The following is a 144,179-nucleotide window of genomic DNA, read 5'->3' as shown; positions in this document are numbered from 1 at the left end:
AGAAGCGATGCACAATTAAGGGGGAAAGCACTACTGTGCAGGTATCAGCTTCACTTTATTAAAAGATTGAAGGCAGCTCCTCTCCCCACTCGCCCAGCCCTGCTGCAGATGAGAAGCAAGCTTAGTTAGTGGCAGGGCAGAGATACTACTTCTGACCACCTGTTACAACTGCAGTCCTCTCCAGACAGTTCTCTATGGCAAAAACCACTGCCTGCAACTGCTCATGTCTCCCATCCTTGTGTGGGCTTGGGGTGCTTCAAAATTTTTTGACAGACTGATGGTCAACCAAAACTGTTTTGATCCATCAATTCCTGACCCTACCAGCTACCTTCTACTTTTCTTTTCTTTTTTCTTGATGAGCATGCATTGTTTAGCTTTTTTCTTTTCCGTAAGCTGACCTTTTAAAAATCAGTGCTGATTTGGACTGTTAGCTTGTGTACACAAGTGCAACGTATGTCCATTCTTTCACTATTGACATTTTTCCAGCTGTTTATATTTCTTACAAATCCACGTCACCACTCAGGTTTGTTGTGGCTATTTAGCATTTGGCAAAAACGTTCTAGTGTTTTCCCCCCAGCCTGTCTTAGAAACATTTTTTTGGCCTCAGCATTTGTATTTTTTGAACTTGGTCACCCTTTCTATTGTTTTTCTTCTGGTATCTTCATTAGAATAAATGTCTCCCTCCTATCTCCCCTATTACAGCCTGTATTATACAACACTCCACCCTGCTTCCATTTATTTGTCTGTTCAGACAATATACTTTCAAACAGGTATTTCAGAGCATTGCAGGTCACTCCTCGCTACTTCTTTTTGCACACCTTTGTGAGTCTTGGACTAACTGTGATTGGTAGCTGAACATAAATTGAATATCATTTCTATTTTCTTGTTATGTTGTTCCCTTTGGAGGTGTTTTGTAAACTCCTTCGTGCTCTTTTCTTTCAGTTTCCCCCATAAACCCAGTTTATGTTGCTGGTTCTTCCTTTCCCTTAGTGCAGACCCTGCTGTCAAGTTCTAATTTTTCCTTTCCCTTTTCTCTTTCTGTTATTTGTTATGGACTATTGCCTATCTTTGATTCGTCATGCTTCCTTCTCAGTCTTGGAATTTCATTTTGGGTTCAGTTTGTAATGCTTCTTCTACTGTTGACTCTTTTTTTTAATATTTAGCTGTGGTGTCTCACTTCAACAATCTCTGGCATGCTGAGGTTTTGCTTTTTCCACCTTTATATTGTGTCTAGCAGCATCTGAGCCAGTAGTTTTATTTTCCTCCTTGCCATCTTACTACATACCACCCACATTGGCTTATGATGCTAAAGTGTGGTTTAGCACTACACAGGTGAGCTGCCTTCCCTCTTGTTGGGAGTAGAACTTCTGTGGAGATTTTTTTCACTTTATAAGAATTTTGTCATACGTCCTATAAAGAACCATTCCAGTGTAATAAGCCACCTTTATAACCCTTGTTTTGAAGCTGTCATGTTTCAAAACGTATTAGAGTTTGTTGTAAGCTGGAATTCCTTGTTTGTATGATCCAACAAGCCAACATTCTTCACAAAGTGAAACTAATCTCTGCAGAAGCCCTCCTTTAGGTGGTGTGGAAAGGGGGAGCCCACAAGACTCATGCTTTGTTCAGCCTTCCTGTAGATCAGGCATCCCCAAACTTCGGCCCTTCAGATGTTTTGGACTACAATTCCCATCATCCCTGACCACTGGTCCTCTTAGCTAGGGATCATGGGAGTTGTACGCCAAAACATCTAGAGGGCCGCAGTTTGGGGATTCCAGCTGTAGATCATTGACGTAGCACTAAATCATAGTTTAATGTTACATCTGAAGATAGCTATTCAGTGTAGAGTAGAATGCTTGCTTTTGTTCTTACTACTATGGTATGCCTGACTTTTATTGAGTTGGATATTTCTCCTTTCACTTCTCATTTGCTTATGAGCGCACTGCTTTTTTTCTGAGACAAAACAGACACCTCTCAATTTATGTTTTATTTACTGTTCTTCAGGTATACAACCTCACAAAGTAGTTGTACAAAATTTTGATATGCTGTAGTTAAAATAAAGATTAACACAACAGAATAGAGGTACAGTGGTACCTCTACTTACGAATGACTCGACTTACAAATGTTTCTACCTATGAATGGAGCTCCGTCCGCCATCTTGGATGCTGTTTAGATAGGATTTTTTCTACTTACGAATTTTTAGATAGGGTTGCTTCGACTTACAAATGTTTTCTCCCAATGCATTCCTATGGGATTCGACTTACAAATTTTTTCGACTTACGAATGTGCATTCGGAACGCATTAAATTCGTAAGTACCGTGTTTCTCATATTATAAGTCATGTCTTATATTCATTTTTACTCAAGAAAATAAGCCTTTGGCTTATTTTCGGGGGTGTCTTATTTTTTTAAATAAATTACGGTACCTCCTCTTCCTGCTGTGGCTCGGCGCCCGGAACTGGCTGCTGTGCACTTTGTTGGCACTTCAGCAGGGCACGCTGCTGGGTCCTGCCGGGTTGGGGCTCCAAGCTGTGCGCGCTGCAGCTCTTGCTGCGTCCCGACGCCGGCTTGGAGCTTGGCAAAGCGTGCGCTGCTGCCTTTGCCGGCTCCCGCTCCGTTGGGGCTTGGCAAAGTGCGCGCTTTGCCGAGCCCCGACTGAGCAGGAACCAGCAAAGGCAGCAGCCCGCCGCCGGCTTGGAGCTCGAGCCGGCAAAGGGTGGGCTCCCCGCCGTGTAGTGCTGCTCCCATCTGGAGGAGGCTGCCATGGGTGCCGAGGCCCCGCCTCCTCTTCCTCCTCCTTCCCCGTGTCCTTGTCTCGGCTCTGGCTGAGCCGGAAGAGACGGCGGGAGAGCAGCACAGCGCGAGCACAGCGCACGCCAGGGAAGGAGGAGCCAGGCCGGGCGGAGCTGCCGCGCTGCAGTACACGAGGAGCCAGAACACGCATCACTTCCTCCTCCTTCCCAGCTCCCACCGGCAGATCCTCTGCCCCGCCACAGCCGCCCGGCCTGCCTGCCTGCCCGCTCTCTGGCTTCCCCACGCCAGAGGCTCCTCCTCGCCCTCCAGCTCCGGCTGCGCTCCCTCTCGCGCTCCCGGCTGCCTCCTTGTCTGGGTCCCTGCTTGCAGCTGCTGCCGCCGCTGCCCTATTCCTCCTCCTGTCTCTCGCCTGGGCATGTCGTCCCGTTTTCCCTCGCGGAAGGTTCTTGCTGTCGGCCGCTGCCTGCTCCTTCCTCGCTTCCCGGAGCCGCCCTCTCAGACCTTTGCCGGGTCCCGCTGGGTTGGGACTTGGCATGGCGTGCCCTGCCATACCAGCATGTCTTATTTTCGGGGTACGCCTTATATTTTGTTAGGTCTTGAAAATCCTGCCATGCCTTATTTTGTAGGGATGCCTTAAAATATGAGAAACACGGTAGAGGTACCAGGCGATGGTCAGAAGAGCATTTAAAAAGCCAGATAAAACCCTTCAGTTGTAAATGATAATCTTCACCTGGTGCTGAAAGATATCAGAACTAGCTGAGCTACCTGGCAAGGGTGGGTGAGGGTCAGATTTGCAGACATCTCTATCCCTTACCATCCAGCCTGTCTACACATGGGGTGCTTGCTTTCCTAAGAGGGAGTGACGGAGCAACCATTTTCTTCATGTTCTTAGTTGAGCACAGCTATGTCCTTAAAGCCACAGTCTCAGCAAGTCTTGCCTCATGGCTTTGCAAGCATACCTGGTTCCTATACTATTAACTCATGTGAGCAAAGAGTGCTTTCAAATAAGGAATCCTTGTACTGTATGTGAAAATTGATCTGTAGTGGTGTGTGCTACCTCTCATCTTTCAATCCTTGCACAATCCTCACACAAACTGTTTAGCAGTAGTTTAGGAATTGAACTGTCAAGCAAATACCATACAGGCTACATACCTGCCTAGTGGGCACTTCCCAGACCCTAAATAATCTGGATCAATTGAGCTGCACAGCCCTGGAAGTCACAGATCTCTCTTTAAATATACCTGACCTTTGTGCCAAAGAAAGTATACTCTTTCAACGGAAGGCCTATCTTGGAGAACTGCCTCCATGTGCCCTGACTTCTTATACCTCTTTAAACAAGTGGCATCTCTGATAGCTTACTGTTTCTTGGTCTGTGCCATCCCCCCTCCACCCCCCACTTTTCTTTTCTCTCTTCTTTCCCTTGGGAGCCTCCCAGGATAATGATAATTTGGAAAGTTGTTACCTGTGCTTATCAGATTCATCAGAATTTTAAATAAAAATCATGGTTTAACTGGAACACCTCTTGAAAACTGTTTCCGCAGGTGAAATTACTGAAGAAGAGTTGTTGAGAAGGCTGCAGCAAATTAAGGAAGGCCCACCCCAGCAGAACATGGAAGACAATAGAGGTATGTAATATTCATTCAGAGCAGCAAAAAGAAACCTCTAGCCCTGGGTTGCCTTGAATGATGGTCAGGGCTGCTGCAAGCAGCACTGGCATCTGCCCCTATTTTCTTCCCTCCCTTCCTCTAATGCCCTATCACATCTCTGCCTCCCAAAGGCTTGCACAGGTGTTTGCTGCAACAGCCCTGGCTACAAGCTCCTCGGGTAAATGGTGCCTCTGGTGCTGGCCAGGGGTTGCTTCCCAGGCCCCTGTGAAGCAATGTGAGGAGACACTTCTCTTTGGAGCAAGGGAGGCAGCTCAGAAATCAGGGACAGCAGGTGCAGCTGCCCAGAGGACTCCCAAGGAGAGGAGAGGAAGATGAGGGAACACTCCACAAAGGAGGAGTGAGGGGCTGCCGGCTCTGCAGGCAAGGGGTGACATAACTGAACTCCTGAGCCCCACAGGGGTTCTGCAGAAAGAATGTAGTTGGTCAAGGGAGCCATGGACCCAAAAAGGTTGAAAACCTCTGTGGGTGCTTTCTCATTTGGCCAGTAAGACAGTTCTGGCAAGGCCACGCCCACCTGACTGAATTTGGGATTTGCAAAAATCACCAATCAGCTGGTCATTGCTGCCTGCCAAACCCTGCAGTTTGCAAGTGGTGCAGTGATCATTTGCACTTGCAAAGCACTGTGCATTGGCCCATGTGGTTTGATTTCAAGAAAACAAGCCACCTGACAGCATCAGCTAAGGTAAAACCTCTTGCAGTAAGAATTGTGTTAGAAATTGGAGGAATAGAAATTCTGAAGCCAGTGATGTGCAACATGTCAAATAAAACAAATTCTATCATTGTACTCCTGGGATTACACTTAGTTCCACCATTGGCTGCTTTATTGTGGCATGGTGTTTTTTTTATAAAAAAATAGATCTGTTTGTTTGTTCACATCCCTGTAAACACCATTTTATTGGTCTTTACCTTCTGTCAGACTGAGGCTACTTGTTCTTTATCCTCTCATGCGACTTCATACCTGGGAAGTAGCCTGTAAGCCTCAATGTTTTATTGTTGATGACATTATTATTAAATCCCTGAAATGTTTTATAAGAAGCAATTAACCATAAATGGAATGAAAGAACAAAGCATGCTGACTAGGAGCTAAGTCTTGTTGAAAGAAGTAATGATTCAAACATGATTTTTCCAGGCAACAAACGTGTCTAATATATTTTCTGAGCTAGCTTCTGTACTGGGATGCTTAACATTGGACATACAGTGGCTGCAGGCCTGGTTTAAATAAGATTCTTAGCTCATGCATGGGTGATAACCTACCTGGTGGTGTGCTGAAACCAGGCCTTAGTGGGAAAGCCTTTAAGTAAGTGTGCATAGGACCAGGCTGCAGGTGTTTCATCTTAAGAGGTGGTGCCCAGATTGGATCTGCTGCCGCAGCCATAGTTAAAGTACAGGTGGTGACCGTTTTAGGTGCATCCAATTGATGTGTGATTGCCAATGCCCAGGTCCTTTTGGACCCAGAATGAGGGTGGGGAACTACTGTAATTGTCTTTTTTTTTAAAAAAAACACCCAATCACTCCTGCATATTCCCTCCTATGATTCTGTGCACTGAATGTCTTGTGACTTCCATAAGACTCCAAAATGGTGTCATTATTATTATTTTGTTAATGTTTACACTTTCTCCATGTCCATTTTGGCATGCAGCTCCTGAGAGTTGACTAATGGGCAGCGTGGCCCTCAGCCCAAAAGAAATTAACCACCACTGCTTTCAAGTACCACAATACCTTTTCATATTGCCTAGCCCTTACAAAACTGATACCTTAACAAGGTTTCTGCTGCTGAATAGACATTTGAATTGGATGCACCCTGGATTGAGTTAACCTGTCTTAATGATTTTTACTGCAGCTTTGCTGTTCTTATCAACTTAGTGAGACACAATGAGCTTACAGGGTCTCTTAGAGTGCATTTATAATTACCATTATGGTTCCTACAGTAAATGCATGCATGTGAAAGTATCGTGGCTCAGACTTGTTTTCAAAACCCTAACTCATAGCAATGTTGGGAAAGTGTTTTGTTTCTCCAGTTTCCTAACTCTGGCAGTTGCTCTTGTCTTGCAGGTGCAGAATCCGCAGAAGATGTATCTAATGGCGATTCCATAATAGATTGGCTTAACTCAGTTCGACAGACTGGGAATACAACACGAAGTGGGCAAAGAGGAAACCAGTCTTGGAGGGCAGTGAGCCGGACTAACCCAAACAGTGGGGATTTCAGATTCAGTTTAGAAATAAACGTCAATCGTAATAATGGTAACCCAAATCCCGAAACTGAGGGTGAGCCATCTGTGGAACCACCCAGCAGAGAAGAACTGGAAAATAACCAAAGTGATGCTGAGCCTCCAAGATTTGAGACTCCTCCTGTTGTAGGGCAGCCTGGACCAGAAATTAGCCCCCCTGAAGTGATAAATGAAGCAGTTGCTCCTCACAGAGGCCTGAGGAGATCAAGAAGCCGAAGTCCAGAACAGCGGAGAACACGAGCTAGGACTGATAGAAGTAGGTCACCCCTTAATCCAATGAATGAATCTGCACGTCGGGTGCATCATAATATATCTTCTCAGACACCTGACCTTCCCCCAGTAAGTGAAGCAGAAGGAAGCTCTAGAACAAGACAACATATGGTAATAAGGCAGCATACAACTACATCTGAGATGCCCAGTGAAAATGCAGTGCTATTTTCAACTCCTGAAGCAAGACCCTCTCCTCAGGCAACAGCTCCTCCAGAAACAAATGGCAGTGCAGAGTCTGCAGCCCCTGGACAGAGGCCTCCAACTATTGTCCTTGACTTACAAGTGAGACGAGTCCGTCCAGGAGAATACAGGCAGAGAGACAGTATAGCCAACCGAACTCGATCAAGATCCCAGACGCCAAACAATACTGTGACATACGAAAGTGAGCGTGGAGGTTTTAGGCGCACATTTTCACGCTCAGAAAGGGCAGGAGTGAGAACTTACGTCAGTACCATTAGGATTCCTATCCGTAGAATTTTGAATACAGGCCTGAGCGAGACGACGTCTGTTGCCATTCAAACCATGTTAAGGCAGATAATGACTGGCTTTGGTGAGCTCAGTTACTTCATGTACAGTGATAGCGATGCAGAGCCTGGTGGCCCAGCACCAACCCCAAATGTAGAAATGGCAGAACCGCAGGGTGGAGGTGTCAGCGGAAATAGTAGTGGTTCAAGTCATGAAGGTCCTGATCCTTCTGCACCAGGAGAGGCATATGAAGGCAGTAATGAAGGGGCTTCCACAGCTAGTGCTAGGCGAGAAGGACGGAATGCCAGGGGTTCTGTTACTTTTGAAGAAAGTGGCTCTCTTCCATTCCTGAGCCTGGCTCAGTTTTTTCTGCTTAATGAAGAGGACGATGACCAACCCAGAGGCCTCACCAAGGAGCAAATTGACAACCTAGCCATGAGAAATTTTGGTGAAAGTGATGCTCTGAAAACCTGTAGTGTCTGTATTACAGAATACACAGAGGGGAATAAACTGAGGAAGCTCCCATGCTCTCATGAGTACCATGTACACTGCATAGATCGCTGGCTGTCGGAAAACTCTACCTGCCCAATTTGCCGTCGAGCAGTCTTGGCTTCTGCTAACCGAGAGAGTGTTGTCTAAGCAAGGTGTGAACTTTGAGCTGAGTGCACAAGATGAGCTAGCAGTGGGCAAAGAAGCCACCTTTCTGTGGCCACTTTTTGTGTGGTAGGTATAAAAGTAAAACAATCCTCCCGAAATGATTTATTTTTTTTAAACAACCCTTACTAGTGGGAACCTTCTTGGTTAAGGTCCTGAAAATAATACTGGGTTTGTGTCATCAGTTAAAACAAGTGAGCAAAAAAACACCCCTACATTTGCCCAAAGACACTTACCTGCTGTGTTCTCAGTTTATTCCAGCACAAACAAGGTTCACATCTTTCCTCTTCCATCCAAGTGAGTGGTGAATGCTGAAGATCCTAACATTCTGCTCTTCCCCGTGAAGAATATGACTGGAATCATTCAGCTACATATACAAGCTCATGTTTCACTGTGGATTAAAACAAAAACTGAACAATAAATTTCCACCCCTAAATATGATTTAGTTCCTTCCTTGTATAGGGTATTGAACATGGCAATGTAAATAACACTAATATTAGCCCTCTCCCACTGTACAGCTGTTTTTAGCCCAACACTATGGTATGCCATAGAATGAGCTGGTAGTTTTAATGGGGATATTTATCTTGCTGTGGAAATATGTTAATTGCTTATGCCTGTTTTAAATGAACACACTTTTGTTTTTAAAAATGTAAAGCTTTTTGTATAGATCAATAAAGTTTTAATTGCACTGCTGTACTAATGCCTTTGGAATGAAAACCATTATGGTTAGAAATAATGCATTGGTGTGACTCTCCCCTGCAGAGTGAACAAGATAGCAAAGAGCTGCCCCATCAGTATTAAAGTCACAGCATGACACCCAAAACAGCCCAACAGATAGAAATGGGATGTTCATAGTTCAAGAAATGGAGTGTTCATAGTTCACTGCTTGGGTGTAGGGGTACCACTGAAAAGACACAAATTGAAGATCTGGTGCTACAGAGACCTCTTCCTAAAATACAGACCTCTTTTGATTCCCCAACCCTGCAAAGCAGTAATTGATTACACCAGGGGTGGCTAACCTTTAACCCTCCATAGGTTGTTGGATGCCCAGTTCTCATCATCCCCAATCTTCATGGCCCGTAGTTGGGGAGGATGGGAGTTGTGGTCTAAGCAACAACTGGAGAACCAAATGTTTTACATTACTGGCAGCTTTGAAACAAGTTTGCCTCCCCCCAGATCGTGTATTACAGGCATATGTATACAATGTGTTTTCTGCGGGGAAAGTACTTTTATTGCTCTGGCTGTGCTTTGGGAACCTACAGCTTTCAGCGTAAATCCCTCAAATAGTGGCTTGTGTATTTTTCTAAATGGAACTTAAACGAAATGGTACCACTTCTACTTTCTTCCTTTGAAGTGGAAGAGAAACTAACAGTGTATCTGTTCAATTTTTAAAATTACAGAGTGAGTGGTTTTATCAAGCTAAGAATCCTGTGAATTTATCCATACATAAAACTGTTTAGGCACTTTATTTAGAAATTCCCTTATAAATCAAACAATTCCCTGTCCCATACATACCAAGAGTCCAGTTTTACTGAGCAAAACAGCACTGTGTGTTGCTTTTGCTTACAGACTCTTGATATTTGCATTATCTTGGATATATAAAAGATAAGTTTTCAGTTGGCTTTATACAGGCAAACACTCTTTAATAAAAACCTTTTCAGCTAGAGAAGGATTTCATAGCACCTCTTCTCCCTCTCCTTTGCTGCCTAAGGTAGATTATAAATAAGTACAAAATTTTATGTGCAAGGTTGTTCCTCTACCACAGACTATTCATACCTTTCAACTTAGAGCAGCTTTCAAATAAAAAAATGCAGATAGAGGTACTCATCTAATCTTGTTGGGACATGCATTCATTTTTTCAAACATTAAAAATGATTAATGGAGGAAAACTTGTTTGTATTTTCATTCAGAAATGCAGTGAAGCCCACATTAAATGCTTTGTTGCAGGTGTGCTCTTGACCTTTGCTTTAACAGCACTTTAACCAGACAGAAGAAGGCAAGATGAGAGCTCATTCCTTGGCAGTGATTTCTTCCCAAGCAGTGAAGGTCATGGACTTTCAGGTGTTGCAGTTCTTGTGTTTTGCCCTTGCTTAGGATCAAATGGCAGTGGTAGCCTCAGGGTAGAGATGCTCTAAACAAATATTTATTTAGCTTAACCTTCCTCACCGCACCCCAAATTTGATAGGGCATGAAACATCTTGCTGAGACTTTGTGCTGAGGAAGGGCAGGAGAAAAAGGCTGTCTTGTACAGTGAAATCAGGTTTCTAAATAGCAAATTGCCAGGTTCCTTATGGAGAAAGGCAGGAAAGCTTTAAACAAGCTGATTTCCTTTCCTTTTAGGCCCCAAATGGTTAACACAAGTGTATGAGCAGCAAAGCCTAGTATTAAACAGCTTTTGCACAACATGTGGACTAACATGAGTGCTGAAGTTGCTTTTAGGAACTTGGCATGTTGTAAGACAGCTGTGGGTGGGGAGGGATGGAAGGATGGAACTACCTGTGCTGCTTCTTAGATTAATACTAAACACTTATATAGCTCCTGTTCCCTACAAACAAAACATGAATGGAACAACCTTCACTTGCTGTTGCTGCCCATCAGTATATTCAGTGGTAAACTGCCCTTGAAGGTGGAGGCTCTATGTAGCTATTTTCTCTGCTTGCTTGCTTGCTTGCTTGCTTGCTTGCTTATTATTTATTTATTTATTTATTTATTTATTTATTTATTTATTTATTTATTTATTATAGCATTTCTTGCCTGCCCTTCAGCCAAAAGGACTCCAGGAGCAGATAACATATAGTCAAAATGAGACCAACCCTACCTGCAGGCTTACAGTCAAGAGAAGAGTAAAATAAAAACAAAAACTCAGCTTAGCCAAAAACGTAGCCAATTGCTAAACAGTTCCTATAATGTCCAGCTGGCACAGCTGAGGGACAGGAGGTGCCTAATAGAGTTGAGCCCCCAGCAAAGATAATGTAAGGAGCCCAACTTCTTATTTTCCTTCCTGAGGCTGTCTGGTGGAGTGACTGCCCCCAGAGGGGAGGGCAGGGCTAGCATTTGTCCAGTTGCCTTTCACAGCTTTCTTATTTCACTGTTAAAATGGCCAGGGGTTGTCTGAGGTGTTTGTGTGTACTAATTTTAGATCCCTATATTTCTCCCACCCCTGCTTCAGAAACTGAAGGAACTTCTGCAATCTTTTGGTGGCATGGAGCTGTGTTGACTATGAACCCCCCAAATTTGTAATCCCCTCCAATCCTATGCCAAATTTTTGCAGCAGCACCAAAACTGCATGATACATAATGCAATTAAAGCAATTAATTCAATTTTGTCTGATTCATTCCAAACCTGTGCTGAATATTTCAATCATTTTGCAGTGCCCTCAAAATGAAGTAATTAATACTGTATATCAAATTGGAATTCCCAGTTTACACCACTTGAAATCCAACACTGTCTGATCTACTCTAAACCTGTGCCATAATTCTGCAGTTGTTTTTGCAGCAACCTCTACCAAACTTGTATGTTTCTATGCACTGTAAATCAGCAGGTGCCAAATTATTTGTATTTCCTGCATAATGACTTCTTGTTCCTTAGGTCATCATATTCCTCCCACATGTCATCATGTCTCTGACAATGTGCCACATAATGCTCCATGGTGTTCACACTGATCAGTTCCTCAAGAAGCCCACAGCACCTCTTCAGAACATATGTCACGTCACCTAGTTTTACCTGGATTGGTGTCTTTCCAATTTGCACAATACACTGAAGCAGATTCTTGTCATTTGGTTGGATAACCTCTACAGAGAGAAGGATTTCACAGTTCTTTTGGTTCTGTCACCTTTGCAATCTGCTTGCATTCTGCTTGTAGCCCTTTTCTTATGGTGGCAGCAACAGTATTCCTCCTGTGTGACCTCCACCAGTAACACCTCCAGTTCTGGTCCTGGTAAATGAGTGTGGCTTGGCTGTACTCTGCCCTTTATTGCTCTGGACATTTGCTATCTTCTTTCACACTTGTAAAATTTTGCAATAATACCGGTAACCAAACTGCATTCTGCAGTTTCACAGCTGATTTTAACAATACTACCTGGCAACGGTTCATGTTGGAATATATCTTCCAAAGAACTTGCCCTTATTTTATATGTATGAGCAGGCACACCCTACCTCACCATGCCCTGATGCTTTGTTGCCCAAAGTAAACCCATTCACACTGTCCACAAATTCCTACATTTGACTGGCACAGAATATTTGTAAGACTGAATCAAAGGCACATGTATTTATTACTATTGTTAATATATTGTTTACTAGAACTGATCTCAATTAGTCTTGTAAGGAGACGGTTGAACAGTACAGGTTTGGCCTGACAGGTCCATATGCCACCACTCTGATTATGTTTGTAGATAATAAAAATGTTTTCTTGTTTCCTTCAACCACCCACCACCCCAGTTCTCATTGTCATCTTACTCGACTATGAGTGATTGCCAGATAAGAAGAAACATCAGACTGGGGTGGTTCCATGCACTTCTTTGATTGTACACAAACTGTCAACTCCGGTACAATGATACTCTGCCATCTGTGAATCACCTCCTTGTCATCATTCCCAGAAATTGTACTTAGTACACTGTTTGCATTCCTGTCCTGGGTATTGCTACTAAATTTGTTTTTCTCTTGAGCACTGTCTTTAATTACAAGGGACTCTGGGAACCTGCAGAGATGAAGCACATCGAGCACTCACCTTTTTCCTGAACCATTTATTTCCTGTCATCCTCATTGATCACAGATATCATTTGCACTGCTGCAGCTAGCTTCATGGTACCCGCCAGTGATTGAATGTGCCTGAGAAAGAAGTCTCACTGGAAGCACTGCTGGCTGTGACACCACCATGCCCATAGAATAGAGCCATCACAGCTATCCACAATGGAATCCCATCAGAAACTTTAACCCTGCCATTTGCGAGGTCTGGAAGCATTTGCTGGTTACCCCAAGTTCCAGGAACAACTTTTGTGGTACCATCATGATTCATTTCCTCTACCATGAGCATGAAAGCATTACCATTGGACCTTTCCATGGACTCAAGGGGAAAGCATGCTTCATTGCAATATTCTTTCTTTGCACCTGCCTGAGGAGGAAGCCCTCCAATTCCTTGCAAAAGGATGCCTTCACTTAATTCACAATCTGTTGGCTGGCCTGTATTCTTGTCCCTTGGTTTCACTCAGCAAAAGTGATTGTGTGTCTCATCAGGGGCTTCACCACTTTTATACCTGTATCCTGCTTGCAAAACCTGAGCCATACTCTGTTGTAGAAGGGACACGTTAGGCAATGCTGTCCTTGCAGACTAGGCCATTTTGCCATAAGGTTCATCGTGTGCTATGTTATTCCTGATGTAGCAGTATGGCAAATTTGGCAATCCCTGATTTTCATTCAAAATATTAATTCATTTGGGTAGTCTGACGGGTGGAAACTGAATGCTGGAATGCATGCTGACTTGAAAACTGGGGACATGTCCTCAACAACCTCCTTAGGCATTGGTGCACCATTATGTAGCCCAGGGATGGCCTGCACAGGAGGTGGGTTGAGGCAGCTGCCTCAGGCAGAAGCTCATGAGGCAGTGTCTCTAGACGTATCTCACTGCATCTGCCATAGGCACAAAAGCAGCAGTGGCAGGATCTTGTGCCTTTGGGGTAATTTGCATTAGGGAGAGATTTCAGTTTGCACTGAAAAATTTCCTCATGCCCTACAACAACCCAATTTAACATGCTTATTTTGTTCAGTAAACAAACCATTGTCATTGGAGAATTTTAAAAGGGGATTAGACAAATTCATGGACAATATCAATGACTTCTAGCCATGACAACTATGCTCTGCCTCCACAATTGGAGACAGTATGCTTCTCGATACCAGTTGCTGGAAACTACAGGAGAAGGTAGTGCTCTTTGCACTTGGGTTTGCTTGTGAGCTTATCTTTGAAACATCCAGTTGGCCCACTGTGGGCACAAAGCTGGATGGACCACTGACTAGATCCAGCAGGCTTCTCATATGCTCTTATAAAAAACCAAAACACATTGAAGCTTGCCTAATACTTAATTTGCAATAGGTGCTAGAGAATTTATGAAATGGAAAAATATTCCATGGGGGGGGGGGGAAGTACCTGAAAAGTTTTCAGAAAGTTGGTTCGTTGCGCTAGGGTGCTAGCCTCTCAGGGGCAGCCCAGCAAGTGGGGAAGCTGTGCCTCCCCTTTCCCTGCACGCCCGCCAGCTGCGCCCCGCCAACCATAAGGCTGGCGGGTGTGCAGCTTCCCTCCCAAGCCTCTGCGGGGATCGCTCTCCTCCCGAGGAGGCTTGGGAGGGGCACAACTTCACTCCTAAGCCTCTGACGGCAGCATGGGGGGGTTGCCCCCCCCCATGGCTGGCAGTGCGATCCATGGTAATTTGGGGTGCTGGGTATTTGCACCCCAGCGCCGCATCTGCTAAAGATGGTCCTGCTATCCAATCATGTTGGTTCTGCCCCTTTAGCAAAAGTCCTGCCCCCCCAAAAAAGTCCTGCCCCCTCTAACAAAAATCCTGGCTACGCCCATGGTGAGCAGGGTGAGTTGGAGGTGTAAATGACTATCAGACTTTGAAAAGCTAGTATCACTGGATCAAGATCATCACATTTGTTGAATTAAACTGAATAGTTTTAATTGGATTTAATTGCAAAAGGTCTGTATAGTTAAAGCTATGGTTTTCCCAGTAGTGATGTATGGCAGTGTTTCTCAACCTTTTTTGGGCCAAGGCACACTGGTTCCATGAAAAAAATCATGAGGCACACCACCATTAAAAAAGTTTAAAAATTTAACCCTGTGCCGCCCTATATTGACTATATAATTATGACTGTAAGAAACACTTGCCAATTGCTGTGTTGGTTGCAATCTCCTGTAATAAGGCTTCACAAGCCGCTGATTTCTCTGCCAGCACAATCCTTTGCTCAGCAAGTTTCAGGCTGAGCTCATCCAGCCAGCTTCTTGTCTAAAACCACCCTCCCGTGGTGGTGGCTGTTGAGAGCTGCGCTCGCCCCGCATCGTGACCCGGCCGGCTTCCTTTCCGGCGGGTCAGTGTTGATTATTGGCGGCCGCCAGGCACATGACAATGCAAATCGCCCTTCTCGTCGCCGCATGTCGCGGCACACCAGCCAGCGTCTCGCGGCACACTAGTGTGCCGCGGAACAGCGGTTGAGAAACGCTGATGTATGGAAGTGAGAACTGGACCATAAAGAAGGCTGATCGCCGAAGAATTGATGCTTTTGAATTATGGTGCTGGAGGAGACTCTTGAGAGTCCCATGGACTGCAAGAAGATCAAACCTCTCCATTCTTAAGGAAATCAGCCCTGAGTGCTCCCTGGAAGGACAGATTGTGAAGCTGAGGCTCCAATACTTTGGCCACCTCATGAGAAGAGAAGAATCCTTGGAAAAGACCCTGATGTTGGGAAAGATTGAGGGCACTAGGAGAAGGGGACGACAGAGGACAAGATGGTTGGACAGTGTTCTCGAAGCTACGAACATGAGTTTGACCAAACTGCGGGAGGCAGTGCAAGACAGGAGTGCCTGGCGTGCTGTGGTCCATGGGGTCACGAAGAGTCGGACACGACTAAACGACTAAACAACAACAACAAATTGCAATTAATTGTTACCATTTGGGATTTAATTGTGCTATTATCTTCCTTAGTGGGTTGTGCAAACTACAATTCTGAATAATGCTTTTAAAAACAGTATGGTAGGGGACACTGGGGATGAGTTTATGGAACCAAGAGAGCAGTGATCTGAAAAAAAGCTTGGGAACCACTGATCAAATAAAACAATAACTCAACAAATTATTGGGCTCATACCTATTTAATTCTAAGTATATGTATTTTGCATCTCTCTTTGGATGGTGGTTCACAAGGTCCTACTTAAAAAAAAGGTAGATCCTACAATCTTGATTAGCTTATGCTAATCAAGTTGCACAAATGACTTAGATCAGCCTTGGATAGCATGGTCTGGTGGCTGCAGTTGATGGGAGTTGTAGTCCAACAGCATCTGCAGGGCATCAGGTTGGTCAAGACTGACTTAGATAATTCAATCATTCCTGTTGACATGCAGCAGAATTACCCTTAGCAGATGCTCATTGGTAGGAGGTAATAACAGACTTGTGCAGGGATGCAGCAGGCAGCTTCCAGTGTGGGTGGGTGTTTGGGGCTCTCAGGAGCCTGTCAACATTTAGTTTTCTTTCTTGCCGCCCGCCCAGAGAATGAGCATCAATGCAGTCTGAATGGCTGATGCTGTCACCGTTCTTCTTGTAGCACCGCAGTTGACCAGAAGAGGGGTATATTGTATAGCAAGAAAAAAATAGTGTATTACTTGAATCAGCGGGTTTTTTGGTGTGTGGGGGAGTATTTAACATGTGCTTTTTCGTTGTTGTGACAAGTTTGGGAAATGTATACAACTGGGCCTAAGATATAGAACTGCTAAATGCAGAGGGTTTATTGACAGTAGAGGTTTAGGCACTGCTAACTTGTTTTACTACTTGGTTAGAGGGGTTGGGCAGCTTTTTTCCCCTTTGGAAGAAAATGAACATTCTGACATTAAATGCTTCTGTTTTGAATTAATGCAAGATGTGAGTGCTTGGATCCTTATGCATGTGTTGTGTTTGGCAATTCGAACCCAAAGGCTTTGGCTGCTGTGAGGTCCTTGGTTAACAAAGCCTTTGCTTGATCTGTTCTCTGGCTCACTCTCCCTAATTGCTTATAAATCTGTCTGTCTCTCATCCCTTGGCCCTTGTAGTCAGGAATGGTGGACTGAAACCAGACTCCTTATGCAATCATCTGAAGAAACAAAGCATTCCTGCAAAGCAGCTATATGTGAAACAAACACCACAAAAACATTCCAACTCTCTTGACAATATTATTATTATTATTATTATTATTATTATTATTATTATTATTATTATTCACTTTACATCATAGAAAAGGTCTAAAGGTGAGTTGATAAAAATAAAAGCAATTTAAAAGAATGATCAACACAAAATACATAAAATGCACATCTAGAAACATGTTAATAAGGACAAAGTCTACTCATTCCACTACCCACATGGTGTTGGTGGCAAGGAAAAAAATGGGTATATAAAAGGAGAATTCCCTGAATGCCAAGATCCAGGTTTGAGAGAACTCCAAGAGAAATTTAAAATCACAAAATATGCAGCAAAGTAAAGCATAGAAATACAGGCTTAAACCTTTAAAATGTGCCTTTCTAAGTTCTTGCCAAAGTTCCCCTAAGCATAGAAAAAGACCACGTTTGGTAAGTTAACAATTGATTTACATACAAATTATTCATAGGTCAGGTTCATGTGCTTTTCATACAGCATTCAGAAAACACAGGCAGCAAAATTTGGCTTAGTTACAATGGTGAAAGTTCCAAAATTATTGGTATAGGAACACAAGAATGGCTTGTAAGAGCCATGTGATCTGAGCTGCAGCAACCAGCACAAAACTATTCACTTGTTGAGCTTCTCAGGTAGACTGAATAGGAACAAAGCTTGATTACCTAGTCCTTCCCAAGGTACGCTTACTCTGTGGTCTTAACCCTTTCGTGCATGTTGGTCATATGAGGCTGGTTATTCACCATATGGCACAAGGTTCTGAGCATCTGCTTGGTAACCCCTCTCCCAATTTAGGGAGGCTTACAAAGTTAAGTCACTGAATAGGCACTGAATAGGCAAATCGTATGTAACTGATAGTAGACTAGACGCCCAACCTGGTTATTACAGGATCCTTCCCCCTACCCCTGAGCTACCGGTACTTTTGCCTTCCATTTTCTATGGATTTTATTATGCTTGTTTTGCTCTTTTATCTAATGAATTTAGGGTAGCATTTACAATACAACACATGTCAGAAAGGGCATGGAGAGACTGCTGGGGTCCAGTTTCTGTTCATCTGTGTACACTGGGTGACCAGGAATGTGTTCTTCCCATTTGGCCTCCCTTCTTCATAGGGTTGTTGTGGAAGGAGATGGCTAAGGTCAGAGATGGGGAGACCTGATGTTTTTGGACTCTAACCCCCATAATCCATGACTCTTTGCTATGTAGGATGGAGGGGAGTCCAGCAACTGCTGGAGGGCCACTGGTTCCCCCACAAACACACCCCAGGCTTAGCCCCACCATGCTGGGCTCCTTTTAAGAACGTAAGAGCCTGCTGGATCAGGCCAGTGGCCCACCTAGCTTAGCATCCTGTTTTCTGGTGGCCAAGCAGGACCCAAGCACAAAAGCACACTCCCCTCTTTTGGTTTCCAGCACTGGTATTTAGCAGCGTTAGAATCACAATTGCAGAGGATAGTCATCGTGACTAGTAGCCATTGATAGATACCCTTGTTCTCCATGAAGTTGTTCAACCCTCTGCTTCAAACCATCTAGGTTGCTGGCCATTCAGTGGTGCCAGCATGAAGAAAACATTGAGGGGGGGGGTTGCCTTCCTGCCCACTCGCTGCACCATGCTCCCTCCAACCCAGGAGTCAGGTCAGAATGCGCCCAGGTAGGTGCAGCAAGTGCAGGCGGTTGGTGTGGTGGCGGGCAGTATGGCCGGGGAGCTCCCTATGCCTGCCTGCCTCCCTCTGTCAGCTGCTTCCCCCCAACCGGGCACCTGCCTCTCTGACACATGCCACCACCCACTGGCCAGGCGCGCTCGTCAGTGCTCAGGCCACCACCATAGTAGTTTGAGGTGGTCCCCAAGGGGGCCACTATGCCTGCTGCAGGAGGGTACCTCTTCTGCTGGCTCACCAGCCCATCTGCTCCTGCTGGGCTGCTCCATGCCAGGCTGCACAGAGGGAGCAAGTTGGCCATGGCCACTGCTTCACCCCTCCCCTTGCTCCTCCTGGAGGCAAGCCAGGGGTTCAATCTGGAGGGCCGAGAGCCCCTTTCAATATTCCATGGCTGGTGGCGGTGGGCCCCACCAGGCCTTCCCGCAGCCACAATGGGCCTCGCCAAGCTTGCCCACAGCTGCGATGGCTTCATGTGTTATTAGAGTTGGGCGCCTAGTTTAGTAAGAACAGGGTGCCTCCTTTTGCTAGCTCAAGACTGAGGTTTTTTTTCCCTACACACACATCCTTGACTCATTCTTAATACAGTCTGAGTAAGCAGATTCTCCTAACAATAATCTTTCAGGCACTCTTTCTTACCTCTTTTCACATGTAGGCTATCTATCAAAGCATATTGTATAATTCTCAGTTCACAAATGTCAGCTGATGTGTATTGGGACCAAAAAAAATATTAACCACATATATACTAGGGCTGCCATATGTCCTAATTTTCCAGGACATGTCCTGGAATTCACCTCTGAAAATGGCGTCCTGGATATTTTTTTTGTAAATCAGGCAAATGTCTGATTTCACCATGGGTTAAATTGTGCTGAAAATGCCAACTTTTGGGGCGTCCTGCTTTTTACTTATCGAAATATGTCATCCCTATATATGTGCAATATGCACTAATGGGATATGGGCTGGCGGTGACAGACCAGGAATGAGATTGTGGAGTCATCCTGAATAGCTCGATGTGAAAACATTGATCTGGGGAACATTATGAAAAGGTCTGAAAACAAAACTGGCAATATCATAATATTGTTATAAAAAAATCAATAGTGCAACCACACTTGTAATACTGTCTATAGTTCTGGATGAAAAATGGTAACCAAAATGTTCAAGGGGATGGAGAAACTGGAGGAAAATTAGAACTTTAGGGGCTTTTTAGAGAAAAGGCAAGTAAGAGGTGACAATTGTTGTTATTATTATTATTACATGATAAAGGTTTACAAATTTATGCATGGTGTGGAGAAAGTGGATAGAGAGAAGCTTTTCTCACTCATAATACTAGAAGTTGGGGGGTTGGGGGTCATCCATGTTGGGAATATCCAAGCAAGGCATAACTTGGAGCTATGGACTAGCCAGTAGGTTAACATGGTTCTCTTGAGATGTTAGAACTCCTGTCATCCTTAACCATTGTCCATGCTGCCTGGGGTGGATGGGAGCTGGAGTCCAATGACCTCTCATTGGTGCTACTACTGGGATGCAGCTGCCCTCCCCTGCATGGAACACTAGGAAGCTATTTTCTTCTGTGGTCTGAACAAAGATGAGGTGTTAGCTGAGCAGACACGCTTGAACTAGACAGTGAGGTTTCAGTTTGGATCCTTGTCAAAAGAAGCATGTTAGATCACTTCCAAAATCTGTGTGTGCTTTAATGAGCAATAAGTGAATGTCCTTGTGTTTGGCAGAGAATTGCTTCTGCTGCCAATGGAAGGAGAAGAAGTTTATATAACATAAACATTCTGCAACATAGAAAGATGACTTATCATCCCATTTGCCCACAGCTTTCTGCATGGGCTGGAGTATTTACCAGCACTACACAGAGATTCTGGGTCTGTGTGCCTCTGAATACCAGCTAGTGGAGAAATGGGGGAAATGCTGTTCTGCTCGGGTCTTGCTTGAGTGTTCCTTGTAGGGTAGGCATCTGGTTGGCCAATGGGAGAAGAGGGTGCTGGACTAGATGGGCCAGTGACCTTATCCATCAGGCTCTTCTTATGTTCCACTCCTCCCTTCGTCCCCTGAGTCCAAGCTTGCCTGATGGCATTGAAAACTTTTAGTTGGAATGTTAGGGGTCTTGATTCTTTTGGTGAAAGGCAGCATGCCCTTCTTAAGCTTAAAAAGTTGAAAGTAGATGTGGTCATCCTTCAGGAAGCACACCTCTCCTCAGAGGGGAAGGATAGACTGTGAAGAAAGGGTAGCAAAAGGCAATGCTAGAATGTCATCTAAAAAGTCCAATGGTGTGGCCATACCAATGCACAAGGAAGTCTCTTTCTTGGCTCTGCTGCTCAGAATCTCATTCTCACTGTAAATATATACATGGAAGTGTACACCTTGGACTGGTGAACATCTATGGACGCATTGCAGATGCCCCAGTGAGCAAAACCACCAAGGTCCAGCCCTTAAAGCTGTGACCAGATGCTGCCCTTGTTCTTGGCTTCATCCAGCCATGCTGTGCTTTGCTCATTCACCCACTGTAGGTGTGTTTTTCTCCAGTTTCCAGACCTACAATGAGAATGTTTGGATGGAAGAGATAAGTTCAGAAGCAGCACTTAAGCAGTCCCACTACAACCAAGCACAAACTGTTGGCTAGAATAGGATGCTTGTTTCAAGCCAAATTTCAAAGTGGGGAGGGAACCCTGTGGGCACCAGAAGAGGCACCTCTCTGTTCACATGTGTGCCCATGAGTGGCACATTCACAGCCCTGACCTGACTACTGCACCACATGAACTCTCAGAATTAGGCTTTCACTTCAAAAATGGTGAGGAAGTTGGGGGTGGTACTTTTGCCCACTCTTCTGGCCACAGGAAAACGTCCATGGTTGGTGGTTCATTCTTGAATTTCTTGAGTCTTACCTGGTGGACTCAGTAATCCTGTTGATGAAGCAATGAGAAAGGTCAGAAAGGAAGTTAAATATTGCTACCTATCCTCCTTAAACAGGACCAGCCTCCTTCTTACCCAATTACTGTAGTTAGATTCTTACTGGTCTCACAATAATTTCTCCTCAGCAACAAGAGATTTCCTCACCTAAACTACCAGAAACAGACTCCCCTGGTCATCAGGCCTCTCCTTCTTAACATTGATGTGTGGTTCTTTCTTGGAGACCAAGCAATGGGCCTCACACAACTATCTGACTTTCAGAAGATATCTGTAGGCAGCCCCATGTAGAGATGTTTTAAATGTGTGACATTTTACTGTGGTTTTATCATTTGTTGGAAGTCACCCAGAGTGGCTGAGGCAACCCAGTCAGATGGGCGGCATATAAATAAATTATAATTACTGCCCACAGAGTTGAACTCTTAGTGATCTTTAGTTTAGTTTTCCCCTCCTTGTAGTAACAAGGCTCTTATTGCAGCCTGTTCCTATGTTTGCTCAGAAGTAAATCCCACTATATTCAGTGGGCTGCTGCTACCCAACAAAGTGTCAACCTAGTATGCTTACTCTGCAGTAACTCCCATCAGAATTGGGTCTGCTCACTTGCATAGTGTCAGATGAAACAGCTGAAATCCTGGGCATACTGTACTTACAGGAGGAACAAGCTTCGCTGAACACAGTAGGATTTCCCTCTGAGTAAACAGGCAGACTCTCCGTCTGTGGCTGAATTGTGAGTCCTGTTGAGTACACTAAGACTTACAGTGCAGTCATGTCCACTCAGAAGTAAGTCCTACTGAGTTCAATGGTGCTCCCTTCCTGGTAAGTGGTTCTAAGATTTCAGCCTTAGCATCCCATGAATGAGAACCAGAGCTGTCCATGTGGAGCAAGTTCTCACACTGGATTCCAAGCAGGCAGTTGAATCTCTCTCTTCCTCCAACCCAATTCCAATTGGCATACTTACCGTAATTCACATTCTCCAAGAGCTTAGCTGAAGCCCAGATTGAATTTAAAAAATAGCTTAACCCAGCTGAAACGTGGGGTTGGGGGTTGGAATGTGACTTTTAAAAAAGAAAAGAAAATTAGGCTTCCTAGTATAACCTCTGTTTATCGGTCTCCTGGGTGAGGTTGATTACAGTAACGAACCCCCCACCACACACATATTTGGCCAAGATGAGCTTAAGACTGCTCCAGCCAAACATGTTCTGGGAAAATACAAAGCTGTAGTTTTCCACTGCGAGGTGTTTACAAGTGTTGCATTTGAACTTTCCTGCTGTGAGAGCCGCAATCGTGCAGAACTGATGTGAAACTGGGGTCTGAACTTGCCTTGTGGTTAAGATGCAGTCATGATAAAGAGCTTTTGTGTTTGATTGTACCAGTCAAAAGCCCAACAAGAACTTGGTGGCGGCAGGTTGAAGGGTGGAGAAAGGCAGCACTTTCTCTATGGCAGGCTCAGGGTGAGCCATAATTCCATGTGCAAATTTGCTTGGCAGAACAGAGGGGAACAACAGAGGCTTTTGCATCAAGTCTGGTACCCTGCTGGATGCTGTGGCACTGTGGTCTAAACCATCAAACCTCTTGGGCTTACTGATCGTAAGGTTGGCAGTTTGAATCCGCATGATGGGGTGAGCTCCCGTTGCTCTGTCCCAGCTGCTGCCAACCTAGCAGTTCAAAAGCACGCAGTGCAAGTAGATAAATAGGTACTGCTGTGGTGGGAAAGTAAACAGTGTTTCTGTGTGCTCTGGCACTCGCCAGTGTGTTCTGTGCACCAGAAGCGGCTTAGTCATGCTAGCCACATGACCTGGAAAGCTGTCTGTGGACAAACACCAGTTCCCTCAGCCTGAAAATGGAGATGAGCACTGCACCCCATTAGTTGAATTTTACTGGACTTAACCGTCCAGGGGTCCTTTACTTTTACTCTTTGCCTTCCTTTCTGATCTTGAAGGGGGAAATGAAGAACCATCTTGCCCTGAAAGGAATAGAGAAGGAAGAAGCTTGAGGGACTGCCACCCTCCAGATTCCATGGGGGCCCCTATCTCCCCTTTAACCACCACCACAGGGGTGTCTGAGCAGGGGCAAGAAGAAGCAGTAACAACTCAGCTCCCTAAAATGCAGGAATATGTGACTGTCCCATAAGGGGATCAAACCCACAACCTTGGCATTATCAGCACCATGCTCTAACCAAGTGAGCTACTTTAATGTGAGTTCTGGCACCTATTTTTCTTGGGGGGAAAGCACTGTGTAAACCAGTGAGATCTTTTCCCAAAGCAGTCTACAAATACTGTAAACTCTTATTCTTTACCATCTGTAAGCTGCCTTGAGTTCTATGTCTGGGGAAAATAAACAGCAACAGCAACAACTTCCATATAAAAGCTGCCCTGCAGCTGGATCAGGCCCAGTATCTTGTTCTCATAGTGGCTAGCCAGATACCCCTAGGAATCCTGCTAGCAGGACCTAAGCTTAGCAGGGGCCTGCAATTTTCAGAGGCACACTGTGTTCACCAATGGAAGCAGAACATAGCTATTGATAGCCATTTCCTCTGTTATTTTGTCTAATCCTCTTTTAAAACCATCTTTTGATCCATGAAACAAATTGTTTCTGGTTGAGTTATATATGTTGTTTCCAAAAAGTGTTGTTTTATGCACTTATTGCTGCTGTTTATGTCAGTCTTACTGTATTGGTTTTACTATTTTAAATATGCTCATATCATATTGTTTGAATTTTGTGTGAATGGTCCAGAGGATGTTGTTAATGGATCATGGAATCATAGAATCATATAAGGGTTTGGGAGGGACCCTAAAGATCATCTAGTCCAACCCCCTGTAATGCAGGAATATGCCACTGTCCCATATGCGGAACGAACATGCAACCTTGGCATTATCAGCACTACGCTCTAACCAACTGAGCTATCTCAAATGCCAAAATAAATAAGTCAGCTACCCCCTGATATTTAAATAGTGAAAATTTTGATGGCTGTTGGTACATCAAGGACACTTCACACAACGGCAATGTCAAGGACTAAGTTAGTGGTATATATTGCCTTGATAGGGTTTCTGATTCTACTTCATCATCCCCAGACGAGAGCTGAATTGCTCAGCTCTGCCTTAGGGCTACTTGCTTGTTGGAACTGTCTTCTGACAAATAAAGTTATCTTCCCTCTCTCTTTTGCAGCCAGTCTCCTGTCTAATGTGCCATTTGGCAGCTCTCTGATATCGGTGGGAAGAAACTAGAAATGCAGTGTGATATCCCAATAGTTGCTTGTTTTCAAATTAACCATTTAACCCTTGGTTCCACAAGCTCATCCCCAGTGCCCCTAATCTACCCTTTAAAAAAGCATGATTCAGAACAGCGGTTTGCACGACCCGCTAAGGAAGATTATAAAAAAAAATTCAAAACGGTAACAATTAATTGCACATTCATTCAAAATCCAATTTAAACTATTTGGTTTCATAAATTCAACAAAACTGATTAACTTGATCCAGTGACACTAGCTATTCTAAGTCTGATAGTCATTTACACCTCCTGTGCCCCCCTAGGTAATCCCCCAGCCCCCAGGGGGTGCTACCACCCACTTTGGAAACCACTGCTTTAACCCATTTTAAGAAGAAAATTAGCAATGTTCAAGGACTGCATATGGATCTGACACATAGAGTGCCGCAACCTTTTTTTGCGACCTGACTACGATGCTTATCATCCCATGCCTATTGGCCATGCATGCTGGGGCTGATGGGAATTGTAGTTCTGCAAAATCTGAAGGGCCAAAACTTCTCCACACCTGAATTAAGGGTTGCATGCAAGGCTGGTACATTTCCCCACTGTAGAAATTGTCATCAGCAATTGTAGCTGTTTGCCATAGATCTGGATTTGCTTCTGGACATGCTGCGTGCAGCAATGATTCACATCCAGATAGGAGGTGACAGAGGAAGGGTGTAGGTAAAACACATATATTCTTTAAAATTCACACTTCTCCAAATTTTGTGACACAGTTCTCCAGTTTAAAGTCTGCAAAAATTGGACCTATTACTGAAGATGGAATGGCTTGAAAAGTGCATTACAAATTATTAGACAAAAGTGCTTTGCATAAGAAAATGAATGTTTGTGTGGGCTTTTTTTTTTTTAATGGGACGCTTCATGAATTTGCATGTCATCCTTGTGTGGGTTTTGAAAAGAAAAAGAATATTCCAAACTGACGTGGAAATGTGGCAAACCGAACGTAAGGTTGGAAAAACCAGGAAGTGAGAGAAACAGAAATGGATGGGTTTGTCCCTCTCTGTATAAGAATGATTGCTTTTTTCTAATCTTGGCAGGTTCTGAGGTGATCTTGTGTACTCCAGAAGCTGACAGATGCACAGAGGAGATGATAATGAGTGCAACCCAGGAAGCACTGGCCACTTGGAAGGATGCAATCACAAAGGCCTGATTCTTTTGCCAGACAATCAAAATGTGTTCCTCTGCCAGACATGTGTGATTCAAATTCTCTTCTTCCTTCCTATTCTGCATGTGGTGTTGCAATGAATGAACACCACTATGAGAGTGAGAAAAGTACCTTTTAAAACATGAAACCCGCACCACTTACTTTATGCAGAGAATATTGAACTCCCTTAGGTCTCTTCATAGAATAGCATTATTTCTGTCAGTTCCCATTTTTAAATGGTCGCTCTATAAAAGACTGAGTTGTATGTGATGCCAGGCATGCAAACAAGTGCAAAGCACTGTTTTAAGTGTGGTGCCCTTCAGAGGTCCTGGACTACAACTTCTATCAGTCTGTGGCTGGGGATGATGAGAACTAATATCCAAAACCACATTGGTGACCTCTGGCTTTAAAGGTAGTGCCAATGGACCTAATGGTCAGGGGCATAGCTGTCAAGTTCTCCCTTTTTAAAAGGGAAATTCCCTTATGCTGAATAGGCTTCCTCATGAGAAAAGGGAAATCTTGACAGCTATGGTCAGGGGTCCCTTTACCTTTACCTTGTCCTCCTGTATTTCTTTTAAATCTTGATTTATCATCAGTTTTTAAATTAGTAATTTTATTTTTTATTTTTGCAGAGATCGACTGATGAGGAACCACTGCAAGGAGCAGAGGATTCTGGGGAGACTGTTAAGGGTACACTGTTAGTTCTTATGAGGTGGTCATTGGCTTGTGAAGGCCTCCCCACCACCCCTCCCTTCATAAGCTGATGAGCCCATGCTCAGGGTCAGTGTGGAAAGCTGTTTTAAAGATAAATTGTTGCTCATCCAGCCTAAATTCACCTGAGAAACAGGCATTTTATTTTTAAGAACCTGAAATACCTCTTTGGCAAGAGACAATAGGACAAAGGAAAAGGTGCGTGCACACCAAGTAAAGTAAGCCAATGTTTTGTGTAGCACAACTTTCAGCTTTTGTTTTCCATTTTCACCGTACCTCCCTTGTGGTGCTTGCACACTTGTCATATTGTGCATGTTTCTTTCAAGGGCATTTGTCTTCCATCACTGCCTACTGAAGAACATCAGACTTCCCTACACCATTTGACTGAGATGCTGAATTGGTATCTAAGGCCAGGGAGGGTCTGGATTGGGGCAAATCAAGTTGAAGCTTCATTCAATTAACACAGAAATGCTCCTGGTCAGTGGAACAACCACTCTCCCTTTAAAAGCTCAGTTTTTCCAATCTTTGGGGTGTTTCTGGACCTGGCCATTCTTGTGGAATGGTCAGGGCTGCTTTTGCCCATTATAGCCTGCTACATTCCTGCCTAGAGATGGATCTGCTCAGGGTGACATATGTGCTTGTTATTGAAACATCATGACTGCCTTTCAAAAGCTTCTGGAAATGCAGGCTCAAACTACCACAATGTGTTGACTGGAGCCAGTTTGGAACGGCAACTGATCCCAGGAAGCCCAATTAATCCCAGGCCCAATTAATAGGATTAATGTCATATATCAGGGGTTCCCAAACTAAGGCCCGGGGCCCAGATGCGGCCCAATCGCCTTCTAAATCTGGCCTGCGGATGGTCCGGGAATCAGCATGTTTTTACATGAGTAGAATGTGTCATTTTATTTAAAATGCATCTCTGGGTTATTTGTGGGGCCTGCCTGGTGTTTTTACATGAGTAGAATGTGTCCTTTTATTTAAAATGTATCTCTGGGGTATTTGTGGGGCATAGGAATTTGTTCATATTTTTTCCCCAAAAATATAGTCCAGCCCCCCACAAGGTCTGAGGGACAGTGGACCGGCCCCCTGCTGAAAAAGTTTGCTGACCCCTGTCATATATCCTACTTTGCAGAGGACAGCTCTCTTACCTGAAGGCGCCCTTCACATGAAGAAACCTCAGCAGGGATAGCAGAAGGGGCCTTGTAGTTGCTTATTTTCTTGTTTGTGCCAAACTAAAGAGGCCAGGCACACAGATCACTTGGCCACGGCTTCCTTCCTCAAGGGGAATTGTATTTCTATTACAGTGATTCTTCCTATGTGTACATATGCACATACAAATCAGCATGTGCAAATCAGCATTTATTGATTGATTGCATTCATCTTCCACCTTTTCCTCCAGGGTTCTCCCTCTCCTCAGTCCAGAGCTGCCAAGTCTCCTGTTGAAAAATCCAGGATCAGCAGCGGCGCGGCACCGGAAGTCACTTCTGCTGCCGCTCTGCCCAATTTCCAGTGCCCAAACATGGGCAGAGTGGGACCTGAAATCGGTTCTGCGCATGTCCAGACATGCGCAGAAGGAGCCTCCCTGGCAGGTAGGAAATCGGAGGATTTACGGGATTTTTTTTTTCTATTCGGGATAACAGTGTGAAACAGATTAAAATCCGGGGGTTTCCCATGAAAAACAGGAGACTTGGAAGCTATGCCTCAGTCCCCACAACAATCTGCTGAGAGGCAGTGAGTGGCCCCCAAGGTCACCCAGTGAGCTTCATGGCTGAGTAGGGATTTGAAGCCTGGTCTCCCAGGCCTTAGTCCAGCACTCTAACCACTCCACCTATGTGTATGTGTGGGTGTAATGTATTCTCTCTCTCTTTTTGGCAATGTGTAAGTGGCCACTCTAATTCAAAGGCCTGGTCATTATCTTTAAAGTCCCAAGCAGCTTAAGACTGCCTCCACCCCAGCCCCATATGATCCTGTCAGCTCATGAAGATTTCCCAGAGAGGCTTTTCTCTGTATCCCTTCAACATCTGCGCTATGCTTAGCTGAATTGCGGGAACATCTTCTCTGTGGCTGCCTCTTAGCTCTGCCACTCTCTGCCTTGCTTCTTCACAACCTCTCTCTCTCTCTCTCTCTCTCTCTCTCTCTCTCTCTCTCTCTCTCTCTCTCTGTGTGTGTGTGTGTGTGTGTGTGTGGTGTTTTTGGGCTGTCTTCTGAATGCTTTTCTCTTCTGTCTGGAAGTTCACTGATTGAGCTGATGATTTTGAGTGACTTGAGAGAGATGAGTTTTGTGGCGCTGCATTTTATTAAAACCTGCTGTTTCTTAAATCTTTTACATTCATTCATTTAATCCACCAATTTTAAAATTTGTTGTGAGCTGCCTTGGCTGTTTGCTTGTTTTAAAAATGGAAAGACAGGACCTAAACATTTTAACAAATCAGTGCCAATAAAGAAGTGCTGCAATACAAAATGGAAAAGATCTGCACTTTTAAAGTGCGCCTTTACTTTGATAAAAGGGGAGTGGTGGAGACATATTTGGCTTTTCTTATGGTTTGCATGACCTGGGAGTGAGCTAGATGGGTGGGAAAGGCTTGGTGGGAACATTCCTTGTCAGAGAAGGTCACAAGCAAGGTGGCCACATTCAAAAGAGGAGAAAGGGCTTCTGCAACTTGAATAGTTGCACCTTGACAAGATAGACCTACTGAAGTCTCCTCTGCTACATAACCATCCCCACTCAGCCAGGAAGCTCTCTGTGTTAACATCATGCCAGGCATCACCTTTTAGCCTAACCTATCCTGCAGGGTTGTTGTGAAGCAGAAGTGGTAGGTCCATGGCTGCTCTGTTGATGCATCCCTACTGCAGTGACAATGCTGTTGGGAAGGTAGTGGCGTGGCATTTCCCCACCATGCTGGCACTGTTCCTTCTGAGGATAAAATGGGGATGGGGACAACCCTCTGTGTACTGTTACAAGTGCAGGAAGGCTTTTTGCATCTGGGCATCTGAGGAAGAGCCCTGAAAAATATGGGCTCCACTGAGCTCCTTACTAAATATGGCTGTAGCCTGGGTTGCTTTACAGCTTCTGAATGCCAGTAGCAGCGGTCAAACGGTATTGGACGGTTGTTGCCTTCATGGTCCGCTTTCCAAAAGCATCATGTTCTTTCTTCCTCAACAACCTGCTCTCTGCCACTTTTAAGAGCAGCCTGACGTGCAGACATCAGTCATTGATAAGGGAGGATTCACCTGCATATAAAGTTGTCCTTAATGACACAGGAGCAGGCCAGGCCAATTTTATTTCGGTTTTTCTGATTAGTTGGCAACCCCAGCCATATACTTTTTAAAAAAATGCTCAGTCTACTGTGCCAAGTTTGGAAAGAGAAAAACGAGCACAGAGCTGTACAAATCCCAGGTTTTTGTGGGTTTGTTTTTTGTTTGTTTTTTAAAAACCAAAAGCCATCATTTTATTCTCTACAGAAATAGAATAAACATTTCCAAAAAGTTTTCAGAACAATCCCACAAAACAGGCTTAATGTCAACAATCAACGTTCACATTTTAAGAGAACGGTCCTAATTTCAAAAGCACAGAGGTAATCTCACTTATAAATACAAAAGCAAGTTTAAAAGCAAAGAAAAAGCATAACCCAACACCCCTCCTCTGAGGAATATAGAAAGTTCTGATGAGGCACAGACCCAAAAGGAGGAAATAATTCTGAGCTAACCAAAACCTTCTGTCAAGTGAGTAACCACTTACTAATCTGACTGATTCTGTAATTACACTTATATGTTTATGCTTTTCATGTGGTTTAAGCAGGAGATTCCCCCCCCCCCTTCAAAGAGCTGGCTGGATTTGCATGTGTTGGGGTAAACTCATCTAACATTTGCCCCTGGAAAGTAACTTTTTGTGTTCTTCCAATTTTTTTTATTAAAAAAAGCAGAATATACACAAAAGGAATCTGTGTGAGTCAAAGCCTTGCTCAAATTGCTTCCAGCTCTTCAAGACTGCCCGCAGCCTCAGTTTCAGGATACGTGCGTTTGTAAGCCAAGAGTAGGGAAACTGTCCCTCTCTATGTCCTATATGTCCTATCATCCCAGCTAGGCTAATGGTAGTGGGACTCCAACACATGGAAGAGTGTTGGATCCTCACTGCTGGCATAAATGTTTAAATACCATATTCTTCAGCCAAGTATTTAGATTCTCCACGACCCTTACCCTCTGCAGGGAGGTGGGACCGATTTGGATGGTCCGCCCCCGCCACTTAATGGATCCAAATGGTTTCCAGAGAGTGGTAGGGGATGCTTTATTCCATGTTGATGGCCTTTCAGCCGATTCCCTGGTGGCCCGCTGGAATGTGGAGGGGCTATTGACTGTCTGGCTCTGAAGCGCCCTCTCCGATTGCATGGAGCCCGGACAGCACCGTGATTTTCCACGGATCTGAGAGCAATGAAACAATCGCTGAGATGGCTAGAGCGCCGGTGGCGGATAACTCATTCTGAAGCTGACCGGACACGAGTTAGAGCTCAATGTCGAGCCTACCAAGTGGCGGTAGCGGCAGCGGCAGCGAAAGCGAAGAAGACTTTCTTCACTGCCTCTATTGAGCTGCAGAAAACAGCAGCAGGAGACTCTTTCAGGTGGTTCGTAATTTAGCGGAACCACCTGCTACATCGGGGCCCAGCACAGGCCACATGATCTCCTGCAATGATTTTGCAAAGTTTTTTGCAGATAAAGTCGCTCAGATTTGGGAAGAGGTAGACTTCACCGTGGGAGCAGGGTCGGGGTGAGGGAGTCCTGTCTAGTCAAATTGTGTGGGATCAATTTCAATCTGTTACCTCCGAGGATGTGGACAGACTGCTTGGACGAGTGAAACCAACCACCTGTCTCCTTGATCCTTGCCCATCCTGGCTTATAAAAGCTAGCCGGGAAGGGCTGGGCGATGGGCTTCGCGGGTTGGTGAATGCTTCTCTCCGTGAGGGAGCCTTCCCAGACCTGCTGAAAGAGGCAGTTATTAAACCGCTTCTTAAAAAACCATCTTTAGATGCAGCCAATATGGCCAACTATTGCCCAGTCTCAAATCTTCCATTCTTGGGCAAGGTCAGGGCCATCCCTAGGCCTGGGCTGGTGGCGCAAGGCGCCAGGGCACCTGGCCATCAGGGGTGCAGAAGGGGCGCTGAACGCTGGTGTCTGCCTCTGCACGCCTCTGCTGTTGAGCGGCTTCAGGCGTGCGGGGAGCGCGAGCCTGGGACCACCTCTGCTGCGCCTCTGCCTCAGCTGTTGAGTGGCTTCAGGCTGCTCTCCAGAGGCACGCAGGGAGCGGGAGCCTGGGGCCGCCTGAAAAGTGCAGTGCGGCGGCCCCAGGCATGCGCTCCCCGTGCGCCTCCGGAGCTTCGCGTGGGGAGTGGGAGCCTGGGGCCACCTCCTCCGCCCCTCTCAGTTTTTGAGCGGCTTCAGGCCGCTCTCCAGAGGCACGCAGGGAGCGCGAGTCTGGGGCCCTCCTCCTCCGTGCCTCTCAGCTTTCTGCGCGCCCCTCCTGCCCGCCTCACTCACAGGGGGCGCCGGAGGGATCTTGGCACCAGGGCGCTAGATATGGTTAAGACGGCCCTGGGCAAGGTGATTGAGCGAGTGGTTGCTGAACAACTCCAGGCATGCCTGGAAGAAGCGGACCATTTGGATCCCTTCCAGTCGGGATTCAGGCCTCATCATGGGACTGGAACTGCCTTGGTTGCACTGGTTGATGATCTCCGGCGGGCTAGGGACAAAGGTGAGAGCTGTTTCCTAGTCCTGCTGGATCTCTCAGTGGGTTTTGACACCATCGACTATAACATCCTTCTGGATCATCTAGAGGGGTTGGGAGCTGGGGGCACTGTCATACAGTGGTTCCGCTCCTTCCTCCTGGGCCGTGTTCAGAAAGTGGTGGTGGGGAATGAGTGTTCAGACCCCTGGGCTCTCACTTGTGGGGTGCCTCAGGGTTCTGTCCTCTCCCCCATTCTTTTTAACATTTACATGCAGCCGCTGGGAGAGATCATCAGGGGGTTTGGGTTGGGTGTTCATCAATATGCGGATGATACCCAGCTCTACCTCTCTTTCAAATCAGAACCAGTGAAGGCGGTGAAGGTCCTGTGTGAGTGTCTGGAAGCGGTTGGAGGTTGGATGGCGGCTAACAGATTGAGGTTGAATCCTGACAAGACAGAAGTACTGTTTGTGGGGGACAGGAGGCGGGCAAGTGTGGGGGACTCTCTGGTCCTGAATGGGGTAACTGTGTCCCTGAAGGACCAGGTGCGCAGCCTGGGAGTCATTTTGGACTCACAGCTGTCCATGGAGGCGCAGGTTAATTCTATATCCAGGGCAGCTGTTTATCACCTGCATGGCTCCCAGTATGTTTCCGAGCACAATTCAAAGTATTGGTGCTGACCTTTAAAGCCCTAAATGGCCTCGGTCCAGTATACCTGAAGGAGCGTCTCCACCTCCATCGCTCTGCCCAGATACTGAGGTCCAGTGCCGAGGGCCTTCTGGCGGTTCCCTTGCTGCGAGAAGCCAAGTTACAGGGAACCAGGCAGAGGGCCTTCTCGGTAGTGGCACCCGCCCTGTGGAACGCCCTACCACCAGATGTCAAAAAGAAAAATAACTACCAGACTTTTAGAGGACATCTGAAGGCAGCCCTCTTTAGGGAGGTTTTAATGTTTAATCGATTATTTTATTTTATTTTTCTGTTGGAGACCGCCCAGAGTGGCTGGGGAAACCCAGCCAGATGGGTGGGGTATAAATAATAAATTGTTGTTGTTGCTGTTGTTCTGAATCTGGGTGCAGCATTGTTCAAAGTACCATGAATATTAGGTCAGCCTTCCACAACCTTGTTACTTCCAGATACAGTATCTTGGAATACAAATTCACCTTATCCCTGACAATTAGCCACACCTGCTGGGGCTGAGAACCAAATGACAAAACATATGGAGATCACCACATGGAGAAAGGGCGGATTAGGAGATCTTGAGCAGTACTGACAGAATCTCTCCCTTATATTTGATTATCAGTGTGTAGCCTCCATGAGCCTTAATGGCTTATCACCTTGAGCAGTTGCCTGGCAATAATCTATATATTGACCAGAGCATAACTGAATGTGGTTGGCCTTGGGCATCCACAAGCTCTATCACAGGGATGGGGAACCTGTGGAGGCCCTTCGGATGTTGCTGGGGTGCAGCTACCATCACCCCTGACCATTGGCCAAGCTAGCTGCTGAGAGCTGAAGTTCAACAAGGGCTACATGTTCCCCACCTCTGCAATCACAGTAAGTCACTTTCACTCTCCACCCACTTCCCCAATGTATTTTATTTGACATGCTATCTGCCTGCTGTTAAGAGTGTCAACAAATGTATTGCATTTAGTGTCATGGCAGCTACAGTCTTCTGTTGCATGCTGGGGTTTATCTACATCATTGTTTGCTGGCGCTTCCCACCTCTCCCCATGGTCTGGCTCAAGAGCTGCTTGCTGCCATAAGCAAGCTTATTGGTGTCAGAGGAAGAGCACCGCAGCTGTTCCATGTCATGTCATTCTGTGACTGAGTATGGTGGAGGCAGCTAACTAGAAGTCCAATCATCCTTATCCATTGACTAAGCTAGCTGGAGCTCAACAGCATTGACAGAGTAAGTAATAGCACTGTTGCAAATATCTACCCTACAAAAAAAAATACAATACACATTGTTACTTGACATCTGTGGACACTGAACATAAACTGTAATCTGAGTACCTACATGACCATCAAGCAGGGCAATAAAAGTTGGTGCAGGAAGCTAGTCCCTACTGGCTTTAGGGGTCTTTGGCAAGGCAATGTAGTACTGTAGTGGTTACAGTGCAATTTTCTCTTATTCCTGCTGGGTGCGAAGTGCAAGCCTACATTATTCAAAGCAATTGTGAAAATCACCACCTTTGCCAGCATATCTGTAATGAAAGCAACTCATTTCAGTTTTTGGGAATGTCTGACATGGGGTGCCTGGTATTGGCATTTTATTTAATGTGCCTGGAGGGCAGACCAGTTGCCAAATCCCTTCACCGTGTGCATTTTCCTGGAAATGGCACATTTTCCAGAATGTGAAGCTCCTTATTTCTTACACTATAAACTTACTAGCAAATTAATTAGGTGTGGCAGTGGATATGCTGGACAGCTGTCTTGCCTTGGTAGTGGAATGGATGAGAGCCAACAAACTGACGCTCAATCCAGATAGGATGGAGGCATTGTTAGTGGACAGTTCCCTAGACTGAATGGATGCGATAATACCTGCTTTGGATGGGGTTACACTTCTGCTGAAGGAGCAGATACATACCGGTAGCTTGGGGGTACAGGTGGATTTATACAGTAGCTATTGCTTGAGGCTCAGGTGGCCCTTGGTGGCATGGAGTGACTTCCATCAGCTTCAGCTGGTGGCCCAGCTGCACCCCTTTCTGGACAGGGATAGCCTATATTCTGTCATGTATGCTCTGGTAACTTCTAGATTAGATTTCAACACATTATATATGGAGTTGCTTCTGAAGATGGTTTTAGCATAGTACATTGATTCCGGCTCGACTGCATTGGCTGCCAATTAGTTTCCAGGCCCAATTCAAAGTGCTGGTTTTGACCTATAAAGTCTTAAATGGCTCAGGACTGTGATACCTCAAGTACTGCCTCTCTCCATATTAACTGACTTGGACCCTGCCATCATCATTTGAGGCCCTTCTTCATGTGTTTCATGTGCCTTCACCACAAGAAGTCCAGAGGATGGCAACACGGTAACAAATAGTGGCTCCCCATTTGTGGAATGCTCTCTCCATGGAGGCTTGCCTGGGACCTTCATTACATATCTTTAGGTACCAGGCAAAAAGGTTTCTCTCCAGCCAGACATTCTGCAATTAACATTCTATGTTTGTGGGGAAACTGACCAGAGTAGAGATCACCAACAGAAGCTTGGGCAATTAATGAGCTGCAAACCTGTGAACATTTTCTGAGAGTAAACCCCATGGAGCACATAAGGGGCTTGTGAGTTCCTGTACATTCTTTCTCATAGCACTGCTCATAGCACTGCTCAGTGTAACATTAAAAGGATGCAAGAGCAGCTATATTCCCTACTCCTTCAGCTAGGATTAGAGAGGAATGAAAGGGTCCCTGTCCCACCTGAGAGTTGCAAGTGGTATGGTCAAAGGCCCAGCACTGCTAATTTTTTTTAAAAATTCTGAACTGAGGAAAGCTTCACTCTGTGGCCCCCCACCTAAATGATGCCAACAAATGGATTTGCATATTTTCTCACGTTTATATATTTATTTATTTCCATTTATGAATTGCCCAATAAAAATATGTTGCATTGTGTATCCTGCATCATTTTACTATTGTGAGTATTCAACCCAATTTTGCTGGTCACAGGGAAAGGTGAGGAACTTGCAAGGCACTGGAGGCTCTCCTGCATCCCATAGAGGTCTTCCTCAGATACCCCTCTGGCTTCTGAGATTTCAGTCGAACGTTGCTTCAGTGTCTGAAAAGTATCTTCACAGCCATGAGGTGCAGTAGAAACTTGCTCAAATAGAAGAAATCAATGTGCAAACCTGTGTTGTTCCATCTTCATGAAGCTAATAGTGCTTCATGGATCACAAAAGCAGCATCCTGTCTCTTAAATACATATAACACAATTCTTACTAAGGTAACACCCACACCATCCACTTAACTGCCCCCCATCAATTTAAGGGACAAAGTTCCCCCAAAGATTCCTGGGAACCAAAGTTTGTTAAAGGACGCTGAGAGTTGTTAGGATGATCTGTACTTCCCAAAATTCTTTGGGGGAAGCTGTGGTTCTTAAAGTCATATACAAGTGCTTTAAATGTGTGGTGTGGTGTGGATGTGACCACAGGCTCTCTTTCATTATCTGAGGCTAAGAGAAACAACACAGTCACTGTAGGGGGAGACCTGAGACAGTCTTCAAGGAGCATGCTTAGGTTCTGCCACCCTGCAAGTCCATTTAAACAAAAATTAACCTTTCAGGAGGGATTTGTTGTGATACAACTGTCCTTCACCTGTCTGTGCAGAGGAATGCACACACAAACACACACAGCGAGATGTTTCCCAAGAATCCCCTCTTTTTACTCCTTTAACAAATTCCGCTACAGGAAAAACAAGAGTTTGCTGACTTTCGATACACTGGGAAGATCAGTTGCGAAGTGGTGAAACATTGCATTTCTTCTTAAGTAACTTGATTTACTGTGCACATCAGGCAAAAGTCCGGGGTTGAGGCAAAGTTGGTTATTTCAAAGTCAGAAGAATGTGGATGGACTCAGACAAAAGGGCAAACTCTTACCAAAGAAACACAATTTCAATCCAGCTGTGAATTGTGATGATCAGAAACAAAGATCTCAGACTAGTACGACGACTCTCCTCCCTGTCAACACAACAACTACTGTACATAAAAGGGGAAAAAAACCCTGTACAAAAACATTTCATTCCTTTAGCATAATGCAGTACAATACACTTAACATTTGATTTATACGATTGTCTTGGCAGGCAGAGAATTTGGAGACAAACGGGGGGGGGGGACTTTGGAAAAAATGCAACAGCAGCAAAAATTTAAAATCTTTATACATACAGTTTAGACATCTACGTAGAAAACAATCCGCTAGGAAATCTTATTGATATTTTTAATTATTACAATAATAATTAATAATAATAACAATAATAATAATATGCATGTCACACAGGTTGAATGAGAATACAGGACACTCTTAGTTCATACCAGTCCTAACCACCATCAAAGGCAGACAAATAAGCTAAGATTAAATCTGCAAGTGGCTGGTCCCCACATTTCCTGCAGATGGCTATTGAGAGTTGGCATTTCATTCCATTGTGCAAGGCTCTCATCTAGAATGTTGAGCAGGAGACTAATAATAATAGTAATAATAATGTGGAAATGCTGATATGGATTTTTTAAAAAAAACATAAGGAAAGCAAAAGCGTGGCTAAGCAGACTGCTGGCAAGCTATGGAGCAACAGATGGTAGCAGCCTTTTCCTTGGCCAACGTTTTATTTCATGCAAGAGTATGAGGATCTAAATTAAATAACCAGGGTGCAATATAGAAACAGTAGGACAGTGTGGTTCTCTTGCTTCGACACAAATGACATAAAAGGCACAAGGGAGCAAGAGAGCTGCAGTTGCAGTCTCTGAATGGGTGGCAGGGGGTGCTAATTCTCCACTGACTTACTCTATAAGAACTCAACATGGTACCCAGAAAAAAACACTTGCAAAAACAATATGGTACCCAGAGAAACAAGGCCATAACACAGTATGGAGGGAAGTCGCCATCAAAGAAAGTTGATGATTTGGAGTTTGTCTCAGTGCCAAAACAGACCATGATTTTAAACACATCACTGGCAGGTTTGTGTGCATGTGTGTGTGAACAGGAGAGGTTTTCGTTGGGGAGCCCTTTCCTTCCCTGCTGCAGTCACAATGAGACCCCCACCCCCACCCTAAAGATGCCATTAACATCAAAAGCAAAACTTCAACTTGCGGCAATGGAATCTGGTCTCCCAGACACAACAGTTTTGAAACTGTGGAGGGTAAATCTCGCCACCTTGTGTTTTAGAGCACCAACAAAAATGGCTCCCTGCCCCCACCAGTTGATGTGATTGCAAGTTCGATGTTACATCCTGCCTGCTCCCTTGATTCTCTCTGAGAATAGCTTATGGGAAATGAAAGATATTGGAGCTTACTTGTGCCTTAAGCTTCAACTCTGGAAGGTGAAGGGACCAAGGGGAAAGGTTAATAGCTTTGTGGACTGATGGCACAGGCTGAACATACCAAAAGAAGGGACTGCAAAGGGAGTAAGTGTTGACTTTTCTCCTGTTGGAGGCAAGTCTTTCAGAAGCAAAATATAAAGATTTTCTTCCATTTTTTTTTAAAGAAGCAAACTTTTGAATATGTTTTTCAGGTGCTTTCCAAATACTTAATTTTCAGAGGATATAATTTTTATCCTATTACAATATCAGAATATTTTATATATTCTGTTTACCGGTATATTGTATGAACATGCACACTCAGCATTCCCACCCTTATGGGGAGCCCTAAATTGCTGAGCCTCAACAAAGAATAAAACCACTAGTAATGAATAATGCCAACAATTTCAATTAAAACAGGGTATATACTGGGTATTTTTGTTTGTTTGCATTTGCATATAAGATTCCCTGCTCCTCCGAAAAAAATATTGTGTATCAACACAAGTTGGGAATAAAAAACAATCTGTGCAGCTGTTTTCTTTCTGATATTGCACAGTCCTTAAGGCTGGTTTTGATCTCACATTGTACATGCAGAGACTCCCACTGACTAGGGGGAAGGCAAGCTCATGTGTTGTATTGGGGCTTCACTGAGACATGAAATCAAGTGTTTTCAGGGAGGCAAGCAGATTCATCAGTGAGAAGATCAAGGCTCCTTCAACCTCTACCCCTTAGCATGACCAGCTCTATTGTTAGGAAGTGAGATGGAAGCCCCAAGTGACAAATATTGGGACAGCTCGTGGCTATTCATCCTAAGCATGCTGGGCATTCCCCATTGGTTGGTGTAAGCTACAGTTTGTCCTAGCTGCACCAAACTACCATGCTGCTTCAGATGCAGTGGAGTACCAGCACTGAAGTAACATTCAGCTCCATCTTTCCATCTTGATTTTCCCCTCCAGCAGAAACATTTCTAGGGCTAGACTTGGGAGGCCTTCCCATTGCTTTTCAAAACTCCCAACAAATCTGCACACCAGCAATTCTGTAGATGCACTGCAGTGGAGAATTAAAGCCCAGGTCTGGAAAAATTTTTTTAAATCCACCCACGACAGAAACAACTAAGAAAGCGATGAAACAGGGAGCAAAAGCAAGAAATGAGTTTGAATTTGCTAAAGCTGGGACTGCAATTTGGTCCATTGTAGAGATGGTGTGTGAGAGCCATTTAGATCCAGGTGCACACCATCTCATCTAAGTTAAGAGTCGTTTCCCATCAACTCTCTCCTTACCCCTGTAATTACTACTCTGAGGCACTTAATAAAACTTTTCTTTACTAAGTAAAGACTATGCCGTTGAGGGGCAGGGTAGAATTTGGTCCCCAAACCGTGATGTAAATATAAAGATCCCACCTGATGGGGGTAATCAGAAAACACACACACACACAATGTAATAAAAAATCGGAGGCAGTGTGCCTGGTTTTGTAGATAATCCTTGGCATACATATCCACTTGGCTCCACTACTTCTTTCTGATGGGTGCCTTTTAGCTTTAGGAAGAGACCCTTTGCTAGTGCAGGTCATTCTTCATACTAATTATGTAGTGTGTTAAACTATGTTGTATGATAAGAAGGTATGACCACAAGAGCAGGATTAGACCGAGGGCTCATTTCCCCACCAACAATTTGGTCTGCCAAATTCCACCTTGAAACCCATGAGCGGGAGGTGAAGGCAGCAGCCATTCCCTGCCTCCATCAAACACAGACGTTTTGTTTTGAAGGGTTTTCTCTGAGGTGACAAATTTCATTTGTTTCCACCACAGGCTCTCTCATGGAAGCATCACACTGTGTAAAAAAACCCTACATTTCACATTCAGCCTTGATGCTTTTTCTTCTGCAAGGGGAAAGGGAGAGGACAACGCGTGTTGGCATAATCAACCTGGAGACGGGGGACGGGGCACCACGTGGGGCTGTTTCCTCCCCATGTTGGACGACTCTGTGCCCTGCCTGAGCCTCTGCCCCCTCAGGCACATGGAAATTTCATCCTAATAAAAAATGGGTCCTTCTGAAAAGGCTTCCAGGGACTTTAATGGAAGTGATCATTGGACTTCCAAACTGATGTTGATCAGAGGATTACACAAACTGCACCTCCAGCTCCAACAGTCTAGTGTTTTGCAGTCACAGTATTATCTTGCGAGGACAAATTGCATCACAAAGAAGGAAAAACCGCCTCCTAGCACCAGCTTTGGCATTCGGCAAACCACCACAGCATTTAGAACTAGAATTTTCTGTTCCCTCCACACCATCAACTGTCCCCATATCTCACAGTTTTGCAACCCAAAACTGAAAGCCTTGGTAACAACCATGTATGCCATTTATCTTCTTCACCTTCTCTTCTTCCTCTTCCTCAGGGGATGGCATTTAAATCTCTCAGAGTGCTGCAGTGGCAGTCAAACGCCTCTTTTATTTTCATGACTGTTGAACATCCTAGAGCAGGGGTTCCCAAACTAAGGCCCGGGGGCCGGATGTGGCCCAATCGCCTTCTAAATCTGGCCCGCGGACGGTCCAGGAATCAGCATGTTTTTACATGAGTAGAATGTGTTCTTTTATTTAAAATGCATCTCTGGGTTATTTGTGGGGCGTAGGAATTTGTTCATATATTTTTTTCAAAATATAGTCCGGCCCCCCACAAGGTCTGAGGGACAGTGGACAGGCCCCCTGCTGAAAAAGTTTGCTGACCCCTGTCCTAGAGCTATAGACTCAAGAGTGAAAACTACCAAGAAAGCGTGGCTCCAACATGCCTTATCTGAATGTGATCACCACATTCACCAGCAGAGCCCCACCACCTACTCACAGCTTTGCTTCTGCATGACACATCACTGTGCTCTCACTTTGATTTCAGCAGTTTATCTCTGAGACAGGTGAGGATTTCGTAAGTCACAGATTGCAGATAGCATTATACAATGCTGCCTCTGTCATGTGGTTATGATGTGGCAATGATGGCAGATCCTAACAGGCATATATTATGGGCAGCGATGATCTACCTTTGGCAGTAGACCAGAGGCAGTAGCTGTTTCCATCTAATGAGGGAGAGTCATTAAACATAAAGCACAGAAAACTGGCAAGAAGAGGTCAGGAACAGGAGTGAAACAGTCCTCTTCCAGACTCTTGCCTTCAAGATCTAGGCAGGAAAATGGGGGGGGGCATTTTCTCTGAAGATTTGCAACATCAAAACAGCCCTGACATGGGGAACTGCAGGCTTGGCTTCAAGGATAAAGCTACTGTTTTGGATCCCAGACTAGCATATTGTGTGTTTGGGGATTATTTCAGCAAGTGGAGGGTAAGATTCATAGCAAAGTTCAAAGACTGCTCGTGGAAATATATGATAAAAATTGAAAGCATAATTGTAAGTATTTATATAGTGCCTTACATGCATTATCTTGTAAATCATACAACAATCCTGAAAGGCAGGGCGGTAGACCTGATATTGCAAATTGACTGGGGGAAGGGGAAAGCTTTAGACTAATATCTAGCTATTGAGTTTGTGGCTGAGGTGAGGTCTGAAGGGAGGGCTTCTCAGTCCTGAACTCAGTCTCCTAACCAATACACTACAACTAGATTTTCTCTCTTTTAAAAGTCCTGCATATCTTGTGAATACATAATATATCCAGGAATATCAGTTTGGAACACAAAAGGGCAGCTAGGTGGGTGGGAGAAGCGTACACATGATTCCCCCTCCTCTCTCACTCTCTAAATGGTCTTTATAGGGAAGGACCCAATTGATTTTGATACCTCCATGGGTTAGTTGAGTGGATGAGGCCCAAGCAACTTACAGATGGCTAATACTCTGAGTAAATTACCTTAAGAAGAGAGGCAATACGGTAGAACATAATAAGAGCCCTGCTGGATGAGGCCAGGACCCGAGCACAAGAGCATCCTCCCTCCTGGGTTTCCAGAATCTGGTATTCAGAAGCAGAGCTGCCTCTGATCGTGAAGGCTGAGCACAGCCCTCATGGCTAGTAGCCATGGATAGCCCTATCCTATCCTCTAGGTTGGCGGCCATCACTGCCTCCTGTGGGAGAAAACTCCATTGTTTAACAATGCACTGCATGAAGAAGGACTTTCTTTTTATATGTCAGTAGCTTTCTGAATCCAGCAGCACTCAGTGGCTACATTAAACAAATGTCCCTTGACAAGGAGATAAGGCTTCTGAGGCACTGCCAAGTTCTGGTAGATTCAGAAAGGGTTCCCACTATTTAATACTGTCTCTGCCACATACATTCTTGGCATAACAACCAACCCACTGGGAGTTTCTGGGGGCTTGTTTCCATTCTGTACTGTGGATGAAATGTGGCTTCCCAGGTGCCTGGAATTGAGGCTCTTCCTGCCCTCAATACAGCCCACCTCTCTGAAATATGACTGTTATCACAGTGGGTGTGCAGAGCACAAGGTCTCAGAAAGGGTATAATGGTTGGGTCCCAGCTCTCATTGTGGTGGGGGAATTTATTGTAAACTGCACCATTTCAGAAGGTGGGGTGGGGCGGAGGAGGTTCATTTGGGTTGAACGCCCATGGATAGCAAATAATTCAAAACAGAAAAACAGAAGAAGTGTCAAGGAATTACAGTTCCAGCCTTGTCTTCCTTTAACATCTACCATACTTATCTGTATTTTCTATTTTCCCCATCTGTGATATTAAAAGGCATTCAATCATGGGACCACCTGCTGAGGTCTGGAGTGTGGTACAGTCCCCACACAAGCTGACCACCTTGTTTGCAGTCTACAGAGGAGGTCAGTTCACAAACACTACTGGGCGCAAAAAGAAGGATGTCGGGACAAAAAGCAGGTGGTGCAGAAGCTCAGCTTGCAGAGTCTATATGCAGTATGGGATCATGGATTGCACCCTGCCTGCACACCCCAGCCAAGCAAGCTTGTCCTAGCAGACAGCCACATACTGAATGACCTGCCCATTAAGCCCAATGTTTGTAGCCCTAAATATGCTGATTGTGTCCCAGATCCGGTTTTTCCTTTGATTTTTATGATAGGCTTTCCCCACGTTATTCCACACCCAGCTCACCTTCCCCAGTTCAAAAGCAGGAAAAAGCAGGTTGGAGAGAAACATTTTTGTTTTGTTCACTCCTTATTTATCAGTATTGCATTATATCTATTCCACCTTTTCTCCAAGGAGCTCAAGGTGCTGCCTCACAGCAACCCTGTGAGATGGGTAAGGCTCGGAGACAGTGGCTGGCTCAAGGTCACATACAGTGAGTTTTCATGGCTGATGTTAACCCAGATCCTAGTCCACTTAATATCCCTCTATCTTATTCCATACTCTCGAAATAAAGATGCAGACATGAAAAGGCGTGATTTCAACCATATGCAGCTGAAGGGAGGCGTGCTGAAATAGTGCAAGTCAAATCCAAGCAAGGCAGAGAATTTAAAGGCACTCTTTGTGCCAGGTCTGCTTGGGGTTACCTGGCGTATAAAGAACTTTTAAGCTCTGCTTTGCTTGAGGTCTAAGGCCTGCTCAGTGCGCTGGCTCAGGAATGCTTGCATAAGATTTCACAGTGCCATCTGAGTCCCTGCAAGATCTCATGCAAGCATCCTTAACCTTCCAGAGCTTGCCTGCTGAGAGGGCCTTACCTGGCAGAAAACAGCTTCTAAGCTTTCTACCTTGCTTCCCAGGCAAGGCCCACTTGGCACGTGGGCTCTGGGAGTATGGACGGGTTCTTCCTCTCCCTACCACTCACTTACACCTCCAAGGGTTTGAGTATACATGATTTTCATGTATACACAGAACCCTTGGAACTGAACCCCCACATATGAACACCCGAACAGACCTTTCCCAGGAGGTAGGTGACACTGGATGGAGAAGTCAAAGGTGAGTAAGCAGAAAGACATCAGTGCATGACCCAACACAAAATCTCAGCTGGGGTTAAAGCAAAGTTTTTATTTTGGCAAATGCCTGGCTGCCTTCGGGAGCTTCTACAACAATGACCCCAGACCGAACCATAAGAAACATGATGATTAGCTACCTTTGCAAGGGGATTAAGGAACAACTTTTGCCACACAAAGATTACCCTGATCCAGGGAACTCCCAAGTATAACAGAAGCCTGTGCACATGTCGGCTGCTGTTCACAGGAAGAAGAGTCTGTTCCTAGGAGACCAATCTTCATGCTTCCAAATGGAGATGCCTGTGAAGACCCACATGTGGCAACAAGCTGCTGGTCCTCCCCCCCCCCCAGCCCCACTCGCAGAGGGTTCTTGGGCACCCAACACAATTCTGCATGCAGAAAATCTGTTTCCACACATGGGTTGCAGATTCTGCATTGGAATGAATGCCTCAAGTCCTTGTGCAAAGAGGAGGGAGGTTTCATTAACCTCAAACTACTCTAGTCGAAACAATCTTGGAGAGAAATGCACATACCAATTCCTATGAAACAGTCCTCCTTGAGGCCCAAATGCAATATTTCTAGTAAAAGAATTATTCTAAATCTGGTCCTGTATGAAATCTGCAAGTCAGAAGGGTGGCGGCTTTGAAGATAATGAGTTATTAATGGAGAGAGATAAACTACATTTTGCCAAACTGGAAGTATTATTGAGTTGGACATCACCACCCACACTTTCAAGAGTTAAATCTGTTTTCCTATGTAATGGAACCCACTCAGGCAATGGTTGGAGAACACTATTCTGAAAACACTGGACTGCATACCTTGAGAGAAGCAATATCTGCCACAGGGACTGTTGAATTGGAGGAAGCAGAGAGGGATCCTTTTGACAGATGGATGTATTTAGTAAAGTAGGTGGCAAAAAAAGTTATCTGAAAAAGGCTGTTAGGAAAAACCAAGTACGCTTTCTTACAATTTCAGAGTCAGAATCAAAAGAAAAAAACATGATTCAGAATTTACCTTTTTTAGCCTCCTTGAGTGTTTCAGACTTTTGAGAATTTGGCTGATACAAAATTAACTCCCAAAGGATCTCACAGTGAGATTAAACTCCACTTTCAAGGCAAGATATCCAAGCATGGCTTTAGGATTTTGGTGGTGGAGAGGAGGGGGCTGGACTGAGGAAATCTATGTTAAAAACTTTTAACACCTTCCTATGTGTAATCCATTGCTGTGCCAACGATCATAGCAGGGCAAACAAGTTATAGCGCTACAAGAATTCTCTCAAGGGAGAGAGCCAAACAGAATCAACTTGAAAGGTGAAGCTGTCCAATCAGGATTGTCCTTACTTGACCAGTCCTTGCCTACAATCGAAGAAGCTTGATTCCTCTTCGGGAAGGGCTGGGCTCAGGTACAGTGCCAGAGAATGCTGGTGGTGACAGTGTGTGCACCAGGGCACTGGGAGATTTGAATGATGGCTTTACATGTGGGCCTCCATGGCTGGAGAACCAGGGAGAAGCTCTCCATTCATAATGGTCTCTGAAACCAGCATCTTGTCTTTCCCAGAATCCAGCCGCTTCTTCCTGAGCTGTCTTTGATGAATCAGAGGAACAAGAGACAGAACCAGACCCCCAACAATGGGAGGAACGCCAGCAAAATAGAAGGCGAGGTGGTAATTCTGAAAATGTTCACCGAGATATCCTACAAAACAGGAGAGAATGGTTTTATCACCAGCTTTTGCCAACCTGGTGCCTTCCACCTGTTTTGGAATGCACTCATGGCTGTGCCACTTGGACAGCGTTCCAAATTCCCCAGGTGCCAGGCACATTTTGCTACTGGTGCAGGTCCAATTGCGACTACATGGAGATTTCTGGGCTATAAGGCAAGAGCCCAGTATGAGTCTGCACACCCTTTATCAATTGCTTATGCCCCTGCAGGGAGAAGTTCTGTTGGACGTTCCAAAAACCATTTACTTAGATAAGGTAACCCAGCCTGACAATTCACTTACCTGCAATTGGGGGACCTGCTGTCATTGGAATGGCCATAAGTCCCAAGAGATAACCAATGGCTTGAGATGCCTGCATGGGCCCAACCAGCTCAAAAGCAATGGGAGCCATAATGGTTATGAAGAGTCCATCACAAAGTCCAAGGAAAAGGCAGACAATAATGACCCCCCAAAACTCTTGGCACTGTGGGATCATCATGCACATTATACCCAAGAGTATAAAGGAGGCAACCTGAGGAGACAAAAAACTGATGTCATTCAGGCAACAAACTTGGAGCGATTCCACCACGCCCAAGGGGATTAAAAGACTGGAAGGACTGCAAACTAGGAATAGCACTGAAGAGGAAGGGTGGCTGATTTGTGTATTCTCAGGGCCCAGTGACTCTATCCTCATCAGTGATCTGGGGGCCAGACAACTCACCCCTCTCACAGATGCTCCAGTTAAATATTAAAAGTATCACCAGTAGGAAGGGCTTAAATGCGCAGAGCACCTGCACTCTGAAGGCAGGAGGTCACTGACTGGGCCATGAAGAAATGGACGGCCTTCCCAAAAGATTCTTTGAAGAGGCGGACTGGAAGTGGTCCTTCAATACTATAAATGCTGTAACAACTCAGAGATTCATTGCCTACCTGTAGGTAAATCTTCTTTGGCCCATGGATGAGATCACTTATTGGCCCTGAAGCCAAACGCCCAACCCCTGATGTAGCTCCAATGCAAAGCAGCAGAATCCATGCCCTTTCTGTTTCCTTGAACTCCTCTTCCACGTACTTCACCTAGGAAAGTGAGGAGATAGAGGGAACAAGGACATCAGGTGTGCATTTGTTACAGTGGGCTTCACCTGCAGGAGCTTGAAGCAAAAGCAACCCCTGGGACCTCCTGTGTGAATGGACCACAGCAGCAGAGACAATGTTTGGGTTAGCAGTGAATTATGGATTGAGGAGCTCCAACGATCTGCCTCACTAGCAAGGCTGTCCGTTGCTCTGAATTAATTTTTTTGCCACAGTCACCCCTTATATGCTAAGCATTGTAACAATAGCACCTTCAATGATCAAGTGTTGACGCAGATCCTATCTTTTTATTTCATTCATAATGTTTGATGTTTATTTTCTTCCTCTCCTTCGCAGCATCGTCTGGGCCCTGAGGACCAGAAAGTTGTCAATCATGAGAATGGCTCCATGAAACAAAAGCATGTGCCACTCGGATTTTGGCTCCCCAGAGAGGTATAGTTTGGCACCATGACTGGGACAGCTTGCATACAATCCTTTGTCTTGTACTGAGCCTTTAGGAACTGGAAGCTGAAGTCTAGCCTAAGGGGACCTTTGGAACCAGAGACCCTTAAAGCAGCTCCACATGGTGACTCACCCACCTCACAGTCATAATGTGATGTTCCTATCACCACATGTTAAGGGGGAGGTAAATTGGGTGGTTAATGTGCATAACAACTGGGCCTCATGGAGTATGTGCACATAATCCAGCCATGAAGAGGGAAGGGTATAATTTCCTGGTCAACATATGTAAGCCCCAGCATCCCTTAGAGAACATCTATATATATATACATAAACAAAAAATTGTACATTCACCAGTCATTATGCATAATCCCAACAGGTCTTGGGGAATATGCATATATCGATTTTGCACACTCTCTGGCCATAATCTATAATCTCCAACAGGCTTTGAAGAATGTGCAATGCCCTACCCTGTCCTAGAAGGTTCCCACATGGTACACTATGCAGGCACAACATCTCCTTGGGTTTCTGCAGAGAGAAAATGAAGTACAGTGGTGCCTCGCTTAACGAATGCCCTGCTTAACGAAATTTCTCCTTAACGAAAGGATTTTTCGAACGGAGGTTGCCTCGCTAGATGAATTTGTTTTATGAAAAATTCGTCTAGCGAATCGCGGTTTCCCAAGGGAATGCATTGAAATTCAATTAATGCGTTCCTATGGGCAAAAAAAAAATTCAAAAAAATTCAGTGCATTCCTATGGGATTCGCTAGACGAACTTTTCATTATAAGAAAAGACCCGTGGAACGAATTAAATTCGTCTAGCGAGGCACCACTGTACTGTATATATCAATTAGCACACTGAAGGGGATCTTGAAGGGATTCTGAAAGACTTTTGATGCCCTACTCAGTTGCCCAGTACACAATCCTGGGATTCCACACCAGAGTGATAGGAAGGGCAGCAAAGTCCTTGCATGGCTGTTTGGTTGGGGCTGATGGGAGTTGCAGCCCAAAACATCTGGAAGGCATCTGCTTTGGAAAGGCTTAAAAGACAAGCTTGTTTCTAACCAACCACTTTAATGGCAAAAAAGCAGAAATTTCACTTTAAAAATGGATGACAATGCCTAGGATATAGTGCTCAATCCTATTGAAGAAGTATTTTCAGTTGCCGTGATTAGAATAGAATAAATAAATAGAATAGAATAAATATTTATTGTCATTGTCCCCTTGCGGGAACAACGCAATTTCTCGGTTGCTATATCAACTCAACTCAAATAAGACACTCCACATATATTAAAATACTAATAAGCGCAATACAATACAGAACAATATAACAAATAAATAAGATGACTTCAAATCTCACATCACTGAATAAATTAACCTCCAGCAGCAGGAGAACAGCAACACCCAAAACAAGTACAGAGCAGGTGAAACTGCTCCCCCTGAAATTAGAGGAGAGGTGCTGGACCATTCTTGGAGGACCCTGGACTCACCTACCACAACTTTACAGCAGCTGGCCTTAATGCCAGACTCCTGGGTGGGGTGGGGAGATTTAAAAGAAGAAAAATGGGTTAATGTGAGTGATTTTGGGGCTAGGGAGGATATTGTTGCTGTTACTATTTATTGCATTTATATCCACCTTTTCTTCCAAGGAGTTTAAAGCAGCTTACATGGTTCTCCCCCCTCATTTAAACTCCACAACAACCCTGTGACGTAGGTTAGGCTGAGGTACAGTGACTGGTCCAAGGTCACCCAGTGAGATTCATGGCTCTGTGGGGATTCAAACCCTGGTCTCCCAGGTCCTAGTCCAACACTCTTGGTGTTGAGTTTTTATTTTTATCTGCTAGTCAGTAGGTTGGAGTCTTGTTTTGTTTACTGTTAACATGCTGTCAAAGTATTCTAGCACTGTTATGGGGGAGGCTGGTGCTGTTGTTGCTTGTTCTTCTTTTCCTGATATGTTGTATAAGTTTAGCAAGCAAACAAATGGGAAAGATGATATCTGCTTTGTGACTTACAGCATCTCATGTCACTCAGCACTAAGCAAAGAGAACTGTTTTCCTTCACTTTAACTACAGTGCTGGATCCATTGATGAGGCAGCAGAATGCTCTCAAGATGTTGAGTTTCAGGATAGCTCTTATGTTTCCAACTTGGCTGACTTTCAATGAACTATTTTTGGTGGCTTGTAATAACAGGGAAGTCTCTCAAGCACTGGCATGCAATAAAGAATCTGTGTAACCCGCAATTGTAATTATGAAATTTCCCTCAGTGGCAATGTACCAATTTTACAGTCTCACCAGGTAGGAGGAAAGTCAGCCAATCCGAATTAGTCTCACAATCTTCCCTCCTGCTCAGATTGGCTGTGTTCCTGTGGAGCTTCCTCATCAAAAACTAATCACACTGGCATCTGAACCACCTTCACCATCCCTCACTCCCTTATATCAACCTTTCCCGGCCCCCAACTGTCTCCTCCTCCTCTCACCAGATGCATGTAAGGTACAAAGTACCCCAGAACGGCAGTCGCAATCCCAAAAGCCCAGATCCGGTAGGTCTTTTTCCTGAAGACCCTCAGGCTGAAATACTTCCGCATCTGCGATGCACACTGCTGCCGCCAGCTCCGGCTGTCTAGCTTCACGTGCTCCACATCGTGGGGGTCAGAGGTCGAAGGGAACATGGGGCGGAAAGTTAGGGACAAGAAGATCTGGACGAGCATAAAGGCGCTGAGAACTTGGAAAGTGTGGGCCAGCCCAATGGCCCTTCCAACAATCTTCAAGAGGAAGGGAAGGCCCATGGAGAAGACGCAGCTGCCAGCCGTCACCAGGCCATTAGCCAAGCCTAGGCGCCGCTTGAAGTAGTGACCAAGGATGACCAGAGATGGCTGGAAGGCAAAGGAGCTGCCACAGCCGAAGAGGATTCCGTAAGTGAAATAACGGACTTCAAGAGACCTGTTGGAAACAAATAAACAACAGTTACTTTCCATCATCGGCACCGTCATGTCGTAGTTCTCACGCCATCTGATGAAGCCTATTTTATTCTGACAGGCCTTTAGGAACTGACTGTTATTTTTTAAAGAAAGGGCTTTCAATAGTGCTGTGCTGTTTTTATTATCTGTATTCTAATATATTTGATTTTAATATTGTTTTAATCCTGTTAGGGTTCAATTATCTTTCAATTATTATCTTTTATATGTTTTCAGCTTTTCTGTAATTTATCTGTTTTGTCTGAATTTGTGTAAGCTGCCTTGAGTTTGGGGGAAAACGAGGGTTGTTGTTGGGGAAAGGAGGGATGTTGTTGTTGTTGTTGTTGTTGTTGTTGTTGTTGTTGTTGTTGTTGTTGTTTACCCACTCCTCACCCCAAGGTCTCAGGGTGAGTTACAACAATTAAAACACAACATTAAAAAAACTATTTCAAATGACTTGCAATCATAGAAATAAAGGGGGGACTAAAAACATACACCTCACATGTACAAAGCCAGGGCAAAAAGGTGTGTCTTCAGCATTCGTCGAAAGCTCTACAATGAGGGTTTCAGATGCACCTCAGGTAGGTGGGGACATCTTTAAACTTACTAAACCTAAGTTTAACAACTTAGGTTTAGTAAACTTAATCAAAGTAAAAGGAAAATAGGGAATATCAGATAAGCACATTAAAAACAGATTCAAGGATACAGTACTGTATCATAAAAGGGCTCTTCTCAAACATACCATCTTAATCTAAGCTGAACACACACCCTAAAGGAAAGAAGAGCACCTCATCCAGCCAATGATGTTACTCAAATGCCCAGGGGAGCAAAAATTTATTTGCCTGGTGCTGAAAAGATGAGGAAGTTGGCACCAGGCAGGGCTCCCCGAGGAGAGTATTCTATAGACTGGGGTAGCTGTTGTGGTGCTACGACAGAAATCTGAGTTTATCTCTGACATCAGACTCATCCTGCTCTGGTCCACAGAGCCTTCCTCTTTTATGTAGACATATCTGCACTACAACACTGGGAGTTATAGTTTGGTAAACTGTTGTGTTGAGAATCCCTAATCTCTAATCTTCGCTCCCCCCCACAGCTCTTGATGCAGAACTACAGATACCAGGATTACCTGCGGAGAAGGAATGGCTATTCAGTCAGCTTGCAGTGCAGGAATGGAGCAGGGCAATGGCAGCCCTGCTTGCAAGCACCTCAGAGGTTAGCAATCTCTACCAGCATCACTCCAATACTTTCAACTACTAAGACTTTTAAAAAAAAGTAATAACAAGATGGCTGCCAGAAGGAGATGCCATTCATCTCAGAAGGATAACCATACAGCTTCATCCGCTCTGCATTTCAGCAGAAGGCTGAACAAAGTCCTGTCTGTTGATCTTGTAATGTACTGTGGAAGGAAATTGGCTTAAAAAAAACATCTTATTCTTTTCTAAAAACAGAACATTCATAAATTGCTCCTAATAAGGCAGGTATAGGTGGTCCTCCCACAAGAAATGAGGCAAGAGGAAATTAATAAAATGTTTATGAGGGTATCATTTATTCCATGACATGCCTTTCTCCTTGGCTACTCAAGCACAAAGAGACACACAATTTCTACCTGATGCTATTCAAAGGCTGTCCTGAAAGCCAATTTTCAGTTCTTCCAGAACCACATCAGAGACACCTTGGGAGAAGCACAACATCAGAGCCACTAAAAACTTCAGCGCTCAGCTACTTCAAAGGCGAAACTCTTCTCTGGACTATAAAAATGCAAACTGTACTGTGCCAATGTGCAGAGATGGAGAACAGATCCCAGAACAGATTCAGATCTCCACTCACTTCTTCCCTCACAGCTCAGCTTTCAAAAATGAAAGTTTTCAAGGCTAGCTGAAATGAAGTCAACGCCCCGTATCAGAATCAAGCAAAGCACAGATTTTAGGCTCATTGGGAAGGATGCCCTCCATGCCACTCCTCCTTCAGTGAGTCTACCTCCTCATTGCAGCAGGTTCTTAGCAGACCCCCCTGCTGTGGTGCAGGTGTTTGGCAGATTCTCAAATATTCTGTGCAACCCTCGGCAAAATTCTGTGCAGTCCTTGATCTATTGGCCCTTTGGGAAAGTGTCTTCCAAGTAAATGATTTTGCTTAGTTTTCTTGAGATGACAAAGCCATAGCTAAGCCTAATTTGCCATCTCAGAACATGATCTGAATCCCCTGACAAAGCAGCACAAGTCTGTTGACCATGGGGTATGTGTATTCTTTTTCTTTTTCTTATTACCTGCCCTTCCCAGGGTGGGTTGCAGTAATTAAGGCACAATACTACTATTAAAAACAAAACTACACATTATTAAAAAAACAGTTTAAAACAACTTAAAATTATAAGTTGGTCCCTAAAAAGATGTATCTCGAGTGTCAAAAGTCTGAGTGAAGAGATGCGTCTTCAGCATCGTTTGGAAGCTGTATAATGAGGGGGCCAGATGCACCTTCACGAGTTCCACAGTTGAGGAGCTGCCATGGAAAATGCACTCTCCTGGGCCACAAAACACAGAGCCTCCAAGTGTCCCTGTTTTCCAGGGACAGTCCCATATTTACAGAGGATGCCACACTTCTGATTTGATCCCAGAATGTCCCACTTTTCCTTAGGACGTCCCTATTTTCATTGGGAAAATGTTAGAGGGTTTGGAGTTATGCAACCCCTGATCCAAGGAAATAAGTGACATACAACCTTTAGAAGACACTTGAAGGCAATGCTGCACAGGGAAGTTTGTTTATGTTTAATGTTTTATCATGTTTTTATATATGTTAGAAGTCGCCCAGAGTGGCTGGGGCAACCCAGTCAGATGGGCAGGGTACAACAACAACAACAACAACAACAACAACAACAACAACAACACATTCCTATTTTCATTGGAGAAATGTTGGAGGGCATGCAAACACATTCAAACTTCTGAGGGTGGAGGAACTACCAAGAATTGGGGGAGTATTGTACAGAAAGGGGTATTGCACACTGAGGTGTCATCTCATTCCATGTCATCCATTTACAACTCCATGCCATCTCAAAGGGTATCAAGGAACAGGTATCATAGCTGAGTTGCAACACACATAAATACTAGGTCCAATTCTTAGCACCTTTAGTTACAAAAAGGCCACCACTCATGTGACAGGGCTGAAACGGACCCTTCTTGAGGCACTGGAGAAACTGCTGTCCATCAGGACCAGACAATACTTGGCTAGATGAACTAAATTGGCAACTTTCTGTGTTAAAAATTAACCCCCACTTTCAAAGATGTTTGGCCTGCAAATGTTTTGGGCCAGTCATACTGCCTTGTAGCCAATCAGTACACATTCTAAAACTTCCCAATAAATAAATAAAATATTCTGGGGGGGGGGGGGTTGGCCCACTTTTTTGTGCTGCGGTCCCTCTTGATAGCAATAATGTGGTAGCATTAGGGAAACATTGCAGAACAAGTAATAAAGCAGAACAAATTCACCATTAATGCACTATTGTGTCAAGAATTGTGCAGCAGAAAGCAGCTGCAGTACTGACAACAGTGTGGAGGAGTCCTCTGCCTGGCCCTCATGTTTAGATTATCTCTCCAATACAGTCGTACCTTGGAAGTCGAATGGAATCTGTTCCGGAATTCCGTTCAACTTCCAAAGCAGGGCTTCTGATTGGCTGCAGGAAGCTCCTGCAGTCAATCGGAAGCCGCGGAAGTCCCATCGGATGTTCAGCTTCTAAAAGAACGTTCGAAAACCAGAACAGTCACTTCCGGGTTTCAATCATTTGGGAGCCAAAACGTTTGAGAACTAGGCTGTTTGAAAACCAAGGTAAGGTAAAGGTAAAGGGACCCCTGACCATTAGGTCCAGTCGTGACCGACTCTGGGGTTGCGCGCTCATCTCACGTTATTGGCTAAGGGAACTGGCATACAGCTTCCAGGTCATGTGACCAGCATGACAAAGCCGCTTCTGGTGAACCAGAGCAGCACATGGAAATGCCGTTTACCTTCCCGCTGTTGTTGTTGTTGTTTAGTCGTTTAGTCGTGTCCGACTCTTCGTGACCCCATGGACCATAGCACGCCAGGCACTCCTGTCTTGCACTGCCTCCCGCAGTTTGGTCAAACTCATGTTCGTAGCTTCGAGAACACTGTCCAACCATCTTGTCCTCTGTCGTCCCCTTCTCCTAGTGCCCTCCATCTTTCCCAACATCAGGGTCTTTTCCAAGGTAGCGGTACCTATTTATCTACTTACACTTTGACGTGCTTTCGAACTGCTAGGTTGGCAGGAGCTGGGACCGAGCAACAGGAGCTCACCCTGTCGCTGGGATTTGAACCACCGACCTCTGATCGGCAAGCCCTAGGCTCTGTGGTTTAACCCACAGCGCCATCTGCGTCCAGGTACGACTGAACTTTTAAGGCTTAAGTTGGGCAATATCGCCTGCTTTCTCTTCTGGAGCTGAATACTGGATGGGATGGAGCCAAAGCTGTGGCATTTTAATCTTGATTATTTTAGTGGGACACTTTAAACATGTCTTAATTTTTTTATTCACCTTTTTTTAAAAAAATACCACTTGTTTACAATAAGTGCTTAGCTCTCTTGCTTGAAGTGAGTGGAGTTGAAAATGAAATCTGAATTTAATACAAGCCAATACAATGAAGTCAACATTTACATAATCTCTTAACAGTGCCTAATTATGGCTGGATTGTATCCAGAGATTTTAAGAAAGTGTACGATGTTACATAAAAGTGGTATGTCATAACAACATGATTTATTTCCATTATTTTCCAGCAGTTTTTGGTGTTGTTGTTGTTTTAAACTTGAGGATTCTGGTCATAGCCTATAATTTGAAGCTTGGCTGGAGTAGTTACAGGTTATAAAGGACAAATGGAATGGAATTCTTGGCCGCCCAATGATGCTTCAAAGCTAGAGGAAGACTGAATGGTTTCAATTGTGCTGGCCTGGAAATCTGTTGAAAATCTAACCTGCAACTTGCAGCAAGCATGAAAGCCTCAGACATTTTGAAACCCTAAAAATAAACAGAATAACTCTGTGTTTTGGTCGGAACAGCACATTGCTGAGGGGAAAATAAGAATTTTATGGCAATAATGCATTCTTTGCTAAAAAAAACCATTCAACATCCTGATGTTTCCTTTTAGTATGCATAGCCAAGCAAAGCTTGCAAGGGCCATTTGTCATTGTGTTCTGGCTAACATAAAAACACAAACCTCCTCTGCTTTTTAATGTTAATGTTGCGTTTAGCAGTTATTAATTACTTTAGTGTGGTGGAAAAAAATCTTCTTTTGAAAGCTGAAGGATGTTACCATCTGGGCTATAGTTCAGAGGAGATGGCCTATTTTCAAGTAGGCAGAAGGCTATTATTTGCTCTGATTGAGCACTGAAGAGCAGGTTTTCCCTGAGAAAGGAGCGGGGCAAGGGGAAAACCACTTGGACCCCAGCTTTCAGGGCAGAGGATAAGTAAGTATGGACAATCCCTGAAAGGACCCAACAGCTTTCAGAATATGCTCATCTTGCTTCAGTCGAACTTGGTGGTGGGCCCAAATCCCTCTAGCATTCAACTGGCACTAAAACCTTAAACCAGGACAACCACCATGATGGTCCTCTCTAAATGTTTTGAACTACCACGGTCATAATCTTCAACCAGCATGGTCAATGGCCAAGGATGATGAGAGTTATAGGCCACGACATCTGAAGAGCAGCACCATAGTGGTTGAAATGCTCTACAAGGCATGGGAAAAGTTTTATGTCACTAAACATTTGAACATAGGTGGCTGAGTGCTTGTAAATTTCAAAGCAAAATGAGGCTGACTGAAAGTTTCTGCATACTCAGAGGACTCCCTAGGCATGCAGATTTAATTTAAATAGTAAGAGAATATTACTTGGAGAAAAGATTACTGCAATGTGTTTTAAGTGGGGCTTCCCTTATGCTTGACCAGGAGCTGTAGTTATTGCAGAATGCTGCAGCACAAGTGCTGACAGGAGTTGAGGCCTTGTCAGTATACAGCATCTGTGCTCAGAGATCTGCACTGGCTGCTAATCAGCTACCAGGCCAAGTTCAAGATGTTACTATCAGCATAAAGGTAAAGGTAAAGGGGCCCCTGGCCATCAGGTCCAGTCGTGTCCGACTCTGGGGTTGCGGCGCTCATCTCGCTCTATAGGCCGAGGGAGCCGACGTTTGTCCGCAGACAGCTTCCGGGTCATGTGGGCAGCATGACAAAGCTGCTTCTGGTGAACCAGAGCAGCACACGGAAACACCGTTTACCTTCCCGCCGGAGCAGTCCTTATTTATCTACTTGCACTTTGATGTGCTAGGTTGGCAGGAGCTAGGACCGAGCAACGGGAGCTCACCCCATTGCAGGGATCAGCATATAAAGCCCCTAACAACTTGAGACCAGTTTACCTGCGAGATCACCTTACCCCAACCACTTCCATATGTGGTATTGGCACTATTTCAGGTGCCCAATACAAACCCACATTTGTATGAACTCCATCATTTAGTGTGGCAGCACCTACACTTTGGAACTCCCTGCCTATTGATACCAGGCAGGCACTGTACTATTTGCGGCACCTGCTAAAAACGTTTTTGTTTAGACAAGCCTATCCAGATGTTTAGAAAGCCAGTGCGAGTTTTAATCTGTGTTTAGTCTATTGTTATTGTAACCTTTCAAGAGTCTTAAATTATTGTTGTTATTTCCCCCCATAGTGATAATTTTATTGTTTTATCTTTTTGTAAACTGATTTGAGGGACATTGGTGTTTTTTTACAATCAAGTATAAATTCCATGGAGAAATAAATAAATGTGATTTATTTTTAAAAAATGAATATCTAAATGGCCAAGCAAGCTTCTGAAAGCATAGGACATAAAAGCAAGAAAGGCAACTCCTCACTGCATGAAGAGGGAACTTTTTGGGTTCACACTGAATGTCAATGACAGGAAGTTCTGTTCTTGAGGCTGCCTTTGATTTGGGGGAGATGGGATCCATATGACTTGCCCAACCACTTCGTTAAAATCCTGGACTCACGTAAGAGCTAAGAATGGAAAAGCAGAACCAGATCCTGTAGAAGTAATCCTCTCCTATAGCAATGCAAACTATTACAACAAACTTTGCTACCTTCCTTGTTGGGACACATAATACTTATATTGGAAATAGTGGGGGCCACCTTATTTATTTGATGTGCATTGTCGCTCCTTTCTTGTTACTTTATCTCCTATTAGGTATACTATTTTATTTACTTCCAGGATTTTATATGTTTTGTTCTCTCTTTGTTCTACATTTTGAATCTTCTATTGCATTATGTGAAAAACCAATAAAATTAAAGAAGTTAACGGACATGACTGACTAGGTTTATCCATTTCAGTGGGTTTCCTCTGAATAGGACTTCATTGAAACAACCAAAGTGTTTACAGTTAGGCGGGCTGTGAAAGCCTAAGAATTACGTTTATGGCTGAAGGACACTGAGAGTCAGCTGGGGTTGGGTAAATGAGGAGAAGGGGAAGAGAGAACTAGGCTGGCTGAGCCTAATAATACCCTGGGGTTGAGCAGTAGGGTTGTGAAGGGAATGTGTACGTGATGAGGCTGAAATGTATCCTTTCCTCTTGCATCTTAGTAGCAACAATACTGTAAACCCAAATATCTGGCAGACAGCTTGGATCCTGAGCCGTTTTGTACTATACCGCACAGCACCAAGGGTGGATGGGGTGCAGGAGGAGCTTGGATGAGGTGAGAAGAGGGGAAAGGTGCCCTTTGCAAGTCTCTAAAATAACTAGAAGGCTCCATGTTTCAGGCTGGCTAGAGCCAGGTATCACAGGAGGGCAATAGGCTGAGCTTCTTGAATGTGCAATGTTCTGCAACTGCATGCCCCTCTGAAGGTTGTCAACAGAATCAGGCACTTCAGATGGTTGCTTGCATGCATGGAAAGGACCACCTAAGATGCATGCCACAAACTGGCTTTTTCTAGCATTATCCCATAAGAAACAGCTGCTGAATTGGGCCAATGGATCATCTAGCCCCAGCATTGCACTCACAGTGGCTAACCAGATTCTTGTGAGAAACCCGCAAGCAGGACCCAAGCACAAGGGCACTCTCCTGTCCTGTGGTTTCCAGAAACTGCTATTCAGAAGGATAATGCCTCCAATCATGGAAGGCAGAGCATAGCCCTGTTTAGGGAAGTTTTTAATATTTGAAGTTTTATTCTGTTTTTAATGTTCTGTTGAAAGCTGTCCAGAATGGCTGGGGAAACTCAGCCAGATGGGCAGGGTAGAATTAAATTATTATTATTATTATTAATTATTATCATCATCATCATCATCATCATCATCATCATTATTATTTTTTAAAAATAGTTTTTATTATTTAAAATCAACAAAGCAACAAATACACACTTACATATAAAAAGGAATAATAAGGTGGGGAGAGTAATAAGGGATGGGAAAAAGAATCAACAATACAATAAAGAAGATCAATAAAAAAGAAGAAAAAAGAAAAAGAAAAAAGAGAAAGAAAAAAGAGGGCAAAAGAAACCCTTATTCTTCCAATATTTCGTCAAAACTTATCCTCACAGGTTTATAGAACAAATAAGAATACAAAACAAATACACTCATCACATCTACATATAGATGTGGAAGTATCATTATTATTATTATCATTACTCTCAAAGGGAAAGTTTGCTTCAGGTTAAGTACGCTTCAGTTTAAGTACTCCACGGACCGTCTGGAATGGATTAATCCACTTTCCATTACTTTCAATGGGAAAGTTTGCTTCAGGTTAAGTACGCTTCAGTTTAAGTACTCCACGGACCGTCTGGAACGGATTAATCCACTTTCCATTACTTTCAGTGGGAAAGCTCGCTTCAGGTTAAGTGTGCTTCAGTTTAAGTACTCCGTGGACCCGTCTGGAACAGATTAATCCACTTTCCACTACTTTCACTGGGAAAGTTCGCTTCAGGTTAAGTACGCTTCAGGTTAAGTACAGACTTCCGGAACCAATTGTGTTTGTAAACCGAGGTACCACTGTATTCTCCATGAATGAAGACCTCTGCATTGCAAGTGGACCTCTGCAGCTGAACTGAAGTGACAATCAGGAAGAGAAAAACACAGTGCAGGATCTGGGTCCTCCTCCTCCTCCTCCTCCGTTAAAACATTAATTGCCTTGGTTTGGTAACAGAGTATAAGAAGAGCCCTAAAGCACAATTCACACCAGACATTAATGCTGGACAGTGATGCAGGATCAAAATTCTGAAGACTTACTTGGTGAAGGAGCTGGAGAAGAGCCCTATGAAGGCGATGGCTGCTCCCGAGGCAGCCGTCGTCCTGCAGCCGATCCTGTCGGTGAAGATGCTCACAATAGGAGAGCAGAAGAATATCATCCCCATGCCCAAGGATCCAACCCAGGCTGCAGATGGGAAAAGAGAGATGGGAGGAGAGGAAGGTGAGAACGGCACCTGGTAAAAGCAAGGTCCAACTGGGCATCAATGGCAGTAAATAAGCCAAGGTGCAGTTAAGTTCTTTTAGACTCTAGACCAGTGACGGGTAACATTTTTTTCCTCCCAAGAGTCACTTTCCCTTCTGGGGAGGCTTCCCAGAGGTGGGCAGGGCCAGGCACAAAAATGGGTGGAGCAACTTGCAGGAAAAGCAGAAAATGCTACCTTTCTGCAGGAGGCTTTCTACACATAAAATCCTCTCTACCAGTATCCTTTATCCAGACAAACAAGAGGCATTAGTATCAGGCAGAAGTTCATGCTCTGAGGACTTCAAGACTGGATTACTGCAATGTGTTCCTCATGGGGCTTCCCTTGCACTTGGACCTGGAAGCTGTGGTTAGTGCAGAATACTGCAGCACGATTGCTGACAGGAGTGAGACCTTGCCAGCATATAACACCTGTGCTCAGAGACTTGCCCTGGTTGCCAATTTTCTGCCCGTCCGAGTTCAAAACGTTAACTAATAGTATACAAAGCTCTTCACAACTTGGGACCAGCTTCCCTGAGATGCCTTATCCCATATATGCCCAGTTGACCACTTTGACCCATAAAACTGGTCCTGGTCCAAGTGCTACATATTAATCATTCCGTATTTGTAAGAACTCAATATTTTAATGTGGCAGCACTCATGTTTTAGCTTATCATTGATTTTAATTATTATTTTTTATGTCTTAAATAGTTATTTTTGACTGCTTTTATGGAAAAATGTTTGTTGTTTTGTTCTTTTCATAAATTGCCTTGAGTTTTTTGAGTTTAATTTTTTTTTTACAATCAAGCTGCAAATAAATTTTATGAAATTCTTTTTTCCCAAATAATTTTTTGGGGAAACTTTTTCATCATACAATGCAATAAAAACATATTAATCTAAAAGAAAAAAGAAAAAGAGTGAAGAAAATTCAAAGCCCACTTTGAAAGTTAGATCTTAATCCTTGTCTCACACAGAAGGGGGTGGACCCAATTGGTTAGAATGTGATGCTGATAACGCCAAGGTTGCAGGTTCGATCCCTGTATGGGACAGTAACATATTCCTGCATTACAGAGGGTTGGACTGGATGATCCTCAGGGTCCCTTCCAGCTCTACAATTCTATGATCCTATGACCCTCCTAGCTCTCACCTGGGAATTTCCCTTTCTTCTCCCAGCCTCCCACTCTGGGAGATATTCCCTTCCCTGCCTCTTGCACAGGGTCCTTCATCAACCAACCGTCACCTTCATGTGCATACAATCCTTTCAGTTACCCAGAGTAGAGGACACACACACAAGCAAGGGGAACAAAAGAAAGAGAAGAAAGATAAAAGTAATAAAAGAATGAGAACAGAAAAAAGTGAATAGCGAAAGAAAAAGGGCTTCCAATTCTCTTTTTGTCAGTTTGTCTGTTTGTCATAAAAATATTATTCAAAGTATTCAAATTATTCACTCCAGGGTGACATCCAGCTGTTCCTCCACCTGTAAGGTGATATTTTCCCAACCGTCAGGCCCAAACATCTCAAGTTCATTCATTTTCCTTTCCACACAAAATATCTAAAAGGGGTTCCTCGATTGTTATTATCAATTTACGTCAACAAGTATCATCCTCCAGTCCAGCACAATAACTTTACCTCCAATACTTCAACAACCATTCCTCCATGTTGAGAAACAATAAACCCTTCACCTGTGTGAAGATCCTCACAATTTTATCATCAATTGCCACCAACTTTAACATTTTGCTCTCCCTGTTCTGGCAGTTCTTTATCAATAATATATTCTCCAAAGGTTCTGTGTTTTCTTTAACCTCATTTTCCATCCCATCTTTCTCTGGTCCATTTTCATTCACCATCTTATCTATCTCAGCTCTGATCTCTTTTAGCTGCTCATCCAATAGCTGCTACACAATGCTAACAGATGACCCTCAGGATCCCCTTCCAATCTTACAATTCTATGATTCTATGAAATTTCCCTTCTTCACCTCTCTGTTTCTGTTTCTTTCTACCAGAACTACCCCCTAAGATTCAATTTTAAAGCCTGCATGTTGCATTTCTTGTTCCCCTTAAAACCTATATTATGCCTCCTGTGTGAGATATTTTCTCCAGGTGTCCAAAGAAACAGGTTTCTACTTGGTTTCTGGGGTGGTACCTTTGGATATGCTGCCTTGCCTAATAGCTCAGCCTCCCCACCATGGTGCCCTCTAGGTGTTGCTGCACTACAACTCCCAGGCTGGGGCTGGGGCTAACAGGAGGTGGAATCCAAAAACATCTGAAAGGTCACAGGTTGGCAGAGGCTGAACCAGATCAACACACCTAACATCTGAAATGAAAAAGTACTACTAAATCAATTGGAAAAGGGGTCTGACCATGCAGCCTCTGGATGGTCTTGTTGTTCTGTAGTTACGAGTTTCCGTTTGTACTGCACCAATTCAGCAAATGTCTTGGTCTCCCAGTACAGCCAGTCCTCATCATGCCTCAAGATATTCAGAGAACAGTAAGTGCCCAATTAAGAAGGAAGCTAAGATGTCCAGAGTGCTTTCTTCAACCCAACCTTTTCCCAGACACTCAGCATAAAGAAACCTCCCATTGTGAGAGCAGATTATCTTTCCAAATTAATTATATTTTCCCTCCCCAAACCAATTTAGCAAAAGGATTTCCTCTAATAAATTGAAAGCTTTAAAAAAGGACAATAATTGAGACACAGCAGGGGGTCCCTGGGATCGACTTCACTCCAACTGGGCTCCTTTTTGGGCTGGGAAAAATACAACCTGAGAAAGGGCAGACGGGAGGCAAACCTTTACTGCAAGTGGCTCTTTTGGATACAAACAAGGCACACAGTGTAATCAAGTACTCCTAATAGGATTACATGGCTCACTTCCAAAATACTGCAAATAATAGATATATATGAAAAGGTGCAGTTGGGAGTGGGTGGGGGGTGAGGCTGGAAAAAGCAAGATGGAGCTGACTTATTAAACTGGATACTCCCCCCAAAAATGTTCCTGCCTATTGAAACTGCAGCAGTAAAATGTTATATGGTCTCTGTACGGTTTGAAATTCATCCTGTGATGTGGTTGTTAAGTGGGAATTTAGTCCAAGAAACACTGACACAAAAGCTTCTTGAGATATTAAGTTTAATGGACCAGATTCAGAATGCAATTAAGAAGGATTTACACATGAAGAGTTGGACTGAAATTTGGTCACATGGGAGAAGATCCAAAAAAACACGCACACAAAAACCCATTGACCTGGAGTTCAGAAAGTTTTGCTCCCCCCCTTCCCTTAAAGGGGGGGGGAGGCTGTAGAAGAGCTGTTCCTAATCTGGTGATCTCCAGATGTTTCAGGCTGGGGCTGATTGGAGTTATAGTACAGTGGAACCTCGGTTTATGAATTTTCGGTTTACGAACGCTGCGGAGCCATCTGGAACGGATTAATTCATTTTCCATTACTTTCAATGGGAAAGTTCGCTTCAGTTTATGAACGCTTCAGTTTATGAACAGACTTCCGGAACCAATTACACCCATGCTTCAGTTTATGAACGCTTCAGTTTAAGTACTCTGCGGACCCATCTGGAACGGATTAATCCACTTTCCATTACTTTCAATGGGAAAGTTCGCTGCAGTTTATGAACGCTTCAGTTTAAGTACTCCGTGGACTGTCTGGAACAGATTAATCCACTTTCCATTACTTTCAATGGGAAAGTTCACTTCAGTTTATGAACGCTTCAGTTTATGAACAGACTTCCGGAACCAATTGTGTTCATAAACCGAGGTACCACTGTATAAAACAACTGTAGGGCACCAGATTGGGGGTGGCTGTTCTGTTCTTCAGACCTTTAACCTTTAACCCAAACAAGCATTTCGGAACCCATTGCTTAATTTTTTACTGTGTATTCGTATGGTGGTAGTGTTGCTGTTAAAATCAGTCTGTGACCAATTAATGGGTCCCAACCCACCTGCTGAAGACTGGTCTATGACCTCTAATTTGTAGAAGTTGTATTTGCTGGCTGAAACTGATGAAAATTGGGAGGGAAACTCCATTCAACTTTACAATACTGATAGCAGTATTTACCAGGTCATGTCTTCTGCCCAGATTTGTTGTTCAGTGAGGAATGTGTACTTTGGCAAGAAGGATACTCAGAATAATGCAGAGAAGAAATGATGCTTACTGATAACCATGTTAAGTCCGTGTCACACAGAGACTGAAGTTTTTCCATATGATCAGCCATCACAGAAGAAGTCATTTGTTGCTATGCAAACTGTGATGCTTCGAACAAAGCATGACAAGATTAAGTGTTTGGTCCTTTTAACATGGCACAGTTGGCATTTGGTGAGCTTCTGTGCCAGCTGGTCAGTATAATAATACTATCTAAGAACTGGTACCTGGATTTGCTTTCTCTTCCCTTCCCTCTCTGTCCCTTCCCTCTTGCATATCATGCTTTTAGACTATAAGCCTGCAGGCAGAACGGTCTTGTTTTACTTGATTGCACATATGTCACTTTGAGAGACTTTTTGGCTGAAGAATGACTTTTTGGCTAATTTAGAGTCAGAGGTGGCATATTGGAAGATTATAAAATTATACATGACATGGAGTAAGCAGATATAGAAAAGTTTCTCTCTCTCTCTTAATGCTAGAGCTCATGGACAGTCAATGAAGCTGAATGTTTGAAGATCCAGGATACATAAAAGGAAGACCTCCTTCAGGCAGTGCATAGCTAAACTACGGAACTCGCTCCAACAGGAGGCAATGATGGCTACCAACCTAGATCCGTTTAAAAGAGGACTGGGTGCATTCATGGAGGAGAGAGCTATTGATGGCTACTTGCCAGGGCTAGCTGGCCCATCCATGAAGCAAGGTGAGACAACCACCTCAGGCAGCAGTGTCCACATGGGCAGCAGTTCCTGCCAATCTTTCTTCCCTCCTTGTTCCTGATGTAGATCTTCCCTCACCCCTTCTTCCTTGGTGTGAAGGGGATGCCTCAGCTTGGAGGCAGAAATGCCTCTGAATGCTAGTTGCTGGAAACCACGGGAGGGGAGAGGGCTCTTGTGCCCGGGTCCAGGTTTCAGGCTTCTCATGGGCATCTGGTTGGTCACTGTGAGAACAGGATGCTGGACTAGATGGATGGGCCAATGGCCTGATCCAGGAGGCTCCTCTTAAGTCCTTTACTACTGAGTTGAAGTCCTTACCTATAGAATTTCACCATCTCATGTTTATACATGAAACATCTACCTTTCTATTAACAAATTATCCCCGCTCTTTCATAATTATATATATCATTGTTAATTGATTATTATTATTAGTAGTAGTAGCATCGTTATACTTTTCTTTCAGAAAAGAATTCAAGGTGGTATGCACAGAGTTTCTAGGAGGTCTTTTATCCAGGCACTGACCAGACCCAAACCTCCTTATATTCTGCAAGATTCCTGCAGCAGGTGTCTTCAGACCATGCCCCTGCTTAAAGTGGGGGGAATGTTTGACTGTCCAGAGGTTACAGAACTACAATTCCCATCAACCCCACCAAACAAGGTCAATGGCCAAGGAAGATGGGAGATGTCATTCAACAGCATGCAAGGGCCCTAGGTTTCCCCAAACTTGCTGCCCTAGATGAAGGCACAAGCCAGTCTAGTTGCTTGCTGAGATAACTGTATCCAGCAGCTATAGATATTAAGGCTGGATATTTGCAAATGCAGCCATGTAAGTGAGACAAACCATCTATACAATGGATAATTAATTTTTTACTGACTTGTTTTTCCAGGAACAGGAACAAAAAAGGAAATGAAGGAATTGTTTTAAGGCAAAACCTCAAATCTCCTTGGGCATTTTTGCTCAACACTGCTACAAAAACACCACCATTAAAAATTGCCCTCTGTGTTTATTGCAACAAGTCTTTTCATTCATCATAAATTGACCTCTAGAGAAATAGTGGGAAGGCATCTGTTTCTTGGATTAATGGTTTTCCCCTAAGGACAGGGAATGGAGCATGCTCACTGGAGGATCAGCAGGCAAGTGCACGACATCCTGTTGCAGGCCTCATCCATTGTACGAATTTCCCCAACCACTTCCTATCTTGCAATTCCATCAGATGGATGCAGAAATGGGATGAAACAACTGTGAGCGTCAGCTTAGGGTATTACAACTGATGTCAGGGGGAAAGAACTAGAGAAGTGGTTCCCAATGGGAGAGGTTCTACCTTCAGGAGGACCAACTAGAGGGGCACTAAGAGGCAAGGGAGAGGTGGATAAATTAATTAAACTAAATAGTTTTAATCAGATTCTAAATAAATATGCAATTAATTGTTACTGTTTTGAATTTTATTGGGCTATTATCTTCTTTAGTGGGTCAAACAAATCACTATTCTGAATAATACAAGGGAGGGGCCACTGGGGATGTATTTATGGAACTAAGGGGGCAAACATTCCCAAGAAAGTTTGGGAACCACGGACTGGAACAGTTCCCCTGTGCATCACTGCCAAGCTTCTGGAATGCTTTTCTTCTGAACCAGAGGTAGCCTTCTCTTTAACACCTGCGAAAGGTTTACACTGAAAGCCTTACTTCATTCTTACATCTCAGGAGCCAGCCCCATGTAACTGTTCTAAGGATGTCTCCTGATTAGGAGACAAACCCAGAACAGTGATTCAAGCAGAGTTGCAAGGAGGAAACCTCATCTGAGTATGTGTAATTCTGCAAGTAATTTGGGAAGATGAGTAGAGCACATGCTTTGCACATGTGTTCAATCATCAGCATTACAAAGTAAGGCTTTGAGTGAAATAGGGCAGCCAACATGGTGTTCTCCAGATGTTTCAGGAGTAGCCCAGTGAAAACAGCTTTTCCCGGAGCCGTGGAATGTTTTGTGTTTGTTTGGGAAAGAAAATCGGGAGACTGGAGATGGAATGCCCTGAACGGGGGAAACTAGCTAACTGGAATCTTGAACATTTCTTTGCTTCCGTCTGTCTCGAGAGACATCAGAGTGCACCTCTGGGAGTGAAGTCAAACCACTGCATTAGCAGCACCAGTGATCTCCCTGGGATGCAAGCCTGGGCAGTGTATATGGAGGTCCTGGGCTGCCCAGGCAACCAGATTCCCCTCTCGGCCTCACTGATGTGGTCCAAAGAAAAGCAGAGCAATATGTTAGGCATCAATGTGCCTGCAGGAGTTGCCAGAAGGAGGCGTACAAGGCCTCCACTCTGGATTTGCATAGGGTTTACTCCTTAGCCTCTTCTTATCCCGAAAATATCCCGCAAGGCAGAAGAGGTTTAGGACCAGTTTCCCTTTTCCTAGATGAGCTACCTCCCCAGGTTGATGAGTTTCATTTGCCCCTTACTTCCCTCTACATCACGTGCAGAAACCACCTTCTTCACCAGTGGAACCGCTACTGGTCTTGTCTGCTCAATCTGCAGGAACCTGTCTTCACGTGCAAGGGAAGTCCCTAAATCACTGAGGGTTTGAGACCCATCGACTACCCTCACCTGGTTTAGCTGGCCAGTTGAAGCTGTTTCCAGGTGTGGCCGCTTCTAACAGCCACAGGTGAGAGCTGAGTGCAGGGGATCCGAAGTGGACAAACTACCACAGAAGGAACATGATGTGTCCCCCAACAGAGGTATTAGCCCTCTCCTAATACCCCACAAAACCCTGTATGCATACAACCCTGAACAGAAACACTCACCTTAGGAAGGTGAGGACACAGCAAATTTTTGTTGTGGGTCCCACATTCTATAGGGGGAATTACTAGTGTCTAGAAGCAAATTCTAATTTGTTTAGAAAACAGGTTGGCTACAAAGCATTCACTGGGCTTTTGATTTCAATTTTCATACCGTATATAACTTTGTAGAAGGGAGGGAGGGGGCACCCCCGTCATAAGCCAACCAGAGTCCAAGCAGGTCTAGCAAACTACACTCAATGTTCCATTCTTAGGCGTATTACAGCAGATTAAGAAGGAATGTAAAGACCAATAAAAGAGGGTTGTTGTTATTCACTAAAGACTTTTATTACCATCATCAAGCTGTCCACTGGGAGGGGGCAGGAACCAAGAATAGCCAAACTATTTCACAGCATCTCAACAGCACTTTTGCTTATCAAGCATCCTAACTGCCTCTCTGACCCAGGGACTTCAAATGCAAAGAGAGGGAAACATGAGTGATGTGTTGAATTTTTATCCTCAGAGGATGCAACACCCCCCTTTCTATCTCTCACTTGGGGATTTGCCAGGCAAAATAACCTTATGCTAAGCTTTCATCCCAGTCATCTTATCTTATCTAGGCAGGGATCTGCTTAGAGAACAGTGACTGGGGGTTTTCTGGAAGGTCCAGCAGATTCTCCACCTGTGGTGCAAGCCTGACTTGGGGCACATGTCTGCCTATACACTCAGTCTTATTTTTTAAAAGGCTGAAAACATTTTTTTTAAATAGTCACAATGCTACTCCGGGGAATGGGAAGGGGAGGAAACAGCACAGGACCTAGCCAAGTGGCTCTGCCCCAGACAAGGTTGCCCCACAGTTTGAGCTGAACCACACTGCAAACTTGTGGAACTGTGTTTGAGAGCTTGCCCTGAGAAAAGGCTAACTTAAGAAGAGCCCAGCTAGATCAGGCCAGTGGCCCATCTAGTCCAGCATCCTGTTCTCACAGTGACCAACCAGATGCCTGTGAGAAACCTGCAAGCAGGACTCAGGCACAAGAGCACCCTCCCCTCCTCTGGTTTCCAGCAACTAGTACTCAGAAGCATGACTGTGCCCAACTGTGGAGGCAGAGCATAGCCATCCTGGCTAGTGGCCATTGGTAGCCTTATTCTCCATGTAAAGGAGGATTGTGTGCTTGCACCCCAAATTGTGAGTTCACCCAAACCGGCACCGCTGCTTTAAAATATTGTGCCCATCTTTTTTGCCCTACGTCCGAGCAGCAGAAGCACAGAGAGGAGATTGACAGGCATAAACTAAGGTTTTCACTGCACTGTTGTGTGTCTATGCACTGTGCCTATATAAGGGCTGAACTGTGTTGGGTAAGGCACTCTGGTTTGGAGGATGTCAGACCAGACTGACAAGGGTGATGCGTCTGGTCAGGGAGGACTGGCTTTCTGAGCACCCCTATACCTTAAGAATCCAGGGGAAGGCCAGAGCTCATTGATGGAATATATGCTTTGAATGCAGAGGGTCCCAGGCTCAGTCAATGGGATCTCCAGATAGGGCTTGGGCACTCCTCTGCCTTGGACCCTGGAGAGCTACTGCCCATCAGCGTAGATACTGAGCTAGATGGACCAGTGGTCTGATTTAGTATAAGACTGCTTCCTATGAATAGGGAAGGGCCATAGCTCCATGGCAGAGCAGATGCTTTGCATGCAGAAGGTCCCAAGTCTGAACCCCTCCTCAAGGTCTCCCCGGTCCTAGTTCAACACTAGTAATCCAGGTGTAGGGAAACTATGGCCATCCATGGATGACAGCGTCCATCATTCTTGAACTCTAAGCACCACATCACTTGGGCTCTTTAGCCTTAGTGATGGTGAACTCCAAGCAGTTCTCCATCCTGTGGCTATGGCCCTTGGTACATTGGGAATTCACATTTCCAAAGCATATATTGAGGATGCTCAGTTCAGTCGACTACACATAAATTCAACATCCCGTCACCAGGGGTGTGCAAAAAGCACCTTTTCCTATGCCCCAGGGGTTGCTCCTGTAAATGTCAAGTATTTTGATAGGTTGCTTCTGGAAAAGAAATTGCCCTTCCCTCCCTCACTGCAGCCTGCCAAGTCAGGCAGTTTCCTTGGCCAGAGTTTTCTGGCGAGTTGCAAATGTGTGAGGTCAACAATCCCTGTATTTCATTTCCACCATCCCAAGAGACAAATCTGTCTGAAACCATGTTTTCCTAGGAGAGCTCAAATTAGGTATGATGCTGACCTGAATTATGGTTTCTGGTAAAAACTGCTAGCTGACCAAGTTAAAATCTGGTAGTTGTGAAGATAGGTTTGAGGCTTGGAGAGACATGGCAGGCCCACACAGGGTACAAGCTTTTGAGCCACTGGAACTGCAGAGCGACAGATCAAAGCTGCCACACACATCAAGGGTTTGGCTAACATGACTTTCATTCTCAGCACAGGGAATATGTCAATGCAGATTATTGTGTATGGAACAACATCACCTGGATACAATATCTTAGGGCAAACAATATAGTTGCATTTCTCAGACTTTGTTTTTCAGAGGTTTTTTGTGCTTAAATGCAGCAAAAAAGCAACAACTGAGGAGTTTAGTTGCACTTATAAACAATACAGTCATACCTTGGGTTGCATTCGCTGCGGGTTACATACTTTTGAGTTAAGTACTCGGTGGACCCAGAAGTATTTACTTCCAGGCTTCGCCGTGTGCACATGCACAGAAGCGTTCTGTGTGTGCGCAGAAGTGCTCTATTGGCGCTTCGTGCATGCGCTAAAGCGCCGCTCAAGTTGAGTACTTTTCGGGGTGCGGATGGCACCCTGGAACAGATTGTGTACTCAACCCGAGGTACCACTGTACCTTATTATATATATTCTAAGGCTGTAATCCAATTCCATTTACCTGGGAATAAACCCAGTGCTTTCAGTAGGACATACTTCTGAGTCAACATGGGCCAGATTGCAGCCTACTACATTTAAAAAGGTAAAGGGACCCCTGACCGTTAGGTCCAGTCGCGAATGACTCTGGGGTTGTGACGCTCATCTTGCTTTATTGGCCGAGGGAGCCAGCGTACAGCTTCCAGGCCATGTGGCCAGCATGACTAAGCCGCTTCTGATGAACCAGAGCAGCGCACGGAAACACTTCAATTATTGTGGCACAAACTTTCGAAACTTTAATGAATTAGAACCTAGCATCTGATGAAGAGGATCCTACTCCACAAAAAGCTTATAATGTAACAAATTTGTTAGTCTTTGAGGTGTTGTAAGACTCTATGTTGACTTTTGCTGCAGTGGAGTAATACAACTGTCCTTCTGGATATCAGTTTGGCATCTCCCTTGTAGTCAAACCTTCAGTGGATCAAATATTTTGCTTTGCACACCTAGGTAGCCTTTGTTCTTACTATGTATATAGAAAGAGCTGCCTGTTCTATGCTCATCCCTTTGAACTATGTTTTCCTGACAGGTGTCTCTGCCAATATCCCTGGAGACTCAGCAGTTGTGTAAGTAAGATTTCAATGGATCATCTCCAGTCCCTGCTCTTAAAAGGGGGGGGATTCCAAGCACTTTGCTGGTGGTTGGTTCTGCCTACACAGAACATCCTTCCTTCCACAGATAGCCAATTATTAGTTGGCCAACTCACCATTCCCATGGCCATAACTCATCTGAGGAACAGAACTTTGCTTTTGAACATGGGGTAGGTACAGTCTATGGCAGCCTTCACCAATCTGGTCCCTTGAGAAATTTTGGGACACAGCTGATCAGCAAGCATGGTCAACAGTCAGGGTTGATACGAGCTGTAGTCAAAAATACCTGGAGGGCTTTAGGTTGGGGAACACTGGTCTATGGATTGTTTGAAGCCTAGGGCATGGCCCACTTGAATTCCAATTGATTTGAAACCATTGAAATTAACTGGATTTTAAACTTTAGATGACTTGCGCTTTGCTTTTGGCCAATGGGCCATCCTTAAGGAAGGTACTCCCATGGGCACTGAAGCCACAGCCTTGGTGTTAATAGGAAAGAACCCCTACCCACTGAACCACTGGGTCCACTGAAACTGAATGATTACTCCGTCTTACCCCATCCCCAACAGTTATGTGGAATAACTGTTTTGGGAAGGTGAGTTTTTGACATTGCTGAGTTCCAGCCAACCAGTGCTTTGCCCAGCACAGAACTGGTGGCCCCTGAGTTCAATCCAGGGAAGAACATGGTACATCTGCACAACCTGGGGCAAATGAATTTCCAGAGTGGTCTCGCTTTACTAATTATGTACACACCCCATTAAATGATCAAATCCTACATTTAATTATCTTGCTGCCTGTTGATTCTAATTGCTCTGTAACTCTTTTTAGAAAATACCAAAAGAGAGGGAAATGAATGAAAGACTATGGTAGGAAACTGGGAGGAGTATGTGGTTGTTTTGGTTCTTTGGCAAGATCTTAAGGGATGCTTCCAACATCTCCCAGGACAAGGAAGTAACAGGAAGACCGTATTAGCAACAAGCTTTGAACAGCATGTTAAAAATTCTGTTAGATGAGTTTGCTTAATGGCTTCAAACAGATCCAGCCAATGATAAAAAGTTAGCTGAGTAAAGTAAACTTGGCTGATGTCACAGAGGCACCAGAGCTTCCCTGAAGCTGGGGAAAGAAATGTTCACCCCTGTCTTCAAGCTGGAAGATCCAGGACAGAGAAAAGAAAGTACGTATTTCACACAACATGTGGTTACTATGGCATGGGTAGACAAACTAAGGCCCAGGGCCAGATCCGGCCCAATCGCCTTCTAAATCCAGCCCGCGGACAGTTCGAGAATCAGCATGTTTTTACATTATTAGAATGTATCTTTTTATTTAAAATGAATCTCTGGGTCAGTTGTGGGACCTGCCTGATGTTTCTACATGAGTAGAATGTGTGCTTTGGGTTATTTGTGGGGCAAAGGAATACGTTCTTCTTCTTTTCCCCTCCAAAATATAGTCTGTCCCCCCACAAGGTCTGAGGGACAGTGGACCGGCCCCCTGCTGAAAAAGTTTGCTGACCCCTGGACTATGGAATTTGCTTCCTCCCCCAATGTAGCAGAACAAAACACACGTGATTGGTAGTGAAGTAACCACAAGAGAGGAGAGTTCTGTTTGCAGGTTTCCCACAGGCAACTGACTGGCCATTGTCAGAAGAGGATGCTGAACCAGATGGGCTTCATCCAAGAGGAACTTCTTATGTTCTTATTTGCTCCTTTGCATAAAGTAAAGGTAAAGGTAAAGGACCCCTAGATGGTTAAGTCCAATCGAAGGTGACTATGGGGTTGTGGCACTCATCTCACTTCAGGCTGAGGGAGCCGTTGTTTTTCCACAGACAGCTTTCCAGGTTGTGTGGCCCGCATGAGTAAACTGCATCTGGTGCAATGGAAAACCATGACAGAAGCTAGAGTGCATGAAAATCTGTTACCTTTCTGCTGCAGCGGTACCTATTTATCTATTTGCACTGGTGTGGTTTCAAATTGCTAGGTTGGCAGGAGTTGGGACAGAGCAATGGGAGTTCACCACCATCGCGCGAATTCGAACCACCGACCTTCCTATCAGCAAGCCCAAGAGGCTCAGTGGTTTAGACCACAGCGCCACCCACATACCTCTGGCATATAGGCCTATTTGATTTTTTGCAACAGGAACCTTAGAACAAGTGAGCTGGACAGAACTATACGTGCTCCTCAAGGATCATCCATTCATTTTATTTGTACCCCACATTTCCCTCCGAAAGGAAGTGCAAAAGAATCCGCACCATCCAAAATCAAAAACAGCAGCAATAACATGAAATATTAACTGACGGTTCAGTTAATAATCACTACAAATCCATAAAATGATGTATCATTAAACAAGCCAGTGATGTGTAGTGCTTAGAGTGCCAGATTAGGGCTTGGAAGATCAGAGATCAAATCCCCCCACTCAGCCATGAAACTCACTGGGTAGATGACCTTGGGACAGCCACTGTCTCTCAACCTAATCTACATCACAGGGTGAATGAGAAGATAAAATGGCAAGGGGGAGAACCATCAATTCTGAGAAGTCCTTGGAGGAAAGGTGGGATATAAATGCAGTAATAAATAAAACAAATAAAAGGGGATAATAAATCAACACCAAATATACCCCAGCTGAATATATCCGAGAATCAGCAGAAACCAGTTGGCAAATAACCCTGTGTTGGTTTGAAACATTCTATGTGTGGTTCATACAATGCTGCATATATGTGTATATGCATGTGAAAAAGATGACACTTCTTCCTGCTCTTCCTGAAACGGTGCCCCTCGTGTGCCAAACCCCTGCCCCCCAAGCCACCGATGAGACCAGTCCTGTTAAATCAATGGAATTAATTATTTAAGGGAAAACCTGACAGATCTAAGGATGTTTGAGGAATTCAATTTCTGTGAATTCCTATGCAAACTCACCTCCTGAACTAAGGTGTGGTTTAGAACATAATTATCCTCTGGGTTTCACACCTCTGGTGTTGCGATACAATTCTTTGCTCAAAATAAATACCAAAGTATGTTTTAAAATGTGTATTTCAGTATAAAATCCATCTAGAGATGCATACTTTGAGATAAAACACACATTCTGTGATAAAATATGTATTTAAGTACGATTTTCAGCTGAATAAATCCCAATCCCCTGATTAATGTGGGAAAAGGACAGAACAGAGTTATAAATGGATGCCTGCAAAACTGATAACAGCAGAAACATAGGCAGATCTGTTCGTGCCCATCACACAGTTGATAACTTAATGTCTTTAAAAGAATAGTTTTTACATTCAAGGTCTATCAAGCTGGATCAACAGCACATACTCTTCTTAGAACAGCAGTCCTTGCCAAAACTGGACAGGGCTCCAAGTCAAATGGGCACCTAATAATTAACTTTACAGATTGCCCTACTATTGCAAAACAGCTTGAGTCAGCAACATGCTCTGAGGACTTCAGCTTCTTCCAAGTTCTAGACTTGAAAAAGCAGTGATCTGAATGGACTTCCTTGTCTTTAGGATATGATTAACTGGCTATCACTGTACAAACTTTGCTGAGCTGGACATGGGTCTACTGGACATGGGTACAGTCACCAAAGTTCAAGGTTTCTGCTCTTTGATACTAGGACCTTAACAGAAGGGTTCACTACTGAAGAAGGAGTTCAACATGGAGCAGACTGGTGCCAACAGCTGGTGTGATGGTCTGAATCGAGTCCAAAATGGGCCTCTAAAAGGTGGCTCTGGACCAGCACTTTGCAGCCTCACACTTACCCATCAGTGGTCAAACCAGGTTTTTCAGTCCTTTAAACTTAAAAAAGAGGGTTCTGAAGTATTAATTAACAAGCCCCTCTTGTTCAAGGGAAAACTATCTGTAACTTTTCAAAATAAACAAATGGCAGACTTTCAGAACCATCTGAGCCCATGCAGCAATAGAAAGATGGTGAAATTTCTTGGAATATTTATCTAACAGCACCTCCCATTGATTTCAACATAAGGTATTATTTATTAAAAGAGGATTGGAGATAGTAACTAATCTAAGGAACCCAGCAAGCTTTGAACACAGGGATTTGAACACAGATCTCCCTGGCGCTAACTCCATTACACCACACTGCTTCTTCTTGGTAAACATGCTTAGCTGCATTACAAGCTTATCATCACAAATGCCAGAGTTGGCGGTGTGTTGTGGAATCAGTCTCAGCTTACACAGCCAGCCGATGTGCCTTCCTGGCATATTCAATCTAGCAGAAAAGGTTGACTGGTTGGGTCCAGAGCATGGTTAATGCTTCACAGCATGAGGGTCTGGTCCAGGCTGCCTTGAAAGAGGAGGTGGTGTCACCACTCATAAATGGAACACCTATTGGAACAACAATTGACCAGTCACAAATACCTGCCTCTTGGGGAAGATGGTGGAGAGAGTTGTGGTGGGGCAACTGCAAGCATTCTTGGGAGACATGAGTGTATTTACATCCATTCCAATCTGGGGTCAGACCTGGCCACAGGACTTGAGTCTGCCTAGGTCTGCCTGATGGCTGAGCTTTTTGGGGATCAGGACATGGGGAGTGTGACCTTGCTCCTGCTTCTTGATCACTCTGAGCTTCATGACACCATTGACCATGATATCCTCCTGGATCAGCTCAGTGGAATGGGAACTGCGGGTATTACAGTGGTTCTAGTCCTACCTATAGGATGGAGTCCAGTGAGAAGGACTGGCAGAGTACTATTTGGCTCCCTGACACTATTTCATCCCCAGTGTCATTTAATATCTACATGAAGCCACTGGGAGCAGTCATCAGGCGTTTGCTGGTACTGAGGAGCCATTCCTCATAACTATAGTCAGTCTGTGGACCCAGAATCATTACAGTCATGCATGCACATGTTTAAGTTTTTTGCAGTGTCCACACATGATGTCATCCTCATCAGAACACCATCCTTATTGCTCCCAAATTAATCCAGATTTCTATGGTGCTTTTTAGTTTTCAGTTATCTAGATTCCCCACAGAAATGGTAAATCGGTATTAAAGGAGAAATTAATGTGGGGTACGTTTTGATAAGGAATTTTGTCATGTGGACACTGCACAAAAAAATCACAGGGCTTCAGCAGCACCAAGTCTACAATAAACTGTTGTGGAGCCTTTTCTGTCGGGGACAGGGCTTCAGCCACTGGTATCACCAAGTAGGACTGTCTAGGGCAGTTCACTGTCCCTAAGACACTGTTGGGGGCTGGACTATAATTTGGGGGAAAATATGAATGAATTTCTATGCACACTGCACATATTTTATTTGTAGTGCACAAAAAACAGGAAAAACAATACAATATTTAAAATGAAGAATGATTTTAATCAACATAAACTTCTAAGTATTTCAGTGGGAAGTATGGACCTTTTGGCTAATGAGATGGTCAATATCACTAATGCTCATCCCTACAACCCAGCCTACACATGGATCTCCCTCACCCCCATGGCCCAGTCTACATGCAGGCCTTCCATGTCCCCATCCCCACAACCCTACTTATACACATCTCCCTAAAACCCTTCCCCACGACTCAGCCTATGCATGTGCTTCTCTAACCCAGATACCCATGACCTAGCCCGCACCCGTGTCTCTTTAAGCCCCATCCTCACGACCCAACTTGTCCGTGTGTCTCCCTAACCCCCATCCAACACCACCCCAGCTTGCACGCCTGTCCTCCAACCGCAAATCAAACCTGGAACTCTCTGCTTGCCAAGTAAGAGGTACGACCCTTCGCCAATTGTTAGGACAACTCCTATATCCAGAAACAACAAAATCCCAAAAACCCAGCAGCACCCCCCCCAAAAAAAAATACCCCAAAGAAAATCCCAAGCCACATAAAACTACTAGTTGTGTAACCAGCAAAGGATAGTGCTATAAGGGCAGATTTTGTTTATAACAATAGTTAAAACAACCTTTTGAGGGTTCAAGAGGAGGGAAGGCAGGCAGGTAAAGGGGATGATGTACAGGTACATTTGACTGGGAAGTTCAGAAGCAGAATCAGCAAGACTCCTGTCTAGAGTGGCAGCAGGTGTGTGGTGGTGGGGCAAAAGGAGAGAATATCAAGGAGCCCTTGCCTGGCAGAATGATCAGTGGTTTTCACCCACCCGGTGCCCCTGTGTAAGCTTTGGACTACAGCTCCCCTGGGGCATCGTAGTCCTGAACCCTCTGAAAGACAGCCAGTTGGAGAAGACTGTGATAATGCAAACACTTCCCTGGAACTTGCTGGCTTTATAAGCAGTGCATTCAAGGGGCTGTAGGGTGATCATGGAAAAGAGAGACCTGTGCCAACAGAGTGTGTCCCCTGCTCCAAAGGTGGGTCCTCATGTACCCAGAGTGACACCATTCATGCCCAAGGGGAAGGTTATTTGCCCCCAAAGTTGGCAAAAGTACAAAAATACTCTAGCAGGTGCAGGAAGTCCCAAGGGGAGGACATATAATGAAGACTGAGTAGTGAGTCTGGAATGCTGAAGGACTGGGAAGGGCAGAAGTGCCTTCTCCGTTGCCGGAGTGCGCTCGGCATTTGCTTTCCCGCATCCTAAGTGCCCCAAGTCAGACTCTTGGTGCACCTAGTTCATCTCCTGTTTCTGCTGCCTGGTCAAGCCTACAAAAGCAGTGGGGAGAGAGGTGCACAACAGTTTGGGAAGGACCTTCCTGGATGCAATTTCCATTGCCTTGCACCCGACAAGGCCCACACATTATTTTTGCATGGTGTTCCGCTTGCAGATCACTCCACCTCTTGCACCGGATGCCACCACATTTCTTTGGCAACCAAGTTTTCAAAGCAGGACTTGCTCTTCCAAAACCTGTTTGCTTTTTCTTGGTTCCTTCTTCAGCCCTGACAGCTGGCTGGCTCTCTGAAGACACTGGGGCCCACAGGCAACAACCTCAAGGGTTTATTATTCCTTTTGGAATTGCTCTGGAACTCTTTGCTGAGGACAGCAGGGGCCGCCCCAAGGGGCTGACATCCGCCTCTCTCCAAACATCCGCTGCTGCAAAGCGTCAACTTTGAATCCCAAACAGAACTCTTCCTGTTTTGGACTTCCAAAACTCTCTCCGGGCTTGCACCTCTCAGGGGGATTCCACTTACATATTGTCTAGCAGGATAGAAGCCCACAGGACACCTTCCCCTCATTAAGGCAGGACATTAAATATCAAGAGCTTGGATGAAAAGCTGGCCAAAAGCTGGAGCCATTCGGGGGTGCAAGGCTGGGAAGGCCCTGAGAACCATGCAGGGCCAGGGCTGGGAGGCAAGAGGGGATGGGCTGCCGACACCAGATAAGAACACCAACAGGAAAATGTCCATTAAGGAGAGCATTGAGAAGAGTCTGGGAGCGCCAGCCACAAAAGGCTGGTGGGGAGGGCAGGCTTGAAGAGGCTGTGGGAGAGAAAGAAACTTTGGCTCACCTCCAGGATTCAGCTGGCTGGAAAAGGCCCCCCACTTAAGACCCTGGGGCAGCTTTCCACAACCTGGTGCCCTCCAGGTGCTATGGACTCCCAACTCCCATCAGCACCGCACCAGCTGAAGGGAGTTGAGAGTTCAGAACACCAGCTTGGGAAAGGCTGTCTTCGTGAGCCACTGGCAGTCGGGGGAGACTATACTAGGCTAACTGACTGGCTAGGATCTTCTCTCTGCTCTTGAATGGGGAGGGACCAAACAGAGGGATCCTAACAGCAAACCTGAGGCCGTTTCTTCTCAGGCACAGCACCAGAATGCATGGTCCTCACCTGGGAAATCACTGCCTCAGTTTTGCACTTCACAGAGGATCAGAGAATACTTAGTAATGCGTGGTAATTCTTGCTTCTAGGGTGCACACCACTTAGGAACCTAGGAAGCTGCCTTAAACAAACCAGCTCACGATTGTGTACACTTGCTGGCAGTGACTCTCCAGGACTTCAGAGTGCAGGGGTTCTCCCAGCCCTGCCTGGAGATGCTGGGGATTGAACTAGGGTGCTCTACCACAGAGCCAAAGCCCTTCCCCACAACTGGAACTGTAAATCTCTTAAAATAAAAAAAATTCCTTCAGTAGCACCTTAAAGACCAACTAAGTTTTTATTTTGGTATGAGCTTTCGTGTGCATGCACACTTCTTCAGATACAGTGAAATGGAAGTTTCCAGGCACTTATGTAGAGAAGGGGTGGGGAGGGGTGGGGATGGGGAGGGGGGATCACTCAGAAGGGTGGTGGAAATGGGTGATTGACTGACTGATAGCTGTTGATGACCGCAAACGACTGCAAATGGTTTTGCAGCTCAAAACCATGGAGGGACCTGGTTTGAACAGAGATATCGGATTTTTATCTCATTATACATGATAAGCGATCTTCAGCCATCTCAACCCTTGCTTTTTCATGCAAAACCATTTGCAGTCGTTTGCGGTCATCAACAGCTATCAGTCAGTCAATCACCCATTTCCACCACCCTTCTGAGTGATCCCCCCTCCCCATCCCCACCCCTCCCCACCCCTTCTCTACATAAGTGCCTGGAAACTTCCATTTCACTGTATCTGAAGAAGTGTGCATGCACACGAAAGCTCATACCAAAATAAAAACTTAGTTGGTCTTTAAGGTGCTACTGAAGGAATTTTTTTTATTTTACTTCGATCCAGACCAACACGGCTACCTACCTGTAAATCTCTTAAGGTACTGCGAGACAAGCCAATTTCTCCCAAATCTTCCTTCCCTTGACCTGTTGCCCAGTTCTGTTATTTCACTGCTGTGGTGTGGAAATCTCATAACTCTCTCTCTCTCTCTCTCTCTCTCTCTCTCTCTCTCTCTCTCTCTCTCTCTCTGTGTGTGTGTGTGTGTGTGTGCGTGCATGCAGGCACGCACGCGCGCACACACACACACACACACACACGTGGGGGAAATGGAGGGCGGTGAATAATAGGATCAGAGAGGGAATGAGTATAAGGAGAAGCCATGCCGACTTGGGTAATTGAAGGACATTTAATGGTCAAGCCTGGGTTTTTAATGCAAAAGGTACTGGGTTCAACCTACAGCACCACCAGATATGGCTTTGAAAGAAAGACCCCATCTTTGATATCTTGGTGAGTCACTGTGTAGACAACAATGAGATGGATGTGCCAATGGTCTTATATGTAGGGCTGGCCCCATCATTAGACACAGTGAGGCAACCACTTCCAGTGGATACCAAGGCAGTGGTGGTAGACTCCTTGCTGCTGCCCTGGCCAGTCCCTTCTGCTGGAGGACAGAGCTGTGTATCCTTCACGGTCTCTCCTGGGCAACTTTAATGAGGCTGCTGCCATGGAGCATGCCATCCCATCACCAGTAATTGGAATAAGTAAGATTCAACTACAAGTTCGGTTGGTTTCTGCACAAAGCATGGGCGGGAGGCACCATATTGTCCTTTACCTCAAAAGCAAAAATGTATTGGGTCAGCTCTGGTTATACGACAGCTTCCTGTCTGCAAAAGTTTCTACCCAGAGTCCACAGGAAGAAAGTGTTATGTTCAGGATAAAATGTGCAGAGCAAGCAAAGAAGAGCCTTCAGCTCTACAACCTACACACATCCTACACAAGAGGATGAAGGCAGCTTTGCAAGCAGGTGTCTTCTTTTCTGAGGGAGCTCAGATATGCAGGTGTTCAATATTGTGGCACAGGTGGCAAGGGTGATATTGGGCCACTTACCATCTCTCAGCCTAAGCTATTTCAAAGGGTTGTTATGAGGATTTAAATTCAAGGGGATGGAGAACCATGTCTAATGCCTTTAGCACTTTGGAGGAATTGAAATGTGCCGTCTCTTCAGGGACAACTAAATACATTGGCTTCTGATTTTTGTAGTTCACACATTGTGTTGGGCTCTGCCAGTTCAGGAGTCAACTTGTTATAACAATTCAGATTTAAAGAAGTCTATGAATCATAGAGTCCAAAAACGTTACTTACACTACTATCTATTTTAAATTAAACTCAAATTCGCCAAAATTTGATCCTAATATTTTTTTCACTAACATAGTGTTCTCGAAGCTACGAACATGAGTTTGACCAAACTGCGGGAGGCAGTGCAAGACAGGAGTGCCTGGCGTACTATGGTCCATGGGGTCACGAAGAGTCGGACACGACTAAACGACTAAACAACAACAACAAGGAACCAAGATTCTCAAAGTATCATTAATCCCTTATTTGAAAACTTATCCTTGTTATACCTTCTTTTAAAAGGTAAACTGATAAAGGAGACGACAGGGCAAACATATTGGCAATAATAAAACAAACATCTATATTTGGAACATCAGCTGTGATTAAGGATCCCAGAAATAACTGGCTCTGCAATATGCAAGATGTGAAGCTTATGCTCTTAGAAAGTATAATAACAATAATTATTTAAGAAAAATTTAATACCGGATTCCATTTTTGGAAGAAAAACTAGATATCAAAAATAAAACCACCTCTCCCAATCCTGACACAGCCTGGGGTCTTTATTTTAAATAGAGAGAATGACAATTACAGGACCCTTTATGTATTTACAGTGGAACCTCGGTTTACGAACACCTTGGTTTATGAATTTTCGGTTTACAAACGCCACGGACCCATCTGGAACGGATTAATTTACTTTCCATTACTTTCAATGGGAAAGTTCGCTTCAGTTTATGAACGCTTCAGTTTATGAACAGACTTCTGGAACCAATTACACCCTTGCTTTGGGTTAAGTACGCTTCAGGTTGAGTACTCTGTGGACCCGTCTGGAACGGATTAATCCACTTTCCATTACTTTCAATGGGAAAGTTCGCTTCAATTTATGAACGCTTCTGTTTAGGTACTTCGTGGACCGTCTGGAACAGATTAATCCACTTTCCATTACTTTCAATGGGAAAGTTTGCTTCAATTTATGAACGCTTCAGTTTATGAACAGACTTCCGGAACCAATTGTGTTCATAAACCGAGGTACCACTGTAGAGGCAGCTAACTTGGCGCTGTGGGTTAAACCACTGCACCGTTTGGGCTTGCTGAACGAATAGTCGGCGGTTTGAAACCCCGCAACGGAGTGAGCTCCCGTTGCTCGGTCCCAGCTCCTACCAACCTAGCAGTTCAAAAGCACACAGTGCAAGGAGATAAATAGGTACTGCTCCAGCGGGAAGGTAAACGGCATTTCCGTGTGCTGCTCTGGTTTTTCCAGAAGTGGCTTAGTCATGCTGGCCACATGACCCAGAAAAACTGTCTGCGGAAGTGGACAAACGCCGGCTTCCTCAGCCTTTAAAGCAAGATGAGTGCCGCAACCCCAGAGTCGTTCGCAACTAGACTTAATTGTCGGGGTCCCTTTACCTTTACCGAACTTGGCTAAAGAATGGAGAGGAGAAAAGGTTGGCAGTAGAGCACAAACAGAAGGTTCTGGGTTCAATCCATGTTATATCCAGTTATTATTGATTGTATTTGCTACTGCTTCACAAATGTAACGTAGCTCGCAAAGTAAAAGCAAAACGCTTAAGGCTGGGAAAGCAGGAAACTCTCAGTCAAGAAGGTTAGGGTGCCTTTTCACCCCCCAGCACAAGTGGGATATGTCTATGGGGAGAAAGACCCATTGTAAGGCACGGAAAACTAGCTGTGCATACCACACAGCTATTGTTGGTCATTGGATGTCAATGCCTCCTGGATGATATACTGCCACATTGTCAAATCACTTGGACAAAAGGGTCGAGGAGCCCTGTTGCAGCCCACAGAGAGGGCCATCTGGTTAAGTCTTGAGCTGTTTACCCATTCTGTAGCTTCCGCTCCCCGCAGAGCCTAATGAGCGACTAGCAAATATTTCCTACTCAGAGGGCAAAGACACAAGGTGCTAATGCAGAGCAGATGGCTGAACATCACCGCAGAGAAGAATTTCAAAGAGAAATAGGTTAAGCGTAGAGAAGGCCAAGGAAGAAAGTTCAGTTGCTAGAGCTAGGAATAGAAGTTCAGAAGGTTTAACAAGGCACCCTAAGACACAATGTGCAAGGAAATAACTGTTGTGGAAACTATTTACTGGGGGGGGGGAATACTAAATGAGTCCCACATTCATAGCCTTCACAAAGAGTCTGCACAGTCCGCCCAGTGACAGTGGGGGAGAGAACATTCCCATAACAACAAAATGTGGTGTCCAGGAGACCTCTCTCTGTGTGTATGTAACACACACACACACACACACACCACCCTCTTAAAGTTGTTTCTGTTCTGAGCTTTGCTCAAAAACATTTTGTTTTAAATAAAACATGCCAGCCTGGATAAACATTAGACTCCAATGAACACAGGCTGAGCAGACACTGTTGGTCCTCCTATAAGGACCCCTTTGTAAACGCTAAAAAAAAATTCAGCCCAATTTGCAGTTGGAGAGGTTGGCTGATCTGGGTCAGCAAAGTCCCTGCTTGTGGACTTTGAATGCATAAACAGAGTTAAGGCTGAAGCAGTTTGGTTTTCGCTCTGGTAATTGTGCCTTTTCAGCTCTCAAGTCAAGCAATTAGGAAGGTCCTGTACAGCAGGACTTTCAGAAGGTGCGAATTAGGCAGGTTCGCCTTTACATGGTGAAGTCTGATTTGATTTTCTTCCCCATCCCTAGTTAAAGATGAGGTATAGTAGTGCAGTGCCATGCCATGCCATGGTGACAACAGTTTCCCCTGCCCTTCATGCTTTGAAAGCCATAGCAGAGGGTCTCTTGACCTTCAGGAGCAGCTTTTTGAAGAGGCAAGGGGGATGCTTGGCAGCTCCTTAGGATGCAGCCTTATGTGGAGTCACACCATTCATCCAGCCAGTTCAATGTTGTTTACATGGACTGGCAGCTGCTCTCCAGGGTTTCCAGCTGGGTTCTCTCCAAGCCCTACCTGGAGATGCTGGGATTGAACCTGGAAGCTTCTGCATGCACCACCCTTCTCCTCTGCATTTGGGAGACACTGGTGAGGGATCATAGCTCTGTGCCATGGACATCAAGTGCTTGAGAGAGCCAGTGTTGTGTAGTTGTTAAGTGTGTCATGCTAGAACCTAGGAGATCACGGTTCGAATCCCCATTTGGCCATGAGTCTCACTGAATAATCTTGGGCAAGTCACCAACTCTCAGCTTTACCTACCTCACAGGGTTGTTGTGTTGATTATATAGAGGGAGGAAAAAAGGACAATGCATACCACCTCAAGCTCCTTGGAGGAAAGGTGGGATATAAATGCCACAATCTTTTTTTTAATGCAGGTGACAGGTTTAATCCCAGGCATCTCCAGTTGAGAGGATCTCATGTAACAGGTTTCGGAAAAATATTTTGGCCAAGATCCTGGAGAACTACCGGCTATGAACTGAGGGCACTTCCCCTGTTGGCATTAGCAAGGGCCTTCCAACTCCACATAGATCATCAATAAGTGAAGAGGTATGTTAATGACAAAAACATTAATGAAAATCTCTGAGTCAACACAGCTGTGCTGAAAATTTATATGCATGCAGGGCAGCTTGACCCTTAATGACTAAGCTCCATTTTATCCCATTGCTGTTCATAGAATATAGTTAAATATTTGTTTTCTTCAGGGGAAACATGGTGACATTACACCAGAGTAAGACAAAGCAAGAGTCATTTGCAAAACTGATGACTGACTCTGTCCTTAACTTACCTCATAAGGATCTGAGCTTGCAGGGTAGGGAGGGAGGGAGCAACTGAGAAAGAAAGACCTCAGCATTAACTGTGTTGGCCGCAATATCTGCCCAGAGACAGAGGAACAGAGGGGCTGCATTTTCATCTTGGACTGCATTGACATGGCTTTGGAAGAGATCACTACTTTTCTATTACCTTCTGTGCAGAAGTCATTGTTGGTGTATAAAACAAGGCAGAGGAGGGCTTTATACATGTACCAGGCATGACTGTTTAGGAAGTGAGCTAGAGCCTTTTCTGTGGCTGCAGAAAAGTTTGGTGTTTCCCAAACTATGGTATCCCAGAGATTGATTCTCGCTCTTTTGACTGTTTGTTGCCTGGTTAAATGCAGGTCTACATTTAAAACACATTCAACACACAATTAAAGCACACAGCTTCCTCCAGAAAATCCTGGGAACTGTAGTTTCCCCTCACAGAGCTACAATTCCCAACACACTTAAGAAACTAAGGTTCCCATGATTCTTTGGAGAAGGTCATCAAACGTGTGTTGGATGTGCTTTAAATATGTGGAGTGGATCTGCTAGACTAATCTGATCTCATTTTTTGACAGAGTCACAAACCTGGTAGATGAAGGGAACGCTGTGGATGTAGCATATCTTGATTTCAGCAAGGCCTTTGACAAGGTGCCCCATGATATTCTTGTAAAGAAGCTAGTAAAATGCGAGCTAGACAATGCTACCATTCAATGGATTTGTAACTGGCTGGCTGACCGAACCCAAAGGGTGCTCATCAACAGCTCCTCTTCATCCTGGAGAGAAGTGACTAGTGGAGTGCCACAGGGTTCTGTCTTGGGCCCAGTTTTATTCAACATCTTTATAAACGACTTGGATGATGGGCTTGAGGGCATCCTGACACCAAATTGGGAGGGGTGGCTAATACCCCAGAGGACAGGATCACACTTCAAAATGACCTTAACAGATTTGAGAACTGCGCCAAAGCAAACAAGATGAATTTTAACAGGGAGAAATGTAAAGTACCACACTTGGGCAAAATAAAAATGAAAATGAAAGGCACAAATACAGGATGGGTGACACCTGGCTTGAGAGCAGTACATGTGAAAAGGATCTAGGAGTCTTGGTAGACCACAAACTTGACATGAGTCAACAGTGTGATGTAGCAGCTAAAAAAGCCAATGCAATTCTGGGCTGCATCAATAGGAGTATAGCATCTAGATCAGACATGTCAAACATGCGGCCCTCCAGATGTTTTGGACTACAATTCCCATCTTCCCCAACCACTGGTCCTGCTAGCTAGGGATCATGGGAGTTGTAGGCCAAAACATCTGGAGGGCCGCATGTTTGACATGCCTGATCTAGATCAAGGGAAGTAATAGTACCACTGTATTCTGCTCTGGTCAGACCTCACCTGGAGTACTGTGTCCAGTTCTGGGCACCACCGTTCAAGAAGGATACTGACAAGCTGGAACATGTCCAGAGGAGGGCAACCAAAATGGTCAAAGGCCTGGAAGTGATGCCTTATGAGGAATGGCTTAGGGAGCTGGGAATGTTTAGCCTGGAGAAGAGAAGGTTAAGGGGTGATATGATAGCCATGTTCAAATATATTAAAGGATGCCATATAGAGAAGGGAGAAAAGTTGTTTTCTGCTGCTCCAGAGAAGCGGACACGGAGCAATGGATTCAAACTACAAGATAGAAGATTCCACCTAAACATTAGGAAGAACTTCCTGACAGTAAGAGCTGTTCGACAGTGGAATTTGCTGCCAAGGAGTGTGGTGGAGTCTCCTTCTTTGGAGGTCTTTAAGCAGAGGCTTGACAGCCATCTGTCAGGAATGCTTTGATGGCGTTTCCTGCTTGGCAGGGGGTTGGACTGGATGGCCCTTGTGGTCTCTTTCAACTCTATGATTCTATGCCCTTAGACTTTATTTTCTTTACTGAAGCAGGCATTTGACTGGAGTATTATTAACCTGTTGTGCCAGTACATTTATATGAGTTAACAGCATTATTAATACTTTAATCATGCAACCTGTTCTGGGTGGAAGAGCCCTCACCCCAAAGGACCAGGTTTGCAGTTGGGAGGTGCTACTCAACCTAATGGCTGTTGTGAACACAAGAAGATCCCTGCTGAATCAGGCTTGTGACCCATGTAGTCCAGGATCCTGTTCTCACCTACCAAGTGCCTAAATGAAACCTGCACACAGGGTCTGAGCACAACAGCACTCTCCCCACTTGCGATTCCCAGAAAATGATACTGACAGGCATTTACTGCCTCTGAGAGTGGAGGTGGTGCAATGGCAAATATGACCTCTCAAGTCCCTCCAAACTCTATGAAAGAAAAATGAAGTAAAATCAGCTCAAGCAGGCTAGGAGAAGTCTATTAGAATCGTAAAAAGCAATGTCTCTCAAATGTTTCTGAAACTGTCCCTTCCTAAAACAGGGTCACTGCAATCCCTGCTTTTGGCAAGGGTTCTTTACAGCTATGGCTTGAACTTCATCGCTTCCAACCGCTCTTCATTCAAAGTTAAATCACCTGACATAAGGGGAGTGGCAGGTAGGCAGCAACACACACACACACACACACACAAATTAAATAAATTAAAAGAAAAGCAGATTGACAAGGACTTTTGGTCCTCCAGGATGGATAGCTCAGTTGATTACAGTGTGGTGCTGAGAATGCCAAACTTGCAGGTTCGATCCCCATATGGGACAGTTGCATATTCTTGCATTGCAGGGGGGTTGAACTAGATGTTCCTTCAAACTCTATGATTCTAAGAAAATATGGCCAGCAGGCTTCCTCCACAGGCTCGGTTTGCACATGGTGGTGCAGAGTCTGCAATCCTGAATCCAGAATGCTATGTTTGCTAGGCATGGGTACTGAACTGTGCTCCCCCTACTTTATTGTCATGGTTTGGAATTGATGGACCTCCTCCTGTGCCACTTGTTATTTTTTTGAAAATTGAGAGAGGAAATCCTAGATGTTGCAGATCAGACAGCTGTTATCTAGCTCAGCAAACAACAACATCACACACACCCCTTGGCTTGGTAGCAACTGCCATCCACGCCATGTTTACATAGCAGATCAAATGCTGCTGTTCTCTCTCAGCTGAGGAGCAGAAAAACAACAGTGCACTGCAGCATCAGAAGCAGGCCTCAGACAAAAGTGGGTCACTGGTTTTGGTTGCCTAGCACTGCTTGTGGAGCAGTAGAGCAAGCTAAGCGACAGGCTGGGAGCTCCACTAATGCTTTGCATGCACATTCTGCACTGCTAAGTCACTGAAGCTGTTGGTGTGCATTTGCTTTTCATACAAATGCGTACGCACACCTACTCCCAGGGTGCCAGATGATTGATTTCCCAAAGCACTCAATTCCAGAGGGACGGTAGAAATGACACGCATTTCTGACGTGCTCCATCGGACGCTGAGTGAGTGACCTGGGCAAACAGTTCAATACAAAGACTTTCATGGTTTATGCTTCAGAATTTACCAATTAGGTAATACTACTACAGATACTACTGTACTATTACAGCAGCAGCAGCAACAACAACCACCACCACAACAACAAAATTTAGTAGTTAGATTAATTAACTTTTCAAAACTGAAAAAGGACCAATTCAATCTAGGGCACCTATTCTGAAATGCAGAAGGGCACTGGTAGTGCATCTGCTTTGCATGCATAAGGTCCCAGGTTCAATCCCCAATGGCATATCCAGGTGGGAGAGGGAAAGGCTCATATTTGAAACCCTGCTGAGTTTCTGCCAGCAGTATAGACTGAGAGATTCCTGTGTTCCTTAGATGGGCCCACTGTATCATATGCAAGATACGCTGCTTAGTTGTATTCAAAAAGATGCAGATTTAATTGATTAATATAATTAATTATGCATATAAGTTTTAAGAAACAGAGATACTCTACATTTGAACATGACATCTCATAGAAGCAACATATTATATATTCATTAAGTAAGGCTATATCCAAGATCATCTGCTCCAGAACTGGGGACATCACTTTTGCCAGAAGAGGCTGACTTGACTGCGTAGCCCAGTCTCCAGAGAACGTTGACCACTAAGGTTCATTTCCAGACCCCAGACAATGACCAAAGGTAGCCACCACAGTGCCCTTCAGATATTTTGGACAACTCCTGTTTGCCACAGAGTTGTGGCTTGCGGTCAGAGACAATGGGAGTTGTAGTCTGACAACATCTGGGGAGTGCTATGGCTATTCTTAAGAGTAGCATGGTCTTTTGAGAATCTAAAAGCAATCTTTTAGTCTGAATAGGCATGTTCACACATTACATTCAATCACTGTACAATCTGTGTATGCAACAATCTGTAGTTACCCACATGTAATGTTCAACCTGTGTATTTTAGTTTTTATTTAGATTAATTTCTTCTATCTTATTGTATCATTTTTAAAGTTTTTGTTTTTATTTAGATTAGTTTATTTTATATTATTTTATTATGAAAAGAGCCAGTGTGGTGTAGTGGTTAAGAGCGGTAGACTCGTAATCTGGGGAACCGGGTTTGCGTCTCCGCTCCTCCACATGCAGCTGCTGGGAGACCTTGGGCTAGTCACACTTCTCTGAAGTCTCTCAGCCCCACTCACCTCACAGAGTGTTCGTTGTGGGGGAGGAAGGGAAAGGAGAATGTTAACTGCTTTGAGACTCCTTCGGGTAGTGATAAAGTGGGATATCAAATCCAAACTCCTCCTCTTTTTCTTCTTCTTTAATAAAATCTCATTAAAAATAATGTCAAACATGGGTAGTTTGTTTACACAATAGTCAAACTATACGAATCAAAAAGTGTACACTCTTTCAAACAAACACCTGTACATGTGAGGAGTAGAGAAAGCTTGAGAAGAATTACCCTCCACGTATTATTTATTCCTTGCACTTATAACCCATCTTTTCCTCCAAGCAGTTCAAGTTAGTATACATGGTTTAAGGTAGTATATACATGGTTCTCCCCCTCCTCAATTAACCCCCACAACAACCCTGTGAAGTGTGTTAGGCAGTGACTGGCGCAAGGTCACTAGGTCCTAGTCTGACACACTAGGGGGTTGGGGCGGGGGTGACAGGGGGAATGAACCCACAGGTTGAGAGTGTTTAATGACTGCATTCTTGGGAGCTAAGCAATGTGGGATGGAGAGCAAAGAAAACACAAAGGCAATGATGAGGAGAGTGGGGGCGAGAGACGGAGACATGTGTGAGGTTCCACAGTGGGGAGTGGGCTGGAGCTGAATCCTGAGTCATTGCCACCAATGTCACCAAATGCCTCCCAGCTGTGCCGTGTCTGCCAGAGAGTCGGTTTGTGCAGCTGCAGGGATGAAGCGTGTGCGCACACACTCAAAAAAGAAATTCATAGGGAGTGTCACAAAAACACTTTAAAACAAACAAAAACCCCACAAACCAGGGCGGCCCACCCATGAGGCAAGGCGAGGCAACCGCCTCAGGTGGCAGGATCCACAGGGGCAGCAGATCGCGATGTGGATCTTTATTTCCTCTTTGCTCCTTATATAGATCTTCACCTATCCCTTGTTCCCTGGTGGGGAGAAGGGCATCATTTTGTCATTCATATCAGATGCCAAAATGTCTTGGGCCAGACCACACACACACACACACACAAACAGTTAGAACAGACAGAAGCAGCAACCTTGAAAATAGCATTTCGGAGCTTGTCTTCCAACAGGTGAAAATGTGTTTGGTAAGGAGCAGATGCTGCAGGAACACATCACGGTTCTCAGAAAATCAGTACATTTAAAATACCGGAAAGAAAATGGGAAAATGGGCTTCCTGTTTCTAGGCATGACCTACTTCTTAACTTTGCTTTTTGTTTGTTTGTTTCATATCCCACCCTTCCTCCAAGAAGCTTAAGGTCCTCCCTTTCTGCATTTTATCATCACAACCTTGAAGTAGGTTAGGCTAAGAGTGAGTGACTAGCCCCCAAGCTCACTCAGTGCGCTTCATGGCCAAGAGGGAATTTGAACCCTGGTCTCCCAGGTCCTAGTCTGACATGCTAACCACTACACCACAATATACCCTAATGATGGTTGCCAGAACACTCTGAAAATTGTTGAGCTTTTGAAAGGAAAACCTGAAAGTTGTTGAGCTTCTGTTGCCTTAAGATCCATGACAAAGAAGTGCTGCCTTTTTGGAAATTCCCCCCTGACATATGGCAGCCCTACCTAAACTGCCAGGCGTATCAATTGACTCCGCTTGGCACCCCAACCCAACAGCGTGGTTCACATCGTCACTGCCAGAGCTCTTGGATGAACTTGAGCTCGTTAGGGCCTAGTGCTAGGAGGAAAGGAGACCACTGGGCAAGACTAGGGGTTGCCAACGTTTTACAGCCTGTGGCCACATTCTGGTTTTTTTTTTATTGCAACGTCAAGTTTTTCAAAAAGAAGGGGGAAACCAAGAAATCTGTGAAAAAGAACATCAAAAGTAGGAGAAAAAGAGCAGAGCAGGTCCGCAGCATCACTAGATTGCAATGCATTCATTACAGTATATCAAGTTTTTCAAGATAGCTAAATTTCGCAACATGGGGGAGGGAGGGAGGAGAAATGACAAAGTGTTTCGTATATCTGAGTCAAAGGGTATATTAAAAAGAAGTCCCACCAGACCACATGGAAACATTCTGGGTTTTCCACATAGAAACATTCTGGATTTTCCACCCTTAAAGACTCACAGCTTGCACATGATCTTCTCTGCTAAAACCAAGCCCCACATTTTTCCGCCACAAAGAAATCTGTAAGTCTCTTAGGCATTTCCACTGTTAGGTAGTTGAGATTCTAGCTAGCTTGCCACATTCTGATTTATGGGAGTGTGTTGTGGGCACCACCCTCTCTGCTCACTTCTCTCCCTTTCCCCCCCTAGATCAAATAACCCACTTCTCCCAAGAGGTAGAGAGAATGTGTGTGTGTGTGTGTGTGTGTGTGTGTGTGTGTGTGTGTGTGTGTGTGTGCGCACACACACACAAACACCCACACTTACACTTACAAGGAATCTGTGAAAAAATTGGATCCAAAAGAATTAACCCGAGTCTCAGTCTGTAAAATAGAGAGAATAATGCTACCATAAGCCTTCCTGGGTTGCCTTATAAATTAGGGAGATTCTGCATGTCAAGCCCCGAGGAAGAGAGGAGATGCATCAGAGAGACAATTCCTCCCCCCACACAGGGGGCAGAATCAGTGCCTGAAAAAATAAATTAAGCAGAATGCCGGGAATGATAAGAATCAACCTCTTTAAAACTCCAAGCTATGAATTTGAAAAATATGCAGAGCAAATTTAAAACAAAGCAGCAAATTTTTTTATATAAATGCAATATTACTCTACGCCAGTGGTTCCTAAACTTTTTTCGGCTGTTGCCCACTTGGTTCCATGAAGTCACCCCCAGTGTCTCTCCAGCCTAGCTTATAAAAAGCATTATTCAGAATAGTGATTCGCACAACACACTAAGGAAGATAATAACACAATAAAATTCAAAGTAGTAATAGTTAACTACATCTCTATTCAAAATCCAATTAAAACTGCTTAGTTTAATTAACTAATTAAAACAACAACAACCGGTGAACCTGATCCAGCGATACCAGCTTTTCAAGGTCTGATAGTCATTTATCCCTCTAGCATTCCTCCTCCTCCTCCTGCCCCCTTCCCTCTTTGCACGCCGCTGGGTAATGCCACTGCCCCCCAGGGGGAGGCACTGCCCACTGTGGAAGCCACTGCTCTAACATCTGCTTGGACCCTTGTTTATTTGAATGGAGCAGCTCCATATTTTAAACCAGGGTTTTAATTAATAAAACGTTTTTAGACTTCTCCTGCATTGCACACAGCTTCAGAAGGCAGCCTCATGAAATTTAAATGCATCAGTGAAAATGTCAAGACAATGGGCTCCAATGGGCTCCTCCTTGAAAAACTGGTTCTGATTTAAAAAGGGGGTGGGGGAGAAGCACAACTACTCACTTGGAAAATACAGGAGAACCCAATATAATCTACAATATTAAAAGGACATTGCATTTGTAGTGTTCTGGCAATTACAATCCCAGCCTCGTATATTTTGGTGTTCCGGAAGTAGAATCAAACAAAACCCCTACTTGTTGGTTAACATGGAGCACAATCCACTGTGAATTTCTCCTCCATAACACTGATTGAAATGCTTAGGAACTGCTCAGGTGCAGATCAGGGCCTCTTGCCTGGCTAGGATGTGTCTTTCACTTTTTGAAAATGCCTCTTGCATGCCAGGATAGAGCGATGACTGCTGTTTGTGTGTGGAAAAACCCCTTGACATGTGTCCCGTGTGTTCCACTTGTCCTGTGCCTAGCAAGCGTAAGTCCGAATAGTTTTCTGCTTGTCCTATGGTTCAAGTTTTGCCTTTGCCCTGCCGCTTTCTCCTGGAAAAGTCACTCTTTAGTGACAAACTGGAACAAATGGAAATCCATGGAATGCCTGATTGCCATTCAGTGCTAAATGGCAGGTTTTTCCCAGGGGAAAGCAGTGGGACAAATGGAAGTGCATTGCACATGATGCCCAGCTCTCTGCAGGCACGCTACCGCTGGGAGGTTGTCCAGGGGTGTTGGAATTGAGGAAAAGGGAATTGAGGAAAAGTATTCCCCATATCTGCCATGGATCAATTTTTTCAATCTCCAACAGCCCTGCCTGAATGTTGCCCAAAGGGTAAGGGGAAAGTTCAGTTTGATTTGCATCTTAATGCAAATTTAATTCACATTTCCTGAAACAATGCATAAACCGTCACCTGCAGCGACCCTTTGAAATCTGTCCTTCTTAGAATTTCATGGTGCAGTGCTCCCATCGGAAATGTGTAAACCTCCGCCCTGAATGCCTGAAGTGGCTGCCTTCATGGGACTCATTGTTAGGGCCACTTCTTCCTCCTCACACCACAGAAGTTCTCCACCGGGCAAGTTATTGAGGATGCAACCTCCCTGGCATGGACAGATTTCTCCCTGGCATGGACGCATGCCTACTTGTGTCTGCTAAAACACAAATGGTATGGGCATTTCAGGGGGTGGAGGCCTATTTGTTTAGTCTCCATTCCTTGTTTCAGCCCTGCCAACGTAAGTTACTGGTAGAATATCCACTGAGCCCTCTGGTCTGGTTATGCTGTTGCCCATAATAAAACCACAAATGCTGTCTTCAGCAGCAGCCCATAAGCCTCCAACATCATCCAGCTCTTTGCTACCAGTAGCTTGCTTCCTACTTGGGAATTATAGCTGGAGTCTGCTGAAAGTTTGCATCTCCTTATAACAATAGAGAACACTCCCTGTTAATGAGAAGTGCCTTACCTAATAGGTTTCAATTGCCAGAGATTGCTTATCAGTGAAGACACTTGTGCAATTGGGTTTATCAATGTGACAGCACACGAAGAGAGATCAGCTGTTGGGCAAAATCCTCACCTCTCAAAATGTTGCCAAAGTACAGTGTAATCCTAGGCATGATTTACTGAAAAGTAAGTTCCAGTGTTCAATGGTGTTTAATACCAAGCAAGCTTACATTGCTCCTCCATCCATAGAAAAGGTGAAGGTACCCCTGACCATTAGGTCCAGTCGCAGAGGACTCTGGGGTTGCGGCACTCATCTCGTTCTATAGGCTGAGGGAGTCTGCGTTTGTCCACAGACAGCTTCTGGGTCATGTGGCCAGCATGACTAAGCCACTTCTGGCGAACCAGAGCAGCGCACGGAAATGCCGTTTACCTTCCCACCGGAGCGGTACCTATTTATCTACTTGCACTTTGATATGCTTTCAAACTCCTAGGTTGGGAGGAGCTCGGACCAAACAACAGGAGCTCGTCCCGTTGCGGGGATTTGAATCACCGACCTTCCAATTGGCAAGCCCTAGGCTTTGTGGTTTAGACCACAGTGCCACCGGCATCCTTTCCATCCATAGTAGGGAGGGACAAATCTGCCTATTTCATTTCCTCCCAGTCTTTCCATCTTAAATTTAGTTCTCCAAACTCCCTGATATGTTTGCATTTTGTAAAATAAAGGTTATCATGAAACTTAATTTTTGATTCAGGCATTGTTTACCTTTAAATGCAAACCGAACAGTATTCAGTCTCCATCCCTAATCCATAGTTCCCTTTTCACAGTATTTCCCCTTCAGGAGAGATCACTGCCTTGTCGTGGCAAAGGGGCTTGAACAACTCAGAGAAGCTATGAGCTATGCCGTGAAAAGTCAGCAGTGGCCAGAGGATTGGAGAAGATCAGTCTACATCCCAAACCCAAAGAAGGGTAGTGCCAAATAATGCTCCAACTACCGCACAACTGCGCTCATTTCACATGCTGGCAAGGTTATGCTTAAAATTCTACAAGGCAGGCTTAAGCAGTATGTGGACCGAGAACTCCCAGAAGTGCAAGCTGGATTCTGAAGGGGCAGAGGAACCAGAGACCAAATTGCAAACATGCGCTGGATTATGGAGAAAGCTAGAGTTCCAGAAAAATATTTACTTCTGCTTCATTGACTACGCAAAAGCATTTGACTGTGTCGACCACAGCAAACTATGGTAAGTTCTTAAAGAAATGGGAGTGCCTGATCACCTCATCTGTTTCCTGAGAAATCTCTATGTGGGACAAGAAGCTACAGTTAGAACTGGATATGGAACAACTGATTGGTTCAAAATTGGGAAAGGAGTACGACAAGGTTGTATATTGTCTCCCTGCTTATTTAACTTATATGCAGAATTCATCATGCAAAAGGTTGGACTGGATGAATCCCAAGCCGGAATCAAGATTGCCGAAAGAAATATCAACAACCTCAGATATGCTGATGACACCACCTTGATGGCAGAAAATGAGAAGGAATTAAAGAACCTCACTGGAAGGACAGAGGCTCCAATACTTTGGCCACCTCATGAGAAGACTCCCTGGAAAAGACCCTGATGTTGGGAAAGATTGAGGGCACAAGGAGAAGGGGATGACAGAGGACGAGATGGTTGAACAGTGTTCTCGAAGCCACCAACATGAGTCTGACCAAACTGCAGCAAGCAGTGGAAGACAGGAGTGCTTGGCGTGCTTTGGTCCATGGGGTCACGAAGAGTCGGACACGACAAAACGACTAAACAACAACAAATATTCACACAAACGAAATAAGAGGCTCATTCACAACAATGGCTCACCAGGCAACCAGCAAGCAAGTAAAATCACATTGGTTGATTTGACCACTGCAGGGTGGTTCAGGGACACTGTGCCTAGAGGGTCAGAATCTTTTTAGATCATATTGCAGCATCATACCTGGAATTTTGTATCTGAACTCTCTTTACCTCCCATTACCTTACTGAAATGAACGTAAACAATCACCAGGAACCTTAATAGCATGCCAATGATTGGTTTGGTATCTGAGGCCAGCTTGGCTGCTAATCAGTCACATCAATATTTCAGCAGACTGACTGTTGTGTAACATCACAGAGGTGAGGATTTCTCTATTCCCAATCACCACAGAATATTCTTCTCCATTGCAGAAATTGTCAACCCTATAAGATGTGCAAATGTATCTGAGAACTAAGGGACACTCCTTTGCTTCTAGAAGCCCAAATTTTGATATTGTTTTGAGATTTGGTGTGACCCAACAACTCAGTAGCAGAGGACCAGCTTGGGGGGGGGGAGATGTAGAAACACATTTGCTGCTCCCTAGTAACTTCCCCATTCTCAAGTACAGTCATACCTTGGTTCTCAAACAGAATCCATTCCGGAAGTCCATTCAACTTCCGAAAATGTCCGAAAACCAAGGCATGGCTTCTGATTGGCTGCAGGAGCTTCGTGCACTCAATCGGAAGCCGTGGAAGCCACATCAGACATTCAGCTTAAAAAAAAAACTGTTCACAAACTGGAACACTTCTGGGTTTGTGGCATTCGGAAGCCAAAACATTTGAGTCAGAAGGTGTTCAAGAACCAAGGTACTATAAAAAATATTGGGTGGTATTCAACTAAGATTTACTTAGTAGACACCACTGGACAATGTTGTTACTCCCCCACCCTTTCTGCACATTTAAGAGAAGGGCTGCAACTCACTGGTGGATCATCTGCTTTGCATGCAAGTCTCAAGTTCAATCCACAATGGCCTCTTCAGTAAGAGACTCCTTGCATGAAACCCTGGAGAGACACTGTCAGTCAAGGCTCATCCACACTTTCCTTTGCCCTGTGCTTTGTAGAGCAATCCTCTGTTTAATCATTTAACCCAATGATTTTCCAGGTTATGGGGGCCGCAAATGGATTTTTTTCTAGAATCACAAAACATGGAAACAAGCACAAATTAACAGGGAAATGTTGGTGAAACTGAATAAACTGCCATGTGAATACAGCCCAAAGCAAGTTGATCTGAGCCACATTCCCAAGGGACAGTCCCTGAGGTTTCCCATGCATGAATGGCTCCTGGTGCACCATGGGGAAGTTGATATATATTGTCATAAATAAACAATCTCCTAGTGGAGTTGAGACCAAACACACGCAGCAGCTAGCAGCGGTTGTTCCTTGAAACTAAGCTGGATGGAGTCTATCTTCTATGGTCCTAGAGTGACTTTCACTATAGCACTGCAAATCTGATGAGATGATGAAGAGTTCCCACAATGGCTTCACAGTCTGATGCATGGAACATCTGGTGCTCTGGTTTGTTGCATTTCAAGTGGCTTCCCATGCTGCTGGTCTGTGTGTATGAATTGGATCCGATTCTTATTACTATCAGGACGTGAGCCAGCAGCTGGGCATGAACTGGTGATCTCAAAGTGGGGATTCAGTCTATGTGCCAGAGAGTGATTAAGTATAGTGCTAAGGAGATGGCTCCACCAGCACAAGTCTTTCTGCTTGCCTGATGGAAATATTTCCCCTCTCCTCCTCCTGTGCACTGTTCTGGAGGTTCTCCAGCCCCCTCGCCCAACTACTTTGAGGGGTCAGGGGCACACAGTGGGAGGAGAAGGGAGAAAGCCCCAATGCACTGTAGAAGTTCATGCACAGGCTTCTGCTAGCATAGTGGTTCCCAAAGGGCATGGTGGGATTACCCTAGGTGTGGGTGCTAAGAGGCACGGGGCAACAGGGGGATGTTGGATGTAGTGATTTAAGGCACTTGCTAAGTGACTTTAAACCAAACTTTGAGAAACTGGTATCACATCATTAAGCCCATCCATTGCACTAAGAATTTCCCAAACAGTGAAGTCACTACTAAATGCCGTATCTAAGACTCTTGCTATGGTCCATGGGGTCACGAAGAGTCGGACACAACTAAACGACTAAACAGCAACAAGACTCTTGCAAAATAACTAGCTGGCAACGCTAGATCAAGTTCATCAATTTCACTGAATTAAACTAAATAGTTTTAATTGGGTTTTGAATAAATGTGCAAGTAATTGTTGCTGGTAAGACTTTTTGTGTTGTTATCTTACGTGGTTGGTTGTGTAAACCACTGTTCTGAATAATGGTTTTTATAGGGTCAGGCCACTGTGGATGAGTTTATGGAACCAAGACAGCAGTGGCCCAGAAAGGTTTGGGAACCACTGGGCTAGATGAATGCAACCCACACAATCCAGCTCAGGCAAATAAGAATTGCTTAGAGGTGGAAGGAATTTTCTTTCAGGTCAGAGTGGGTCCAGCAATGGACCTTAACACTTACTATAAAAACTTCCGGGTCAGCATGGTTTGGTAGTCTGGGCCAGCCTGGAGACCTGCTCTTGTTAAACACAAACAGCCACCTCTTCCTTCATCCCTCCCTTGCCTGCAAAGGGGCTGGGCCTGAGATATTTACTTTTGTTACTTAGCAGGTTGACTAGCTCTTATTTTGTATGTCTGGCTGCCTTAGACCCTAAGCTGAAGATGCTTCGGCAGACTTAGGTCTCATAAAACTGAAAATTGGCTTGGGCATGGCCTCTGTTGGCCAAGAAGAAAAACTACTGGTCCTTTTTAGCTTTTTCTGCCCTTTGCCCAATCCCAGCATTGTGATCAGAAGAAACGATGCAAAATGGGGAAAAGGAAGTTACCCACCTCCCTCCATCATTACTTGACATAAAAATGGACATAAAAATGGGTGTCCCCTGCTTTAAGGATCTGTACTTTCGTTTTGGCTCAGCTCCTTTCAGCCTCATTTTATTCCAGGTGCTTGACAGGAGGAATTTCACTTCTGAGAGAAACAGGGTGTGCAAGGACATGAAACAGATCCCGGGAGATCTGCCAGGTTTGTGGACAGTGAGAATATGGATGGCCCGTTTAGAGAATGCATCTGCTCACTCACCCTTCTTAGCAAACACCAGCCTTCGTTTAGGGAGAATGACCCCTTTTGTCCCTGGTGGAAACATTTGCTTAGAGAAGGTTTAGAAAGAATGATTTAACAGTAAGCGAATTTCCTCACAGTCTCACATTTGCTAGCTCCCCCCTCCCATGCACTCCAATGGAGGACCCAATAGTAGAACAAAGAAAGTCACCCAACACAAACAACCATAGGCCCCTCATAATCGTTGGCTGCAGCCAAAAATTCCTGAATATTAATGGAGGGGAGGGTGAGAAGAGAATGTACTGTGTCTAATCTGCTTGGTGTGCTAAAGCTGATTGGGTATGATGCTAATGATTAAGAGAGAGAGAGAGAAACCTGCAGATTTTAAAGTGGTAAATATAGGCAAATAAGACCCAGAGGCTTATTTGTTCCTGATAAAAGTAAAGCAAGATCATTAGCATTCACAGCTTCAGAAGATCTGACACTTTCACCCATAAAAATCAACATGGCATGCAAATTCAGCAACTTTACCGGCCATGCCAAAAGTTTCAACAGCTTGCTTCTTTTTCACAAATGAATCTAAAAAACATTCTTTTCCCCACTAATTTATTTTCACAGATTCAGTGATAAAAGAAAATAGATATGTACATTTTTAACCCATGTTATCACTTACATACAACGAAACATAACAGACTTTGTAGATGACGGCAATACTGTATTTCCCCACAAACTCAGATGAAAACTTGTTTTACTGTCAGGTCTTAGCGTCAAAAGACGGGAAATAAAGGTGGTCTCCAAATATTAGTCAAATGCCTTTTTATAGTATTCAAGCAACTGTAAGGAACCTTGCCCAGCCATCAGATTCCATGCATAAGCAGTTTTAAGGCTATTCCCCCCCCCTCAAAAATAGCTGTACTTTGTGCACCAAATGTTAACAGAAATTTACTTCCCCCATTTCCCTGGGGAAGGAAAAGGTAAATAGAAAGAGCAAAGAGACCAGAATGTAATAACATCAGAAGAGCTATGCTGGATCAGGCCAGTGACCCATCTAGTCATAGAATCATGGAATTGTAGAGTTGGAAGGGACCCCAAGGGTCATCTACTCCAACCCCGTGCAGTGCAGGAATCTCAACTCGTGGTCCTCCATCCAATTTGAAACAATACCGGGCCCTCCTTAGCATAGCAAATTTGCTAGCAGTTTAATTGCTGCACAACTAGGAGATATAGTCCTTATCTCACAATGGCCCACCACAATGGTCTGTGGGGAGCCCAAAAGCACGAGGGCACTCTCCCCACTTGTGAATTCCAGCAAGTGGCATTTAGAGGCATCCTGCTTCTGACTGAGGAGTTAGAACATGGCCATCATGACTAGCAGTCACTGACAACCTCATTCTCCTTGAATTTATCTAACCCAAGCTTCCTCAACCCTGGCCCTCCAGATGTTTTGAGACTACAATTCCCATCATCCCTGACCATTGGTCCTGCTAGCTAGGGATCATGGGAGTTGTAGGCCAAAAACATCTGGAGGGACGAGGTTGAAGGAGCCCGGTCTAACCCCTCTTTTAAAGCTGTCCAAGCTGGTGGTCATCATGACGTTGAGAAAGGAAATTCCGTAGAGTTTGTAGTGTGTGAACTGCCTAAATATGTCTGTTGTTCCAACATTCAGCTGCATTTGGTGGTCCCAGTATTATTGGAGGGTGAGGACTTCTCCTCACCATGCAAAACTTTACACACCACTATTGTTCCTGCCCTCCCTTATTCACATCGACATCCCCCAAACTAAAAAGCCCCAAATGTATGCTTTCCTCTTAAGGGGATGTGCTCCAACCCCTTGATCATTTTTGTTGTCCTTTTTCTGAACCTTTTCCAGTTCTACAACAAAAGCTAGGAATACACTTCTTTCTTTTTGCCCCAATTTGCATCACTTTACTCTTGCTTATTTTTGACCTTGGGAACATCAGTTCCTTGGACAAAAAGGACCAGCCTAGTGCCTGCATTTTTCACAGCTGCTGCACATTGGGTCAACATCATCACCCAGCTATCATCTTCCAAAGACAACACTCAAAGCACAGGCAAATATGCTGACTCTGCCTTGATTGATGCAAACGGTGGAGTTCTTTGTCCTGAGAAGAAAGAGCCTTCTGGTACTGAAATGCTGGTTTGACAACTGATAGAAGATTCAAGACACATAAAAGACAGGACTTCTTCACAAAGCACATAGTTAAACTATGAAACTCACTCCCATAGGAGGCAGCGATGGACACCAACTGGGATTGCAAACCGAGGATTGCACAAATTAATGGAGGGTAGGGCTATTGAGGGCTACTAGTGGGTATGCTCTGCCTCCACAGTTGCGTTTCTGATACCAGTTGCTGGAAACCACAGGAGGGAAGAGTGATTTTGTGCTGGAATGCAACTTGCAGGCTTCCCACAGGTGGGCCACTGTGAGAACAGGATGGTGGGCTAGATGGGGTCACTGTTCTATTCCATCAGGTCTCTTATGTTCTTAAGCATAGCTTTTCTCAGGGCAAGCTCTCAAACATGGTTCCACGAGTTTGCAGTGTGGTTCAGCTCAAAGTGGAGCAACCTCGTCTGGAGCAGCGCCACTTGGCTAGGTCCTGTGTTGTCTCCTCCCCTTCCCAGACCATAGAGCAGCATTGTGACTATTTTTAAAAAAAATGTTTGCAGCCTTTTCAAAAATAAGACTGAATGTGTAGCAGAGCGTAGGGGAGAGAGCTCATTCAGGCAGGGACTGGAGACAGCCACAAAGCTGACAGAGACAGGAAATTCAAGTGACCAGCACAGGCCCAGTGATTTCATGCTGTGAATGAGCAAATGGCTTTTCTGAAATGCTGCTTATGAAAAGAACGCAGTGGCAGGTGGATGTACAGTGTGCTTTGTATATAAAATATCTGTCCAGCTTATGTTGTACATAATCAAAAACACAGTAAAGAAGGAGACCAACCAACCTCGGTCAGCACCACTGAGCAAGAGAAACTATTGGGGGAAGTCAGTAAAGAGGGGGCATCTCTTCTCCCACTGTGGTCTCTTGTCACCAGCCAAATTTATTTTCTTTAACTCAATAAGTATACTGTGGATCTCAGACAAAAGGAAAGCAGTGTTTGCAAAGAACCATGCATTGCTATAGCCTTCTCTGTCTCTACCACCCATGCAGCAAGCAATCATTTCTTTTGGCTACAGAAAGAGAAAATCTAGCTTGTCATTTTAAAGAAGCATTGCTACCAATTTGTTCTGAGGTTATTTTATTTTATTTTTTGTATACAGATCCTTCTCTCCTTAAAAAGCAAAGTCTCTTTATCATGCCATCACTCGTTTTCCCTGCTATTGTTACTGTTCAGAGCATTTTCGTCAGAGTAATCACAGACTACCAGCAGCAACAAAATATAGGGGGGGGGAAATGTTTTATTATTTACATTTATTCTACTCCTTTCCTCCAAAGAGCTCCAAGTGGCATATAGTTTTCTTTCTCCCCATTTTACACTCACAACAACCCTGTGAGGTAGGTTAGGTTGAGAGCCAAAGACGGCCCCAAGGGCACCCAGTGAGCTTCATGACCAAGTAGGAGTTTGAGCCCTGGTTTCCCAGGTCCTAGCTCAACACCCTAAACATTATGCTGCATTAGCTCTCTGCCAGAAATGTTACATCTGGATGGATCTGTCCATTTTTTCTCCAAGCCACTTTTGCAGGTGTCCATTTATAGGTCCATTATCTAGCAGTGGACCCACTAAAGTTAATGAGCGTGACTAACTTAGATCCATTAATTTCAATGGGTCTGCTTTGAGTTGGATTAGTGTTGGATTCAACTAGTTCCTCCCACCTTCCCCATTATCCTGCACACACAAAAAATCACATTTAAACGTCAAATTAAAACTATCCATCAAATTATTTTCTCTGAAAGTATACATTCAAGATAGTCTGTTGTATGGTACTTATTTCTAAACATCATTTATGCTAAAATACACTCTTTTTTTAATGCACCGCGGAATGTTTTTTTCCAGCTAAGCACTGCATCACAAACTTTCTGAAGATAAAAATCCAGTTAATATCATTAGTCCAGGTGGTGGTGCAGACCAGCTTAGTTCATGTTGGAATTCACACTGAATGAATTCCTTCAGGCCATCTTTTACTACACCGATGGAAATCTAAATGAGGCGTGGGAAAACAATGGCCCTCCAGATGTTGAGGGTGGGGAATTAATAATAAAAATAATACTCTGGGGTATACAACTTCTGAACATTGTGGTTGTGTTTAACTATTATGGGACCCAGTCATGTGTTTCAGGACTGGAGTGATATCAATGACCAATGAATCGCCTTCTCCCCCACAATGCCAAGCAAAGAAACAAGTGTCATGGGATCCCAGGGCTCTGTCCGGAAAAAGCACAGATCTGTGCGAGGAATTTTGTTAACAGAATTGCTAGAGACATCATGCCTAAGCCACTTGGAATATCCCTGCATGTGGCACGTGCTGCCTGAATGTTCCCTGACTCTAGCTGCCCTCATCCCCACTCAAAAGCCTGCCTGGTCTCGTTTTCCTTATACACACAGCAGATGGCAAGGACTGGATGAGCAGTGATGAGGCCTCTGCTACCTCCAGGTCAGGAGTGACTTTGCCTGGGTCAGAACAAACATTGGAAACCTTTGCAAAGGTGATGCCACTACAGGGTGCTGGGACTTCCTTCTGAAGGCCCAGGGACACTCCACCAGCACTCAATTCATGTGCACTCATGTACAAAAACAGGACTGTTGTCTGGGAAGAAAGGGAAGGGCAGACTTCTCAAGAGACAATGGGCAAATAAGGAAACAAATTTATAAGCTGTGTTGAAGAAGCTGTGTTGAACGAGGAGCCAGATGCTGCTCCTTTAAGAACATAAGAAGAGCCTGCTGGATCAGGCCAATGAGCCACCTAGTCCAGTATCCTGCTCTCACAGTGGCCAGCCAGATGCCTGCAGGAGATCTGCAAGCAGGGTTCGACCTCAAGAACACTCTCCCCTCTTGTGGTTACCAGCAACTGGGATTCAGAAACCTTTCTGCCTCCAGTTGTAGAAGTACAGTATAGCCACCATGCCATTCATTGGCCTCTGCTCCATGAATTTGCCCAATCCTCTTTTAAAGCCATGTACAGTTGGTGGTCATTACTGCCTGCTGTGGGAATGAGTTCCATTGTTTAACTATGGGCAGCATGCATGAACGTTGCAAGGGGGGCAGGTGCCGCCGCAAATCAATAAAAATACATGGCAAACTAAGATTCTGCCCCCCCAAAAAAACAAAAGGCCTGCCCCCCTCCCCTAACTAAGATCCTGGCTACGCCCATGCTGCATGGAAGAAGTTTCTTCTACCTGTACTAAATCTTCCAATGTTCAGCTTCTTTGCAGGTGCATAGGTTCTAATGTTATGAGAGAGGGAGGAAAACTTTTCCTTATCCACTTTTTTATGTTGTGCATGATTCTATAAATTTCTATCATGTTGCCTACTACTCACCTTTCCTCTACACTAAAAAGTCCAAAAGTGAGGTTACGAGACTTCTTTGGTCAGCTGCAAGGGAGAAGCTTCCTGCTTTGCTTCTGTGATTCCTGAAAGATTTACAGTTGCAAAGTCAGGGCAACTGTGATAGAAGTTTATAGTGCACCAGGCAATGATTAGTGAGCCCCAGGTTCAAATCTCCACTCAGCCATACAGCTAACCGCATGGGTGGCCTTGGGCCAGTCACTAACTCTCAGCTAATACATCCTCACAGGGTTGTTGCAAGAATAAAAACAAACGAGAGGGTAAAAATACCACATAGGCCACCCTGAGCTCCCTTGAGAAGGGTGAGGTAAAAGAGTAATGAAAGAATAAATAAATAAAGCTGCTGGAGAGCATATTAAAGGGCTCTTCTATATAAATATTTCAAAATGATTTTTGCTTGCCTCTCAAGATCGCTCGTGCAAAGTTAAGAACACAGCACTTAGAACTACAAAAGAATTCAAACACAAAGGGGCAGTTGCCTTATTCTAAGTCATACCATCAGTCTATCTAGCTCAGTACTGTCTACACTGACTGGCAGCAGCTCTCCAGGGTTTCAGGCAGGAGTCTCTTCAAGGTCCCTACCCTGGTGGACATTGGACCTGGGACCTTCTGCATGCAAAGCAGATGCTCTTACTAAGCAGCTTTCTTTGAAAAAGGAAGTAAGAATCCAGTCCTCTTGATTTTGATTTAATTAGAAACATGGAAAGCTGCCTAAAATTGAGTCACTTCACTAGCCTACCTAGATCAATACTCTCTACACTGACTGGTAGGATGTCAGGTGGAGTATCTATTCTCATCCCTAATTGGAGGAGCTGGGGATTGAACATGAGACCTTCTGAAATGCAAATCAGATAGATGCTCTGCCACTGAGCTACAAAGCGATGGATGACCAAGCACTGGTGTGGGCTGTTTATCTTTCAAAAGTCCAGTGTGGCTTAACTGTAGACCATCGCTCCCTGCATTGCCCCTGCTGCTATCAGTTCCATGCTAGGCTTAGGTGTGAATGAAAGCACACAGAATTGGGAAGAATAGACATTCTGTAATGCTACAGAGATTGCCGGTTGCTGCTGCAATTCCGTAATTGAGCAAAATAAATGCCGCATGGAAAACCCAGGCGATGGGGGTTCATTGGGGAGAAGTGCCCCAGGACATTGAAATGCTGCAGCCATCAATGTCCGAGAATCATGGGGCAGTTTACAATATAAAAATGGGAAAATGCATTCCATAGTGACTAACAAAATCAACACACTATACCTCACCCCCAGTTTAAAAGATTAAAGCATTATTATTATTCTACAGACACAGAGGCTTGCCACACTCTGGGCTGGACCCCAAAGCTGTGACTTGGAGTTTCCCTGGAAACATAATGAGGAGATAAAATATACTGGGGCATTAATGCTGTAAGCCCCTGCCCCAATCCTATGCTCTGGTTGTATATATGTGTAAATACAGGTGGCGACCATTTTCTGCGGGGGTTCTGTTCCTGGCTCCCCCACGCAGTCAGCAGAGCATGCATAAGCCCTCCCTTGCTCATTATGCCCCCGTCCCACCTCGATTCCACCATGTTCTACCTTCTTCCAGGGTCCAAAAGGACCTGCGTGTCGGCAGTTGCACATCTATTGGGCGAGCACAAAATGTTTCTTGCCTGTAAAACCATATATATCCACTGGTCTTCATTCCAAGGAAACCGAACCCTGGGTAAGCGCTAGAACCCTTTGAATCTCTTGCCACTTGGAGATTGAGGTACATGCAGCAATAGACTATATGGGCCCATTGTAAATACAGATATGGGTACATGCAAACATATTTTTAAGCTATTACCCATGCTTCCCCTTTCTATTCCTCCGAGGTGCTTCTGTCAACCAAAGCAAAGCTAACCCAAGTCTTGAGCTCTAGCATCTCCCCGCCACCCCACCCCACCTCGAAATAAAACACACATCTCCAGAATTATTAGATAACCTTCCTTGAAGCTATCGCAGCCTCCCACAAGGTTCTAAGATGTCTCCTGGCAGGCATTACTGCTATAAAGGGAACTGACACTGTTCAGGCTAATTAGCAACTCGTTTTAGGGTCCTTACTAACACAGCATGACCCAAGACTTTCTAACCAAATAATGCTCTTGCTTAAAATATCCACAGAAAGGATGAGAAGACCCTGAGAGGCAGCAACAGGAAAGCACCGGAAGGCAGGCAGGCCATCCCCTGTTGCATCAGCCCCACAGCCTTCTTTTCAAGAACAACTAACCAGGTGCTTCCTGAGAAGCCCAGGAGGACACAGCAGGAAGGCAATTTGCACACCCCCAGCATCTGGGAAATATCATTTCAGGTTCAAAGTAAAAGAGAAGGCAAGGAAACATGTGGGTTTTTTGGTGAGGGGAGGTTGATGGTATTCCAGTCTCAGTGCATGGGGTAGGGGGTGGGGAGATTTCTACCAATGTTTTAGTCTACAGAAAAGGTGAGTAATAAAAGAAATTTATAAAACTGTGCATGCCGTGAAGAAAACAGAAAGAGAAAAGTTTTTCTCCCTCTCTCATACCACTGGAACTCATGGACATCCAATGAAGATTCAGGGAGGATAAAAGGAATGACTTCTTTATAAAGCACATCATTGCAGTGAGGAACTCGCTGCCCCACGAGGCAATGATGGTCACCAACCTAGATAGCTTTACAAATGGATTAGACAAATCCATGGAGGTGAGGGCTCCCGATGGCTACTAGCCGCAATGGTTATGCTCTACACCTCCATGTCCAAAGGCAATAATGCTTCTGGGAACTGCAACTGGCATAGGAGCCAATATTTGAGGGGGCTGGACACCCCAAAGTTGATGGGTATTACCATTCAAATGGTGTGGGTGCACCCCATCATGTGATTATGTGTGGCAGGACCTGCTTGTCCCCCAATATTTTATTCAAGTGGGCACCCCTGGCACAAGGGTAGAGTGCCCTTGCACTTGAATTGTGCATGCTTCATCTGGTTGCCCACTCAGGATGCCAGACAACAAGGGCCATTGGCCTGATCCAGCACACTCTTCTTATGCTCTTACTGTTTTTCAGCATTCGGCACTGGTAGCTTAGCTCAAATTCCTTTTCCTTCTATGCTCTGATTCCATTTATTTCAAAGTCCAGACTTTTGTTTTCTTAAGACCAACATGAAGAGGAAGATGGAGACATTCTGGTCCTGGAATAAGAACACTCCATTTTAAGGCACCTGCTTCTGTTTACATCGCCGCCACCTCTCCTCCCTTCTCTATTACGCTCCCTGCATACCCACTATAATGGCATGTTTTCTCCCCACATCAATCTCTTCCCACTCCCTTTCACTCCCACCGGGTGATCACAGCGCCCATTGTTTATACAAGGCTTTGGAAATTAAGATGTACTTTTGCTAAACAGCCGTCAGGAACATTGCGACTGTTGCTGATCCTTCTCCAGCGTGTGCCAAATAAATAAGTGGTGGGAGTTCGTATTGCTTGTGTTGCACAACACTGGAGAAACAGAGCTTGTTTGCATTCCCGCGCACCCGGTACGTTGTAGGGAATGCATTAAAAAGTCTCCAGATTGTTGTTATTATTATTACAATTTAATTTAATTGTCTCAAGGCGATTTATAAGAACGGTTTTAAAAACACAAAAACAACCAATGTATTAAAAACAAGATTGAAACCCTAACAAGTATAGACTCATTTATCCTGCTGGGAAAACCTGTTGGAACAAAAATGTCTTCAATTGTTTCCAGAAAGTTCAGGTAGTGGGTGCCTGTCATATCTTGACATAGCTGCTATTCCACAGAACAGGGGAAGACTCACTAAAAGCCCTGCTCTGAGTTACTGCCAAGTGGGCTTTGGAACTTACAAGAGTGACTCTCCCTTAAACCATACAGATTTCCTGGGTGTATAAGGGATAAGGCTGCCTTTCAAGTAACCTGGTCCCAAGCTGTATAAGGACTTATATGTTGGTACCAACAGATATCGACCTTGGCCCAGTAGCAAATTGTCATCCAGTGCAAATCCCACAATAAAGGGTTATATGCTGGTGGCAGTTTGCCCCCACAAGCAACCTAGACACCGCATTATGCATGAGATGCAGTGCACAGAGCACATTGCAGTGAACCAACCCTTATCCATTGCCAATTACTGTGTTATAGCAGGAATAGGCAACCGAAGGCTAGAATCCCAGTTTGGCCCCAATGGCGCACACAAACACACTTAAACATTGTAGTTGATTCCTCCCACCTGAGTCAAGACAATCGTACATCCAAAAGAGCTGTGCATGTCACTTGGAGGTCTCATGTGTTTGCCTTCAGCAGCCTTCATCAACCTGGTGCCCTACAGATTTTTTGGGCGACACCTCCCATCAATCCCAGTCAGCACAACCATAAGATTCTGAAAGTGATGTGGGAACATTGTTAAAACTGGTTGGGGCTGATGGGAGTGGTAGTCCAAAACTTCCGGAGGGCACCAGGATGGCTAAGTCATGCCAATAATGCCATAAATCCTGCTACGGACACTGGCTGGCTGCTCTAGCTGCCACTTCCTTCTACTGCAGTGATGGGCAACCTTTTGAGCTTGGTGTGTCAAAATTCGCCAAAAAAACCAAGCATAAGGCATATAAGGCATACCTCGAAAATAAGCCGTGCCGGGTGGTGGGAGGAGGTCTGTGGCAAAGAAGGGTTGCTGCTGCCGCGTTAACCCCCGGGACCTGGCTGCAGCCTTTGCTTGCTGCGCGCGCAGCCCCAGGACCCGGCTGCAACCTTTGCTTGCCGCGCGCGCAGCCCCAGGACCTGGCTGCAGCCTTTGCTTGTCGCGCACGCAGCCCCAGGACCCGGCTGCTGCCTTTGCTTGCCACGCACGCAGCCCCAGGACCCGGCTGCAGCCTTTGCTTGCCGCGCGCGCAGCCCCAGGACCCGGCTGCAGCCTTTGCTTGCCGCGCGCGCAGCCCCAGGACCCGGCTGCAGCCTTTGCCTGACGCGCGCGCAGCCCCAGGACCCGGCTGCAGCCTTTGGTTGCCGCGCACACAGCCCCAGGACCTGGCTGCAGCCTTTGGTTGCCACGCGCGCAGCCCCAGGACCCGGCTGCAGCCTTTGCCTGCCGCGTGCGAAGACCCGGTGGGAGCAGGTCTGTGGTCTGTACAGATACCGGTACTTAATTAAAAAATAAGACATCCCTTGAAAATAAGCCATGGTGTGGTTTTTTTCAGGAAAAAATAAATATAAGACATGTCTTATAATATGAGAAACACGGTAGGGTTGCTTTGACTTACGAATTTTTTCTCCCAATGCATTCCTATGGGATTCGACTTTCGATTTTTTTCAATTTACGAATGTGCGTTCGGAACGCATTAAATTCGTAAGTCGGGGTACCACTGTAATGCTAAACCATGGCTGGTTAAGTAAACCATGAATTAACCACAAGCTGTACCACATATCACCAAAGAAACCATGGTTTCTCTCTTCCAATCTTGGCTTGTTTTGCAGCTGCTCCTGACTCACACTTTTGTAGTTTTGCAACTGTCTGGGGGTAACAGACAAAGACAGGTAAGGAAGGATGCTGTGTTTGCATGTAGCACCATGTCATGGTTAAAACAAACCAAGGTCCGTAAGCAACAGCAAACCATAGTTTGAGGTTGTGGGTTGCAGTAAACAAACTATAATTAAGTTGCTTGACAAGGTTTGGGTGATCAAACAAACCATGGTTTAATAAGATAAGAGTTTAGGTTATAAGCAAACCAGACCACAGTTTAGGTTATAAGCAAACCATACCATTAGAGAGAAAACTCAAAGCACATTCACAAAACTCTTGGCTGTACACCTGAGTGGTCCCTGTAATAGGAATCCGCTGAGTCACCTTACCTAGAACGCATTAAGGAGAATATGCTTATGCAGACTGTATTAATAATGTGTCAAATATGTTTGAGTAAGAAACACTCAGCCTTGAACTAGAAAAGAGGCATCCTGTTCATCTTGGTGAATCAGGCATCAGCTTGGATAATGCAGGCATGTTTTCCATCTGTGAACATGACTTCATTTCTACGCATGTGTACAGCTAAGCAGAGACAATGCCTCTATAAAAGCCTGTGTAATATATAGGCCTATGGAATCCACACGGGCTCTCCAACAACCATTGCGAATCCACAGGCTCTCCAACAGCCATTGCTCTGTTCGACCAAATAAAGCTGCCTTAAACTTTCCTTGTACTCATTTGTATGTATATCTGAGTTTTCCCCAAATTGAAGTAAAAACTAAACAAAAAACTTAACAGGCAGTTGCGGGTGTGTGTGTGTGTGTGTGTGTGTGTGTGTGTGTGTGTGTGTGATAAGGGCAGCAAACAGGAAGCCAAAGTTAAATAAACGTTCTCCCACTGCTGATTACCCTCACCACAAAATCCAGTGGTTGCTTTAAAGCTTTTTTAAATAAAAAAACCATTTCACAAATCTCACACATTATATCCTAACTACATGCACTACCCAGGTATGCTAGAATCACTTTAGTTTCATGGGATGCGCTACATGCAAATTATGTAAGCCCATAGGTGGGGCCAATTGTGTGGGGTTTTCCCACAGAATCAGCACTGAAGTCTCAGGGCCATTCTGGAAAGCATCCCAAAAAACAGTTCCTGAAAGGTGCCGGGGGGGGGGGGGGAGGGGTGAGAGAGCATACTGCTGCCCTATCAATGCCAGGTACTCTGAGTTCACAGGAGGATTCAGTGACTCAGTTAATTTATCTCTTGTGGAACACCATTTGCAATGCCTTTTGTGGGATCTTTGCACTGTACAGTGGTAGCTCGGCTTACGAACAACTCGACAACCGAATTTTTTGACTTACGAATGGGGCAAATGGCCGCACACTTACAAATTTCTCGACATCCGAATGGAAACCGCGACAGTTTTAGATAGGGTTTTTTCGACATACGAATTTTAAGATGGGGTTGCTTCGACTTACGATTTTTTTCATTTTCAATGCATTCCTATATGCCAGCCATAATGAAGTCTATGCTCTGCCTGCAAGATTGGCAGAAATGCCTCTGAATACCAGTGGTTGGAATCCATGGGCAGGGCAGGGCAGGGCAGGGCAGGGTGGGAGGGAGGGAGGGAGAGACTGCTCTTGTGCTTGAATCCTGCTTGCTGGTTTCCCACAGACATTTGCTTGGCCACTAGAATGCTAAATTAGATGGGCCACTAGCCTGATCCAGCAGGCTCATATCATGAGCTCATGTGTGGTGTCGTTCTTCCCTCCCCACTCAAGCTTTCTCGTAGGTAGTGTAGCCTAATTTAGGAAAGAGAGCAGCTGAGTCAAAGGCACTTGCTGATCTCCTGCAAATGACCCTGAGCTCTACTATGCTATCCTGGTCTACCTTCTTCTAAAAAAAAAGGGTGCAGAATAGGATAGCAACTCTATTAGGCCACCAGGCCCCTTGTTTGTATTACAGTGGTACCTTGGTTTAAGTACAGTGGTGCCTCGACTTACGAATTTAATCCGTTCCAAAGGCACCTTCGTAGGTCGAAAAATTCATAAGTCGAAAAGCGCCATTGGAAACGTGATTTCCCATAGGAATGCACTGGAAACGGAAAAATTCATAAGTCAAAGCAACCCCATCTAAAAATTCGTAAGTCGGCAAACCCTATCTAAAACTGCCGCGGTTTCCGTTTGGATGTCGATAAATTCGTAAGCATGCGGCCCATTCGTAAGTCAAAAAATTCGGTTGTCGAGTCGTTCGTAAGTCGAGGTACCACTGTAGACAATTGGTTCTGGAAGTCCGTACTTAACCTGAAGCACACTTAACCTGAAGCGAACTTACCCATTGAAAATAATGGAAAGTGGATTAATCTGTTCCAGACGGGTCCGCGGAGTACTTAAACTGAAAGTACTCAAACCGAAGCGTACTTAAATCCTAAGAAAGGCAAGTCAACCAGAGTTCATTCCCTGCAAACAGGAACTATTGTTCAAAGCTGGTGATAGAGTTCTAAAGAACAACACCTACATAGGCCATCAGAAGACCCATTTGTCTCCTTTCACACACTGCCTGTAGCACAGGCAGACTTTTGCAATGGTTTTTTCCAAGGCTGTCTGTGTTAAGCAGGTAACGAACAGGACTTCCGCTTTCCCCACTAGGGTGAGGTGGGGTGGGGTGGGGAGAGTGGCAGGAGTCCAAGACACCGGCTCTCATTGAGCAAGCAAGGTTTAACAATGGCCCAGAGGTATAAACGGGGATGTGAGATGCAGAGCAGGATAAAGTGCAAGGCTGATTAACTGACTTTTGCTCCCACGATGGGAAAAAAAAGTCAAAATTGAGCTACTACAGCAAATAACCCCCCCCCCACCAAGAAAGCTTGTCGTGACAGAGCCAAAAATGTAGATAGAGCATGTTACTCCACAGTGGAGGACATGGGAATTCTGCAAGCAAAACGAGTATCTTCCTTTGGAGCAAAACCCACCTTGTGACATGGATCCTTCAGGAGAAGCAAGGGAACTATTCACACATTCCAACCCGAGAGATGGTGGGGGAAAGATTGGCTGTGGCTCAATGGCAGAGCACCTGTTTGGATGCTGAAGGTCCCAGGTTCAAATCCAGAAACCTCTGAGTAGGGCTGTGAAAGACTCCTTCCTGAAATACCAGGGAGCTGCTGCCAGTCACTCTGGACAATAACCAACTAGATGAACCGATGAACTAAATGAAGCTGCCTTATATAAGACAGCTTCCCATATGTCTACCTTCTTCATTAAAGAATATTCACTCCAGTACCAAAGCAGGCAGAGGCCAAATACACACATCAGATGAAAACAAAACAATGTCATCTGCCTTGCCAGTAGTACATCTGTATTATTTAGATAGTTTTCCTCAACCTGGTGCCTGTCAAGATGTTTTGGGTGACCGTACTCTCCAACACCAAAATGAGGGAAATCGGGACATGACCTTGACTGAGGCTGGGCCCCCTCTCACTTACCCAGAGGTCCCTCGCTTTACCTAGAATAGCTCAGATGGTAGAGCACGAGACTCAGGGTTGTGGGTTTGAGCCCTACATTGGGCAAAAGATTCCTGCAATGTAGTGGGTTGGGCTAGATGACCCTCGTGGTCCCTTCCGAGTCTACAATTCTATTCTACTGTCAACTCCAAATCTCTCCCTCTCCTCCACTCAGTGTCATGATGCAGGAATTGCCCCCACTGCACCCCTGGGCTGAGAGATTTAAACTTCTCCCCTCACCTAGCACAGCCACGGGAATGCAAATGAACGTGCATATGAGACGACAACTCCTCGGGTTTTCAGACAAAGAGCCCTAGTTGGAGATACTGGGGATTGAACCTGGAACCTTCTGCGGGCAAAACACAAGCTCTGCCACTGCACTATAGCTCTTCTACCAAAATAAGTGCATCTTTATTTTTAACCTGTAGAAGTGAATGTAAACTGAAGTATCTAGGACAGGGGTGGGAGGTTCTGTACACACCCCAACCATGAATGGGCCAGCTTTCATTGACAGAGACTCATGGGGCATTTCACGCACCTGCGTGCACTGCACACAGTTGTTGATATGGATACCCCCACCAGAGGATTTTTTCCTCCCAGCACATGTGATAGTCCAATCTGAGCTTCTAGGACTGATGTATCTGCTTGCTGATAGTACAGAGAAAGCCCTGTTATACCAGGCAGCCAGAAGATATTTGAAATATGAAAGCATGTAGCAGAAATACCAAATATGCATAATCAGCTACCACTACTACCTCCTCTCTCTTTTGAACCATCTAACTGAAACTGAGGAAATGAAAACAGCCAGGATGAAGGGAAGAGACACCCTGTAACGAACCTATCACTAACTCCAATTAAATGTAGCGGATCCCACCGCTAACCTAAACCTGTCGCAAGCCTACCACACACCAATTAATCAAAATTTTAAATTACCACAGGTAATCTTTTTGGGTTCTTGTGGGAGGGAAGACTTAAGTGATTTGGAGTCTTAGTCAGAAGTTAAACAAATAAGAAAGGTTTTATTTACAAAACAAAGTTGATAAAACAAAGGTGGGTCAGGAGTTGTGTTCTTTCAGGAAACAGTTAACTTATTAATTACACTAAATCTAAAGATGCTGCTGGAGTTAAAACAAAGTAGTAAACGCACAGCTTCTCTTAAACTTCAGTTGCTTAAAAAAAACATGCTAAAAACTTCAGGTAGTTGTTCAGGTTTCTAGGTGGTAAAATGTTTAACTCAGTTTCTGTTACTTCCCTCTCGTTCCTTTACTTAGTTATGATAGGTGTTACAGTTAAATACTTTTGACACAGCACAACTTCCTTCACAGCATAATACTTTGGTTCATGAGTGAGGGGCCCTTTTTGTCAGTTACCCAAGCCTCTTAACAATCCCACTCCAGGGGTATTTCCAAATAGTATAAAAGACCCTGAGGATCACAACACGCCTTGTTACTGGTTTGACAGTCTTTTTTACCTAGATTAGAAGAACTCTTCTCCCCTGATTGGAATGAGACCCAGGTAGTCTGTATTACAAACAGCTTCAGACTCAGCCCTCCAGTTAACTCCTGATTGCATGCTCTCCCAAGACAATCAACATGGTCTTATTATCTAAGCGGCCCTTACTCTCTAAACTACAAGACCCCTTCCTCTAGCTATAGATAATTCTCCTTAGGGCGGATGTCAAGCTCAGATCTGAACCAACGGTCTCAAACAAACCCTATCCTAATCCCTATCTCCCATCTCAATCAAACCCTTTCTCTCAAACTAAACCCTAAATCTGAAAACTCTCTCAGAAGCTGCTCTTTTTATTCTCCCTCCCAAAGTACTGGCTCCCACCCACCACTCTGTCTGTCTGTCTTGGTAGCCAATCCATGAGAGGCTCCAGAACTCTGGTGGAATTCTGAGGTGTTACATCCCCAGACTCTGATCTGGCTCTGCCGTCCATCACATACCCCTTCATGCTTCTATCACTTCACTTCCTCTACTAGAAAACAAAGAACAGAATAACGGTGCATGTTTCTGATTTTGTGACAGCTTTGCGGGTGTCAGGGCTGGGCGATGTTTTCAACATCACGATGTATCACCAGCCAAACATCGCGGTTTGGAGCTAAACCGCAATGTTGAAAGAAAGTGCACTGGCCCCACCCACGGAGGCACGGGGTGAAACTGCCTCAGCTCTCACTGTGTGAACTAAGGCGCTTTCACCCCAGCACCTTGCGGGCTGGAGCCAAGGCAGCTGAGCCTGCTGCTCAGCCGGGGGACAGAAAGGCTCCTGCCCCCAGCTGAGCGAGCCCTGCTGTACCTTGGGGCTCCGTTCTAAGGCTGCCTTCACCAGTGCGGGGGACAGCTGCATCCCCCCTCAAAGGAGAAGTGTGCTGGAACCCACACCTCACCAGCTGAACAGCCACGATCCTGCTCCAGTTTGCATGTAAGCAGGAGCCGGATAAGGACTCCCTTGGCTGCTGCTGGCTCATGAGGGCTGGTGGCGGGTCAGTGGTGCGCTCCTCAGCCAAGCAGTTTAAAGAAAGAAGCTGTATTGTGCCTCACTGGTGCAGTTTGTTTCTCCCTTTGCAGCGGTATGAGAGCAGAGTGCAGGGGTGGTTTCATTCAGCGGTATATCACTGTTGAAACCGCCACCGCTCCCCAGTCCCTCTGCCTCCAGCTCCCGGCTGCAGCTTGTTTTTCCCTCAGCGCACTGGGCACAGGGTGAAGCTGTCATTATGGTCTCCCCTTCATAACAGTCCTGGGTGATATATTGATATATCACCCAGGCTTAGCGGGTGGGGAAAATGCGCTACATAGATTTTAATTAAACTGTGAAAGAAGATAGAATCCAGCGATCTTACTAACAATGTATGATACATTCTCCTCAAGAATCAGCTCCACGTGGAAATCTGCATTTTTTTGTCTACTTACTTGGTGGGGGCGGGAGCAGAGTGGGGGGGGGGTCTGGCTGCAACAGAAGTCTATTTTGCAAGTATATACACTATTGGAAACACTGGAAGCTGCTTTGGCTCAGTGTTGCCTGCACTGACTGGCAGTGGCTTTCCTGGGTTTCAGGCAAGAGACATCCCTGGCCCTACCTGGAGCTGCCAGGGGTTGGGCCTGGGATCTTCTGCAGGTAAAGCAGATGGTCTACTCATAGAGCTACGAACCTTACCTTTGGCCCTTGTAATATATTGTATGGTTATTTCTATCAATTATATTGCTTATGTCCTGTTCCGCATATGGGTCTTGTTAAATTTGTCAGTAGTTTTTGTGTTTCCGTCCTGATTACATCTCATATGGTTACATTGCACAAACTAAATTAGTGGAAGAGTTTTTTGGTCATCAAATGACAGCATCTGATGCATGATGAAACAGACTCTAGACAATGAGAGGTCACACCACTATAAAATGTGTTACTCTTTAAGGTGACACAAGACTCTTAGTTGATTTTGCCTTAACAGACTAACACAGTTACTCTCTGGAAATTGCACAAGCAAGACATTATTACTCCCATTGCTCACAGCGCTGACTAATGCCAGGAATATGGGCATGCAGCTCCTTAGCAGCAGCACAGTAGACTAAAATCTGTTACAAAAATCCACACACAACCATCAGATTTAAGATTTCTCAAGTGCCTACAGCAGCCAGATGCTGAACATAGTACAAGCATGCACATATCCAGGTAACAAGTCAGGGCTCTCAAAAAACTTCACAGAGAAGAATCCTTGGGAAGTACAGAAAGTGCTTTGTTTTTCTCTTTTTGTTTTAAATGAAAACTGGTTTTTGGTGGCAGAAATAATGAATTAATACAGGCTTCCTCAACCTCGGCCCTCCAGATGTTTTTGGCCTATGACTCTCCATATCCCTAGCAGCAGGGCCAATGGTCAGGGATGATGGGAATTGTAGTCCCAAAACATCTGGAAGGTTGAGGTTGAGGAAGCCTGAATTAATACATTGAGTTGGATCCAAACAATCATGTGAGGGGAAGATCAAGGTCACCCCAGCTGGGCCATCCTCACCCACCCATTGCACAGGAAGGTCAAAAATAAGAAGCATGCTATATGCATGTAGACTTTTCATTTTAGACCTGGGGAAAGGAACCTCTAAGCCTCCCTATCTGGCCCCTGAGACTCTCCCCTGGCCACACTACTCATTGCTGCTGCTTCTCAACCTACATGTATGTCTTTGCCTGGCTTTAAATTTGTCATTCAACAATGCCTCTTGCTTGCCTGGATGAAGGAGAAAGATGGGGTATGTGAGTGCACTGTATGGCGGTAGTATTTACATTCAGTGCTCCTGCCAGTTTTTGCCTCTGGTCTTGGCCACCACCGGAATATGGCATCCAGATGATAGGTCAGAAGGGAATGTAACTCTTGGGCTGAAAGGGGTTGAAAGTTCCTGCTGCGAGGATGCGGCCAAGAGGGTGTGTGGGTGTGGATGTGAGTGAGAGTGAGAAAAAGAGAGATGAAATTTGGACAAGAATACAAATATTACTATCAGGTACTGTATCTTTATCAAAACACTAATCTACAATATAAACACAGAAAAAAGATTAAGAAAAAATAAAAAGAAGAGAAAAAGAGAACTTCTCATTCTTCATCTGTTAGTCAAATGTAAAAACAAACAAACAACTATTCAACACATCCACTCCAAGATGTTGTTGTTGTTTAGTCGTGTCCAACTCTTTGTGACCCCATGGACCAGAGCACGCCAGGCACTCCTGTCTTCCACTGCCTCCCGCAGTTTGGTCAAACTCATGTTCGTAGCCCGCTCCAAGATAATACTCAACAAATCTGCTTTCTGTTAAACCAATATTATCTTCAGCCCTCAAACCCAGATATCATAAGTTCATTTTCCTTTTATTGCAAATGTATTTAAGGAAAATGCAAGCAGTTACTGGTATGTGTACTGCTATGACAAAGGAGCTAGCATGGTGTAGAGGTTAGTGTGTCAAATTAAGGCCTACATTTCAGGAGGTTGGACTAGATGACCCTCAGGGTCACTTCCAACTCTACAATTCTAATTCTATGAGATCAGGGTTCAAATCCCCTCTCAGCCATGAAGCTCACCAAGTGTGGCCTTGGGCCAGCCACTGCCTTTCCCAGCCTAACCTACCTCACAGGGCTGTTGCAGCGTTCAAAATAGGTGCAGCAGAACCACATACATGACCTTGAGTTCCTTTGGAGGAACAGGTGGGATATAAATACAATAAATAAATGTACTGTAAACGCACTGGGAAGAAACAGCCTCAGGGAGAGTCTGCCTTGCTCTTAAGGCTGCTGCTCCAAAAGTGGGGTGGACAGCTGGGAGAAGAGAGAAAAAATGCCTCTTACAACTTAAAAGCAGACTTCTCAAGTCTGGGAGGCTCTTCACAACAACAAGATTGAACTGTTTGCTAGCCATGGGTTTCGATATTATTTATAGCATAACATTATACGTTCTGCAACTTTGACACCAGGAGGCCAGATACAAACAAATCCCCTGTTATTCTAGTCATTGACCTCTGGCTCTCTGCCAAGCAATACCGAATAACAGGCTCGCTGTACAAGTGAAGGGAAGGGTGGGAAAGCTTCCCAGGTCACTAATTTTAGAGGCAGCTAGGGGGCTGGGGGGAGGAGGGAAGTGGCGGTGGCGTCTGCACCCGGTGCCCAAATTTCTGCAAGATATACAGGCTACCGACAGGTATTTCCTGTTAGGATTAGCTCCTTCTTAGCTCCAGAATATTGCTCTGGTTCTAACTGACAGTTGGGCCGTAAAGCCCCATTTTCAACGCTCTGCAGACTGCAAGTTGCAACAGAAAGCTCAGATGACGCCTCTCCATACAGGCCTAGCAAGACTCCAGCCCTCAAATAGCCTGCTTGCAACACACCCCAAGCAGCACAGAAAGATGAATGGAGCCCTTCTGTGCTTAACCTGAGGCCCAATCCACAAGGTAACTGCTTCTTCTGCCCAGAGACCAGTGGAGACTGGGTGTGTGCAGACACACACACCCCTGCAAATGATGGTGTGGCTCATGAAACACACCCGTTTGTCTGATTACTTCGAAAGCCAGCATCGCTATAGCATTGGGTGGGTGGGTGGGTGGGTGCTGTGGCTCTCCAGATGTGGCTGGGATCCAACTCCAGTCAACCCCAAACACCACAGCCGGCAACCTCTGGGAGGCCACAGGTTCTCCCTTCCGCCCCCACCAGCTGTGTGGCGGAAAACGGCGGTGCAAATCAGAAGATTCACACAAGCAGCAATTTGTGTTTGGTGAACACAACAGCATAGCTGCCAAGTTATCCCTTTTTTTTAGGGATTTTCCCTTATGCTGAATAGGCTTCCTCGCGAGAAAAGGGAAAACTTGGCAGCTATGCACAACAGTAGCCCTCTTCAGGCATTCACAGCCTCTGTGTGTGAGGGCTCTCGACCCTTCAATGATTCAGATCCCTGAGCACATGGGATTATCCATCACATGGGAAGCTTTTCTGCACAAAGCAGGAGCCCCACTTTGGACCTGCCCACCTCTTGGGAGGCTGGATGGGGAGGATCCAGAGAGCACAGACCTATTTGCTCCCTCATCATGTCAACTCTGAGCCCCTGAAGAGAACTAGATGCTCTCGAACTTCTGATAGCTAAGGCACACTTCCCCCAGAGTTATTAGCCATTGAGAGAACACGAAGCTGAACTAGATGGGCCTTATGTTCTTACATGGGCCTTACTTTATTCAGGCCTGTATCCTTCCTTAAGTCCAGACCAGAAGCCGTCTTCATCCAGGACCTCTCCATGTTCAGGGATCATTATTTCCTAATTGTTTAATTCAGGACGACATGGCCTGTTCTGTCAGATAGCCCATTCTTGTCCCCTTGCTACAATTCCTGGCCATGTGTCAGCTTAACAAGGCTTGGCTGCTTGCTGATTAAATTAAGATGTTCAAGGAGCTGCAGGTCTCAGATGAGAATTCTGAGAGTGCTATTAAGCTAATTACTTGTGTAATAAGAGCCAATTGATAAGGAACAATTTACAACATAAAGAGGGGGGGGAATTGCATGGTTGGGAGGTGGTAGAAGAGAATCACTTCATAAAATGTTCCCAAGTTCTAAGCAATTTCACTTTTATTCCATGTAAACATTGATAGTAACACTGAAAATTCTGTATTTCTGTTTCAAACTTTCTAAGTACTTCACATATATTACCTCCTTCCTTATGATAACAACACTACAGAGGCGGTGAGTCATTTGCCTAAGGCTGAATGGCAAATGAAAGATTCAAACTACCGTAGGAGCATCTTGATTCAAAGCTAAAGTCTTCATCACTTTACAACACCTTCAAGCATCTCTACACCCATGATCCCTCTTATCTACCCTTCTCTCTCTCCCTGTCCCTGACCCTGTCCCTGTCCCTCCCTCTTTGCACCTGATAACCTTTGCATACTCTATAAATTCTGTGAACTGCCCTGAGGCCTCTGGGTATAGGGTGGTATGTAAATTCAGTAAATAATCATAACAACCCCAAAGTTGTGGCCTCCGTTTGGGACCATGCTGTTCCTTGTGTGCTGCAGTGTGCTGTTTTTAACGTTTTGTGTTTTTCGTTGCTTATTACAAAGTTCTCCAACTATTATTTAACAACATGAATACATTATGTTATTAAAATTTCATATAAAACATTAACATTCTCATCCAAGCACCTACAAATCTTACAAACACACACACACACACACACACACACACACACACACACACACACAGACATGTTCCCCCACTGTACTTACCGTAACACCAATCCATGTGCCTTCACTGCCCTGCATTAGTCTTTAAATCCTGCTGAGAACATGCCGCAGTAATACTGAAGCTTTCTACCAACAGGTTTTCTTGCTATTTAAGTATTATATTTCAAGGCACATAAAGAGCAATGGTAGCCAGGTAAATAAAAGATAACTCCCAAATCCACAGTTGTTGGGCAATCCCTCCACTGGGTCCAACCAAATGGTCACAAACTTGGGGCATGCTTTAGCATCCTCCAGCAGACAAGTTATGCAAAGGAGGGAGAGGGGAAGCAAAAAGTCAAAGAACTATTTTAAAAATGGCTGGTGGTATAGCTATGATGTCAGCCTTTAGACTCAGGGGGCCTCCCAACTTTCAGTATTTCGCAGGATAGATTCAAGCACTTGCCAGAACTTCAGATCTACAGTGCAACAAATCCACTAAGAAAACCAAGCAAAAATTGGCTCTTTGCAGTTTGGAAAGTGACATGGAAATGCATGCTTAAAACATGGCACACAAAGCCTATGGAAGAGGCATAGTGGATGTGAACAGACTTCAGATTTGGGGGATCTACTTTGGTCCAGAGTCAGCTGCAAAACAGTGGCTCAGAAAGGCAGGCTGATGTGAAATAGTAGCTTTGTGGTGGGACCCAGGGATCTGTTCTCAACACTGGGACTGAACTCATAATCCCTTTGTACAAAAGAACATAAAGGAGCCTGCTGCATCAGACAGTTCTCACAGTGGCCAGCCAAATGCCCCAATGGAAAGCCCACAAGCAATATTTGACCACAAGAGCACTCGTCCCTCCAGTAGTTTCCGGCAACTGGTATTCAGAGACATTGCTGCCTCCAACCGTGGAGGCAGACTACAGTTATTGTGGCTAGCAGCCATCAATAGCCCTCTCTTTCATCCTCATGGGCGTACCCAGCACGGGGCGGGGGGCAGCTGCCCCCCCTAGAAGCAGAGCTGGTGCACGAGAGCGGCGCTGCCGGCGGGGCTGGTGGGCAGAGGCGGAGCACAGCCCGGCGGAGCGCGAGTTCGGCATTCCCGCCCATCGCGCCGCGCCCTCCCTCCAGCTCCCCGTCGCGCCCTCCGGCAAGGCCAAGCGTGGCGGGGAACCAGAGAGCGCGACGGGAAGCTGGAGGGCGCAGCAGGGCAGGCGGGAATGCCGAACTCAGGCTCTGCTGGGTTGTGCTCCTCCTCCGCCACCTGCCTCTGGAGACTCCCCCGCTGCTGCCAATCCTGCTGCTGCTGCTGCCGGCAACCCCCTCGCCCGGCAGCCATCGCGCTCCGGCTCCTCCCCCGCCCCAATTCCTCCCTTCCCTCCCTTTTTTTTTAAATATATTTTTATTAATTTTCCAATTAAAACCAATTATATCATATTCATTATTTCAAATTATACACATATATATCAATCAAACCGAATGTTATGCCAAATCATCTAGAAAATTTTTTTGGGTTCCCATGCTTCAAGAAATTGGGGATTCCTCGCAACCGTCCACTGCCGTCTTTTTTCTAAAGTTCAAATCGTCCCTCCGAGTTCATAATAATCCAGATCTTTCCCTTACAGTCACATAGATGTTTTCCTCTTTCAACCGATTATTTTCCAGCTGCTGAGATAAATGTCAAACAAAGTTTCACAAATGTTCTTTCTCCTGTGTGAGTTAATCAGTCCAGCCTCCCCATAAATCTTCTTGGTCTGGAGCGTCCCTATTGCGTCGACTCTCAACACGAAGCAGCGCCATCTTAAAAAAACTCAAATCACTTTCGTTTTCTCTCATAGATTAACGATCTTTATAAAATTTACAGCTTTTCCAGGCAGAAGAACCAGACCTCACACCATGCATGGTAAATTAATGGATCTCCTTGCCCTATAGCTGAACTTAGCTTCAGGTCGCTGCTCCAATTCAAAGTGCGTCACAACTCATAAATCCCCCGAACGCGTCCAGGCACTCCTCCCATCCAACTAGAGGGGGGCTTTTCTCGTCAGCAACTCCTCATCTTCAAAAAATATACTCAATAACAACAGTTTATAAAGTTCAACTCACACAGTCTTTTGCTTCTCTTTCACTCCAAACAAGCCAGCACATCACGTCTGGGAAGGTACGAAGTAACTCATATGAAAAAAAATAAAAAAGAAAGACTCGCTTCCCTTATCGCTCCGTCCCCATCAATCCTTCTTCCAGATGAAATACAGCCTTTAACTCCTCACCCTCAGCAGCATAGATTTCTCGGCAGTAAACAGCGCTTCTGCCCCTCCTTCTGAAGTATGTCCATAAATTTAAGCCTAATTATCTTCTTTAATCATGGAAATCCCCGCCATGCAGATTAGCGTCCGGGAGTCCTGGCCCTCGTAAGTGCTTCAGCCCAAGCTCCCCCCACTCCATAAACAGTCGGAGTGGGTCTGGGGGCATCGCGGGCCAGCGGCCCCTCTCCGTAACCCCCGGAGAGGGTAGGGGGTTGCCATTTACTCCCCTAGCAACCGCCAAATTCCTTACGAAGGTCAGAGGGATGGAAAACAGGTCCGCCATTCCTGCAGGCGGAAACCGGAACCCCCCCACTTCCTCCCTTCCCTCCCATGCCTTGGCCCCGCCCCTTGCCCCCCCTAGTTTTGATCCTGGGTACGCCCCTGTTCATACTGTATATTTATCTAATCCTCTTTTAAGCCATCTAAGTTGGGGGTCATCAATTAGTTTAACTATGCACTGCAGACTTTCTTTTCTCTATCCTGAATCTTGCAACACTTCTGGTTTCTCCTCAAGGTCCATTAATTTCAGAACCTTTTCCCCCCCCTTTTTTTAAAGCTGTTGCTTAACAATCAGGGGATGGAAATCTTTGCCAATCCACCACAAATGAACCAGAAACCTACTTACATATCCTGATCTTCCTTTAGGTAAAGGTAAAGGGACCCCTGACCATTAGGTCCAGTCGTGACCGACTCTGGGGCTGCGGCGCTCATCTCGCGTTATTGGCTGAGGGAGCTGGCATACAGTTTCCAGGTCATGTGGCCAGCATGACAAAGCCGCTTCTGGCGAACCAGAGCAACACATGGAAACACTGTTTACCTTCCCGCTGTAGCGGTACCTATTTATCTACTTGCACTTTGACGTACTTACGAACTGCTAGATTGGCAGGAGCAGGGACCAAGCAACAGGAGCTCACCCCGTCATGGGGATTCGAACCGCCGACCTTCTGATTGGCAATTGCTAGGCTCTGTGGGTTAACCCACAGCACCACCCCTAATATATAGATATTTTCTTTGCAATTTTCAGTATTTGAGGGAAATAGTTAAAACATTTTATAAGAACTTTAAAGTACGGGACACCCCCCCCCCCTTAACAAAATCATGCCAAAACTAATAAGGCAGATCGAGATAATCCTTTGCCAGGCTTTTGCTCACTAGGGAGTTTTGCTGTATAAACACAGAAAGTAAGAACAATTCTGAAGGAGTTTAAACTGCTTTTAAAGTACTTACCTTTAATGAATATAAATATTCACTTTATTAAAGCTGTTTACAGTCTGCCACTGTAGCGTGACCAAGCAACAGAACCCAGGAAGTGGCTATCCTAATCTAAGGTCATTTTCTTAATGCCCATGATCAATTACGGCAAGAAGTAGGTTTGGTCTCCACCTTAAGAAAATCTTCAGTACAGGGCAGTCCAACACGCGGCCGAAGGCCAACATGTGGCCCTCAAGGCCTTTTTGGAGGACCTTGGCAACATTTGATGCCCCCACCACCACAGCCCTTGTGCCGCCTTCCGAAAGCAGAGGGTAGATTAGGCTCTGGGCTTTGGGAAGAAGACATAAGGCTCTGACAGGATGCTGGACTCCTCCCACATCCTTCCCAAAGTCTAGTTAGCACTTTCCCAGCTTTAGGAAGGAGGTAGGAAGCCTTTAAGGGCCCTGCCAGCGCCTCACAGTGCCAGGGCTGTGGGAGAGACGTCAAATTTTGGGCTCACTTCCCCTTCCCTACCTTCATCCCCACACAACAAAGCAGCGTGTGTCCCATGGGTATTGAAGTACTCTTGCAGCCCACTTGGTATGAAAAGTTGGACCGTCCTGCTTCAGTACCTCCTTGTCTCCCACATAGGGCAATGGATGCCAGTCACTCCTATGAAGAAAAGAACTGGGTTGCTTGGGAGGTCAAGAAGCAATGCTTGCACCCAGGCATAGTTTCTGCAGCTCAGGTATGTAATCCTACAATCAAAAAAGCCTGTGCCAAATCCCACATTGATTTTTAAGGGGGCAGGATTTGAAGGCTCGGAGAGTAAACTGATTTGCAGCTAAGCTAGAACTCAACACCACGATGACAGGCCTAATATTGAGTTAGCCCTCAATCTAGCTCAGAACTGCCTACTCTGATTGGCAGCAGATTGACAGAGGGGGGACCTTTCCCAGTCCTACCTGGAGATGCCAGACAGGATTGAATCTGGGACCCTATTCCATGTGGATCAGAGCTGCAGCCCTCCTCCAAGACAAGGAATGTGGATCAGTGTGTGATCTGACCCTAATGACCAACAGTCTAACCTTGCAGAAAGGGGTATTAGCTGGGAGGTTATTGAACAGTGGTGTCTGGTGCCCATTAGAACTAGCGGGACAGGAGTCCAGGAGCAGTCAAAGCCAGATCCAACAGGTTCTTGCCTATGCCAACTCCTGGACAGGATATAAGAAAGAAGACAGGACAGGTGGAGGCTTGCTATGGGGCAGACTGAGATTGACTGAGCTGTGCCCCATTAGAAACATAAGAAGCTAGCTCCTACTGAGACAGACCATTGGTTCATCTAGATATCTCAATACTGTCTACACTGACTGGCAGCAGCTCTCCAGGATTTTAGGCAGGGAGCTGCTCCCTGCCCTATGTGGAGATGCCCCTGGGAATTGAACCTGGGGTCTTCTACATGCAAGGCAGATGCTCTACCTACTTAGCTACAGCCTTTCCTTAACCATTCACTCTTCCTACAGCCATTCATCCTAATGGACCAGCCTGCAATGGAAAATGCTCTTTTTCCATGCCACTTTAACACAGCTGTTTAATAGCTGCTAACTGCTCATTTATCCCCATTTGCTCCCTTCCTTTTTCGCCCAGAGCTACAATATGATTTTTTCTCATTTTCTCTCTCACTTCTTTTATTTTCTTTTCAGTTTCAAAGGAAGGCAGGTCTGGGTGGGTTTGGGAAGTGGACGGGGGTGAGGAAAGCAAAGGCAGGAAATGCCGCCAAGGAGATGGTGTTTGAAGAATCCAAACACCCCTTGGCATTTAAAGTTCAGAACATGGTTAGAAAGCCTGTCTTAGGCAGAAGATTCTCCGGGCAATGAACACACCCTCTGGGTGATTTATGGCAAATGCACATTAATGGAGACAGCTAGAGGAATAAAGAAAGAGTTGGCACAGCACTCCAAACTCCTGCATTGCTTTTCTCAAATTTCACCCACCCACCCTGCTGCCTTGATTACATAACTTTCAGGTCTTCCCAGGGTCACAGTTCTAAAGTGTGCATAAAATGAGTCCTCAAGTATGTTTGCATCACTAGAAAGCTTGCAATTTGTAGGATTAGTTTTTATTTTTGTTCCATTTTTTGCTGTTTTATAACAGCCAAGCACTGAAGAGGTAGAAGTACACTGAATCCTATTTCTGCACTCCCTTTCACATACAAATCAAGCCCTTCTAGAACTGCTTCAGAAGGAATGGCAACATAGTGATCCAGCAGATACGAGACATCCCAGGTTCAAACCCTGATATCTCCAGTTGTTGTTGGTGGTGGTGGTGGTAATTTAGTTTTTATTGAGAATTTTCAACGCAACACAGGACATAAACCACAAATCATCAACAAACCCAACCCTGATACATTTTGGCAGTCAGGGTGAAAAAAGAAAGAGAATCAGGGGAGGGAAAGGAGCAGAAGGTGCCACACAGTGGCAAGGTAAAAAACAATATCCCTGATAGAAGAACGGAGGCTTTTCATGGACTACTTAAAAAAATGCTATAGTCAAATGAAATTGCGGGCAGGATTCAAGATAAAGGCAGCGGAATAAAAATGATAAAATAACTGTAACAGAGAAACGTAATAAATAAAGATATAATGCAGTCAACAATATTTGAGTAAAAGCACTGTGGAGATGGGGGTGGGAAGTCAACTATGAAACAATGCAATTATTTGATATTAAGATTATTGTGAAAATGTTTGAAAATGCTGATAAAAAATTATACAGCAAAAGAAATAATATCCCTCCAGTGATCAGGTAATGACTTAGATGTCAAATAAATGACAAACTCAAGCCAAGGGCCAGGTGTCTTTGGGGAATAAGACCACTGGGGATGGCGAGAATCAGGACGGGAGAGGGGCTGACACATGACAAATTCAGTAAATGGAAACCAATTTAAAGAAACAAATGACTTAGATTTAATTCCCCTAAAGGGCTCATCCACACTTCTGCTTGCCCCGTGCCTAGAAAGCATAGGTGCAAGAGGTTTTCCACTTGTCCTGCCAGTTTCCATGAAAAATCCCACTGTTTACTGCTCAATCAGAACAAACATCAATCGTTTTTTGAGGACTGGTTTTTTTTCTGATTCAGTGGCAAGCAGCGTTTTATCTTTGGGGGAGGGGGGGAGTGGCAGGACAAGTGGAAGTGTTGACATACCCATAGCCGCATGTTCCCTGCTCTGCGAGATTCTCAACTGCTACCAATTGCCATACCTTGTTCCACCACCCTCCCAGAGAAAAATGAGTGTGGTACCTCCAATGGGTTGACAAAAGGCCGGGTTAGAGGAAAATTATGATTCAGGCCAAAGTGGTGGTGCATGAATGCAGTACAAGTCATTTAAGATATTAGTAAGTTATCTCCCATTTGCTTGGAACAGTCTTTACCCACCTGAAAAGACTAGCAGCTAATGCAAGTTGTAGTACAACAGCATCCCGGAGATTCCAAGTTGGTGAAGAGCAGCTTAGGGCACACCCATTTCCACAGCACTTCGGAGCAAGCCATCCGAAGGAGGAACTGTGGTCAATTTGTGTGGTGGAATACAGCCAGCTTTACTAAGCTGGGCTTCAAAATGGCTGCTGTCCCAAGCACACTGTGTCATTAGGGTTTCCTCTCCAAGCCAGCAGGACCTCACACAGAAAAGTCTCGGGACTGGGTTTCGGCCTGCCTCTGGAAAGCCATTCCCTCTGAGCAGAATGTCTCAGAATGTCTGTTTCTACAATAATTTCCATTCTCCATCTGCCACCGGCAGCTTTCAGGCTAGCGGTATGCTTACAAGTCATTCAAGGTTAAGAACTCCACTGAGAAGGGTGCCTAGTTGAAGTCTGGGCCTCTTCTACAGCGCAATTGTCTGGTGGCGAAGGTAGTTCTGTTGCTGCTGCCTTGGTGCTCCGAATACTGTGCTCGGGGATGTCTGTAGCTTGGTGGCAGAGCATCTGCTCTGCATGCAGAAAGTCCCACGTTCACTTCCCACTGATCTCGGAGTAGGGCTGGGAAAGATTCCTTGTCTGAAATACTGTAGCTGGAGAGCTGCTGCCTGCAAAAGGCAGCCTTCCCCAATTCTGGGTCCTCCAGTTGTTGCTAAGACTACAAAGACCACCATCCCCAGCCAACATGGCCAATGGTAAAGTATGATGGGGGTTGTAGTCCAAGAACCTCTGGGGACCCAAGGCAGATGAATGCTAATGTAGACAATACTGAGCTAGCTGGGCCAATGGCCTGAACTGGTATATGGCTGCTGCCTCCATCCTTCAGGTAACTGGGGGGGGGCTGAAGAAGGAGAGGGGGGATGAAACACGCAACCCATTTTTGTGTGTCTGAAGTTTCTTTTATTATTATTACTGTTTGTAATTATACTGTTTGTATTATTACTGTTTGAAACATATACTTACTTGAAAAATTGATGCCCCCCCCCTCCACAAAGGGGTGTGCTCCCTTCTCCCAGGGTTCTTTTTCAAACAAATTAATGTTAGGAGAATTAGAAGGAATGCACAGGCAGGCTAAATGTAGGTGCCCATGCAGGCATGCACTTCATTCAGCTTTCTTTCTTTCTTTCTTTCTTTCCTTCTTTCTTTCTTTCTTTCTTTTAAAAAGGGGACAATGCAGTCCTGCAGAAAGAAAAGGCCTCTGAGGTCATCTTCTTTGCTATGTCAGCCAAGAGAGGGTTGAACTTAATGAAGTGCACTGGCACATGTCCTACACATTTGGCAACTCCAATATCCTGTGCACTTTTGCTCTGTGCCTGATACTTTCTCCAAGCTTATAGAAAGTTAAATATCATGTTGGATATGCACCTTTGATTCCAAAGAGGCATCCCTATACTTGACACTGTAATAAAAACCTCTGCCAACATATCCTGGAGGGAAGTTGTTTTCCACACTGCCGTGAGAGGCAGCCAGTATGCTTCTAACAAAGAGTCCACGGTGCTTAATTGCCTAATGACAACTTTGTTCTAAAGTGCACTGCCAGATCTGCTTAGGCACCCCATCACTGGCTGCATCAGAATCACATGAGATTTGCTGCATGGCACAGCACTTTTGCAGCCCATTGTTGGGAAAACAGATTGGCCTCCAAAAACATGGGGAAGTTTATGATCCCCGGATAAGCATTCTGAGCACTTAAGTGTTCAGTCCTACCTTTCCTCATTCTGCGGCCTTGAATAAGGTGTTCCCTCCCAGGTGCAGGTCTGCAAAATGGGAATAATGCAGCAACCTGTTTTCACAAAGCCAATGTGATATGACAACTTACTCTCAACCACAGTAACATGGCCACCTGTTTTCACAAAACTAGTGAAGGCAGAATCTGAAAAGCATCTAGCTGACCTGGCTTAGACCTGGGAGAAAGGTGAAGCTGGCCAAGGAGCAGGAAGAGCAAACAGCCTCTTAAGGTGCATTTATTGACAGGAAAGCCTTTACAGCAGCCAAGGACTATCCTATTACCAGCTCTGACTTCCTACTGCCGAGAGGGTCCTCTTTCTGTTCCAGCAGGTCTCCTTGCAAATCCCTCTTCTGGCCCCTAAGCTGGGGGAAGGGCAATGCACAAGTTAACTGCACATCACTTCCAAGACCCACTGTGAACTTCAGCCCTGGCATGTGAGAAGAAAAGAGGCAGCATGAGTCTAATAAGACACCCACAGCTCCTTGAAAAAGTTCTAATCCCATACAGGATCAAGATTAACAATCGGCAATGTTGAGCAGTTGTTTCAGTTTATACAATTTCACAAGTGGTTTGCTTCCACTCCATCTTCATGGTGCTGTCTTTTTAAAAAGGGGGGGGAGCTCTAGCAGAAAGCTAGAAAATGCCACCTGGGCATCTCCCCCCCCCCTCCAAGTGCAATGTTATCTAGATAACAAGACACAAAAAAGTGGCATGGAACTACAGGAGAGATAGAGCGAAGAGAACTTTATGAGACTTTTACAAGTCCCAGCTGGTGGGGGTGGACTTTGCTAGCAGTGATGGGCTGACCTGGAGTCTTAGGATATCTTCACAAGGCGAGTTTGTTGTGGACTCTATGCCACCCATGCATGCAAGGGCTTGTTTGCTTGTTTGTTTGTTGTTTCTGTTTCTGCAGCATGCACGCAACGTTCTTCTTCTCAAGGTTTCATCCTCTTTAATCCAGGTTTGCCATTTCCAGTGTGTGTGTTTTGTGTGTGTTTTAGCTTAACAGATTGTCCACAAAAATTGTGAAAAGGGAAAATAATTTGGGTCAGCATTTTGATGAGAATGTATTGAAGACACAGTGAAAAACCTCCTTGCATGAGCAGCATAGAGTCCTTGGAGGTTAAGGACTTTCGGAGGTAGAGCTATAGTTCCAACATGAATCAGAACCCAAGAATTCAGGCCAACATCTCCCTGGCAATGTGTGGTTGTTGTTGTTGTTGTTGTTGTGTGTGTGTGTGTGTTGCATGTTCTCATCAGATTTTGCTAGATGTCATCAGATTTTGCTAGTTATTTATTTATTTTCTGAACACTCCTCTGGAGCAAAAATGGAACTCCAAAACAGCACAGCTGGTTTTGCAGGGAAGGGCTGCAGTTCAGTGGCAGAGCATCTGCTCTGCGTGAGGCTCAATCCCACATGGCATCTTCAGGTAGGGCTGTCTGAAACTCTGGAGAGGCACTGCCAGTCAGTGTAGATAATGCTGGGTTGATGGACCAATGATCTGACTCAACCACAAGGCAACTCTCTAAGCTGAAGAGATGGGAAGAGACACCAATCCAACTGAAGGGTGTGTTTGAAGTCACAGCAGTATTTGCTTGTCTTCTTCACTACTTCACTTAAAAGGATTATATTGTTCAGTATATGTAAACAAACGAACTGCCGGTGTTGTTTTGATACCCTAGTCCTAAATTTGATCTGAAGGGACCTCGTCTTGTATAAGATCAAAACCTGGAGAACGTGACATTGCAAAGGTGGCTGAAACACGGATAATCAAAGCCCTGTGCACTGTTATTGTTTGGGTTGGGTCCACACCTTGCATCTGTTGATGTTATTTAGCATAAGTCCTATTTTCACAGGCATACACTGTGTCCATAGACCTGTGCTGCACGTAGACCATGAGAGAATGGCCCAAGTGTCCAGCCACTCAATCCACTGAGATAGGCAGACTTCAGCCTGAAGGTGCAACACTCAACACACCAAAAGAGCAAGGAAAACTCAAGGGTGGCTCACACAGAGTGTTTTGATTAAGGCCATAAAGTGAGTCAGTGCCAGAGAAGGAACTTGCAGTAAATTTCTGACCCATGCTTAGCCTGTGGCAGATTCTCAAAGTAAAATACAACGTTTACTGGAAGTATAGGCACTAACATGCCCAGTGATATGCCTTTTCCACTCTTCCATATCACAATGAGGTGGTCCCATAAAAATAAAATGTTAGGATATGCCTTTCCTGTAAAGGCAGGCAAAAAAAAAAAGCCAACCACCACCAAACCTATAAACAGCACATTGTTAACCTTTTCAGATAAGCAGCTTTCAAGAAAATATGTTATTAAGATGTGGCAGCTGCAATAAAATGCTGCAGTGTACAGTGCACAGTCAGTCATGCCTTATACCAGGATATTCCATTCCATTCCCTCGGTCCCGTTTCTACGCCCTCCCAATCCTCAGCAAGAATTATGTAGCTACTAGGCATGCTCAATTCTGACTGGGACTTCATTTTTCACTGCAGGATTTGTTGTACTTTTGCAAACTGCGGGGACTCTCCAAGCCTCCAGGTACCTACCTCTTGTGGGTATATGGTTCTGTTTTGACCAAATAAGAACAGGCAGTTGGAGAATGAGAAATATATTGCCACACAGGGTTTGCTTCATTCATGTCCAACCAAAGCACTTAAGGAGGCATGCAAAGTTCTCTCCCATCCCTTTTATCATCAGAACCACCCTGCAAGGTAATTTTATATATATATATATATATATATATATATATATATATATATATATATATCCCCAGTAGCACCTTAGAGACCAACAAGTTTGTTCTGGGTATGAGCTCTCGTTCAGATCAGTTCTGAAGAAGTGTGCATGCACACAAAAGCTCATACCAGTGACAAACTTAGTTGGCCTCTAAGGTGCTGCTGGACAACTTTTTTATTTTATATATATATTTCTACTGCGTCAGACCAACACGGCTACCAACCTGAATCTAGAACCCTGTAAGGTAGGCTTTCCTAAAAGACAGACACACTCGACAAGCATTATTCAAGGTCCACATTTTAAAGCAAACTGGCAGAATCTGTACCTCCTATGCATAGAACAGAGCATTGTTATCTCTTTGTTTCTTATACTTCCCTGATTTTGCAACACAGTTCTCAGCTCAAAAAATGTACAAAAATGCATACAAAAATTGGAAATTTTCCTGCATTTTTTTTTAAGTTTGCAGAATGCTGTGGCCACAGGATGGACCAGACCAGATTTGGGGCTTTGTTTTCCCTAAGGTAGTCAACCTGTATATACCACTTCAGGCTGCCAGGGGAGGCCCATGCAATAGATTGCTAGGTCATATTTTTTTTTAAAAAAAAAAAAATCATTCTGCAAAGGTAAACTACATGTAGGGATCTAGAGTAGTCCTGTCCCTAAAACTTTGGGTGGGGGGGGTGAGCAGAGGATTATTTTGTACGGAGAGGCATTCGAATGTGCAAGCCTCCACCTGCAGTCGAAAGACGTACAGCCCAAACAAAGGCTTAGGACCAAGGGGAGAACAGTCCTTAGCCTCGAGGTAGGATCCTGCAAACAGGGCCCCCATTTCAGACCTGGTCAGCCAAGTTACAAGCTGGCAGAAGCAGAAAACTAAGGCACACAACTAAACACAACTTTGTTTGAAACGAAGAAGAAGAAGAAGAAGAAGAAGAAGAAGAAGAAGAAGAAGAAGAAGAAGAAGAAGAAGAAGAAGTAATCCACCCAGGTGACTCAGGCATGTGAATTATGTTCCACACTAGAACAGAAGGTTTGAGGGGGGAGGACCTTCCTGAGTGACGGAAGTCTATGAAGCTTTGGGGCTGGAAGGAATGGTGGGGGACTGGCTAAGCAAGAGAGGCCTTGCAAGACAGGAATTGCAGGATTCTTATCAAAGTGAACCTCTAAAGTGAAAATTCAAATAGGTAAAAATAGTTTCTTACCCCCCCCCCCCAAAAAAAGCATGGTAGTAAAAAATCCCTTGGAAGCTAGAATAAAAAGGTCCGCTTTAAACTAACAAGCAAGCAAAAACATATGAAATATGTTTTCATTTAGTGACACAATTACAGAAAAATAATAATAATGTAGTCAATTTGGAACTTTCTAGCCACATGACTTCCCTAGGAAGCTATTTCTTCACTGAAGGCATACTATCTGCTGATTCAAGTAGTCACTGGGTCCAACTTGCATTCCTAGCTCTGTAACGTTCCAGCAAAGTAAACATGGACAGGACAGCCGACCTCTGCAACCTCCCCTTTACCTTGTCCACTTCATTACTAAGCTCTCAAGCAGAGGTCTGTCCGTCTCCTTGAGCCTACGGAATATCTAGCAAGGGGGGTCATTTTATGGGAACAACTGAACTTGCCTGCCAGTGTTTTAAGCCAATGGGTGAGGTCAGAGCTGTGATTGGTAAATGAGTTTCAGTCCCTGGGGTCCTTAAGAGCTATTTACTCCTCCTATTTTGTGAACTTTTATTGCTTCTGACTTATAATCTAGTCCCCAGATCCTCCCATTTACCACTCTATTTTGCTGCCTGCCAGGTACTTGCAGCAGTTGGCAGGCAGCTATATAATATGTATGTATGTGTGTGCATTGGGGATCAAGGGAAGTGCAGGAATGACTTGTATTGCTGCCTGCTAACCATGTTGAACAGGGGTGCACTCAGGACCACTTCTGGGAGAAATTTTAGGTCTTGCCCTGAGAACCTTAGTACAGCCTTCCCCAATGGGGTGTCTTCCAGCTATTTTGGACTACAACTCCCATCAGCCCCAGCAAGCACAGCCATCCTGAGCGGCAATGAAGCCAAAGCATGCATATCTAAAACAATCACATATTCCTCCTATTTCTCCCCATCTCCCTTTCCTCTACCTTCCCCTGCCTCCCATTGTGTTAAATACAGTATTTTCAGTCACATGGTCATGCCAAAGCAATCCTTAGGATTCAGCATCACACACACAAGAATACTGCACCACAGATAATGAATACTGAAGAAATATCTCAATGGTTTGTGGACTCAGATTTTCATTTTATTGAAATGCAGCAGTGGCTGGGATCCAATGTGCCTGCATTTGCCCTGCTACAAATGCACTGCACAGTTTTGTGGAAGTTAATTGTTCCTAGTCTCAGTCTCTCCCATCCCCAGTGTGCAAAATGGGAATAACCACAGCTGACTTTGCAGGTTTATTGTCGGGGAGAGCACAACACAATACTGTTACTCTGCTGGTGGTGCCTGATGGGCTGAAACAAAAACAATTCCATTTTCACTTGAGGAGAATTAAGAGGCAAGCTGACAGGACTACATCTTTTTGCCAGAACCTGTGTTGCATCTTTCAGCATTGAGTTCAGCCTTCTTGTAAAAAAAAGTCAACGAACCAAAAGACAGTTAATGACAAAGCTCATTAACTTCTGTTCAAGTTTATTTGGAACAACAATGTCTGACCTGATGCACAAGACCTGAATTTCCCGTTATTCCCTATAACCTTTACCCTGCTGAACGTGGAGTAAAAGCAGTTTGGGTAGGTGAACCGTGGTGCAGTGGTCCACTTTACTCATTACATTTTAGTTGTACAACTACAATGGGACTGTACATCAAAGAATGTAAAGCCGAAATGTGTCAAATCCATTTGCAAACACATGAATCACAGACCTACATTTCCCCAGGAGCCAGGAGCAGCTCATCCACTATCTCAAAATGCACCATTGGTACCCTGTGAATGCAACTTATAGGCTGGGCTATATTAGTCAGGGACTACCTCTTTCATCTACCTCTGTTTTCGCCTGTGATGATGAGAGGGCAGAGCTGACATGAAGGGTTTTGTGGGCTATGGTTAAGGCTTGGTACCCTGCATTATCACCATATTAACAGCTGTGCATGCCTACCTGAGAGAGCTGTAATTCTTTGAACTTATTGCTATTACATATTGAAATGTTTATAGCAGGAACTTGATTTAAATATTTATGAATTTTATATGATGTTTAGTAACTGCACTGTTAACTTTTACTTACATACTTATAACTGAGGAGAAGGGAATTGATAAGGAGCAGGATCTATTGCAGCCCAACCTAATCAAGTCACAATACAGCATGACCAGCAAACAATAAACAATCATAAGTGGATAATCAAATGCAAGTTTGGACTAAAATGATGTCTGAAAAAACAGAAGACTGTTGCTTGGGAGAACTACCTTCCAAAGGAACTATTGACTCTTGCAAAATTTCTAGTATACTCCTATTGCAACCAGTTCTCTCATGCCCCACTCTCCAAAAAGTAATCAATGCCTAAAAGCATTTCATATTAGAGAAACAAAAAAGGAACAATCTGGAAACAAGATTTGGGCTTCAGCTGGGTGGAGCAAGTTCCAGGAGAAACATGCATTTGCTGCCTTTCAACATGTGAAGCAGCCCAGAATCAAAATGTGAACAATCTCCACACCGCCACCACTTCCAGCAGCCCTACAATCTTTTACAAGTGGACAGCTCCTTTAAATGCATAAAATAAAAAGAGCTTTTGACATGTAGGTTAGCTGTAGCTACAATTTCAACAGCGCAGCAACAGAAAACCTTTTTAAAAAACTGTATTTGTCTTTGTAGTGTAAGAACTTCTGGACTTGGGCTATTGCCGAACAATTGCACACAAAGTGCATGATTTCAGGAGGGTGCAGGATCCAGAGCGCCCCTAGATCATTTGGTGGGACTATATTTCCTATGCTTTGGACTTAGACGCTTAGCATTCACCATCCATAGCAGCTTGGGAAATATGGATGCCTTGATTTGTATTGGTGTGTCACCGAACCTCTTGGGCTTGCTGATCAGAAGGTTGGCGGTTTGGATCTACACGATGGGGTAGGGCCGTTGATCTGTCCATTGCTCTGTCCCAGCTTCTGCCAACCTAGCACTCCAGTGCAAGTAGATAAATAGGTACCATTGCGGCAAGAAGGTAAACAGAGTTTCCGTGAGCTCTGGTTTCTGACACAGTGTTCTGTTGCACCAGAAGTGGCTTAGTCATGCTGGCCACATGATCCATAAAGCCGTCTGTGGACAAACACCAGCTCTCTCAGCCTGAAAAGTGAGATGAGTGCCCTAACCCCATAGTCAGCTTTGATTGAACTTAACCATCCAGGGGTCCTTTACTTTTTTAAACATTATTATTATTTATTGTTTTTGTTTTCTGTATACCCTGGTAAATGGTAATACCCTGCTACCACACTTTTGGGTTGTTGAAAAAAGAAAAAGCTAAAAATAATCAAATTTACACTGATCAAATGGTGAGTCCTATAAGATACTCAAATTCATCTGGACTGGGATTCCCCAGAGTATCTGTTCACAAAAACCAGTGAAAGTTCAAATGAGACTCATTGGTGTCTACAGTCATACCTCGTGTTGCGTCCGTGGCGGGTTGCGTTTTTTCGTGTTACGAATGCAGTGGAACTGGAAGTGTTTACTTCTGGGTTTTGCCATGTGCACATGCACAGAACCGTTCTGCGCACTTCGTGCATGTGCAGAAGCGCTCTATTGCGCTTTCGCGCATGCACAGAAGTGCTGCTCAGGTTGTGGACTTTTTGGGGTGCGAATGGCACCCCGAAACGGATCAGGTCCGCAACCCAAGGTACCACTGTATTGGGTAGCAGGGGCCTGGCCTTCTACAGAACCATAAACGTAGCAGGAAGTTTCTGAACAGAATGCATTCAAGTAATGTTATGGGGGGCATGCCATCTGTGGAGAGTTAAAATCATCTCCATATGACTAGGTAAAGGAGCTTGTTTAAACTGGAAGTACTAGCTTTCTCCCTCTTTTCCAAGGCCATTATAAGTAACTAATATTAAGTGTGTATGTCAGCAAATGAATTAGTAGCAATTCCTTTTGTGCAAAAATAGCAGAGTTAACTTGTGCACATTCAGGGAAAAAAGACTTTGGCAATCTCATCTGCCATTGAACCCAATGTGTTTCGATTATGCACGATGTTGGCTTTACGCACTATCCCTAGAACATAACCCCAGCGTTAAGTTGAGACTCATCTGTACTACAAGGTACATTAGTGGAAAATCAAGCAGGAGGGAATTTCACAAGATCCAAACCTGAAAGGAGCAAACCAAAAATGTCTGAGAATTCCCTGTCAGGGATGGGGAAACCCTGGCACTGCTGCATTTTTGCATAAGCAATTGCTGCCAGTTACATAATTAATAACATATGCATGAGGCACCTTGCATGAAATGGTTCAGTTGCACGTGATACCCAACAGGATTTCACCAGGGAGAACTCATCCTGGGAGCAACTGGCACTGCACAGTCCCTCAGCCCTTGCAGACTTTCCCCTTCCAAGTAGAAACAGAATTCTGAAAATAGCCATTTTGATGCAAGAGTTGTGTGTATATACATTTAAAAATTCATATGCAGAGATAGCCTTCTATGGAGAGCTGGCCTTCAGGGGGAGCCACATTCAAAATGCTTTAGAGGGGACATGGGTGACTACACTCACATGTCTGAGAAATTTGAGACAACCAAGATAAGGGACAAGGAATAGGTGCATCCCATGGATAAATTTTCCAAGTTGTCATCCCTGTCCCTTCCCCATTCACAGGGAAAAGGGCTGCATTTTTAAAAGCCTTTCCAGAAGTATGGTAAAATCTCCCCGCCTCAAAACGACACAGTGCAGGCCTGGGGCAGCAAAAATAAGTTTCCCCTGGAGCGGCAATATTGCCTGACCTGGCCTTGTTCACAAGAGTTGTTTAACATCAGTGTTAAACTAAATGTTTCCCCATTAAGCGGCGGGGGCGGGGGAGCTATCAACCATGCTAATTCCATTGCACACAAAAAACCCACCAAAACTACAAGTGAAACATTACAAGAAATTGGAACTCCAGTCCAAGAATCAAGAGCCAGTATAGGAACACTAAACAAACTCAGTTGCTTCCATTCCAAAGTCTTTCACCACCCGGATTTATGGGGTAGTTTCGACATTACAGTTTCAAAGTTTCCTACACTCAGATACATCTGTTGTAGCCTTTGGCAACTTGGTGCTCTTCAGGAAATGCTGTCTGGAGCGAACGGAAGTTCAAGCCCCAAACATCTGGAGGGCACAAGAGTAACCAGATATGTTAAATGGTGAACAACTTCAGCATTGTAAGTTTAGAACTGTTTTGATGGAGCTAAACAATAAAACTGTTGACGGCACCGCTACCACCAAAACAAAACAAAAACACAACAACGCCATTGTGCATAATTTCCTGTCTTCCTTATTCATGGTAACTGGAACCTACAATTCATATGGTATAAAAGGCCCCCATCTTACCTGGACTTTCGTTACCAGCAGATTCTTCCACCACCCCACTTCTCATTTGACATGTCAACTAAGAAAGATTATAGGTTCTCCAGGAAGGAACAGTATATTCCAGTCTTTGTCAACCTGGTTTACCCCCAAAATGTTGGACTACAATTCCCATCACTCCTGGCCAGTATGGCTAAGCTCCCATCATGTTTTGGAACGTTGCAGCTGTGCGGGCTACTGCATGCCACCCCGTTGGCACACGCTGGTCTATGTAATGTACCTAAAATGTTCTCAATACAAGATGTACAATGAGACTGAGATGGGGTGAGTGCCAGGCTGAGTTTCCAGGACCCTTAGAGTCATTCTAGCATTACACAATTACTACATTTTTCCCCTATAGTTTGGCTTCCAAGCTTATTTAGGGGAAGGAGGTGTGTAAGGTACCATCTCCAGATACAGAATACAAATATGATTTGCAGCTAGGTAGCAAGACTAGAGAAATGCATGCTATGATTCCAAAAAACACACTACTTGCAAGCAACAGGGTTAATTGGCCTGCACACTAAAGAGGAGAGGAGAGGGAGGTTTTTAAACGTTCAAAATAGGATCAAAATGTGCGTGTGTGTGTGTGTTCCTGTTCTTAATGGGCTGCTGCTAAGGAACCGAGAGGCTCTAAGACTTCCAAGCCGCTCTGATGCTCAGAGAGACCAAAATCGCACGTCTCCTCCTCGTGGGTGAAAGTATACACTACCGCTATTATTTACTATCAGGCGCCGGCAGCACGCTCGGCGCTGTACACGTTTCGCTGTTGTTTTTGTTGTCATTGCTCGGGGGATTCAGAGTAGCTTTTGCAACTGTGGGAAGTTTTGGAGCAGCTGGGAGCGGTGGCAGAAACCGGCACTGAGGCGATTGACAGCAACCCTAAACTGGGGTGTTGAGAGGGTGGCCCGCCAATCAAGCTCCCCAGCGGAACTTCTGAAGGTAGCATCCTACCTCCCACCCCCTCCAACACCCCCACACCTTTTTACTACCATCTACTTCTGGCCCGCCTACCCAGCCTTCCCTAAATCCAGCAGGCCGGAGGGTCAGCGCTGTTCGCTCCCTCCAAACCCGCACAAGTCTCCCCTAACCCTCGCAGCCGCCCCTTACCGACGCTCACCTGTCTTAAACTTCAGCGAGGGGTCTTCGGCGGCCCCGTCGTCCTGCAGCAAGACGTAGAGCATCCCGAAGGAGTTGTGGATACCGAAGATGGAGCCGTTGCACCAGGTGGCGGCCAGGACCACCACCCAGCCGAAGCCTCCTTCGGGGGGCGTGAAGCCCTGCGCCGCGGCGCCCAGAGGGCCCCCTCTGGCCACCACAGCGCCGCCAGCCGCGGCTTCCCCTCCTTCGCCCTCCTCCCCTTCGTCTTCCAGGGCCCCCTTCTCCGACAGCGCTTGCTCCTGACTCCGCAGTGCCATCGCGCCCGCCGGTCGAGCTCCTCGGATCGGCAAGAGGAGGAGGAGTACGCCGGCGCTCGTGCTTTGGCTGCTAACGCTCTAGCTCGCTTGCAAGCCGGTCCCTCACGCCTCCTCCTCTTGCTCCGCCGCCGCCGCCGCCTGCCTCTCCTCCTCGGTCTCCTCCTCTAGCTTCCCCCGTGGTCATCCCGCCGCCGCCGCCTCCTCCTCCTCCTGCCGCAGCGAGAGGGACCCTCCCCCTCCGCGTCCAGCCCAGACAAGCCTCGCCACGCCCCTCCGCCTCGTTGAGCCGCCTCCCGCCTGGATCAAAACGCGCGCGGCTCTGCTTGGAGACGCTCACGGCGGGCGGGGAGGCAGCGCGTCCGGAACTGCTCTCCCCGCTGCTGCCGCCGCCTTCTTCCACGGCTCTGATTCTCCACCGGAAGCTGCCTCTGGGGTGTCGTGTCTCCGTCCTAGCGGAGGGTGGTAGACTGTTTGTGCAAAAGGAAGGAGGCCTCGGAGAATGTGCGCGATGCTGTCGCCCCCCACACGCTCTGCAAAGGTACCGCTCCGGCGGTTGCAATCCGGGTTCAGCCAAGCTGTCAACCCCCCTGAATGCATTGGTGGGCCTTGCCTCTGAGTAAGAAGGGCATAGGAGTGCAGCGAAGGGGTGGGGGGTGTTGGGGGCCTTTGTTTTCCTTCCAAAGGAACCGAGGGGGAGAGTAATGGCAGCCCTCGCCCACCAGGAGAAACAACAACTGCGCGCACATGCAGCTCCTTTGAAGTCATTGTTGGATTTAGGAGGAAAAATTGGAGCGGGCACGTCTCGGCTGGAGGAAGGCAGGCGATTCAGGGCTCACTTGTCTAGGTGTCCCGTTTCCCCCTGCCCGCAAGGTTCCGGCGTGGTGTGTTCACCAAGGCTTGGCCGTCGACGGGAGGCGACAGATTAACCCGAGATTGGGGGGAATCAGGGATAATCCCCGCCCCCCCCTTCCATGGTAGCAGTGGGTTAGGTTGCTAAATGGGTGAAATGGCGTTTAAAATGTAGGTCACCTTATTGTACGGTGAAAAATGCTTGCGCGTGTAAAAAAACGTTTTGCCACCACTACTCAGTGTCGTTGTAGTAGAAAACTGGTCTTGAGCGCGTGATCAGACACGTTTGGAGGAATGGAGGGAGTGAAAGCCCCCAAAAGTGAAGGTGAGAAAAGCAATACCTGTCCTGCCTGCGAGGATGCATGATTCCCCGCCCCCCTTCAGCAATTCATTGCCGCCCCTCTTCAGCAATGACACACCGGGGAGTAAGCCCCACTGAACACAGCAGGGCTTACTTATGAGCAGGTATGGAGAGGATTGCGCTGTTCAGCTTCACTCCCCGCTGGTCACTAGCACCCTAAACATACTTACCTGGGAGTAAAACCTATTGAATACAACGGGCCTTCCAAATAAACGTCCCCAGTCTGCATTAAGCCAGCAGGCTTGGAGCAAGCAAGTATTCCCCACTACCTCCACACAGGCATCTACTTGGCACATATTTGGTCCTCCTCTTACAGCAATACAAATTTCAAAGAAGGTGGGACGTTTTCAAGAGCTGGGTAGCTTATTTTATCTTTCCTATTTAAAAAAAACCCATATGCTGGTGGGTGGGCTCAGTGAAAGAGGAAGGGGAGGAGGATTCAGCAAAATGGCTCCTTCCTACTACCTTCTTTCCTTCCTACTCCCCCCCCCATCAGTAAACAGGTTGATGCGTTTGAGATTTGGGGTGTGTGTGTTTTGCAAGCAGTGTGCCCACGCACATTTACTTCAACAGAATACCATGTGAAGCTCTCTTATGATCCATCATAATAAATTGTTGTTATATTGTTACTGCTTTTATTTTGTTACTGATTGCTCTTGTGCAATGGCTGCATTATTTCCCCCCAGGCAACACACACGCCTGCCTTCAGAAGATCCACAAGGATTGAAATCTCATAGGGCAGCAGCAGCTGCTGCTCCAGACCTCCTTCCTGCCCTGTATGTGAGGTCAGCAACCTGATTCCTTTTTCCCTCTCCCACCAGCAGCAAATGACATTTGGATAAGGGGGCAGAGAGATCTGAATGCTGCCTCCTTGACTTTCAGGTGTCTGCCAGGCTCAGACCCTGAGGAGTGGGAGCCAAGAAGGCTGGCTGGTGGTGCTGTGGCTGGGAGAGGATGGGCACCCACCCAGCGGGTCAGGGGAAATCTGGATGGCTGTGCCAAGCGCCTCAGCAGGGAACTCTGGTGGTTTTAAGGAAGGGGTTGGGAGCTATAAATGCAAGACCTCTTACCACTCCAGGAAGAAAATCGCTCCCCTCCCCTTAATTTCTGCTGTCAGCCTTTGTTGTTTTTTGCTGCTTCCCCTGTGAAACCCCAAAGTTCTATTGGAAGCAGCTTTCACTTCCCTCCTGGAAGCCAAGGGGCCGGGCAGCCGCTCCCCTTGGGATCAGGGAGCAGTACTCCCCCCCACACACACACACACAAGGAAAAAGCAAAGAGCACTCCTAGAAAGCTTAGCAAAAGGTAAAATAAAATGGAAGCACAACAACCATTTCACTGCTGACCTCACCTAGAAGAGATAGATTTGAGAGTGAGTGCGTCTGTTTGCCTGAAACATTATCCACCTCTTCACTCATGCACAGAGAGAGGTACTCAAACTGACCTTTCTGCTATGGTTTACAAGAAGGCCTACCCAGCACTGTGACATCTATTGATTGAGAATTGCATGTACAGTGGTACCTTTGTTTAAGAACAGTCCTGTTTAAGAACAATTTGGTTTACGAACTTTGCAATACCGGAAATAGTGTCCCGGTTTGAAAACTCTTCCTTGGTCTAAGAACGGATTCTGAATGGTGGAAGGGCACTGGCAGCGGGAGGCCTCATTAGGGAAAGCATGCCTCAGTTTAAGAACAGTTTTGGTTTAAGAATGGACTTCCGGAATGGATTAAGTTTGTAAACCGAGGTACCACTGTACTGTATATATCTTCCCTTCAATAAATATTCCCTGGGAGGACTTACAAGCAAAGTAGTGTTAGAAACACAATATATGAAAATCAAGAATAAGAATAAATAGACCACATAGTTTTACAGGCTGGATTCAGCTACCCTTAAAGGTAAAGGTAAAGGGACCCCTGACCATTAGGTCCAGTCGTGGACAACTCGGATTGCAGCACTCATCTCGCTTTACTGGCCGAGGGAGCCAGTGTACAGCTTCCGGGTCATGTGGCCAGCATGACTAAGCTGCTTCTGGTAAACCAGAGCAGCGCACGGAAACGCTGTTAACCTTCCCGCCAGAGTAGTACCTATTTATCTACAGTGGTACCTCTACTTACGAATAACTTTACTTACGAATGGAGCTCTGTCCGCCATCTTGGATGCGGTTTAGATAGAATTTTTTCTACTTACGAATTTTTAGATAGGGTTGCTACTACTTATGAATTTTTTCTCCCAGTGCATTCCTATGGGATTCGACTTACAATTTTTTTCGACTTACAAATGTGCGTTCGGAACGCATTAAATTCGTAAGTAGAGGTACCACTGTACTTGCACTTTGACGTGCTTTCAAACTGCTAGGTTGGCAGAAGCTGGGACCGAACAACAGGAGCTCACCCCATCGGGATTCGAACCGCCAACCTTCTGATCGGCAAGGTCGGAACAATCTGCTTAATTTAAACTAAGTTTAAACTTCCTGCCACTACTAAAATGACCCTTTCTTCAACCATTTCTTTGATTCAGCAAAGCACTCAAACTTGAAACACCATACATGGCTCTTGTATGCATATCTCAAAAAGAATATGGTAGAGCTGATGAACATCAGAAAAAGGCAACCAGAATTATCAATGGACTGGAGCAAATTCCCCAAGGAAAGGTTACTACACCTGGTCTTTATTTATTTTTTATAGATTAGGTGGG

The 144,179-nt window shown here is 45.0% G+C and overlaps 2 protein-coding genes across 5 annotated transcripts in view; one reads left to right on the top strand and one right to left on the bottom strand.

Moving 5' to 3' along the window:
* The window catches only part of RLIM (ring finger protein, LIM domain interacting), a 21,265-nt gene extending 12,536 nt beyond the window's left edge, over positions 1 to 8,729 (top strand). For 2 of the 4 annotated variants that reach the window (XR_009557038.2, XR_015948680.1), the window contains 3 exons: positions 4,291 to 4,374; positions 6,469 to 8,102; positions 8,285 to 8,729. Coding sequence is in view for 2 of the 4 variants with exons in the window: in XM_060270655.2 (XP_060126638.1) it covers positions 4,291 to 4,374; positions 6,469 to 8,018 (1,634 nt within the window). In the remaining 2 variants the exon portion in view is untranslated. Of the gene's footprint in view, positions 1 to 4,290; positions 4,375 to 6,468 lie in introns of all 4 variants that reach the window. The other 2 variants (XM_060270655.2, XM_088664665.1) reach the window with 1 other exon arrangement.
* Positions 8,730 to 44,219: 35,490 nt separating this feature from the next.
* Positions 44,220 to 140,504, bottom strand: SLC16A2 (solute carrier family 16 member 2). Its single transcript, XM_035113528.3, has 6 exons — positions 139,981 to 140,504; positions 59,609 to 59,753; positions 49,884 to 50,346; positions 46,811 to 46,954; positions 46,184 to 46,412; positions 44,220 to 45,876 (listed from the first exon to the last, which is right to left on the bottom strand). The coding sequence occupies exons 1-6, from the start codon at positions 140,276 to 140,278 to the stop codon at positions 45,656 to 45,658; spliced, it is 1,500 nt and encodes a 499-aa protein (XP_034969419.1). The 5' UTR covers positions 140,279 to 140,504; the 3' UTR covers positions 44,220 to 45,655.
* Between the last annotated feature and the right edge of the window lie 3,675 nt (positions 140,505 to 144,179).

This window comes from Zootoca vivipara, chromosome Z2, assembly GCF_965207765.1.
Source record: "Zootoca vivipara chromosome Z2, rZooViv2.hap1.1, whole genome shotgun sequence".
Taxonomy (NCBI): Eukaryota; Metazoa; Chordata; class Lepidosauria; order Squamata; family Lacertidae; genus Zootoca; species Zootoca vivipara.
The sequence above is the reverse complement of the archived record's forward strand: the minus strand, read 5'-3'. Positions and strand labels throughout refer to the sequence as shown.

Excerpts from the sequence above, each read along its gene's own strand:
- SLC16A2 (XM_035113528.3), bottom strand. The coding sequence starts at position 140,278 with ATGGCACTGCGGAGTCAGGAGCAAGCGCTGTCGGAGAAGGGGGCCCTG. Across the intron at positions 46,955-49,883 it reads TTGTACCTTACATGCATCTG|GTGAAGTACGTGGAAGAGGA; the intron begins GTGAGAGGAGGA and ends TCACTTTCCTAG. Across the intron at positions 46,413-46,810 it reads CAAAGAAGATTTACCTACAG|GTTGCCTCCTTTATACTCTT; the intron begins GTAGGCAATGAA and ends TTGTCTCCTCAG.